We start from the raw sequence: 113,653 nt of genomic DNA, 5'->3' as shown, positions 1-113,653 counted from the left end.
GAGCTGTACAGTTACTTCCAAATTCTGTCCGCGACGAACAACAAGTTGTCCCTTTGCAACGTGTGGAAACTTGTCTGTTTTGTGCGCAACCGCATTATCAGTCACATGATAGTCGATATCGGTAATTTTCAGGTCTTCTTTCGCATCTTCAGATGTGGCGTCTGTTAAAATAAGTACAAATATTACAAGTATTATGCACTTTACGAGATCATATTTTGTTGCAGGACAGAAACACATACGCGCGAAATAATTGATTGGCAAATTAGCTTTTTTGTTTCAGATTCCAGAATAAAACAGCGAATTAAGTTATTGAGATGAATATAAATTGAAATGAATCAAAGATTGAACTCAAATTCATAACAGGAACAATTGTCGTCGCGTCTATATTATAGTGTAAATAACACCACTGCAAAACATGTGAAGAATCTGTCACACACATTACCTGATTAGTTTGGACTATAATGGGACATTTGGTGAATCTGCCAGACAAACATCCTTGATACATGTGGACTTTTCTTATTTCTTGTCTGGCCAGTGGCCTGTATAGGTCCCTGATCAGACATTATGCTTTACATTTTCCAAACTAATTTTTTAGACATTATACGTTGGTTTCAGATTCGTCTAATTGACTGGTTTCGCGGAATCGGCACACACATAAGTCGGTGTTGACCCATACACGTTTATTTTTCCGTTTTCGAGCGCTAATCATCACAGACTTATAATCCAAGGCGTTATTTAAAAAGATCCTTTAGGAAATATTAACTTTAATTTAGCTGAAGTGAGAATTTCAGATCAGATTGCAATGTTTCCTGTTTTCAAAAGGATTTCCCATTGAAGCATTTTTTACAAGTTCTCATTCAAGCAATATTTACTTGTTAAAGGCATTTTAATATAAAAAAAAAGTTTACATGAAGTAGCAAGAAACTTAAAGAATTTAATAAACTTAAGGCAAGTCCTGAAGTTTTTCCTCAGGAGCTTTGTTAACATGAGTCGTGAGCCACTCAGTTCGAGGTTTGATTGATGTACCGACATTTATTGTTATTTTATTGATAATTTTTTACGGGAACACTAATATTTGAAACACAATCAATATTAGTGCTTATTTAGTCAGAATGCTCACGTCGGTTCTCAAGTACCGACAATGACCTTTGTATTTGTTACTCTAGAAATGAAACGTTTCGACTATGCCTTGCCAATATGCAGTGTTTGGAGTAATAATATAAAAGGTGTTGCTCAACAAATGAAAGATGAAATTTGGCTATATTAGTCACCTGACGCCTCAGGGCTATCACAAATTATACTAGTGCGAGTAACACATGACAGTTCTAATGTGGTAGAGAAGTGGTTGCACAGCATCTTTTTATCACAGTTAATTACAAAGAAATTAATGCGCTACAAATGAGGCATTTTGTAATTAGCATATTTGCTTTCAGTTTTTTGCGAGCGTATGTCTGGACGAACAGAAACGTTATTTACCATGTTTTTGATTTAATTATTTAAGTTTAAAAGAAGCTGGTTGTTAGTATAATAAGACCGATAATAGATTAATAGATTACCAGCTACTTCTTCTTCGTCATTGGTTCGAATAGTATCATCTCGTCCCCCACGGTTGTAATCCTTCTCCTCACCATCATCGCTTCCCTTACGCCTTCTGAACTCTGGTCTGCCAGTTATTGATGCTCTCTCGGACACGATCGGGGTCTCTCGGACATCTCTAGGTTCAATTTCTACGCGAAGATTACGCGGGTTTTCAATCAGGTCCTTGACCTCATTCCCGGAAATGTGTTCTACACTGACAGGAGCGTCGCGTGACACTAGGCCATAATTGAACGTAGTTCGTCTGCTTCTTGGCACGATGAGCGGAATTCGGTGAGGACTCGTCTGTTCCCGTTCAATGTCCAAATCAATAGGTATATCTCGTCGGTTATCGTTAGCAATGTCATCACTTTCCGAAAGGTAGGTCGAATTCGAACTTTGTCTGCTTCTTGAAACGATTCGTGGAATTCGGCGAGAACTGGTCTCTTCCAGTTCAATATCCACATTAATCGGAAAATCTCTGCGTCTATCGTTAGTTATGTCATCACTCTCCGAATGGTAGGTCGAATTCGAACTGTGTCTGCTTCTTGGAATGATGCGCGGAATTCGGCGAGAACTGGTCTGTTCCAGTTCAAGATCCAAATTAATCGGAATATCTCGGCGAGAATCGTTAGTAAATTCATCCCTCTCCGATAAATAAGTCGAATGTGGTGCCAGAGACCGTCGGGCCGATGGTTGAGAGGAGATCGACCCAAAGCTGTCCAGCAAAGACCTACGGCGTAACATTCTAGTCGGAAAAATTGGGTCTAAGTGAATGAACCCGTCCATTCTTAGTAAGAGTATGTGTTGCGCTTTAAACAAAATATATTCACTGGGAATAAATTCCTTTAACCAATCTTTACACTTGGTTAAATATTTGTCGTTTCACCTTGATTGTTTGGATAACAACCAAATAACATCGATGTTATATAATCCTGATGAATTCTAATGGTACCTTACTAGTTATGCATGAACATACAGTCTTAAAATAACACCTTTAAATGAAAGAAGTAAACATGCAACAAACACACGAGCAACAGAATTAAACTGCCCCTAGTTTAAGAGTGCACGTTAACATCCTTCCAGCTTGTACGCATGTTTTAAGTCTACTGATAAATGGACAACTATTAAGATGTTGCCACTTGACAAATAGTTTTCTTGACAAATAGCTTTGGCAAGCTGACCGATTCGCTGCAAGCAAGGGAGTCGGTTGACATCTTAATTATAAAAAAACGCACTGAGCGTAGTTTGAAAAACGTACTGAAATACTTCTGATACACATGGATTTTAGCTATTTTTAAACAATTTATTGTATGCGAAAAATGTGTCCAGGGCATAGGTGTGTTTTGTAAAATATTACGACAAGTCCAAAGTTTTGAAGTTTAAAAGCGAGAACTGAACATATACAGTTGAAAATAACATTTTATATTAACATATTTAACAATTCAAATATGCCTTATCAATTAAAGTGAAGCAGATGATAGTTTAATTCCAACATGAAAATCTGACGGTTACATGTGTGTTTAAAGCGGGTATATACGATTTTTATATGTGCTGAATTGTAAAATATTGATACAAATATGTTATAATAACACACAATATGCAAGAAAAATGATACATTTAAGACGAATTTCATAAAATACAGCAAATACAAATTAGAGCCCCGAGCCGATTGTGACGAAGATAATTCGTAATTATTTTCCTACAATAACCGATGCATTCGTCTTTTTAGTAAGTGTTTGTGTGTCGTATGAATCGATATCGCTGCAGGAATTTCAAATGAACCGTTAAACTAAATTTAGATTCACATCGTACATGCATGATATACATGCTGGCGAATTCGGCTGTACAGCCTTTTTCGATTTCAGAATTAAATATCTGGCTTATTTAGCATTTTTCGACACATGTTCTTCTTAACTTTTATTTTATTTTATATTGAAATATATGTATAATAAGTTTTTACACATTTTATATTAATAAATACATATTTGACAAGATCGTATATACCCGCTTTAATGTTAATAATTAATAAAGTTCGCGAACGAGGGAATCTGAACTACACAGATGTTATGTACGATTTGAATGTCAAACTTGATATTTTCTCAATATTTACCCAATCCAGGAATATTAACGAAGAATGTTAACTCTATAATACTATAATGGTACCAAACATAGAAACGTGTTTATTTCAACATAAATCATAGCGAGCAAGTTTAAGCCAATACCGACAAGTTTAATCGTAATTGTTCCGAATCAAAAATCTGTGCCTATGCAGTTCGCACATGCTAATTAGAGACGACACTTTCCGCCTAAACCTTTGCTATGAATAGCTTTTCTTTAAATGAGACATACCATACGAGCGTAGAGTGTCGTCCCTGATTAGCCTGTGCGGACTGAACAGGCTAATCTGGGACGAAACTTTACGCACATGCATTCAAACCCCTTTCACGCAGCACAGTCAATTTGTAATTGTGTATGTAACTCTGATTACGTTGATTTTTGGTACCACATCTTCTGCACTTCTATTCAAGTGTTTTATATTAATCTTTTAAGCATTATGTTTATAAATATTGTATATACTCGCTATTCTCTTAAGTAAAAAAACGCAAATTCAGTTACGGTATATATAGAAATTATGAAACTTCAGTAACATTATCAGGAGAGAAACTCCTGTTGACTCACACTTGCAGTATGAATAAATCAACAGAAATAGTGGGGATTTCCCTATGGTGTTTATTGTGTACTTTATACTGAACAACAAAGATAGTCAACCAGGTTTTCATATGATGATTTAACACGTTTGAAGACACGACAGAACGTTTTCTATTTTGCTTAGTTAATTTTTTTTCCAATTTTTTTTTTGTGCGCCAACGAGCGGGAAATCACTCCAAAATTGTATTTGCTCTTTGCAAAGGTCAATTAAGGTGAGCCTGGTTTAGACAGCTACGTCGAAAAACAACAACAAGATGCTTTTACATATATAATGCTGGTCCAAATTGCACCAATCGGACATTTTTTGCTTATTTAACCCATTTATGCATAGAGTCTAGAAAATAAAGGCTTTGGCAAACAGCGCAGACCCAGATGAGACGCCGCATCTAATTAGAGCCTGCGCTGTTTGCTTAAAGGAATTTCTGTAAGAAATATTCTAAATAAAGAAATAAATATACTAGATATCCCTAATTTTGGAAATAAATTGATCCAATTAGATTGATTTAGAAGGATGGGAGAGTCCACTAGGCATAAATGGGTTAATTTAACGGATTGTAGGTTCGGCATATCCGAAGAACATCTGATCAATTTGTTGTCGATCAGCTATTTGCAAACTGCGAAGCAAGATATTTATCTGAAAGCATTGTTTCACATGTATATTTTATTTTGTTTCATTTTTTTCATTTAAATGAGAGTATGGGTGGGTGTGGGTAGGTTATTTGTGAATTGTGTTCTTTGATATAAGACACTCGTTGTGTAGGCATTGAGAAATGAATGTAAAGATATGAAGAGTTGAACTAAACTGGGTACCTTTTACTGGGATTCGGTTCGAAAATTATTGGTTCGGAGTAATATATTTTAGTTGATGTCTCCTATTCGATATCATGTAAAACAACTGGTGATATAAAAGCGTTTTGATAAGTTTTTTGCACATAGCGACCAACAAAAAACCATTAAATAACCAACAACAACATCGTCAAATGAAAAAAGTATTTATTATACGAGCCAAAATAAAGTTAACTTAGCAGGATGTTATTTATAATAAAATATCAATTTGTGTTAATAACGATACATTGTTTATGAAAAGACAGAGTGGAAAAACCATCATAGAATTGTATATAGTGTTGTCCGCATTGTGGTGAAGTAGGAGGTGGTCAGTCTAGAAAAGGGGTATTCCATGTCCAGGTTTCTCCAGATGGCCGCAGTGACTGTCTTCAACGACAACCGCTTTGCTACAAATATAAATCAGTATAATGGAATATGTTTGGTGCCATATGGAGTCTCTATCATGCATGCGCCAAACTATCATCAGGGGTAGTGAACCTTTATACATTTCCTTTCACGAAGAATAAATAAATCTAATAGAAATGGCCAAATACACAAAGAATATTACTATTTAAACAACGAGTATTTTAATACTGACACTGATAGCGTTTTAATTGAGTAATTGGCATTGTTGCCATATCAAACAGATTTTCAATAATAATGCTTATGTATGTAACGGTATGCTATATTTATGAATATGAAATAATACTTCAAAAAGTTGTCGCACAAGTATATGTGGAATGCGCTATTTCCACAATAGCATTTTAATTGCTGTAAAATGTTTTTGAAATCCGCTATAAAGTCGCGGTTTCATGGTTTATTGAGCGGACAGAGTAATTCCTGAGCAGTCTGCGCTCCCTGGTCTTGAGCTACGCTGGCCTCATATGTTATAAGACACATATTCGCAAGGCGCGTCTCAATATGGGAGCAAAATAACAATCCTGGCATGGGAAAACGATGCATTATTTATAAAAAAAAATATGGTCAAAATAAAATTTAAAATGACATTTCTCTGTTTGTTCTTATCCAGATGACACAGTTTTTTTCCTGTTATACCATTATAAACTTGCATACGAAATGTGAAACTGTAAACAAATTCATACATGGGATGAATAGTTTTTCATTCATTTTGAACATAGTCGCATATTTTTTCATGCACTTTCGGTGAAGTTATATAGTGTACATGTATTTTCACGCGTTTTATGAACTTGTTATTTTATTCCATCAAGTAGTAGAAAGGGACCAGGTTCCAACAAAGAAAAAATAAATAAACTCACGCGCATGTGGCCAGGCAAGCGTTGTCATACCAGGCAACTGCCTCTCCGAGGGGTTGTCCGCACACTGGGCTGATTATCTTAGGGCACAGGCATGGCTCCTCTAAAACGATATTAATAAAACTTGCTAATGGTCGTAAATACAGGAATATGGGGAATTAGCATGTGGAAAACTCTCGTCCCTCCCGAAGCACTTTATTTAAGGCAAATGAACATTTGAACATGCTAAAGAGAACCATTATACACGTATGACAGCATAACTAAAATCATAAATCGTTTAAACTTGGTAACCGCCTTAGAACGGTCAATGTTAAGCATTAAAGGTTTCAAGCGATAAAAGGCACGTCGAGCACCACGCAAATTACATTTGTATTTCTCTGTGAATTATTGTCATGACAGAAGCTTTACTATAAATGTCTGAGACATGATAACAGAAAACTACAGAGTTTAATAAATCATTTCTAATAGACTTTAGGGCTTCGAATCACACAGTACAAATTAACTCTGGCACATCAGAGTGCATCCTATAAACAAGTTGAATTGTATTTAATACTTTTATTTTATTTTATGATGAAATGACGTAATGAGTAACACTTATAATTATAGTAGATGCATTTTTCATGTGCAGTAGCGCGAGGATGTCCTGTCGAGAATTCAAGTTTTAAAGGGGTCGTGCAACAGATTTTGGCATGTATTCAAGCTTGTCATTAAATGCTTTATATTGATACATTTAAACATATGAACTAAAAATATCCAGTAAAAAAATCCAAGAATACAATTTTAAAAAAGGAAAAAAGTAACCCTCAACAGGGCTCGAACCACTGACCCCTGTAGTCTGGAGTAAAAAGTCTCCCTCCTGGACCACTCGACCATCCATGCTCATGTTTAGAGCGGATGTATTTTTTACCTATATAAGCAGTCCTTGTAGTATCCCAAAATAAAAGGACAACAACGAAACTTTCCAAATTATTCAATCGTTTCGCGTCGCACGACGCTTTATAATTTTCAGGTTTTAAAATCATCAAAAGATGCATATAATAGATATTTAAAGCATGGTAAATGGTCAGTTTTACTATTTCCTTAAAAATGTCATTACTTAAACAAAATTTGCGAGTCTGAAACAACCATTTTTTAAATTTTATCAATTTACCAAAACGTGAAATCTGTTGGACGGCCCCTTTAATATCATCAAATGCAATATGCATCTACGACGTTTGGACATTCATGTACCAGTAATGAATCCGAAAACATTACAAAATGATATATTTACTAAATGATTGGCTACATTGCCTCTTTATTCAAAATGCTGTAAGTTTGTACTTTGATGTTCAACATAAAAGTTGTCATTTTACTCATTAAAAACACGAAAACCATCATCAAAGCTTCCCGTTCAACAAATGGTTTGCAGTGTTATAATATACTTGATTTTAAGAAAAGTTTACAAATTTTGATACTGATGGTAGCGTACTAGCATATTAGTTAAAAAATATATTACACTACCGGTAATTCAACGAAAATTTTATCAAAAAGCGCAAAATATCATATTACTTCGATCCAAATAACAAGATGTAACTAACACATTAGCTATTATAAATAAAACCGTCTAACCTGCCAAAGCAACGGCGCACAGCAAAGCGAGAACGATAGCGACCTTCATTTTTGCAGGCGAGGTTTTTCGGGTTTCTGTTATGTGCGAACAATGTCAATGCTTTTCACGACAGATAGTGGACACCCACTGCACGCTCATTTTATACCCTTTGTATATAACGCAACCATAAAGTTATGCCCTTAATGGTACTTAGAATATGCTCCCTTTCGCATTAAAAGTTCAAGAACGTAATAAATCTTTATCTTGTGTATGGCACAGACCGGTACAAAACAGGAAAATATTACTAGTAAACCATTTTATGTCCTTACTGTATCAGTGTGTGCTTCTGATTAATATACAATATTATGCAAATCACAAAATTGGCACCAATAATTCATATTTTAATGTGAAAACAAAATCCTGAAAACATTAAATATCACATAAACAAGCAGTTTATAGTTGTTTTAGATTTTAAACGCACTGAGAGTGGTATTGACATAGCAAGGACGGGGTACTTGTACCATGGAAAGTTAAGCATGGGGTTGTTTACCAGTACAACGATCAATACATATAGATTCAGTTTCAACCAATGTGATTTATTTTCATACTTAAGATGAAACGGACAAACAAATTGTGATTCCAATTTGCCTTTATATGTACAAAACAGAGGATAAATATAAAGTTTACAAGCTTTGCACCGTAAGGCGTTCTGTGTAACGTTATATGTAAAACAATAGTTTAGTTTAAACCTATTTATTTGAGCTCCATTGCATCGTAAGCCTAAGGCTTATAGAAACGCTCTCGAGTCAAACACTAGTTTGAATGTATATTAAGAAATGAAAATATACCAATATTGTCTATAATGCGTATCTAATCGTTTAAATAAATGCCTTTCAATCAGTAAATTACATTTTAAGTGGTGATATCTTCTCTCAGCGGCGATGTCGAGTGTATACATTATTTTTATAATTTCTTTAACAAAATTCCGTTATATAAATAAAATTAACGTCCATTAGATAATGATTGCCAACTTATAATGCGTTTAATTTCGATCGCTTTTGCTTTTAAACAAACAGGAAACAATAAATATACAAAACTAATGTAAAATTCTATGAAGTGTAACTTTCGTCATGCGCAGTATTTGCTCATAAATAATAACTAATTAACAGAATAACCAACATATATCATCTACATAGTGTAAATAAATTAACATGCGTGGTGGGTTTGTAGTCCGAATACTATGTCATTACATTTTAATATAGAACTAAATGACGAAATAATTAACTAGTGATTATTGCAGTGTTTTGCTAATAAAGACTAAGGTTTTAAATGTTTATCTGTTAAATTACTTGTATGCATAATGAAACCGATTGTTTGTCCAATGCGCTACTTTTAAATTTTGTTTAATAAATCTCAAATCAACTGCAGCATACCTTAACAATGATCTATTCTTCAAACAAATTTTGAAACACTTTCACAGACGGTCAGGTTTATGGTATTCGTATGTAATAGTATGTTTAGTTGTATCAGTTCAATACAAGTGACGTTAAGAGTTGGCCAAAACTTTTCAATCGTTTCAATATATGTTTTCTTTCACTTGGGATTTGTTATTTGAACGCTGGCCAGCAAAGATGGGTAATTAAGCAATTGTCTGTTTTGTGCATGGTATTTAACATGTTTAGGCACGTACACACTTACAAAACGAAATTACTGACAGCACCATTGACAGTTGCAAGAAGACAATGATTGCATCGCATTCAATACAGCAACGGTCAAATCCAAATGTATTCTACACAGATAAAATAAAAGAGACGTGCTTATTCTGCATATCATTACAAGTAAAATGCAAAATAATGTAATGGCGTAAGTGATTTGCAGTCTTAATTTAGACGTTTAAATCCCATAATTGACCTTAACCCATTTATGCCTAGCGTCCTGAAAAAAGGACATTGCAAACAGCGTAGACCCAGATGAGACGCCGCATCATGCGGCGTCTCATCTGGGTCTGCGCTGTTTGCTTAAATGAATTTCTTCATGAAATATTCTAAATATAGAAATAAATATACTTGACACCCCTAATTTTGGAAATAAATTGGTCCAATTAGAAGGATGGGAGAGTCCACTGGGCATAAATGGGTTAATCAATGCTAGTGATGTGATATACCACTTTGACATAACATTATTATTGACATACCTGAAATCAATGTATGCGAGTTGTGATTTTATTCAATATAAACTTGTATAGAATCTTCAATATCTAACACCCACGCACATACACATATACACATAAAACTATTGAAAGGTAACACTTGTTGAAATAGAATACTGAATGCATATTTACAAGCATTCTGGACAGTTGTGATTCACCGTTGGAATCCGCATTTTTAATAACTGCGTATTTGGTTATGTAAAGATTGGGTTCCATATATTTAAATTTGGCTCTTAAGTGACAGACTGTTTGTATATGCCGATTCAAACTCGTCGATTCCAAATAACTTAAAATGACATCTTGAAAAAAAAATGTTGTCAATTTCGTTTAAATGCGTTTTGCAGAATATCGAGCTTAACATCGCTAGTTATAATGGAGAAACTGTTCATTAACAGAGTGCGTATTAAGTAAAAATATGGACATACGAACCATAAGTTGTAATTAGATGCAATATCTCCGCATTAATGTAGTGAAAATTTGATAACGTGTTTTTTTGCGTACAGGTGTTTATTAAGCGCACTCGATTTGGTCCTTTCTGAGAAAACTTTTCTTTATAAAGATACGATGGTGTTTTAATCAAACTTTGTTGAGCTTGTTTTTTAATATGTTCAACGATTCGATTGTGCGTAAGTCCTTCGCATTACATCTAATAAAATATGGGATTTTTTCTATCAAACAAAATTGAACGAAAATCAGAGCAAATACGTTTTCAATGTTTACAAGAGTTCCGCGATCGGAGACATATGCCCCAACAGGGCTTTTACCTAGTGACCCCAATTTCAATAGAGGTCATCTACTGTCCAAGGCGAATCCACATGTGAAGTATCAAGCCAATCGGTCAATTTGTTGACGAATGATTGATCGAAAACGATTTTCACACTTATTGTGACAGAGACCTTGACCTTTGACCTAGTGACCACAATTTAAAAGGGGTCATCTACTGTCCAATGCTAATGGGCATGGGAAGTATCAAGCTAATTGGTCAATTTGTTGACGAGGTATTGATCAGAAACGATTTTGACACTTATTTAGGCAGTGACCTTGACCTTTGACCTAGTGACCCCGATTTCAATAGGGATCATCTACTGGCCAAGGCCAATGTACATGTGAAGTACCAAGCCAATCAGTCAATTCGTATTAGAGTTGTTGATCGGAAACGATTTTCACACTTATTGTGAGTGACCTTGACCTTTGACCTAGTGACCCCAATTTCAATAGGGGTCATCTACTGTCCAAGACCAATACGCATGTGAAGTATCAAGCCAATCGGTCAATTTCTAGACGAGTTATTGATCGGAAATGATTTTCAAACTTATTGTGACAGTGACCTTGACATTTGACCTAGTGACCCCAATTTCAGTCGGAGTCATTTACTGTCTAAGACCAATGCGCATGTGAAGTATCAAGCCAATCGGTAATTTCGTTGACGAGTTATTGATCGGAAATGATTTTCACACTTATTGTGACAGTGACTTTGACCTAGTGAGCCCAATTTCAATAGGGGTCATCTACTATCCAAGACCAATGCATATGTTTGAGTGTGAAGTTTCAATCCAATCCATTGACGAGTTATTGGTCGGAAACGAACTGGTCTACCGACAGACCGACAGACAGACAGACCGACCGACAGACCGACCAATAACAATCCATAAGTAAGAACAAACACACGTATACATTTTTTTTAATCCGTATGCAGATAGTGGGGAAATAATCCCATGGGAAAATAACGAAAAATTCTATAGAAAAACAAACAATCCTATTGAAAAATGAAAAAAAATCCCATGGGAAAACGAACTGTGCATATAAGTTTTAAAGTGAAAAAACACGATTTTTTATAGCATAAATAACCATTTGTTACTAAAATATAATATTTGTATCACAAACTTTATTTCGAAGAATCAAATCTTTAAGAAAAAAGGTTACTTAAGTTTCAAATAACGGTTCGCAAAGTTTTTCCGATGTCAATTAGTTTATATAATGAATTGCACAGTGTTCAGAGAGTATCATTTCATTGTGCAGGAGCAAGTGGCATGAAACCCGAACCTGTCGCATCAATCGCACTTTGTCAACAAAGGTGATCAGCTTCTGCTTTTCCCGAAGATAGAAACTGTGTTGCCACCCCATCGTCAATGCAGGAGCTGTAGACAGCAGTGAATATAAGTTTACTTTTACGGTAGACAGCTTGCTATGTCCTCTTTGGCGCAAATATTGAAGAGCTTCCATGGTGTGGTTTCCTCATAGGCTTAACTTGCACTTCACCAAATGATAACGAAATTATTGTCTGCCTGTCCTACTACTTGTTGTGTGTCTGTGTTAATCAATTATTTACCAACAATTTTGGCCTGGACAACTTAATTTGTATGTCTGTATTTAGGGAAAATACCATGGATCTGACACTTAATTACATTCCATTTAGAACTTAAATACACTTTAGTGAAAATCTTGTTAGTTAGATGACTATGTATTTCAATGGCAGGTGTTTAGAAGGGAAATCTTTATCATACAAAGAAATGCTTTTACACAAAAAGTTTTGGTGTGCTTTCTTTTCATGTTTGCATGAAGAAAAAATGAAACAAAAACACTAATACTTAGAAACATTCTCTCTTTCTGATAATTCAGATGGGTGAATGTATAAGATGATAAAATGCCTGATGTTTACTGATCAGTCACGCAAATAGTAATACTCATATAATGAGAGTCATTTTTTGAGGGATAAATTACAGAATAAGAAAACATAGATCTATGTGCACCCTAGATTGCTAAACTGAATGTTCAACATTTTTGTCATGCAAACCAAATTGTTTAACCTTACAAATTCAATTCGCAACTCAAGATATGATCACATCTCATATGTCCTTAAATTATATCACGCCAAGGAAGAGCATACAACTGTTTGTAATAATGTGTAGATGGTGTTACATTCTCATGCTCTAGTCAAATGAGAATGATTTTCCTCATGCTAGTTACACTCATTATTTTCAAGTATACCATGCTGTTCTTAGCAATAAAAGATTTCATAAGTAGGATTTGTGGCTTGGTTATCTCCCAACACCAATTTTCCGCTTACACCATCAGGGGTGGTATTCCATAAACATCTTAAGTCATTTCTTAAATAATTTCACTTAAGGTCAAAAGTACAATGTTTTTATATTTCTTTACTAAATAAGGAAACATATGTTTGTTTGGTATTCCTAAAATAACATTGACATAATGATGTTATTTTCATGTAAATCTTGATGCCCAAATATTGCAATATGAATTTTTTTCCAATATAAGGATAAGAATAAAATTTAACTTAAGATGCTTCTGGAATACGACCCCTGAGCAAAATAGTCATTTTCTTGTAGCTTTTGCAGCAGTGTTATCTTCCGTTTCCCCGACCTCCACATCACCATCGTCAGAAAGATTCATGTTGGTCATATCAACGGCAGACTCTGTTAACAATAGAATCAATAATAGCAAAGATTATTTAAAGACACGCATATTTTTTTTTGAATGTTTACACGTCATGAACTTCAATAATATTCATGCTAAATTTAACAAATCAGCCTGCATTATATAGAATCCTACAAGTGGTTACCCTTAAATTATACAGCTAATCCAGTTTATTATCCACTTAAATGGATCCACACACATTTTGTTTATTTTGGATAGGAAGTTGTAAAGAGTGGCAAGACTTTCAACTAAAAACAATCATGTATCACCAAAAAAGTAAGAAATATTATTATCTGACACAAAAACATAGTCAATTACGAAAAGAAGAGGTGGAAATTATCCGCCAAAAGCACACATGGTGTGTAAACAACATACCATTTAAAGTCTCATCGCTACTCGTCATACTGTCAACTGAACTTGCAAAGCTGGAAGTCTGTACTGCAATTTGAATGTTATTAATAAGGATTTAAAACTAAAACATTTGGCAAAATTAGCACAAAAATGCTATAAACATGTCCAATCACTTAGCATAACATATAATTCAAGTAGTTACCTTTTCACTATAATTCTAAAAAATAGTATTTTACGATGATAACATTTTGCCGTTATATTTAGCCAATACATATATATAAGATGCTTACTGTAAGGTTATATAAGATGCTGTTTTTTAATATATGTATCTTCAATCTTAAAGATTCAAATAAATATACACTTATATAAGTATGTCAACTCACATTCAAATTAAATTTGGCAAGATATTTTTGACAAGTCTATTTACAGTGACAATAATAAAAATAAAATAAACTATAGCAATGGAACAAACTATGTTATACATTAAATAGTATTTCGAATGTTAAACAGTTATAAGAGTTTAAAACAGATTTATATGTTTAACAAAGGTGGACCACTTTTTTGAGAATGCCAAACAGGTCTTTTTTCTTGCATTTGTGTTGCTTTCCACGTGTTCAGAACAAAACAAGTTGTTCCAACTTTAACCTGAAAAAAGCCCAACCACACGTATTGGAACAAAATTTCTGTACATGAATTGTATTTGCCTCAAAGTTTGACAAAACTATTAATGATTTGAAGTTAGTTAACATAGAAGATGCACTTTATTTCGCTGAGCATAACCATGTCATATGTTGTATGATATTTAGTTCCATTAATAACTCTTTCATCAGTTTCATAAGGATGATAAAACACCATCTGTGAAATGCTGTAGTATAGGGGATTGCGGTACCTGATAGAGAATACATTGTTTCACCGATTACTGAAATCTCGGTATGTGTTGAGTGTGTGGCAATTTTACGTACTTATACACAAAATAATGAATCCTTTCATTATTGAAAAACATTCTATTTCATTATTTCATTGGCTAAAAAAGTTGTCCTTTCTTAACTTCGTTTCTTAAGCTTAGTTGAAGCTATGTTGTGTCCATAACAATCATATGTACATCACTTCATAGAAACATTTTAAGAGTCTTCATGAACAACATTGTCACCATGAAGTAGCATGAACTCCATTCCAATTATTAGAATGTAACGGAATGCTTGTACATAATAGCAGATATTAATTTTACAAAATAATGTTACATTTGGTCTATTAATGCATACCAATTCTTTACCTTATAAATTACCAATAAATTATTGTAAAAAAGTCAACAAAAATTGTTTAAACCATAACAACATTCAATTTTAGTTATTTATGTAGCGCCTACAGCCCTAAATGAACCTTGTATTTAGTATAATGTAACTTAAACGGAGAATTTGCCATAGGGTTTCTTGTGTTTTCGAACAAATTGGGAACGTCTCCAAGTGAGATTATTATCTCCCGCTATAGGCGAAGGGATATTGTTTTGGCGTTGTCCGCCCGTCTGTCCGTCCGTCCGTCTGAGCCATGTCTTGGAAGTGATTTTGCGGATTTCATTGAAACTTGGTATGTGTATATGCACATATGGATAAGAAGATGATGCAATTCAAATAGCATTGTACACCATCTGTTAATAACGGAGTTATGGCCCTTTGTATCTTTAAAAAATGCTTTTTAATATAAGCTTAGAGCTTTATCTCCATTAACACATGAGCCTGAGCCATGAAACTTGCATTACTTGTTCTCAATCATCTGGGTGTGCTTCACATTTAACACCCATAATCCCAAGGGCTAAAGTCAGGGTCACACATGAAGGTCAAAGGTCACAAATTCGATGAAATATTCATAATTTAGTAATTCCTTTACTATGCATCAAGGGATTCTGTAATAACTGTCCACAGTTGTTGTACATTATCTAGCTGCGTGACAATATAAGATCCAGGTTGCTAGGGTCATAGTCAAAGTCACACACAAGGGTCAAAATCACAAATTTTGATTAAATATGCCTTATTTGGTAAGGACTCTACCATACTAAAATGGATTCTCAAATGTCCTTATGTAATTGTTCTCAATTTTCAGGCACAACCTTTCCGTTATTCCTTTTCTTTAAGTTATACACCCATCCATAAACACAATTTATTTGGCGGGGGATATCAATTAAACGAATTTGCTTGTTCATAATTGTCTTTAACGTTTTAAAAAGATATTACAAATATTCGCATGATTTAACATTGACAGTTTAAACTGTTTAAAGTTATTATATGTGTCTTATTCCAAATTAGTAGTCTGCTCTTCTTTTGGGATTTGAGTACGTAAAACATGGATACGGCGAAATACTAAGTCAAAGTACTACATTTCAATCTGCAGAAACATATGTCAATTGATGGTTTTTTTATAACTCTTTCGTATACAATGGTTTTGACATGTTCGGGAAGTTATTTATTTATTTATTGACTTTTTGATATATATTTTAGAACTCAGTCTTGATATGATAATTTCGCGCCGCTAATTTCGGTGTATCTATGTACGAGTATAAATTGCATTGTAAATGCAAGACAATTTTGCTCTAGTGGTCATGACCAAACATGAATGAAGTTGTGTTTTTCCATCTCACACGATTATTAATGTAAAAGGATCACGAACATCTGTTGATATATTAATAACCCCATCCCATAACGTCTAGCAAAACATCAGGTTACTTTGAAACGCCATAACATGGAATGGAATAACATCTGGCTAAACACATAATGATTAGCCCCATTAGGATGAGAAGTAATTTAGTAACAAGGGAAATAAAGCAAGCCGTGTGAGTCAACGTCATAGAGTATGTTCAAAGCTTACTAACTATGCAGGTTATTTACAATTGTCAAAATAAGATCCCGTGATGTATTTTGTTATATTTTCATATGCATTATTTGCATATAATTATGGGCGTTAAAGGTTGGTTACTTTTACTGACTACCGTGACCAAACACTTCAGCTTCAACAAATGGACACTGAAGGCTTGACCATTCATTAAATGAGTCGCGATCTGAGAAAACTGGGCATAATGCACGTGCGTAAAGTGTCATCTCAAATTAGCCTGCGCAGTCCGCACGGGCTAATCAGGGACGACACTTTCCGCCTTAACTGGAATGTCGTGTATAAGAGACTTCCATTAAACGAAAAATACAATAAAAGCGGAAAGTGTCGTCCCTGATTTGCCTTTTAGGACTGCACAGGCTAATCTGGGATGACACTTTACGCACATGCATTTTGCCCAGTTTTCTCAGAACGCTACTCAAATAATAGTCTGCTTTGAGATGCACGTGTTTTTACCTTTTGCACAACCGATTTCTTCTGATGTTTCTGAAAGAAAATATAATCATGTTTAAGTACATCTTTACTTTAATTAAAGAAGTCCCAGTTTTTGATACGTGTAAACAAATACATAAATATAATAATTTCTTGATTTAGTGTTTTTTTTTTAATGTACATTCATGCATTCACTAAGTAAAACCAATTTTGTTCTTTTTCCATGCATGGAATATATCTCCCTTACGATAACAACGTATTTTTTAAAGGAAATGTATCTGGATTATTTTGCGTGTGCGAAAAATATTTATAACAATATGTATCTGGGGTTTTTTCAATGAAGGTATTTGTTTTAAATAATATATGATTAAACTGAACTATCTCATATGTTTTTTGCAATTACTCCAATTTTTTCTATATATATATATATATATATATATATATATATAGATATATATATATATATATATATATATATATATATATATATATATATATATATATATATATATATATATATATATATATATATATATATATATATATACATATATATATATATATATATATATATATATATATATATATGTCAAACAAATCACCAGTATATCCGATTCAGAAACTCTCTTCCTTCATCTTCATGAATGTTACAAAGAAAATGTAAATGATAATTAGATTTTTTAGCGAATACTATTATTAATTACATAAGCTCTTGCTTTTTTATGGTCATATATATCTAATAATTTAATCTGCATAATGTTTTAATTATTTGCTATAATTGTTCCTTTTTTCCTTACATTGATACTATAGTTGTATGTACATGAAAAAAAAAATCAAAGATGAACAAAATGTGGTTACGTATTTTTTTCTACTAAACTGTGTTTCACAAAAAGCTGCATATAACTATGCGGTTTGCGACCATGTTTATTAAGAAATAAAAACGAAAAAACGATATCAACACAAGAACAACCAATTTTGCGAATGGTAATATTGTGATTTAATTGGTGAACCATGCATGATGGGTTGATATGCAACAAACCAAACATGTGCATCGCCAAGGCTTCTTTAATTTCAGGTACAGCCACATGTATTTAAATACTGTAAGAATCAATTTTCGAGCTGTCATAACTCATGAACCAATAACCGTCATTGTTAAGCAAAGCTTAGAGACATTTTTCACTGGAATCGATTTGGAATACCTTTTTGCAGATCCCCATGGTCAAATGTATCGAAAATTGGTTCATAGTCCAGGGGTCGCACGTGCAGTATCCGCTGTAATTTAGCATACACATTTGTCTCCAGGGTTACTCAAACAATTAAGTCTCTTGCATGGATCTACATTACGAAACTAGCAACAGTAAATGGCTCGATTGCCAAAATGAGAGAAAAGCCATCAGCACACAATACAAATTCATCCAATGTATTGCAGTACCGCTTCTTGAGCTTGCAATTATAAACGAATGTGTGGCAAATAACAAGGCGGCGGATTCATTCTCTACCTACAAATACAAGAACAATATTACAAAGATTGACCTCCTTCTAATCGTGATTCCTGTTGACATTTATTAAAAAGGTTGGACATGGATACCAAATGAATTGATGAAAAATTAATGTTATCTTTTAATTTTAAGCCATTTTACTTGAAAGTATGGTCGCCTCTACAACTAATGATCTAAAGACTCGCGTAATGAAAAACCAAGTAATCAAAATATTAATCCTACCATATTGATCATCAGCATTAAGCCCTACTTTTAATCAAACCTATCTTTTCAAAGAATTTAATATTACTAGTGATCAAATAAATGTTTCAAAAGACTCGCATATTAATACACCTAGTAATAAAAAGGTGAGTCTTACCCTAGTGAACAACAAACGTTGTTTCCTAATTAAAACATCGCTTTGAAGTATTTAAGATTACTAATGATCAAATACAGAGGCCATTGTTAATATCAAAGTACTGATAGTTCTGGTGTGACGATGCTTTTGAAGAGGATGAAAATAAAAGCATCAAAATAAGTTTATCTATATCACCACAATTGTGTTTGTGGGTACGAACATTTTGGGTACGAAAATAAATTGGGATACGAACATTTTGGTTACGAAATAAAATTGGGAACAAAAAAAAATTGGGTACGAAAAAAAATTGGGGGTACGGGGGAGTAGTACAAGTGGGTAACTTGACCCATTCAGCGAAACTGGGAGGCGGGTTACATTCTCGATCAAATCTAACAAGAAATATCTTTAAAAAGATAATCGGTGTGTATTTTTCTGTACCACTTTTCGTAAAAACTTTCTATTACAATAAAATGTTTGTGGGTTATTAAAATTACGTTTCAGCAGATATATATAAAACATGAATTGGTCGTTAATAACACATGTACATCATACCCTACCTTTATTTCGTTGTTTACGTTCTTAATTTTATTATGTTATATGTTCGGACGTGATTTCACATGCCCATGGGCATGGATATATGCTTTTTTCCTGTTGAATATTGTTTGTTCATTTAAGTTCAATACGCATAGGCATGTTTGTTCATTAAGCATGGCAATACTTCCATGATGATTCTCGAAAGTAGGTATGAGCACATATAGCCGGACCAGGTGAGCTCAATCGTATGAGCACTTTACTACCGAGTTCGCCCAGGAACGTATGTATAAGTTAACTAACCAAAGCGATATGACCTTATATACTGTGTAACCATTTATTTTCGACAGCACAAAATTTCGTCATTTTTATAAAAATGACGATTTCGTCAGCACTTAAATTCGCCGATTTCTGATTTTGAATTTTAAAAAAATGCGTCTGTCAATATCCGATTTGTGTGTAATACATATTCGCGATCAATCGCAGTTGCGAAAAATCGTGGTACGAATGCGGGAACACACTTGAGAATCACTGCAGGAGGTGGGGCCTGTTTGTCAAATGCCAATTAACTAGGCTTTTGTTATCAAGGGACAGTAATGGACCCACTTAATGTATGCCATTCACACGTTTATTGTTTTGATTAGCGGACAAGTGGGATCGAATAACCGTAACGAGTGTTTGTAACAACGAAGTCAATTGCCAATTAGTCTTATTATATTATTATAATTGCCATACTGATAACAATCGTACCTTTATCGGCACCAATTAGGGAAGGTGCGAACAATATGGGTTATAACTAGTGTTAGGTTCCAGTTTGTTAAGTGTTTTTTTTTCAAATAAATGCTTTTTTATTCTGATATCAACATTAAAATTATAAACTCTATGTGTGTGTTTGTTCTTAAAAAGTAAACTACCGGTATATAAATCAATAATATCAATAATTAAAAAATAAATAAATTGATACATATAAAATAGTAATAAGTGTGGTTAAACGCAAACAATCAAACAACAAACAGCAATTAAAATATTCTTTATTAATTTGTGATAAATACGCATGTTGATCACACATCGTCATCTTTTCATTTGGTTTATTGTTTTTCATCGGCATTTGCTGCGTGATGGCTAATATGCAACACCCCTGAAAAACACAATGCACCTAATTGGTAATACAGTTATAAACAATTAGCGCTAATTCATTACCATTCTACATAAACGAAGTCAACGCATTCGATACAGCTGTACTGCACACGCGTTTTAAAGAAGTGTAACGTTTCAGTTAAGTACCTTGTGTAATCTACATCCCTTTGTGTCAAAACCGGATTAATCTTGATTACGAAACAGCAGTGAATGTGTGCATGGATTATGTTGGAATTTAATGCCTCATGTTTACGGTAAAGTTTTAAAATATTGTTCAACTTAGTGTTTCTTTTTTTTTCAAACAAAGAGCATAATTGTTCGTTAGGATCTTAAATTCGCCGATCGGTCGACTGACGAAATTTATGAAAATTAATGCCTGACGATTAATAATGGTTTCACAGTATGCTGAAATCTAACAAACGAACGAATTATCAAACATGGTATGTACACTTAGGTGGTTGTGTAATTTCTGTTAGAGTATCGTATTAAATATGTTGATTTAAAATGATTGTACCCGCACGTGAGTTTGTTTCCTTTTTTAAGTCTATCCGCGCCTAGGCTTCAACCAGTGTGTGTATTTATGTATTTCAAAGGTTATGAGGTCTCTCCGCGCCTGAGGCTGCATAATGTTGGGACCCGGAGTGTGTCAAGCAGCACCTACCTAATAAGCTTAGACGGACGACAGTTGGGACGAATTATGAATGATAGCTGCAATTTCCAGCTATTTATTTTTTATACTGAAATACTTTTAAATTTTTGATATGGTCTTGTGCTGCGGGTGGATAGGATTATCCGGAGAAAGCCCACCTGTCCGGTATGGTGACCACAAAACAACAATAAAAAAACATTGCGCCTGGAGCGGGAATCGAACCGGTGTCGTAGATGTGAAAAAGCGTACGTGCTGATCACTGCGCTAGCGGGACGGACAACTACGCAAATTAATGTTGTTTTATTTATATATATCATAGCAGTGCATCGTTTACAATTTGCAGGTTCGAAATTGTTAGTATTCTTTAGATTTGTGATCGCGTGAAAAAATAATTTCACATGTTTTCATTTGCAATTTATTTACAAAATCGAGAACAAACATCAAACACAATAGAGAAAATATATAGTTGTTTCATTGGTCCATTAAGATAAAATGGATGTAAAATTACTAATTTAAAATTAACGTTTTTGATACACTTATTGAATCCGTTTCCCCAGGATATGCTGTTCTATTAATATTTACCTTTATCAATGATAATCAGCGAGGTATGCCGAGTACAAAAATCGAGCTATCTCAATCGGACTGGCTCGGTCTTTTACATAGGTCGCCATTGTGAAGAATAGTTTCATGGTATGATAACTTAGACGAGCTGCTTCGCGGCATCGTCAAAAATAGGCATTTTCATGTTTCATGTCTTTGATTCATTTAATCATTTCGCAATCTTTCTTTTCTAATATCCCTCCAATGCTCAAAGGTTAAAACAAACGCACATGCAAACGTAGTTTCGACCCTTTCAATGTGGTAAATAGTGTGTTTTGTTCTGTCATGTGTTGGCCAACCCGACATGATTTACACGTTTGTAAGTGTAACTTAATATGTACAAATGTTAACATGTAATTTCATGATTTTTTACCAACGCTTAACCAATAGCGCCGTGTCGCTTTTATCTCAGGAATGTCTTAAGTGCGCTTCCTAGAAATTATTATATAATTTAAAATTTGCCACTGTTTCTTAAATTATTTTTATTAACAAATCACTATTTTCAAGAGAAATCAGATGATCGTAATAAGCTTAAAATTGACGCCACTCCGAAAACAAAAACACAACAAAAAAGTAAACATATTATTTCCTGACAACGATCATTTAAAGTGAATACCCTTTTAAGCTATGTAGTGAAACAATTATCTGTCTTTTTATCCGAAGAACACAAATAGTAAGTTTAGTAATGAAAAATGTCCAAGGTATTCATTTAATATTTCATACTGCAAAAATACTTAATTCCTGCGGCACGGCCGGCGTGAACGAGGTTTTGATTCAGTGAATATATCGCGCCTATGCCAATTTGTCATTCAATTACGATTGGTGAACTTTGGTCTAATCTGCTTAATCGTATGAGATCACCACTGACAGAAAAAACTGATTGGATAGAAGACGGTATACCTGTACTTCGATTTGTCCTCTGCCAGAAGGTTATGATGCCAGGTATTCGGAAAGAAGATGTCTGAAAACACAACGGACAGAAGGAGCCGATCATGTGAATGCACAAGACTATACCCCGTGTCTCTGAGTAAAATTACATTGGAAGATAGATTTTAGAAGAATACTATAAATAGTATTTACGACGATATTTACCGGTATGTACAATGGTACTAGTACATGTTTGATAATTTATCAATTGTAATGCGTTGGTTCAAAGCCTCCTCCATCGAAAACTAATTTGAACATAACACTCAGAACGAATATTTTCACTCTAAACAAAGAAATGTTTACGTGTTAATAAACAACGCCGAAGAAGGCATATGGTATTGCTGAAGAAAAAATTACAGAGTTATTTTATTTTCAGATCTCAAAACAATAGAATTATATATTTAAAATTTCCAAGAATGCTCTTCCTTTCTAAAGTGATGGAGGCATAAACAAATGTCTTCTCTTCTCCAGTCGAAAATATTAAAGAGACCCGAAGTCAGTATTCAACTTTAATAGATCTATTTAACGTGTGGTCATTTAATACATCGAAAGAGAGCATTTTTTACGGTCTACATACTGCTTGGTCACAATGATACCCATCTAAAAGGTTTGTTCAAATAATCATTTAACGAATAATAGTGTACAGTTAAATATTCAAAGTCACATTAATGATAAAAACTTGGTACTGTAGACACTGTATTATACATGCATCGTTTTATTGTGTCTTTCATGCTTTTTACTAATTGTTTATACGAATTACAATTTTAAAATGTGGGCAATATATTATAACATCCCCGTAATAACTCTATGTTTTCGTACACTAAAAAAATTTGTTTTCGTGTCCGAAAACTTAGATACGAAAATATTCACAAAACACAGGTGTCCGAAAACTTAGAGTCGAAAATTGAAGTGTCCGAAAATAGCGTCAATTGTATCAACGACTACCGGTAATAGCACGCGCTTGTAAAATACAAGGCCGTATAGTATAAATTACAGTTATATATGTTGGCACTGCAGTTTAAATAATTTTTAATGCTTAATTTATTTGACAGAAAGTTACTACAAGGTTGTACTTTGACCAACGAGTTCAAAGATGAGCATGTGATGTACCGATACTCTCTAGTATGAACCTGTAATTAACGCAATAAAAAAGCAAACTTTGAATTCATTGTTTGTTCATTTCCATAGATTTTGCTTAAAACCTTCCGTTATTCGTAAAAATTGCAATAGGGTGCATCACGCTTTGGAGCGTTTAATATTTATCAAAGTTATTTTACTGAGAAGGGTTAGTACCATTGCGGTAGATAATTGAACTGTTAATTGGCATTACCCCTGGTAATTGTCATAACGCTTATGCTATCGGGCGAAACCATTGTTTAATACCGGTTTAACAAGGTTATTTACACAATAACGCAAATGTAATGGTCCGTTGCCCTCAGACATGCACCTGCCAGGTTTTATGATGTTAATCTGGTTGTAAAACCCTATGATCGAAGTGTCATTAGATATCGGAAACAGGACCGAAATTTGGTAAAATAGCGCTGTAAAATATACTGTCCGAAAACTTAGAAACATAAATTATGGACGAAAACTCGTGTGTCCGAAAATTAAGAGTCACGAAAAATAATTATTTTTGCTAAAAAAGTGGTGTCCGAAAACTTAGAGTGTCCGAAAACATAGAGTAATTACGGTACACTTGAAGCTTTTCTAACGCATCACTTAATCATATAAATATAGCTCCCTTATTGTTGAATGGCTTGAGTTGAAATTTAGACCAAAAATAATTCAACACATATCTGATAATTCCTGAAAATTTAATTGAAATAAAAAAAATAAAAAAATATAAAACTTAGCAAATTAAAAACGTCACTTCAAAAGTCAATTCGCAAACTCGTGCATTGTTAAATAATAACAATGTGAAAAGTAAAACGCATAAACTTACACCTCTTCATAACTGACAGGCTTGCAACATGCCGATTGAGCCGTTTAGCATCTGAATATTCATACGAGCCATATTGTTTTTCTTTGATTAATGTTATGTTTTTCTTGTGTAAGTCCAGTATGCTTTCTACCCACTTCACACAACCCATCCTTATTCATAATTATTCTGTTGTTTTTCTTGTTCTTTTCTTTTCTGTCTTTTCTTTCTTTCTTTTCTTTAAAAAAGTATATATATTAGCATATCTTGCATAACATGTTTGAACATTATTGTTGCTACATGGTATTAATTTTTTTATGATCACATACATGTATACATTGTATGTATTATATTGAATGAAACAAAAACTTACCTAAAATTATGAAATTGAAATTAAATTGGAATAACATGTATATCGCCTTTAACTGCACTTTGTGATTTTTCTAAAGCAACACTTTTGAAACTTACATATCTCTGTAATGAGTAAATATTTTTATTTAAAATTGCACATGTGATCTTTTGACTACAATATGTGCACGCTAACGATACAATCATTCATCTACGGTGGCATAGAGGTGACATTCACTTCTCTTTTTTTAAATTGCTCTCCTCTTTTTTCTATCTCGTGGCCACGAGTTACCTATGTCGTGGCCACGAGATAGAAAAAAGAGGAGTGCAAAACTAAATAAAAGTGGCGTACAGTTAAAAAAAAAGAGCGGTGCTTCTCTTTTTTATAATTTGCTCTCCTCTTTTTTCTATCTCGTGGCCACGAGTTAGCTATGTCGTGGCCACGTGATAGAAAAAAGGGGAGTGCAAAACTAAATAAAAGCGGCGTACAATTAATAAAGAGCGGTGCAGTAAATAAAGGCAGAGTGCATTAAACAAAAAAGGAGAAAATTTTCGCTATCTCGAGATCCCGAGTTAGTCAGCCAATCAAATTTTGCGTAACATGTGTAAATATTCTGTACGCATATATATAGCTGGTCAAAGCAGGCAAGGCTCTGATATAACATAACATACTACTATTAGTACTGCTATTACTGCTACTACTACTGCTGCTGTTGTTGTTGTTGTTGCTTCTGTTACTACTACTACTACTACTACTACTACTACAACTACTTCTACTACTACTACTACAACTACTACTACTACTACTACTACTACTACTACTTCTACTATAATTACTACTACTACTACTACTACTGCTACTACTACTACTATTACTACTTTTACTACTACTACTACTACTACTTCTACTACTACTACTACTACTACTACTACTACTACTACTACTACTACTACTACTACTACTACTACTACTACTACTACTACTACTACTACTACTACTACTACTACGACAACTACTACTACTACTTCTACTTCTACTACTACTACTACTACTACTACTACTACTACTACTACTACTACTACTACAACTACTACTACTACTACTACTACTACTACTGCTACTACTTTTACTACTACTACTACAACTACTACGACTACCACTTCGACGACGACGACGGACGACCAACGGACGACCGACGACCGACCGATGGACGACGACCGACGGACGACCGATGTTTGGACGAGGGACGACCGACGGACGACGACGGATGGACGACCGACGGACGACCGGAGGACGGACGATGGACGACCGACGGACGACGCCGGATAGAAGATCGACGGACCATGACCGGAGGACGGATGATGGACGACCGATGGACGACCGACAGACGACCGACTGACGACCGACGGACGATTACGACGACTACGACGACTACTACTACTACTACTACTACTACTACTACTACTACTACTACTACTACTACTACTACTACTACTACTACTACTTCTACTACTACTACTACTACTACTACTACTACTACTACTACTACTACTACTACTACTACTACTTTTCTTTTTTTATCGTTAAACCTTTGTTTACCATACTCAAGCTATTTACCACGTTATTACCAATTACATTAATTTTCAAAATCTCTTTCAACATATCGTATTTACAATATACAAGTGGAGCACAATATTAACTGATTCTGATCGACTTAGGCACACAATAATACAAATCTAAACAGGGAATATAAAAAGAGTTCAGAGTTGTCGACACAAATTAGGAAAGGGCGGATAAGTGGAAACAACAACCTTTTAATTTTACGTCCGAGTAAAGCTTACTCGTCTTTTACTTTTCAAATAGTTTTTAGTTGTGAGCGTAAGCTTATTTCCAACGATAACTGCAAGTCAGTCTGCTGTTAGCTACGCTAGGAACGATAACCACTGCCGGTTTATTCACCACTACTGGTACACTGCAGCAGACAGCCTGTATGTTATCAATAGGTTTAAGAGCTTGTGCGACGATATTGTCCAGTCTAGTGTTTATAACAGCTTGTGCGACGACATTGGCCAGTTTATCAATGAAATCTGTACATATTGGCTGCTTTCAAGGAAAACGGAGCTTAATGCTGCATTAAAAGTCTAGCATGTGGGCAAAATTGTTGCTCAAAAATTTAAAGAAAATAGATAAAGTATTAAATACACATAACACAACATGTACATGATTATAGGCGTGTTATTCTTTAGCAAGGCAACCAAAATTCTAAAAGATGGTTTCCAGTGCAGCAACCAATTGTGAAAAAAAACAGATTCTTAGTTTCTTCTTAGTTATCTCTGTAACATAAATATGAGGATAAACCAGTGCACACAAATCTCGACCTGTGCTTTAAGACAAACTCTTTATAAATTTGAATGGGTTGTGTTCATTTCAAACTTGCGATATAAAAAGCTATAACATAATTTTGAAAACTGAATTGCGTCTAAGATTATGCAATAGCGAACAACTTTAGTGCCTTCAGCTCCTTGATAATTGTATCATTACCAAACATGTATACATTGTATCAGGGAAAAAATGTATAACATAATATGTTAAACAATGTTACCCCTAGGATGTGGTCCGTTTTCACGTTAAGGACATAATGTTTATAAACTGTGTACAGGACCAAACTACATGATTCAGGAATACAAGATATTTAGGTCCGCCTCATTATTTAACCCATTTATGCCTAGTGGACTCTCCCATCCTTGTAAATTGGATCAATTTATTTCCAAAATTAGGGATGTCTAGTATATTTATTTCTATATTTAGAATATTTCTTACAGAAATTCCTTTCAGAAAACAGCACAGACCCTGATGAGAAGCCGCATCATGCGGCGTCTCGTCTGGGTCTACGCTGTTTGCCATGGCCTTTTTTCTAGACGCTAGGTATAAATGGGTTAAGATTTAACAAGTATTCTATGTATACACATAAAGAAAACAAATACTTTACTACATTACGGTGTAATTTTTGTAATTTCGTAGTTTTAATATACTCAGCAAGCGTTCTGAGTAATGGCTATATGCGAAATTAGGCGAAATTACACAAAGTTCAGTACAGTTCTAATAACTTAATAGATTTGTTAATGTATATTTGATTTTGAAACGTACGTTAGTCGAAAATTTATTACAATACTGCATTAAACAATTTCTTACTTAAATTAGAATAAGCATAAATAACCATGTAAGAAGCAGGCCAATATTGAGAACATTTAAATCCCAAGACGTCGGAAGAAGAGTCATATTCTGTGCATCTTTTTAGCTAAAATATAGTTGTGTTGATTTCTATTGCGTTATGGTGAAAAAAATGTTTTGAATGTTCTACCAACTTTTTCAATTGTAAGAAAAAGTAAGTTACACTGCTAGACCGGTGTAATTTATGGAATTATGTTGTAATTTTAGTGTTATTTGTATTAGAAACACCTAAACCGAATTTTCTTTAATAATTAAAATTCTATATTTGACTAAAAAGTACAAAATGTATATAATAAGGAAGACATGTCAGAATAACATTCATGCTGTTCAATTTAAGTTGGTATTGTATGGCGTGCTTTTTATCTTTGAATAAATGAAAATGTTCTATGAAAACAAAGCACATTCTTAAAGGAATGGTCTTTATATTCACGCATTTCCATAAACCGCATACACTGGAGAACTTTGGTTTTACAAAATGCTTCCTGCTATAAATGTGAGAATAAAATGTTTTATATTTTGTGCTAAAACCATTATAGTCAAAGCAACATTTAGCATTATCACCGAATTGTACAGTAATTTGATGTTTTTAATAAGTATTAACAGATTATTAATACCTTTCATGTTTTGAAGTATTTTTTTATGTTATCATTTACGTCTCATAAGGGAGGCATAGAGAATACTAGGTTAGCGTTGAATACAGAGAAGTTTATGTTGCGATGCTTAGAACGCCGGGAGAAAGTCGAATTGAATTGAATATTAAAGTTATTAGCCGAGCAGGAGATCGGTTAGTTGTGTAATCTCGTTGGTTTTACTGTCTTTTGATGAATCCAGTTGCATTTTATCGGCGACTGCATGGGAACATGTGTGTTTTCGGTGAAAAAGGTCACGTCCAGTGTTCCACAATCTTTCAGCAATAGGCATATAGTACGTTTCATACCTTGTGTATATATAATACATATACGAGGGTTTTTTTTTTTCAAACTGTGTATTTTTGTCAATATTCGTTGTTGAAAAGTCAACCCATACACATCAGGTGTACATTTAACAATCTGGAACCCCTGGGATATGCTCGGGGGGGGGGGGGGTAGGATCCCGACGGGGGGGGGGGGGCAAATTTATGATACTGCTGCCTGTGTGTTGCGATGCCGTTTAATGTGAAAAGCATGATTACTGTGCCAAGGGCGATACTTTCGGTGATCGCGACATCTATCGCTGTTGCGCTTGTACAATTCTTGCGAAATTATGTCGCAGTCGAACTCGTGATAATTCAAGATGTTGAGTATATGATGCCAAGAAGTGATTTGTGGGCGACATTCTATGTAGTTACTGACTGGGTTTGTTTTACAGGAATACCATTTATTTTCATAAGTACAGCCAGTTTAGTAATATGGATCAAACTTCGTACATAGTTTGGACAGAGACAAAATATATCCTCCAGATTCCGTTCGGTGACTACAAACCTGTTAATATCCAATGTTCTGTTTCTTGTAAAAATATTCCCATCAAGCTTGTCATTGCGATTTTTCATTTCAATTTTGGTAGCCTTCCGTTAAATGTTTTTCAACAGGTCACCATCCGATACGCAGCTGCGTACTTTTTGTACCTTAATCACGCTCTCAACTTTTACGTGTATATGCTGAGCGGTCAGAGATACCGAGAGGACGTAAAAGGATTATTCTCAAGCTTGACAATATGTACAAAATAAAATACTTGTAATGGCCGATGTTGAATCTGTTTCATGTTTTGTAAACAGCTTGTTTGTAAATGGTGGCATTACTAACAGTAGAATAGGTAGAGTAAGTTGTTTAAATAACGATTCTAAAACAGAAAACATATGAATCGTGTAATTGATTTTATAATTATAAAAGATTGTTCCCAAAAGTTGCAGTTGTTTATAAGCATTACGTTTGATTATTAAATTAGTTTTCGAAAGTCTGATTCTTCGATATTATACCATACAATTAATAGTCTACATAATTATATTCGTGTGTAATATGCGCACAAATCTGATTAATCATGGCATCGTGACTCGACTACATTAAGATCTGTGTTGTTGTTTTTGGTTGTTGTTGTTGTTTTTGTGATTTTTAAACTGTAGTTACGATGTCCTCTTACTTACTATGTTGTTTTGTACTTTTCTTAAAATGTATCTTACATATACGTTATAACAAAATATCGTTTGCTTTGTGGTACACATACGAAATTGTACAAGTTCACACTAATATGCACATACACATTTGGAGTGTATGTTTCAACAGCATTCACTTGTAAATATACGTATGCGAAATCCTTTCAGCAAGAAAACACTAACTCACGTAAGAAAATTCTAACAAACACGAAAGCGTGAGCGCCTATATAATCATTTTTTTTTGGTTGTTGTTGTTGTTGTGATGTTTTAACTATAGTTACGATGTCCTCTTACTGTATATATACTAGAACATCTAATTTTCTACTTTTGTTCTTTATAAATACTTTTTAATGCTTTTCCAACTCAAAATTACATGCAACTGTCTTGTATTTACAGCGTTCTTTTCGGTTTGTAAACTTTGAATGTCTGTTGACATGATGCTGTGTGTTTCCTTGTAATTATTTGTTATGTAATCGCTAACAAACATGTAATAGGGTTTGTGATTTTGTTTATAAACAAAAGTAATATTTACACCATTAAAAGTATAATGTATAGAGGAAATGATGTTTTTGTAGAATATTTAAATAAAAAAATAAACATGGTCTAAGACATTAAGCATTAGCTCTAAATTCTGTGTAATATGTGTATCAAAGTCATTCTTTCCGCTATGGTATAAGTAGGGATTGTGTCCATCTTCTATGTGAATAGCTTTGTCTTTGTATATAACTGTCTACAATTATATCGATAACGTATTACTTAGCCCTTTCAGTGCGGGAACCGAATTTTAAAGGCCTTTGCAAACAGTTTGGATCCAGATGAGACGCCACAGAACGTGGCGTCTCATCTGGATCCAAACTGTTTGCTATTCTGATAGTATTCTTCGAAAAAAATGAAGAAAATGCTTATTTTACAAATTCAGCAGACGACATTTTAGCAGACGACAAATTTCCCAGCATGCAAAGGGTTAAGACGTGTTGCTTTTGTATTCATGTGTGTGTCACTGTCTATAATTATATGGTTATATTGTGTTGCATTTGTATTTATATATGTATCTGTTTCGAGTCTTGTAATAAAACGTTTTGGAAAAAATTGGCACGCACAGTAGAAGTATGGTCACATTAAAGGGGCCTTTTCACAGATTTTGGCATTTTTTAACTTATTCATTAAATGCTTTATATTGATAAATGTAAACATTGGATCGTAAAAGCTCCAGTAAAAAATCAAGAATAAAATTAAAAAAAGGAAAAGAACATTGCACGGAGCAGGTTTTGAACCAGTGACCCCTGGAGTCCTGCCAGAGTCCTGAAGTAAAAACGCTTTAGCCTACTGAGCTATTCCGCCGAATACACATACATGAAGTATTTTATACCTTATATAAGCAATCTTCGTAGTTTCACAAAATTTAACGACAAAAACAGAACTCTCCAAATTATTCAATCGTTTCGCGTTGCAACGCTTTATAATTTTTAGGTTTTAAAATCGTCAAAAGATGCATATAATGGCTATATTAGACCATGGTGAATGTTCAGTTTTACTGTTTCCTCACAAATATCATAACTATAACGAAAATTTGCGAATCTGAAACAACTTTTTTCAATTTTGTCAATTTACCAAAGCGTGAAAAGATCCCTAAATATTAATATTTATTTCAACAAAATACCAACGAAAGTTGTTTGTCTTTGTATAATGTATTATGCGAAGTTTTTTGTCTGTCTAAAACGAATGTATTTACGTAAATTGAAGACATTCTAAATTAATAAATCCTACTACTGTTCAGATTGCTTATTAATTTCTACATACTTACTTCGTGATTTTACAATACATTTAATCGTTAAATACACATGTACAGATCTATGAAATATTTATAAAATGTTGTTTGAACGTGAGTGTTTGGCGACCTATAGAAGACACAAATCATCATACTAAATTTTGAGCAAGTCATAATCATGTTATGATTGAAGGTCAACATATTGTTTACTTTTGATGTCAATTTTCAGTTTTATGGCTTATAAATAACGTAGTTATGCCAAAGACCTTCAAATTTATCTATAAACCTTTACCGCACATCGTCATTGACATCGAGAAAATTGATAGCGCTTCAAAATTACAATCGATCCCATTAAAAGGAACTTTAAAAATTGAAACTCAATATTTGGCCGTCGTTGGATATTTGACAGATAATTACTTTGTCGAAAATTATAGCTACCGAAACAAAGTGCGAAACACTGTGAAAATGCGATAGTATTATAATCTTGTATTGTTTGCAAAGGCGCTGTGCAAAACTTTACCGCTCTTCCTACTACTAAACATATATAAAAACAAACACAGTTTAAAAAAGGGATTTAGTACTTTGAGGACACATGTTTCATTCAATCGGCGTTAAAATTGTTCAAACCATTAGGAATGTGTGTTTTTATTTTTGTGTCAGATATTTAATTTCGTCGTATGAAAACTACAGAAGAGACTAAAATGAAGCAAGTGTCGATATAAAATGGAAAATATATGTACTGAGGAGTTCTTTTAAAGAAATATAACACTAGCAGCTTGATAATGGCACTGGAAGCGTAAGTACAGATAATTACAACCATCATATGAGTCGTGTTCTGAGAAAACTGGGCATAATGCTTGTGCGTAAAGTGTCGTCCCAGATTAGCCTGTGCAGTCCGCACAGGCTAATCAGGGACGACACTTTCCGCCTTAACTAGATTTTCGGTGAGGAGAGACTTCCTTTAAACGAAAAAAACAACATAAAAGCGGAAAGTGTCCCTGATTGCGTACTGCACAGGCTAATCTGGGATGACACTTTACGCACATGCATTAAGCCCAATTTTGTCAAAACGCGTCTCATATCAATCCAGTATCTATCTTCATTGCAATGGTGCTTGAACAACTCTGTTGTATTTACACCTTTTTCCCGCGTACATGCAGTGAATACATTGTTTTCTCCCTAATGCGATTGGCTATACTTAAAAAAAAGATTATTTAGAACGAGTAAAATGTTGACTCGGGTGCTCGTGTCTATGTGGTAATTCGTTAAAATAAAACCAATATAAACATTTATTCGTGTAAACGTTAACATACATATATATATATATATATATATATATATATATATATATATATATATATATATATATATATATATATATATATATATATATATATATATATATATATATATATATATATATATATATATATATATATATATAGCACATTCCATTCGTACAGGAAAAAAAAAAAACACTATAAAAACAAGGGAGGTAAATCTTTGACGTTTTCATACCATAATAACCACAGTTATTTATCTTCGTACGATTATCAGATTATTCTGGGAACCTAGGTTCTCATGAAAACTATATAACTTGTGTTCTGGTGAAAACCTAGGATATCGAATAAAAACTTGGGTTCTGAAAGTCATGTGCAATTTTCAAGCGAGAACCTGGGTTTTCATTACGAGAACCTAGGTTCTCAAAATGAAAACCTATGTTCTCATGAAAAACCTAGTTTCTTGGGATTATGCGTCGAACCGCTTGCCATTGTGATGCGTCAAAAATAACACCAAAAAAGTCCATGCCTTTATCTTAGCTTATATTTGTAGACGAAAAGTCCTATTGGCCTACTCATACGAAATAGCATACACTTACAGTGTCCGAAAAATTTCTTATGTTTCAGGTAGCCCACTGGGCTACCAATAAAAATATTTGGTAGCCCATAAAATTTACCTACAAAATGATAAGAGGCTAGTTTTCATCTTTATTTTATTTCTTCATTTGCATATACATAATATGTATACATACATATACACAATACAGCAAGTAGTCTGATTTACACGGTCAATATCATAAATGAATGTTACAGTACAGGTACCGTGTACTTAAATGTAAATGTACAAAAGAAAATCATATACTACATGTAGATATTACATGTATGTGCACATGTATGCGTACTTAAATTCGAACAGTACGTAAAGTCGGAAACGTAAATAAAGCGTTTAGATGATCAATACTATTGACTCTTATGGTGTTAATTAATGCAATTGCCCTTTTTAACAACAACTACCGAGTTTCCAAGAAATCAAGAGAGTATTAAATCATTTATTTACTTGTGTCCGACTATAAGTACTGTCCGAATTTACGTATTGCATCCGTATGTTACGACACTTGTGTGCAGTCAGTATACAATACAATACTTGTTTCAATAATGAAGAAACTGATACAGCGTAACGGTAACGATACAGCGTGTTTACATGATATTTTATTAAGAGAAAATGTCAATGCCAGATAATTCGTGAGATACCCCGGTACTTTAGTTGAAATTCACAACGAAACTTTTAACGGAAATTAAATGATCGCAATGTTGTACCCGCTACGAAATTTTTATTTACAAATAAATACACCCACGCCAATTTTCGCGCGCTTTTTATCTGGACAACGAAATTCATTTATTTAATGTAGAATTTGTAAACTAAAATAGCTGTGCAGTACACGACGCGTGCAAACCGTGTCAGGTGATTTACGCATGTTGCAAAACAACGGTCGCTCTTATAGATTTATAGTAGCCCGGCGGGCGTCAGCTGGAAAATTTCAGTAGCCCGATGAAAAATTTCGGTAGCCCCCGGGCTCCGGGCAATGGATTTGTGGGACACTGCACTTATACGTAATGCACTTAATATAACCCTTTGCATGCTGGGAAATGTGTCGTCTGCTAAAATGTCGTCTGCTGAATTTTTTAAATTAGCATTTATTTTCTTCGATTTTTTTTCAAATAATACTATCAGAGTAGCAAACAGTTTGGATCCTGATGAGACGCCACGTTCTGTGGCGTCTCATCTGGATCCAAACTGCTTGCAAAGGCCTTCAAAATTCGGTTCCAGCACTGAAAGAGTTAATATAACCCTTTGAAGAGTATGGCCCTTGATGGTATGAGATGGTGTAGACGTTGATTCGCTTTAACGCAGTGGTTGTTAATCGCACTTCTCATCGAGACCGACCTGGGTTAGATATCCGCCCCTCGGTGCAAGTGAGCTTTGTTGATGTTTACCATACCCACTTCCACACAGCCCGAGACCAAACCAAAATTGAATATCTTTTAGTAAGAACTAAATAGTGGTAATTGCCGCTATTATTCGAAATGTGTCCCTACTATCGGAAGTGAACTAAATCTAAAATGTAGGGGTGCTGCAACACATTCCGAGTCCTCACTTTATGCAGCCTTAGCCGAGGCAAGACCGGTCCTCATTAAAGGGGCCGTCCAACAGATAAAGCGCCGTGCGACGCGAAACGATATTTTGGGAAACTACGAGGATTGCTTAAATAGCTATAAAATACATCTGCTGTCAGCATCAGCATGGATGGTCGAGTGGTCAAGGCGGAATACTTTTTACTCCAGGACTCCAGGGCTGAGTGGTTCGAGCCCTGTTGATGGTTACTTTTTTCCTTTTTTTAAATTGCATTCTTGTTTTTTTACTGGAGATTTTTAATTCAAATGTTTAAATTTATCAATATAAATTATTTAAAGCATTTAATGATAAGCTTCAATACATGCTAAAATATGTTGGACGGCCCCTTTAACTTCGAGATTCCATAAATGCAGTTTGATGTGTAAGAGAGGGCGAAAACAACCTATCAAACTATGCATGATTATTGTTTATATCTTTGGCAAATACTTTTGCAATTGTTCCACAGAAATGAACGTCAAGCTTTTACATAGAATTGAACCGAGCATTAAAATACCATCTATAGACAGCAAAATCTGATCAAATGTTCAACACTTCTATATCACTTTTCCATGAGATAGAATAAAAGACTGCTGTTAAAAATGACTTCTATACTTGCCTAGTGTAGCCTCATAATCATTGCGCATTTCCATCTGTCTGTGGGCGGCCATGGTCTTATATTGTTGTCGAAATTAGTTCAGCTCTTTTTGTAAGTACATAATTAAATAGTGTTCAATGGGACTTCTGTCCATCGCTTACTCTGGTTGATTACAGCCAACAAACACATTAACCCATTTATGCCTAGTAGACTCTTTCATCCTTCTTAATCGGATCAATTTATTTCCAAAATTAGGGATGTCTAGTATATTTATTTCTATATTTAGATTATTTCTTACAGAAATTCCTTTAAGCAAACAGCGCAGACCCTGATGAGACGCCGCATCATGCGGCGTCTCATCTGGGTCTACGCTGTTTGCCAAGGTCTTTTTTCTAGACGCTAGGCATAAATGGGTTAAGTGGAACGTCGTGAGCACAATCAGATTCCAATTTCTCAACGCATAAACCGCATTTTTAAACGATTTAATGTAATTCCCAGCTGCTATTTAATACCATTCCATTTAGCGTACCAACACGCTCGGTGTTAAGGATTGTCAACTCATATCAGGTAATTTTAAGAGGATTTATTCATCCATATTTGATCGAATTTACCAATATTAACGCGATAAATGTTTCCATTTCACACAAATAATAAATACTTGGATTTAATCAACCCAGATACTCGACGACTTTATCCCAAAAGCACTCATAACTATTATCAACTTCCGTCATTGTGAATGTAATATTTATAATAATTTTTATTAAGTGACTGATTAAAATATCTAATTTATCAAAACACATATTATATTGTAAATAAAGACATCATAGTTTCACTAAACTAATACCAATGCGAAAATAGTTTTTCAACACCGTCCCGAAAGCGGAGAGGACTTCGTCATCGTTTTCCAACTCGCATCCAAAAAGAGTTGGAGCCATAGATCACTAGCCGTGTCTCATCAATTACTTTTTTCATTGAAAATACAAATTAACATTTGCCGTTAATATTCTGATAGAACAAAAGACCAATCTTTAGGTACGTGTATTTTGATATGTTGTTTAATGTGAATACCATGAACTTTACCAAAAAAAATTAAGGATATATTAATGAACTTTTATTTAGAATGTTCAGAACAATTGTTGTATTTAAACCGTTTGCTTATTGTGGTCATCCAAACGAGACGCTAGTTCTTATAATTTGAGCATTGTTCTGAGAAAACTGGGCTTAATGCATGCGCGTAAAGTGTCATCCCAGATTAGCCTGTGCACAGGCTATTCATGGACGACACTTTCCGCCTAAACTTGATTTTCGGTAAGGATGGACTTCCTTGAAACTAAAAATTCCATAAAAGCGGAAAGTGTCGTCTCTGATTAGCCTGTGAGGACTGCACAGGCTAATCTTGGACGACACGTTACGCACATGCATTAAGCCCAGTTTTCTCAGAACGCGGCTCATTTCTGAATCTTGCCATACTACACATCTCATAATATAAACCTGTATTACAGTATGATACTTAGATAATCATTAGCGCTCTTCAAATTGCTTTACATAACTTTATCCATAATACTGTATCAAAAGGTGAACAAGTCGAATAATCCCAGCTCTTTGACTGATAAATAAGTAAACTAGATAGAACAATAAAGGTGCAAGAGTATTACTACATACAGTACAAATATCTTAAAAAACCAATCCGCTTAATCTTTTTGATTGTGTCCAAATACTTGAACAAGAAAATTTAACAAAAGATTACAATAGTGATATTTTACAGTAATAATCCCGATAAAGAATGGGAAACAAATCCAGTTAATCTGTGTTGAGACGTATTGTTGATAACATCCCCCTTAAAAACCTTAAGATTTCAAGTTTGGTGGCGTTATTTATTTATTGCGGGTGCTCCCACCATGTATTACGTGCACGTGTACACACTGGGGATCACAATGCCCATCCAATCGCACGGTTCGGTTACCACTGTTTTGTTTACAATGGAAACGGATAAATGTGTATAGTCTGTTTCCGTAATCTTTCTATTAAAATCTACGCCCATGAATACGCAACTCGACAATAGTTAATGGACATATGGATTTAGAGAACATTTATAATATCGACTGCTACCGACTAGTACCATTTTCTGATTTTGCGCGATTCTCTATTTAGACACGAAGTTAATTGAACTGTTTCCTAAAACGCACTATAGCTGAACAATACACAATGCTCGATAGCGCGTGACAATTGGCGCAATTCTGTCAACGAGCTGTAAGAGTCGTCTGCTACAACGAAGAACTACTGTGATGAGTGTCTGTGTGTGTGATCTCTTCGGAATATTAGAAATACTGGAGTATAAATATAAATAATAACATATTTTCGCAATCATGTCGGGAGAATCGTAAGTTGGACATTTTCAGTTTATAATTTCAATGATGCAGACGGTAAAATATTAATGATTAGAAAGGCATTGTACATTTATATCCAATCGAAGCTGTATTGATTTGCAGGTCAATAAACAATTGATCAAGTCAGAATTTAATTCATGTGCAGCACACGGAACGCATGATAGATTGTCTTATCGAATTACCACAGTTATTATGAAATTGAACGATGCTATTATGTGCCATTCAATTATAAACTGTGAAGTTGCTTAAAGAGCATTTTTACATGATTTCATATTTGTGTTTTTTTTTTTTTAAAACATTGACTTATATGTTTACTAACAAATCTATAATGTTTTGGATAAAGTAAAATAATTATAATAGCAAGAAACAAAGTTTAGTGAAAAAATATTGCCTTCCCCGTTATAGGCACTCTCCCTTATAACCTAGTGCCCTACCACTGAGCCACACAGGATTTTGTATTAATCTGGGAATTATAAATGCTGTGTTTGTACAACATATGTGTTGTACTGAGGAAAAACATTCCAAACCCTTAATTATTTTACCAATCATGATTGATGATTATAAAGGAACGCATTTAAAGAATTGTAGTGTTTTCACCCGGTTAGCTATTCGTGGGTTTTAATGCAATTATCACAACCGCTAGCAAAGATAATAAATACGATACTCACATGGGCATCGACTGGAATCCTCGTCAGGATGGCACCAAACGTCCTCGTCGTCTTCGAGGGAACTCGTCGGCTTGACGCGTCGGCTCGTCGGGTAGACACTCGTCGGCTCGTCCACGTCACGAAATGGCACTATACATGTACTTCTGGGAATACACCTCCAGGCAAATACGTACTTAAACATACAGTCACCGGCTTACATACACATATACTTCTGGGAATACACTTCCAGGGAAATACGTGTCATTGACACAATCACAGGCAACTCACAGACTCACATACACAGTCACAGACTCACTTATATCTTCTGGGAATGGCCTTCCAGGTAAATACGTGTTGAACACACATAAAATACAATATAATACAATACACACAGGCTCACAGCTAGACACTGGCTAACATACACAGGCTTAACCCCCTGGAACTACTAACGTACTCAGGGTTACACGCACAGGTTCACAGTTACAGGCTCACAGTTACAGACACACATATGCAATACAATACCATATAAAATATACAGGCTCACAATTCCTCACACAATACTCACATTGGGACATAGGCACATAAACACATCTACTCACCTCAACGTCCCGTGCACAAGAGACCGTACAAACTCGTGCTGCCCAGCATGCACTATACCGATTTGTCGCTGGTTCCCAGTCACGAGGTATGTGCGCGTTTTATAGGCTGGGCACCGGCACAACACTCCTCCCACTTTTCTCCTTTTGGGACGACGCCACACAGCGAAGGAATCGTACCGGCGCTATATACCGATGAAGTAATAGTGCCCCTCGCGTAAGCACCTTGACCTAACACCTCAATGTTAGGTCTGCATGCCGGCCAGCTTTCGTCCGACCTCTCTTTCTGCGCAACGTCTGCAATATACCACAACTAAAATTAATTCATCTCCATTTAATGTCAGATACTTCCTTTTAATAATCTTAGAATAATAACCCACAGTAACCCACAATTGGTTATGCCTTAGTGCAAATAGGCTTGCTTACAAAATGCAAAGACATGATAAACGAAAACAGTTTCAGTGAATTTCTAATTTGCACAACTATGAAACTATACGCTTTAACCATAAAGCCATAATTAAATGAAATCAATAGTCACTGTGACTGCTTTTAATTTGATGATGCATATAAGCCTAAAATTGTGTAAAAACAAATCTGCCAAAAAATTCGCCTTCTTTTTCAAAACAAGGTCCTGTAACTCCTGTCCTTTTCTTGTCTACACAATGAATGGACAGGAGCACCCACCTTACAACCTATTTTCACAAATTTTAACAAATAACATAAATGCGACAAATACATCCGCTTTGCAGCACAAATGAGAAGGCCCTCACCCCCACATGGAAATGCATAATCTACAATAAAAATCATCTTGGTTATATTATACAATCACAAGAATTTTAACAAAGGGACTACAAATGCGTTAAAATACATATCTAAGTGGCAAAAGGTTAAAAGTATAAGAATAAAAATAATCTTATTTTTGTCCAAGTATAATACCTATAATTGCTTTTAATGTTACAAATTCATTTTATTGACATTATCTGGAGGGAAATACAACTAAAATAAAACAAAAACTATTGTACCCACTACACTCCTCCCACTTTTTCTCCTCTTGGGCCGCCGCCCCCATGGTAATCGTACAGTCGCACCCAAGGCAGAAAAGACAGACACTCAAATGGGACTATGATTTCCCCCTTCCCGCAGGCACAGGAGTGCCTTTGCCCAGCGGGGTACATACAGACCGCTGCATTCTAGCGGTTAGTGACCAATATGTTTCTTGCATATTTAAAATTCCATCAAATTAGTAAATAAAAAAAAACATTCTTGTCGGCTATCGTCTGACAATTACTTAATCAAGAAAAAACATTATTGTTGGCTTTTGTCCAACAAGTACATTCCCTTATGTATTAGAATGTGAAGATCCCACTGAGAAATACAAATGTACTGTACTTTACAAAAATAAAAACAAAATAAAAGTGTACATGCACCGGAAAACATCTCCAGCCATTCAAAAAATCAAAGCGACGTAACTAGACCGTTGCCGTTATATAAAACTTTAAAAAGACAGGCAAATATTGTTTATAAGAAGAATTCCGGGAAATACCACTTCCGGCCAATAAAAAAAAACACAAACAGTATGGAGTGTGACAGTGGTCGTGCGACAATGTCACACCTGACCATAAGAGAAAAAACCAGACTTCACGGGAAATAATCAAACACATCCGTGACTGTGCAAAGCAATTCTTAGCGCGGTAATACAAAAATTACAGGAAGTTAAGCGCGGACAGAACAAGATAATTTGGGACGACACCTTATGTTTATGCATTAAACCCCCTTTTCGCAGAGCACTGCTTAGATAAATTTCAATTTTATAATTCCAACAATATTGCGATAAAAGCCTGGTCTTAAACTGAGACAATAGGACATATATCTTTTCAAAACAATCTAATCAACTTACTCCAAATGTTTAATAGAAATCTTACTTTTGGTCTTCTGCGTACAACGTAATACATTAACAACACCGCGAATAGGATAGAGTTTCCAGTAACAAAACATCAGAGTAGTAAAAAGGATCACAAAAATAGGTTACCATACCGCTGTTTAGTATTATGTGACTGCAACGTTACTGTTATTGTTTAAATTGGGGGAACATTGTATTTTTAATTGTTTTCCTAGTCTTACTAACAATTAACCTCGCCATTTTTCCAATTTTAGGCGGTACAGATTTTGGAAGTAAGACGCTCTGGTGGTCGCCAACCTAATTTCCAACGCTGGGACCGCTCCCAGCGGCGAGAACTAGAGGGTCGCCACCCTCTTAAGCCACGCCTAACAGGCCTTCGAAATTCATCCTCCCTTCTTTTGTCCGGGGCAACTCTGTATCCGGATGCGCCACCCCCTCGGTGGTCACCCGCGGCGACTCCGTATCCGGTCGCACACTTCCGGCGGTCCGCCGCAGCGACATCAGCCGGATCCACATGTCCGGCGGTCGGTTTGGCCCCATCTCCAGTGGCCGACCTGGCCATCACTTGCGCTGCCTGGCCAATTTCCCCTCCCTGGGCAACTTCTGCCGCCTCTCGGCTGGCTGCTTCCGCAGACTCCCCGTACACCTGTTGTACGCGAAATGCATCCACGCACACAGGATCCCCATGGTCTCCTTCAGTGATATTGCCAATGACCATCCCTGGATCACGGACGACATCTGGCACAGTTGGCTGCACCAGGGGAACTGCATCGTGCACGTCCTTGGCATGCTGTGGGACTCCCCTCTCGAGGTTCAAAACCTGTCCATCAAAAATAATGGTGGCCTCTGCCATATTAATGATGGCTCTGCCTGGATTTACCAAAATGTCGAACCCAAGAAGCATATCGACATCTGTCGGAGCTACATGCAAATGCTCCCGATACCAGCAGTTGCCAATCTTTAACTCAACTGGGCCTACGACAAAACTCGGCATGGAGTAGTCCCTTCCTGTCATCAACAACTTGACATCACCCAGCTTGGGAGGTGGCTGCTTGATGGCCTCATAGATCCGATCAGAGATAATACTGACCTCTGCTGCCGAATCAACCACTGCGTCAACCACGATATCTCCCACCTGCACCTTCATGCAGAACTGGGACACCGAACCTAGCTGGTTTTCATGAACCACTTTCGGGTGACCCGACTGCTCATCCGCTACCACTACGGGCGCTTTCTCCTCATGGTTGGCCAAGGACATGGTATTTTCAAGACAATTCCGCTGGAAATGTCCCAATCCACCACACTTAAAGCAAGATATGCCCCGCCGCGTCATACCAGGATATTCGCCCCAATTAGACCCATATCTTCCTCGCTTGGATCCCTCATGGCGGAAATTTGAATGTTGGTATCCACTACGATACCCGCTGTTTCGCCAGTTCCCGGCGCTCCCATGGTAAGCATTTGAGCCGGATCCCCTTTCTTGGGCATGTTGGTTCATGCCCACGTGGACCGGCGCGGCTCCAGGTGCCTTCTTGATAGGGATCCTCAGCCGCACACTCGCCATAGCATCCCTCGTCAACGTCGGGACGGAACAACGGAACCGGTCGTTCGACGCAGCGAACAGCATCCGGGTTCCCACAAGGGCTGGACAACAGTTCCACGGCACCCTGCAATTGACCAACCACCTGGCTCAACTTGTCGAGCGCCGACCCACTCACCACCTCTGGAATTGGTTCCTCGCCAACCGCGTGAACCCATCTCAAGTCCTCCTGCTCATCCATTTGGATAGGGGCACATGCAAATTGAATGTGATGGAACATTCTAATTTTTCCAATTGCCTCTCCTATCGACTTTGGTTGCTGCATGCTCACCTGCAGGCCTGCTTCTCTGTCATGTAGCCCATAGCAAAACTTTGCCACTGCCTGCTCGGTGGCGTATGTTTGGGGCAGATCTCGGAATGCCTTAGTGGCTAGCGTGAGTACGCGATCTGACCACTCATCCAATGATTCTCCTACCGCCTGAGAAATCGCCTGGAAACGCCCTTGCGCAGTAGCAGGGAGCTCTTTGGCGTCGAAACGCTCTTCCAGACGATGCAGTAACTCCTTATAAGAGACAGTTTCCCTGCCTTCAGTTATTACTGCATAGAAATCTGACGCTTTTCCCACCAAACACCAAACCAACCCATCAGCGCGCTCATCATCTGACCATTTGTGCAATTTGGCATAGCGCTCAAACTTGCCCCGGAATACTGGCCAATTGCTACGACCGTCAAACTGCAAGTTTTTAGGTATCCGGGTAATCACATCCCGATTACTTGGAGTAGCAGGGTTTTGTGTAGTTGCATGCAGGAGTGCAACAGGAAGGCTCGGTATTACAGGCGGGTTGATGAGCGTCTGCGTAGCCGGCTGATTAGGTATTACAAGTTGGTTGATGGGTACCAACATAGCAGACTGATTTGGTATGCTAAGTTGGTTAACGGGCGCCAGGTTAGCAGGCTGATTGTACATGCTATGTTGGTTAATAGACGCCAACGTAGCAGGCTGATTGTATATGATAGGCTGGTTTATTGGTACCTGGGGTTTTGTAAAAACAGGGCTTTTTTTCCTGACTTTGTGAAGCGGCCCTGGCACCCTCACTTTGTGAAAAAATGAGTCGTGAACTTTTAAAAATTGTGAAAAAATGAGTCGTGAACTTTTCAAAATTGTGAAAAATTGAGTCGCTAACTATTCAAAATTGTGAAAAATTGAGTTGCGAACTTCTTAAAATTGTGAAAAACCGAGCCATGAAATTGTTGAAATTGTGAAAAACGGCCAATTTTGTAAAAATTCACGGCCCTGTTAGATTTGTGAATTGTCCCTATCAAAATTGTGAAATGTCCTTCCAGGGCCACTCGCAAAGAAGGAAAAAAAGCCCTGGTAAAAAGGGGCAATGGTTCCCTCATTCTAACCTGAAGCTCTTCCCAGCAAGCCGTAATATCCGTCTCCAAGTCGGATATCTGGGAAGCAAGCTCGGCCTTTACCCGATCCTGAGCATAGGGCCCCTCCTTTCGGACAGGCATACCTACCCCCCACCTTTCGTGTGAGTCAACTGATCTACCTAATAACAACCACCCCATCCCCTCATCATGGGTTTCATCCCCTTCCCCAAAGGCCTCAGCCAACAACATTGGGTTAGGACGGAAGTCCAACAACCGCATATCCTCTCGATCCAGAGGCCGCCGAATAATCACTCCCAACGAGTCTGGGGACAGGTTCCCCGCAATCTCCCTAAACTGCACAATGACCTTAGCCAATTTTGGGCCCACCCCCGGAATAGATGTCAATACATTGGGAGGGTCAAAATTTACTCGTATTAATTGTGGCCCCGGTGAGCGACTCTTGCTGCCCACGCAACTCATCATTGCCAATTTATTTACTTAAAATTAAAAAAATACTTCGGAAAAATAAAATTCCAATCAGTGTAGAACTGGACGACAATTAACATAAAATTGCTCACTAATAAACGATAAATAAAATCGCTACCACTGTTGTTCCTATAAATAATTAATCAAAATCTGCAAATAAAAAACACGTCGCTGTAACTTTACGTTAAGCACCAATTTCCCGGGACCCAGTTTACATTCGCAATAACACTGCTGTAAAAAGAATTATATATAGACAAAACTCGTGCCCGTAAATTTCTATTTCCTCGGACTTTACTGATACAAAGCAGTCAACCAAACACGTTTATTATGAACTGCTGCGCACAGAATTCGCGCCAACTAATAACGGGAAAAATTGCCAATAAAAAACACGTGTCCGTCCGTTGATTACACAAGCAATGAACCTGTAACAAACAGCATTGGACAATCACGTTTTTTAACAAATATTTCGCCAACTGATAACCCAGCCGGCGATGCGAACAATGAAGAAAAATGATGCCGTCTGTTTTTACACACGACTAAAAATAGACGAAAAATGCGTGCAACTGTTAAATTATAGAAATAACGTTTTAAAACGAACACAGAACTTTAAATTAAATTTGATGCCGCGGTCCAAACTAAATTTCACGATGCCGATTTATTTGCAACAAAGTTATATATAGAACTAGCCTAACCGTTAAACACAAAAACACAATTACACAAACCCCACCGTACTACCATTGTAGTGTTTTCACCCGGTTAGCTATTCGTGGGTTTTAATGCAATTATCACAACCGCTAGCAAAGATAATAAATACGATACTCACATGGGCATCGACTGGAATCCTCGTCAGGATGGCACCAAACGTCCTCATCGTCTTCGAGGGAACTCGTCGGCTTGACGAGTCGGCTCGTCGGGTAGACACTCGTCGGCTCGTCCACATCACGAAATGGCACTATACATGTACTTCTGGGAATACACCTCCAGGCAAATACGTACTTAAACACACAGTCACCGGCTTACATACACATATACTTCTGGGAATACACTTCCAGGGAAATACGTGTCATTGACACAATCACAGGCAACTCACAGACTCACATACACAGTCACAGACTCACTTATATCTTCTGGGAATGGCCTTCCAGGTAAATACGTGTTGAACACACATAAAATACAATATAATACAATACACACAGGCTCACAGCTAGACACTGGCTAACATACACAGGCTTAACCCCCTGGAACTACTAACATACTCAGGGTTACACGCACAGGTTCACAGTTACAGGCTCACAGTTACAGACACACATATACAATACAATACCATATAAAATATACAGGCTCACAATTCCTCACACAATACTCACATTGGGACATAGGCACATAAACACATCTACTCACCTCAACGTCCCGTGCACAAGAGACCGTACAAACTCGTGCTGCCCAGCATGCACTATACCGATTTGTCGCTGGTTCCCAGTCACGAGGTATGTGCGCGTTTTATAGGCTGGGCACCGGCACAACAGAATTTACCGTTCAGTTAGCGTGGTGGTTGGTTCAAGGGTCTCTCTAGTCCAAATAAGTAGACATAATCTAACAATGATATCGACCTCATATTTATTGGAGTAGGGTCTCTCACCAAGGTGACCCAGGTTTAATCCCGATCCCGCATGGTGTGAGTTTGGTTGGTGGTTACCATAGCAGACAGGTGGGTTTTTCTCCGGGCTCTCCGGCTCCTCCCCCCCCCCACAACACATGATCACAATTCAAGTCTTTCACGTACAACTAAATAGCTGGAAATTGCAGCCATAAACTTGTGATTCTAGTAAGTAAATGAGGTTGAATGCTGGTACACACACGGAGTCCACATATAATGCAGCATCAGCCATACCATTTGAAGTATTTTCGAGAAACTTGGCTAATATGTTAAGGTTATTGAGACAAGGTGCATAAGGCATGAGTCAGTCATGCCTGTGCAAGGGTAAGATATTATTTTAAGGTTAAAAGTTTGAGGATCTTTTTTCTGGTCTTTTCCAATATCTCCTACATGTGTACCCATTGAAAGATTGTCATGAAACTTGGCTGCAATCTTTACCTTATTGAGACAATGAGAAGTTATGAGGGCACTAGGTCAAGGTAATATTTAAGGTTAAAGGTGTGAGCATCCATTTTCATATCTCCTATATATTTGGAAAGAATTAACTGAAACTTGCTGAAATGTAAAGGACAGTGTGACGATGTTCAGAAAGCATGAGATTGACATGCCGACTCAAGGTCAAGGTCATACTTCATTGTTATTTTTTTAGCCTCAATTTTCATGTCTGCTCCATATCTCTTAGACCGTTTCAAGGATTTTCATGACACTTGGCTGTAATGTCTAGTTCATAAAGACTATGAACAGACAGCTTCAGTCAGTCATGCTTGCTCAAGATCAAGGTTATACTTTTAAGGTCAAATGTTAAGGGGCTTTATATTTGTGTCCGGTCCATTATACCCATTGAAGTTTTTCACAAAACTTGCAATTTATAGGTAATTGAGACAATGTGCAGAAGGCATGAATCAGTCAGTCAGTCTGGCCTACTTAAGTTCAAGGTCATGCTAAAAGGTCAAAAGTTTGATCTTGTATTTTAGTGTTGGGTCCATATCTCCTATGAGCAATTTAGGATTTTAATGAAACTTGGCAACAGTGTTTAGATCATTGAGATAGTGTGAAAGCATGTGTCAGTCAAGGTTAAGGTCATACTGCAAGGTCAAATGTTTATCCTATTTTTCGTGTCCAGTCCATATCTCCTTTACCCCCTTTAACTATTTTCATCAAACTTTGCCAAATGTTAGTCATTTAGACGATGTGACAAGTCAGTCATGCTTGCTCAAAGTCTTCTTGCCTTCTTACTACTGGGCTTTCTGACAATTGAGTCTTTTGAATATCTGGGTTTAGGAGTACCAGGCTTTCAGAATATTGAGTGGGCACCATTCCATACAATCAATAGTTTTATTAAAGATCAGTAATGTTACATCAATCCTAATATCTGGTATGTAACCCTGTATGTTTCTTTTTTTTACAGGGTAAAGGTTGCTGTGCGGGTCAGGCCTTTTAATCAGAGGTAAAATCCTTTTAAAATAATTTAAATTAAGCATAATGATTTTGTTTACCAGTACTTATCAGGACGTATGACATCAGCATTGGGGGTGAGGTGGGGGGGGGGGGGATCATTTGTATACACAAAATTTACTCTGATAACCTTACTTTTTCTTCAACTCTTTAATACTTTTATACCATAACACATTAGTAAATAATATAGACAGTGTTGTTGAATATTTACCTGGGTACGTTTTATATTGGTCATATTTGTAAGAAGCTAATGAAGCCACATATCAATTATAACACCACATTCCTCTCTGTGTGACCATTATTAACTATTCCCAGTGTTCTTTGTAACCTTTGTATGTAAGGAATTGGCATTTAATTAAGTTAGAAAAGTAATTATGTAAGAGTTGTGATGCTTAAATTAATTAGCATTCATAGGAAATCAGGAACATAATCAGGATTAAAAGCTTTGCATCTAATTAATTTTTGCCCCCAAAGTATGGCACCAGTAATAAGTTGTTAAAAAAAAAGAATGAATAATAATTAGTAGCTTTTTAGATGTTCTGATGATTATGTCACACTTACAGAGAGATAGACAGACAGGCAAAATGTGTGATCAAAATGGATGGACAGATGACCATGATCTACAATCCAGATGCTCCAAGTAAGTGTTTGGAAAAAAACAATCTGGTTAAGAAATCCACTTAAAGCCAGCATCGTGTCACAAGAATACAAAAAGCATACCCGTAGCCAGGGGGGTGCGTTGGGTGCGTTTGCAACCAATGTTTTTGGACGACTAAAATGGTACTATAAGTTGCACACAACTTTATTGGACGCAAAAACGGTTATTAATTTTTTTCAGGAACCCAGTGAGTATTTAAGCGTTAAATTAATGTTGTATTCAATATGCAACCAACAGGTCACAATATAATTAATTTCTCGAAGTTTTAACCGTATAATGTTTGAAATCAACAGAAGTTGTGACAGCAAAATTTGAGAAAATCTAAGAAGCCGGTCCCCGCAAAATGGCATTGAAATCTTTGTTACAAATAGATTTTTTTTTCCTGTAAAATGCAAAATTATTAACCTCAGGCACTCTAATCCGTATAAAATCGATACTTATTTATAGATATTTGATACTAAATGATTGTTTTGTAACTTTTGTCATCGTTATTACTGTCTATAACTGTAATAGATATCATAACAAAATGTTGAAGCCTACTTATTGTGGGTTGAAATCGCAGTTCAATAACCTTTTTCGACAATTATCTAAATGGCTGGAAAAACAATTTGATTTACTTGAATAAAACAATAATCTTATAAAAAAGAACATACATTTTAGAAGATAATTAACAGAATGTAAAGTCAGCTTCCAAAAATGACTGAAATCATTAAGGACACCCTTCAACTATTGCCGAAGACTAATGAGTCACTGGTTAATAACTTTGCATTATACCACGATTTATAACAAGAACACATTGTGCACAGCATTTTAGACAGACTGAGTTGCCTTTTTGTTATATCCCCGTACATCCATTTTCAGATCCCCTAAATGGTTTCCCAGCAAAAAAATATCAGCTATGCTTAAGTCATGATAATTTTTTTTGTTGAATGACAAGAAAACAAATCATGGTTACAAAGCAATGAAGTTTTTTTGTAGCCAACACTTAATGGCATCTGTTCTGCTCACATACATAATTTTACACTGTGTTTTAATTATGTCAAACTTTACACTAGGAATGTCATATTCTTAAACAGTTGCTATAATGAATTAAAAACGTTATATCATATGATCAGATGGGTTCGTGTACATACCGTCTTTTCTTTTTTCGTTTTGCATTCGACAACACGAAACACGAAAATTAACGCATATTAGTTCATATTCCGATTTTCTTATAACCGAAACAAATACAAAAAACAAAGAACAAGTCGACATATTTATAACGTTTTTCGTTTTACTAATTACAAAACAAAACACGACACGTGTATGTCTATTCCTATTTCGTTTCAATTTAAATTAAAAAAAAATCAATATTAGAAAATTAAAACAAAGCGCCTGCTCTCATTTATCGTTCTTGATTTGATAAAACGATGCACGGAAAACGAGGGGCGCTGCGCAGCTTTATTTGGATGATAACTCATGATAAATCTTAGTGCGCAGTTTCCTCCCTTTGAAACTATTATTTTGAATAATAAAATGTTCACTATTACATGTATTATAGAGGAAGAATAGACGAGTCTTGGCACAGCCTTTTTGGCTAGTCTAATGGAATAATGTATAGATCAACAGTAAAGTTATATACCAATATACATGCCTGCTTTTGTTTCAAGTCATTTGATTTGATTTAATGTATAACATGCATTACAATAATCATTGCACAATAAAATATCTTTGTTCGGCATAGCCTTTCTCTTCAAGTAATAAACAAAAATCGAATTATTTACTACACTGTATTCATATCTGTTTAAGAAATGAAATAAAAAATCCACATTATTGCTAAACATAAACACATGTACATTCAATTAGTATGGTGAATTATTCCTAAGAGCGTGCACGGCCTCATAAAGCCCTGTCATGGCACGTCGTGTGCCGTCCTGGCACATACACTTCGGGTAACTGGCTGGCGGTGGGTTCTCGTACCACGTGTACATGCAGTTCTTGCATCCAACCAGTGATTTGCAACAAATTGCAAATGTAGGCTGCGACACTGGCCCTGAATGTATTAATTTATGTTGTTATAAAGCTATCGGTTCACGCACTGAGTTCTTTTTAAATTTTATCAGCATGATTAATTGATTATATTTGGTGCTCCCTTTATAGAATAAAGAAAATTTGCTTATAACAATTATAAAATTATTTGAAACTCTTTGAGAACACATCATTCAAATAACAGAAAAATCAACGCTAAGTATAGTTCATTATGTCAATGGATTTTATTTTATAAGTTACAACTCTGACGTTGTTACAAATTTATTTATTTATTTTTAATAATGTTTTTGTTTGGTGTACAGATTTTGTCCAAGTTTTGAAGGACTGTTAAAATGAACTGGATGTGTATAAAACGAATAAAATAATACACTTTTCGACTAATAAATGTACTTTAACAGATCATGCAAGCGAACGCTTGATGGCGCGCTCCTCAAATATATCATTGACTCAGCAAATCATACACGTATTGTTACAAATGTAAACACTTTTCTATAATGGCATTCGAGTTTCATTTTAGGAGACAACCAAGGTCTTAAACGGAACATTTCAACGAGTGCAAGTAGATTCTATAGGCGTGACGCATGCTATTCGCCTTCTTTAAGTAACGTAACGTTTAAAGGAAAAAATATTAAGCGGCGTTATACTATCATTGGAATGTATATATCTTGATAGCATTAACTATATCTTGGGCGCACTTTCAGGAACATTAAATATGTTGTTTAATAAGTTATTAAATTGGAAATTTATTAATTATATTTAAGTTAATTTCATTTTCTGCAAGTGCAAAGCGGTTTCATATAAGGTGTTTGGTTATAACTCTTGTCTTAGAGCTAAAATCACTAGACATATCAAACATATCTAATGCAGTTGTTAAATGCAACATGTATTTGTTATTAATCAAACGAATTGGAAATTATATATTAGACACCTTGCACTTTACCGTTCCATAAGATTAAAACATTTTTTTATTTATTCTATTATGCAAGGTGACGTTAAAAGTAAAACATAGGGACATTTTAGCAGCCGCAGCCGATTATTGTGTCCTTAAATTGTCATGCGGAATACGGGACTCAGTGGACGGGGTATTGCAGCTCTTAAAATGTAAGGAACTCCCCAATGATAATAGGATTAAAACGAATTTGTTTTTTTGTGTAAAATAAGTACTGAACTTACATAGCATAGGGGCAAAGAACAAGAAGTGTCATAAGAGGCTAATTATAGCCATATCTAATCTGCTGGATCGGCATGAAATACCGGTACGTTGAAAAACCTTTAGATGTCAAGATTATGATCATTTCAAATTGGAAAAATACAATACCTGGAAAAACAACTGAAAATATCCACGTCGCTGTCCCTTACGGGCGTGTCTTTACCTCCACGAAAAAAGCACGTAGGAAGTCATGCTGATGGAAATAAGTGATTAAGTCTTATGTAAGGGAGAAAAATACGCGCAAAAAGCCACTAAAGAGTTCTCTCCCCAAGACAGCAGCACATCCCGCAAACGCCACTCGTTTTTCGTTTTTCGTATACCGTTTTTTAAAACCAAGAACGGTAAACGAGATCAAACAATCCGTTCCAATTTTCAAACATTAATTGTTGTCATATGAATTGAAACAAAATATGATCAGGGAAATCAATTTCGTTTTTTGTTTTATAATAAGTACAACGAAAAACGATATAAAGAAGTTAATTTTGTTTTCGTATTTTGTTTAAGTTTCGGTTATTAGAAAATCGGAATATGAACTTATATGCGTTGATTTTCGTGTTTCGTTGTTTTGAATGTTAAATGAAAAAGGAAAAGACGGTATATACACGGACCCAGATGGACGTTAACGTTTAATTTTCATCAACTGTGACGGATCTTGAGCATATAATGGGAAAATAAGTACATCTTTTTTTCTTCAACGTCCTGGTATACATTGTTAAGGACTTTGAGACAATACAGCAAGTAGTTTGTGGTTATAGGGTCTTAATGATGCCTAAAGTGTCATATGTTTCTGAAATTCATCTAGAAAAAGTTAACTAATTTGTTAAAAATAGTAAAAACAATAATAAAGTAACCAGTTATACCATTTTCATTTCATTTTAATATTGATGCACATTAGAGAAGACCCAGTTTTGTTAATCAGTGTTTGTTGTACAATCCAATTAGAACGTTTAGAGCATTGCTAGGCCTCTACTATCCACAATAGCAGACAAACAATTGTTTTGAAAAGAGTCAAATATTTCCATTTAATTTGCTCGATATATGAATGGTAGAATGTTGTAATGGTAAAACACACCAATTTTATCAAGATTCCAAGATTCACATTAACAATGATATTTAATACTGTTTTTATTGTTGATTTTACATTCTATAAATTTGTTATTGCATATGTAAACAAAGTGTGTGCCTGCATACTAGTGTCCGGTTAAACACCCTATAAAATTGTGTATTTCCGTGACTGATCGAAAAAGGTGGTTATTGAAAAATGTGGTGGGGAATACATGTATGTTATATTCATGTCGATCAATCACTGAGTATGATCAGTGAAAGTGAAATTTCATATACAAATGCTCTATAACTTCAGTCTCTAAATACAGTTGAAAAAATGAAAAGTGACCAGAATGCAGGAGTTTACGTTTCATTTTCAAAATTGTCAAGGGGTACGACCTCCAAAGCCCCCGATTGCAGGAGAAACATCCCCTCCCGAACATAACCCCTTCGCGACTTCGTTGCTCAGTAACACTCGTTGATGGCATAAATTCGCACCCCCGTTTTCAAAACCCTGGCTACGGGCCTGAAAAGGCTGAACATTTACTTACTTCTGCTTATATCATATCCCAATTAAAACCATAAATTTTGGAGAGATTATTTGTTTGTGTTTACATTACTCAGACATCAACAAACATGTATTGGAAGAAAATAAGACCAAAACAAAAACACAATAAACAAAAATAAAAGAGATTACAATTGCAAATGCCCAAATATTGTTGTTTAAAACATTCATGTTTATGTTCTTCTATTGTGTTATAAATGAGGCCATAAATAACTGTCTACAGTCTTCTTCTCTGGGTACAGTTTGGGACATCAATGGTAAAGAGCAATTAATTATGCATGAAAACTAGGCAATGTAGTCACAAAGGGTTCATTAACATTAATTGCTAGCCATTTATAATCACCTGTGGCTAGATCAGTACTTGCTTTGTTCAGCACCTGATCTTTGGCTGCTACATCAACAACTTCCTGATCAGCTCACTCCGGGAATGTATAATGCAAATCAATTCTTGCAATTCCTCCTCTGTTAACCCTTTGCATGCTGGGAAATTTGCCGTCTGCTTTTTTTTTTCAAAGAATACTATCAGAATAGCAAACAGTTTGGATCCTGATGGGACGCCACGTTCTGTGGCGTCTCATCTGGATCCAAACTGTTTGCGAAGGCCTTCAAAATTCGGTTCCAGCACTGAAAGAGTTAATAGGAGATAAAAAATCTTGTACAATAATATATGTCCATTGAATCTTAGTCAAAAAAACATGCATACACAATTACAGATTGTTTATTTTATAACTTCTACATAACTGAATAGATTGTGACACTATATCACATTAGGTTAAAACCGGAAGCTCTACATAATTCTTAGCAACACATATCAGCACAAGTAGCACTTATTTGTTATAACAATCATTTTTAGATTAAATCTGTTAATGAATGCCAGTGAACCTATTCTAAACCCACTGGCCTGAGAGGATTATATGACCCGGTGCACACAAATATTTAATTGGTATACAAGGGTGTTTACTCTAGGATTTGACTTCCACTTTATGTGAACATCTACTTGCCCCCAAAACATCGCATTATTGTTAAATAACTTCCACTGCATTTATTGATTCATACACAAAGAGGTGTATTAAAAGATATGATTTTATAACAACAAAATGTAATTTACTAAAAATATTTTAGCCCTTTACCATTTACATGTAGATACGTTTTTGCAGTTGCATAGAAAGTTAAATTTAATTTCATACCTTTATTACTAAATTTAAAGGCTTCATTTCCACTCCTTAGATACTGATGAGCAGCAAACAGCATGCAACCTGAACAGACTGTGAGTTACTGGCAGGCTGTTCTGGTTTTATGCTGTTTGCACATAGCCATTTTCACTTTGCTTTTAAATGGGAATTAAAGGGTTAAGCAATAACTATATGCAATATATAGGAAGATCATCATGTGCAATAAACATGTGTTTTTCTCCTGATAATTCTGATAATCAGTTCTGATTATAAATAATCTAAAATCTTGTTCCATGAAAAAAAGTCACAATAATTTGGTAATTTTCTGTATTCCTGTATTTTCTTTATTTGTTATTTAGATAAATGCGAAGCACTCACCCGGTAATAGAAATAGCAAAAGTATCGAGTTTATATTTACCAAATATGACGTAAATTTCTAAAACTTGTATTTTTTGTTCTAACCAATTCATATCAAATGAATAAATAAAGAAATAATTTTAAACATATTGTAATGTTTGTGTTAATTAATGTATTTTAAGTAAAAACAGACATTGGTACCGTCGCATGCTGTTTGTGTCAATTAATGTATTTTCAGTTAAAACAGACATTGGAACGGTCATTATTAAATGAGAGTTAAAGAATAAAACAAGTTACAATCAACTAAATGACAGACGTTGTTGTTTTTTTAAAATTAACTTAAGGTTGCATTTTATTTAAACATTTTTTTTCTTTGGTTAACCTCAAATAGGAAATTGAGGCACTCATTTCCGAAAAAATATACTCTTTTACATGTACATGGCAAATGGTGCCAAAGGCCCAAACATTTGACAAACAACAACTTACTACATGAAATTTCTTGTGACGCCTTATATGTATACATTTGATAGCAGGCTGTAAAACAACTTCACAGAACAATAAACGGTTTTCATAAATGTACCAATTAATGTGATGTCAATTGTTTGAAAAAAAATATGGAAATTTTATGTCACTTTTAAAATACTTCAATGAGCTCTTTTAAATACTTTATATTTATAACAGTAATTTATCAAAAAGTCAATATGTAATGCATAGCCTGGTATTGAAAAATATGACCTGACATTTAAAAAAGAATTTATTATCAACTTGAATTCTGTTTGAAGATTTATTTCTTTTATAATGGTTTAAAATGCTTTGTTTACACTGAACATCAAAGGAGTTGTGAAAATTAGCCATCCACTTTTATTTTATTTATTTTTAGTGTAAATTGATGAATAATCAAATTGCACTTTATCAATTAAAATCTCATATAAAACACCTTAACAATTTTAACTCATGTTAGATGTTGATCATTGTTAATCATTCATAAGCAATTAAACATCCTTGTATTCAAATATACTTTTTTCTCTAATGACAATGAAATGAAATAAATAAACACATAATTAAAGCAGCAAACGTATGTAATCTAACACAGTGCCCTCTCTACACTTTGGGGGATTGGGGCCGGGCCCTTAGAGGGGAATTTCGCGTTGTTTTGGGCGAAAAGGTAATTTAAGAAGATTATTTCACCAAACATTCAACACCTAAAATTGCTATATTTTAATGTGATTTACATAAATATACATTTAATTTAAGGTAAGTAGCATAATACCAGCTGGCAACATAAGTATAAAATTAAAAAAAAAAAATTATTATTTTTTGGAGGGGGAAATTTTTAGCTGAAATAGGGGAAAAAAGTATACTTTTCATGGGGGAAACCACCGATATTGGGCAGTAAAAAGTGCCAAACGAGGGCCCTGTACCGGTAATCGTGCGAGTGTGTGTTGTTTTCTGTTTGTTCAATTAGTTCCTGTCCAATCATGTCCTCTTAGTAATGTTATATTGTACTGGTAGCCGCAAAATATGGTTAAAACTGCTTATGTGTATGGTACTGGTAGTTGCAATATAATTTAAAAACTTCTAATGTTGCAATGTTAGCATATATTATAATGTTTGGTGGTCAACCTATGTCCAGTGTTTAGGCCAAGTTCAAATATAGGTCACTAGAAAACATTTTAAGCAAAATTGAATGTTATGCCAGGAACTTTGTTTAACCATAACAAGGGAAAAATGTGAAAACATAGAACTTAGAACTAGAGCATGGTGTATAATTATTCAAATGACCAGTATTGTCTACATGCCAGATCAAAACTCTAATAATCCTTTTTTGCAGATGAAGACCCAAAGAAATTTTCATTTGATTATTCATACTGGTAAGTAGACTTTTCATCATAAACTCTTATTATATTGTATAAAATACACATATTTATGGAAAAATTATGGCACAGACTTGCTGGGCTGCAAAAGCCGGGATTTTAGGTTTGACTCCCAGCCCAGTCAAATAACTTGTGGGGTGTGTCTATGAAAAATATTATATGGCCAGTCCAATCATAATCTGAAGGGATAGGAAACTCTTTACATGTGTTAACAAGTTTGAGACAGTCATTGAAGTATGGACTTCTGACATGTTGACATAGCAACCAACGTGCTTGATTCTTCTAGCCTCTAAAATGACGTTTTCAAGAAGTGTTCGTTTAATTGTTTTCATTATTTTGATTGGGGTATGTCTGTCGTGCAGTATGTGTCATGTTTCATCAACCTTAAAGGTCCTTACCATGCAAGAGGAGTATTGGTAAAACTTGATCAGAATGTTTATTGTGAAAAAACCTATGTCAAGTTTGAATCTGGGTCAAGTTTGGTCTAAAACTAGGTCAGTAGATTGAAAGGTCAGAGACCTTGTTACCACATGAAAGACCACATTTATTATTAAGTCCTTATGAAACTTGGTCAGAATGTTTTTCTTGACAATATCTGAAGCAAGTTCGATTTTTGCTCAAAATTTCAAAACTACAAAATGTAGGTCACAAGGTCAAATCCTAAAAAACCTTATGAAAACTCTAAATGCTTCATTTGAAACCTATGATATGTACTTTGAAACTTAATTTGAATGTTTTTCTTTACCAAATCTTTGCCAAGTTTTAAATTAGTTCACATGCCTAAAAAAACTAGGTAATCAGTTTACTTTTTTCAACAATTTAAAATACCTTGATTATAGATGAGGGCTTTGAGGCCATCATGATCCTTGTGTTTGGGTTACAGTATTTTAAACATATTACAGTAGACTCTGCCAATACCGGACTCTCAGAATACCGGAACTCTCCCAATTCCGAACGGTCGGGCCAGTCCCGTATTTTCTCCATCTATTTCTTTGTTAAAAAATGTTAAAAAAACTGAACTCTCTCAAAACGGGAAACCAAACGGATATCTCTGTGAATTTGGTCATTTTCAACGTAAAATACATTGAGTAAATCAGACGGTCCAAATTCTCAAGATGCCTGAGGCGTGAAAATGACAATACCTTGTCAGCACAGCGCGTGCGGTGTCACACATTTTGCTCTCGCAATTATCGATAATCTGATTAAACATACCATAAAGGTGTCAAGTCGTTATCGCGCTAAAGAAGTCTGATTAAAAGTTAAACAAACTGTGTATGTCTATAATAGACATGTGATAACACCAAAAAGTGATTGACTCGATCGTTTTATTAAGTTTATGATAAATAATTTAATTACAAAATTAATGCATGCCGTTTCTTGTGATCTTCTCGGGCAGTTTAAAAGATCTTATAGCCATGTTTTAACGCTTAAATTGTTGTTTGTTTGTTTGTCAAATAAAACTGTGAGAAATATGACCGTTTAATATCAATCCATCTGTTTGCAAATTAATTCATTGCCTTTGCTTAATTTCAAACGCATCTTCAGCATTAAGATTGTAAAGCAGAAATGTTCACTGAAGCAGAGAGTGATCCCGGACTTTTTCAAGAAATCGTGAACTTCGTGCATGTGTTGGTTTTGACAATACCTTCTGAGATCATTAATGTCTTGAAAATAATTATGACGCTGCTTTTTGTGTGTGTATGTTTTGTGAAATATGTTATGTCTTGAATAATACATTGTGTGTTCACAACAATCGTATTTGTGTCGTTATTCATCAAAATTGTCTTTAATAATTCAGAGCTATTTATAGCCAACTCGAACACAACTCACTCGCCTATATGACAAATGTCACGTACTCATGTACATGTAGGTACATGTATAAAGTACCACTCTCACTTTGGGATTAATCAAAACAAATCAGTTTGGAATGTTTTTTTGGTTTAATCGAATAAAACACATTTTTTAAGAATGCTTTAAACATAAACATTACATGAGTACAGTTATCACATGGTACATGTAAATGTATATGGTTTGTTTTATTCTTATATGATTTTGTACACAATGCATACCATGTATATTTCGGCAATATGCATACTCTTGGTAAAAACGGAACTCTCTGAAAACCGGACGATCAGGCTTGTCCACAGACCGTCCGGTTTACAGAGAGTCTATTGTACCATAACCAGTAAACTCACACAATTTTCCTGGGCAAGCTTTACCCATGGTAGTGGTTTACATGTAAATGTGGTTAGTGCACATAATTCTGCCTGTCACTCAGTCTTGCATGGCCAAATGAAAAAAATGTAGAACACTGTCGTATAAGTTACATATTTTGCTCACATGTATTAAACTTGGTGATACATATGATGCCATTTAAAATTCGCCTTTTGGCCAACCACTTGGTTAGTAGTAAAGTATAATATGGGAATTCCTAAGTATCAAAGACGTCAGAAAGGTGGTTGACATAGATGATATTAGGCTCCGTGGGTCATATTGCTTTGTTCCATCTCATAAAAGTTTATACATGAACATAAATTGAACAATTACTATAATGTAATGTGCTCATGCTTTGTTTGCAATTGACTTATGATATTGACCTTATCAATAGTGAAACCTGTTGATTCGACATATTGAACAACATTATTGAAATTTAAAACAAATTAATACAGAGAGAAAAAGCAAATATTTGCCCTTAATTTCCAAGTTCTGTCAAAGTGGGAATACATGTACTTACAAATGTTAATACATGTAAAAGCAATTTTGCTGATTTAAACTGTTTTTAAAATTACTTTTAAACACTTGTAATCAAAGCGCCTGAATTAGGCTTTTGTAGTCTGCTTAGCTTTTATGATCATATAAATGTAATTTACTAGACTATGTATTTTAGCTTCACTGTTCGTCAAATAGACAGAACTATTATACTTACCCATTCTTTGGTAAGGGCGTGCTCTGGATAAGGCTTGCAATTGCAACAACTCAATATCTCTGTTTATACTATATATGGGCCGTGCTCTGTGAAAATGGAGTTTAATGCATGTGCGTCAAGTGTCGTCCCAGATTTGCCTGTGCAGTCAGCACATGCTAATCAGTGACAACACTTTCCGCTTTTGTGATATTTTTTGTTTCAAGAAAGTTTCTTTTTAGCAAAAATCAAGTTTAGGCAGAAAGTGTCGTCCCTGATTAGCCTGCGCAGACTGTACGGGCTAATCTGGAACAACACTTTTGATCATGCATTAAACCCCCTTTTCCACAGAGCACGGCTCATTTGTAATTGATAATTAAGTTTTATAGTCAATTGGAGGTATCATGTTATTAAAATTATTATTTGCAACATTATGCAATACATGTACTAGGCTCATCCATATGATCTGTGGGCAGATCCAAGGCTTTAAACTTTATTTTGAGTCCTGAAATGTTTTTATGCCTGTGCTTTTATTTTCATTGACCAATTTTCATTGTCATCTGTGTTTTAGTTTTACAAATCCCGCTGAATGTCTGATACTGTTTAACAAAATACAATGAAGATAAAGCAATTTATTGAATACAATATTCAATAAGGTCTTTTTTGAATACAGCTGCGTTATTGATGGCCATTTATTGATATGTATTGTTATTTAATGCAGCCTTGAAAGCTGTTGTTTACACAATCTCTGCTTAAAATAAAACAGTAAAGAACAATATTGATGTTTTTTTCAGCTTTGATTCTGATCAGGTTTTGAAGGAATATTTACATGAACATCAAATTGTTAATATTTTTGTTTATGTTTTTATTTTGTATAATTAGTTGTAAGTAGAACAGCTCATATAGTACTGAGTTTGAATTTTATGAATTGTGTAAAAGAGATTAAGTAAAGTAATATTGAGTTTAAGAAATTTAACATACATGTAATTTATCATAGGATAAAGATGGGTATCTCCAACATTCAGGAAAAAATCCGACTGTGTTTCACTTTATTTAAAAGTTTCGTCTTGTTTATTACTGTACTTGGTAAGTTAGAAGCCATGCAGCTAATATTGCAATTCTTATAAATACAACTCTTGAGTGTATGTTAGCTGAAATTTCAACACTCTACGGGCCACAACTTAATTGTAATTGCTTGATTAGGAACCGTTTTAGTTTGGGTTTGATTTTCATTAAACACCATATCATAAATATTTGCGCCAAACATGGACGACATTTTTGCTTTTTATCAATTATGCCCCCCCCCCCCCCACCCTTTGAAGAAGAGGGGGTATATTGTTTTGCACATGTCGGTCGGTTGGTCGGTCCGTCCGTCGGTCCGTCCATCAGATGGTTTCCGGATGATAAGAACGCTTAGGTCTAGGATCATGAAACTTCATAGGTACATTGATCATGACTGGCAGATGATCCCTATTGATTTTGAGGTCACTAGGTCAAAGGTCAAGGTCACAGCGACTCAAAACAGTAAAATGGTTTCCTGATGATAACTCAAGAATGCTTACCCTTATGATCATGAAACTTCATAGGTACATTTATCATGACTGGCAGATGACCCCTATTAATTTTCAGGTCACTAGGTCAAAGGTCAAGGTCACAGTGACTCAAAACAGTTTAACGGTTTCCTGATGATAACTCAATAATCATTAGGCCTAGGATCATGAAACTTAATAGGTACATTGATCATGATTGGCAGATGACCCCTATTGTTTTTCAGGTCACTAGGTCAAAGTTCAAGGTCACAGTGACAAAAAACGTATTCACACAATGGCTGCCACTACAACTGACAGCCCATATGGGGGGCATGCATGTTTTACTAACAGCCCTTGTTAAAGTCTATGTTGTTAATGTTCGTTCAAAACAATGATGTCATTGCAAAACAAATTAAACTTCAAGATTATAGTATATGTCATTCATATACTGTTCACATGTCATGGAAACCGAATACTGTGTAGGTTTGTATTTGTTATAACTTCTTATAGCATATACCGTGAGGTCACATGCTGGTTTTTCCCAATAATGCACACGTTTATATTTATTGTTTCCTCATAAACAACATTGTACAGGTCACATGATGGGTTCCGTATGACACCTGATGGAAGCGCGGAGCCAGTCAGAGGAAGTACATACGCTTGTCAGCGGACAGTTTTTGACGACCTCGGCCAGGGGGTCCTGAACAATGCTTTTGAAGGTACAGTGAAACAATAGTTGGGTGATTTAGATGATAATCTTAAAAGAGCTCACGCTTAACCGAATGCCAAACACTGAACTCTTTTTAGCCCAATAAGTTTACGATGATTTCCCTAATTTTTTGAGGTCGAGCCCCAAATTAATTATGAAGTGTTATTTTAAGTTGACAATTTTGTCTATACTTGTATAAATTATTTTTTGCATAGGTAAAAATACCATGTATTTAATTTATTGAGTTATACTGGTTAACTAAAGAAAAACATTCAATTTAAGTATAAATTATGTTTTTGAATAGGTAAAAATACCATGTATTCAATTTATTGAGTTATACTGGTTAACTAAAGAAAAACATTAAAATCAAACTCTACATGTAAATTCATCAAAAAATGATTAGAGGCATTTAACAAAATTTTCATAATTTCAGTTCTCAAAAATAATGTTATTTACTTTTCACCATGTTTCATCTTTCAAACTCTGATGTATGTCCTAAATTTTCTATTATCAAATCATACACCTATTTAAATTCAAATTGTCTTAACTGTCTGTATGTTTCATGTAAAAAAAAGTTAATTTACATCTTTTAAGTTCATCAAAGTCATAAAACTTCATGTTCTCTTTAAAGTGCCTTTTATATAAAACTAACAATATAATATAAAGATATACCTCTATGGCACATAAAAGGAATATTTATTTGCCATGCTCATAAATATTTTTAATGGATATTTCTTGATATTGCTGTCTTTAAATATCAAGAATTTAAGCAAATAAATTTGCAATTTGAAAAGCTTTTCAGTTATTTGTCAAACTTATTGGACATAATTTACATACACGTTCTCATTTTGTATTATGATTGCATTTAATTACTTCATGTCACTTAATTCATCATCCTAATACTGGTATCAATTGCCTGTTGCAAACATGCTTACAATTTAACCCCTTCCCACTCAGAAGCAAAGTGAAAATCATGCTATGTGAAAACAGCATAAAACCAGAACAGCCTGCGAGTAACTCACAGTCTGTTCAGGTTTTATTCTGTTTGCTCCTCATCAGTAACTAAGGGTTTGAAATGAAGCCTTTGAAACTTGGATCAAGTAAGGAAGGCCTTTAATTAAATTCACTTTTCTAAGTGACTACAAATGCGTCAAAAATATGTCTAATCTTTTGAGCTGAGTACTTCCTTGTTATTGTTCATGTTGTCATAAATTTTCTCAAAATTACAACATTGTATACAATATCACATACATTTTGTGCCACGACATGCGAAAATGATTTGTACATATGAATTAACCTGACTCACTATAGTTGAACTTTTGTGAACTTTATAAAGTGGCAATGGGCCAATCAGTAAAAGTAAAAGTACAAACACTTCTTTTTGATAAATTTTGGTGTTTTCAAGTCTGTTGATACAGCAAACCAATGCAATAGCGAGTATATTCAAATGTCATTTGATGTTTTAGTGTTGTTTTAAGCCATTTTCTTTTAATTTCATTGAAATAAAGACAGAAAACTGTAAAAATGATGGAATGAATACAATACCAAATGAGTGTTGAACTCAGATACATTTACTTGCTTGGCATGAAAAATGAACCATTTGCCAAGACATGTGATTAGGTTTTTAAGCTTTTCTTAACCCTTTACCACTAAGAAACGTATGTTGATGCATTTGTGGTCTATTAGAAAGTTAAATAATAAAAAATATATTATAATTACAGACTTTTCTTACTTTGAACAAGTTTTAAAGGCTTCATATCCAACACTTATATACTGATGAGCAGCAAACAGCACAAAACCTTAACATACTGCGAGTTACTTGCAGGCTGTTCTGGTTTTATGCTGTTTGCACATTTACTTCTATATGGATATATATATTGTTAATTGAAAAACATTATATATGAATATTCATTTTAAATACTAATTGATTATCAGATCTTTAAAATTGTATCACTACTGTAAGAAAAGAGACGTTTAAATTTGGCCAATGATCAGGAATGTAAAAACAGATAAATAACACCACTTATAACTTTTATTGTGCCATATTGACATTAATATTCTCTAAGAAAAAGGTCCTTTGCAAAGCATTTCCATATACTGGATTTAACTCCTCAAATAGTTCCTTATACCACTTCAATTTTTGTTGAGAGTATTGGAAGCAAGTAGGTAGTCACATGTAGAGCTGTTGAGAGAATATGCGAAGTCAATAATTCATTGACAGTTTGCAGAAGCTGTTTAAGTGGTTGCCATAATAAATAGTGTGTGGTTTTCAAAGGGCAGTCAATGTGTGGGAAGACATTCAGTTCAGACTTTGCACTGTTCTGATTCTCATTATTCTTTCATATAAAGCTATTGTTCAAATATAATTATTTGGATGTTTATAAATGGCTGCCACAATTAATGTATTTGATTTATGAAATATAATGAATAAATAATTATCAGCTGTGTGTGTTTGAAATTGAAGTTAATTTATATCAGTATAATATTTCTTAATTTATGTTATAGGAATGTAAGTGTGCTTAAATTTTAACGCCTGACAAAGTACTGTTTTATCAAAACTTAACATGACTATGTAAAAGAGGTCAATAGCTACTATCAATAGCAAATTCAAATTTGGCTAATAAATTCCTCTTATACAAAGACTAATACTTGAATTTTGTGGCCTGTTAAAGAAGTAATCCTGTTTTAGAGTCCAGTGGTCAAGTGATAGATTTACATTAACAGAGGAACGTTATCCAGTGTTCAATATTTCAAGCTTTGGAACAATCTTGAACAGAAAATAAAAATCATTATATACAATTAGAATATTAAATTGAATTTGTAAATTTGGTTAAGAGGATAATTTACGATTATAAATAACTATTTATAGCAATGTAGTTTTCATTATCACCAATCCATTTGCCAGTTTTTCCAAAGTGTAATTTATGATATATAGCGTCTGTTTAAAAATAACTTATTATGTCCAGTATTTTAGTTGGTTTATGTTGTGTTTTACTCTATCTTGATCTCCTGTACAATTGTTAATTTGCCCATTACAAAAAATGGCCATACGGTAATTCTTGAGCAGTTGAGGGTTTAATTTTGGCAGTCGGGTGGGTGCTATCCTGGAATTCTTTGTTCAAGGCATTACTTCTTCTTGCATGGATTGATTTTCAAATAACTTGCCTCCCTAGGTATTTAGCATGAAGAGACAGACTGTCACATGTTGGAACCAGGTTCCCAGACCCAAGGTCAAGGTTGCAATTTTAGGTTCAGGAAATATGTTCTTAAGAGACTGTCCGAACAATAATTTTTTTGGGCATGGATGGATTTTCATTTAACTTGTCATAAGTGCCCAGCCAGATATTAGGCAGAGTGTCTTGCACAAAACCAGTTCCCCTGGTCCAAGGTCTAGGTCACAAGTTAAGGTCAGATGTCAAAAGGAAATTTGCACTTTTAAGAAGCATAACTTTGTCCAGGGAGAATATCTGAGTTCATTGTAAAGGACATAATTCAAGGTCAAAGGTCTGAGTTCAAGTCAATATCATAATTAAAATAATTGAAGCATAACTTTGTCCAGCATTGATGGATTGTCAAATAACAACGCAAAACTGATCAGCATGATGAGATGGAGTTTCACTTGCAAGAATCAGGTCACTAGGTCTAAGGTCAACATCACAAATCAAGCTCAAAGGTCAAAACATACTCAATTGTCAATTGAATATTTTGAAATAAATTCGCAGTATTTAAAAACATTATGAGTGGGGTGCAGTATAACCTAATCTGTAGGTTCAAGGTCAAGGTAACACTTTAAGGTCAAAGGTTAAATAACATATATAAATTAAAATTTCGTCTAATATTTTCTTTATGGCACACATGTATGTTTGTGGCAGTGGCACATGTTCAACGTTATCAGCACATGAAAGACAAATGGTCTGTGAGTCAGTCAATTGGTTTGCCTGATTAAAGGGGCCTTTTCACAGATTTTGGAATTTTTTAACTTATTCATTAAATGCTTTATATTGATAAATGTAAACATTGGATCATAAAAGCTCCAGTAAAAAATCAAGAATAAAATTAAAAAAAGGAAAAGAACATTGCCCGGAGCAGGTTTCGAACCAGTGACCCCTGGAGTCCTGTCAGAGTCCTGAAGTAAATCGCTTTAGCCTACTGAGCTATTCCGCCGAGTACACATACTTAACATATTTTATACCTTATATAAGCAATCTTCGTAGTTTCACACATTTAACGACAAAAACAGAACTCTCCAAATTATTCAATCGTTTCGCGTTGCAACGCTTTATAATTTTTAGGTTTTAAAATCGTCAAAAGATGCATATAATGGCTATATTAGAGCATGGTAAATGTTCAGTATTACTGTTTCCTCACAAATATCATAACCAAAACGAAAATTTGCAAATCTGAAACATCTTTTTTCAATTTTGTCGATTTACCAAAGCGTGAAAAGATCCCTTTAAATGTCACCACCTGTAGAAGTACTAATTTTAATCAAGGATTTCATATTTTGTTCTCAAAACGATTGAGCAGTTATATACCTTATAACAATCACCAGACCTGTCATGGAATACATGAAACCAATGAACTATTGAAAGAAATGAGGTCAAGCATAACATTCAACAATCCAAGAAGATAATCAAATGTATTATTCATAAAGTTTTTTTTCATAATGATTGTCAACAAATCCATGTCTGTATGAGAAAGAAGAGGAATGTACCCTCTATATATTTTATCAGTTTATTTTGAAGCCAAAATTAAACTTACAAGAAACAAATACTCTCCCAAATTTATTTTTTATTAAACTGTTACTTGTGTAAGTATAGGCATGTCTTGATTTGAATGTGTTGATTGGTAATACTTCGAAATCAATCAACTGGCCAAAGTTTCCAAGTCATGTTTTTCAAACAAATTAAAATTGCAATGTGTCAGCATTTGGGGCACATTATACACTTGAAACTGAAGGCAGGGGACCTGTTAAAGTATAGTGTTCTTATTTCATTTTACTGTCATAAATAGTTACATAAAATAGGCAAACAATATCTGTGACTTAAATAAAGCCTATTAATCTGAAATTCACTCTAGTTTATTTGTTGCTGAAATAATCATAAATAAAAGAGCCATGTGATCCAAAAATTGATTGAATTCCATGTATGGCTAGGGTAGCTCAAGACCAGCCTGTTCATTGACAGCTACCATGTCTTCTTATGAAACCATGACAACGGTATATGGGGGACTGCTCTGGTCACATATGGCATAAGACCGATTTTTCGCATGACACCGCTCAATTATGAAATGTAATTAAAACAAAGCACAGTTGCACATTTATTCCTTTTTTAATTGGCACATATAATAATTCTAGGCAGACATTTTAATTATGAAATTTATGAAGGATTATGATAAATGCTGCATGAATATTTTTTGTGCAATCACACTGCTCAAGTTATATTCCTGTTTAAAATTCGTACAGGAAATATGTTTACATTTTCTTGTTTTTTTATCGATCAGTTTTCTGGAAGCGGTTGTAATCATTATCCCGGTGGTTTCAGGTTACAATTGTTCCTTGTTCGCCTATGGACAGACCGGTTCTGGAAAGTCCTACTCTGTTGTGGGATATGGAGTTAACAGGTAGGTTATCTCCCTTACTCAGTTGTGGGATATGGAGTTAACAGGTAGGTTATCTCCCTTACTCAGGCGTGGGATATGGAGTCAACAGGTAGGTTATCTCCCTTACTCGGTCTTGGGAAATGGAGTTAACAGGTAGGTTATCTCCCTTACTCAGTCGTGGGATATGGAGTTAACAGGTAGGTTATCTCTCTTACTCAGTCGTGGGATATGGAGTTAACAAGTAGGTTATCTCCCTTACTCAGTCGTAGGATATGGAGTCAACAGGAAGGATATCTCCCTTACTCAGACGTGGGATATGGAGTCAACAGGAAGGTTATCTCCCTTACTCAGTCGTGGGATATGGAGTTCACAGATAGGTTATCTCCCTTACTCTGTTGTGGGATATGGAGTTTACAGGTAGGTTATCTCCCTTACTCAGTTATAGAATATGGAGTTAACAGGTATGTTGTCTCCCTTACTCAGTTGTGGGATATGGAGTCAACAGGTAGGTTATCCCCCTTACTCAGTTGTGGGATATGTAGTTAACAGGTAGGTTGTCTCCCTTACTCAGTTGTGGGATATGGAGTTAACAGGTAAGTTGTCTGCCCTACTCACTCATGGGATATGGAGTCAACAGGTAGGTTATCTTCTATTCCGGTTTTAAGCTGTTTGCTGCTCATCAGTATCTAAAGGGTTGGAAATGAAGCCTTTAAAACTTGAATTTAGTAAGACAGGTCTTTAATTAAAAACTTTTTAAGGGACTACAAATTTGTCAAAATACGTATCAAAATGATAAAGGGCTAACTTATTGCTGTTCTATAACTAACATGCTGTTAAAAATGACAACAACAAAAAAATGACAAAAATTGACAACGAAAAACTTTTCCGTCTGTGTTCTTCCAGTAACTTCATTATGTCAGTAAAAGGGAACAAATGTTCTGAGGATCTTTATTTGATGGAAATAAAGACATTTTTGCCTTGAACAATGTATGGTGCATACTCTGGACTGTACATAGTTTCCAGACTAAATTATGATTGTAAAGTATGACAAATTGATATGATTGTGAATAACTAAATTCATTTTGACATAATTCTTTGTTCCGAAGTAAAGGGAAACGTTATTTCTTAGTCTAACATGTTAATTTACTTTCAGAGTCATTGAATATAAAGCAGAAGTCATGGTTCATAATATTGATTTATTATTGTTTCAGGGGTATTATTCCAATCACTTGCGATGAGTTGTTTAAAACCATGTCAACAAACAATGACCCAAATAAACGTTACGAGGTCCTGTTTTCCATGCTGGAAATCTACAATGAACAAGTGCGTGATCTGCTTTCAAAGGACAACCCTAAGGGCGGCCTTAATGTTCGACAAAACCCCAAACTGGGCATGTTTTATGTGGAGGGTCTGAAAAAGGTTCCTGTGGGAAGCTACTCAGAGATTGAAAAAAGAATGGAGCAAGGTAATTTTACAAATAAGTGTAACTTACTTTGAAAACAATTTATTTTGTTTGTTTGAAATTTTGAGATTTCGGAAAACAAACGTATTTGTGAGTTTTAAAATTCTTGAATTTTCAAATTGTGTGTCATAAATTGCTTGAATATAAATAGAGTTGGCTGAACTCATTGAGGTTGAAGCCTTATCTGTATAGTCTGCAATGTACATGTGAAGATAAGAAAACAGGACTGAGCATGCAACTATGGCCATGTGATCAACATGTAAATGAATGCTTTAATGAAGATATTTTCCGGACTTGATTTGCTAGTACTATAGCAAATAGTACTATTTGCTAGTCCATTTACTTGCCTAAATGGATTACACTTTATTTTATGCATGTCTGCGTTTGTTCAAAGATTTATTTAAGTGTCCTGATATTTTTAAATAAAACAATATATTTTTTCATTTGTACCAATCATTAACACCATGAGGTGCTGTGATGAAAAAAAGATAAATAATCAGCTATGCCATGTTTTCAGGCACCCAGTCTCGAACAGTGGCATCAACAAACATGAACGCCACCAGCAGTAGAGCTCACACAGTAGTCACCATAGTTTTCGACCAGATTATCAAGACAAACAACGGCGAAACCAAGAAGAGTTCAACGATGAACTTGGTGGACTTGGCTGGTATGCAAATGACTTGATATGTCCCTAGATAAGCCTTGTGGGATTTTGTGTTGTTAATTGGTCAGTAAACAAAGCTTTGTTTAACCACAAATGTCTGAATCCATGCATCCAAATGACAAAGACTTATTTATTGGCTGTTATACAACGATGATGACACATTATTTTATTTCAAGCATGGTAAGGTAAATATTTTGGCAAGTAAGATGAGGACTGAACTTTACAATGCTGCTCTTTATTTACAACTTTTGTCTTTTTTTTAGGAACATGGAAGATTTCTTTTTCTGTTACTCCATGTACACTTTTTATGAAGGGGACTGAAGGTTTACCCTCCGACAGTCATGTCTGTTTGTCCATCAGTCCTGCAATGTCTCAAAAAGCACTGAAGATACTTAACCCTTTCCCACTCAGAGGCAAAGTGAAAATGGCTATGATGTGCAAAAAGCATAAAACTAGAAAAGCTGCGAGTAACTCACAGTCTATTAAGGTTTTATGATGTTTGCTGCTCATCAGTATCTAAGGGTTGGAAATGAAGCCTTTAGAACTTAAATATTGTAAAAAGGTCTTTTATTAATTTAACCTTCTGTGGGACTACAAATGCGTCAAAATATGTATCTAAGTGGTAAAGGTTAATTAAAATTGGTATTCTTATAAAGGGCAATGTAGGGACTGTGCATGGCATTTTTTTTCTACCAGAGATCAAAGGTCAGATAACTCAGACACTTGAAAGTAGAACAAAACTTACGATTGTAATGACTCGAAAAGTATGATAAGATATTATGATGAAACTTGGTGTACACTATGAGCTACAGGGTTGCCTGTCTGTCTGTCAATCTCTTCCACTGGGTATCCCTCTGCTTGTCTGTCCGTCCACAAAAAGATACTGTCACAAAACTTGGTATACATTGTAAAAGAGTTGACAAAATTGTGCATGACCCTTATTTTTTCAGAGGTCATGTTTCTGGCATTTTTTTCACAAAAAATAGAATTAAACTTAATACCGCAATAAATCGTTAAGTGCATAAGATATTATCTTAAAACTTGGTATAAAAATGGGTAGCATTTTTTAGGTTTATGTGCAAAAACCATATAAAAGGTGATATCGAAGCAAATCAATGCACAAACTGTATTTGGTTCTGGTGATTCACTCGGGGACTCCAGTAAAGCAATACTGCCAAATGCCTTATGTATTAATCAGACTTTGGTCTCTGAAGTACAATTGTGATAGTTTCGAAGAACAATTTCAGTTTTTAGATGGTCGCTTTAGCGACCGTCTAAAGTGCTTAGTGTAAAATTCAGGTCGGTACGGCCTAGGTACGAGGAGCCCAATGCCCGCTTTACTACGCGTATCCGCGCAAGAAAGAGTTGTATAATTTATGCAAGAGGTTTGAGTTCTGCAATTATGTTTATTCACAAATGGAAACATTATATTAATATCGTGTTAAATGCAATAGTTTCGAATGGTGTTTTATAGAAAAGAATAAAAAAACAATGATCATATTGTACGTGTCACGGAGAAGATTGTTTATGAATGATTAAAATAGTCCACTTTCTGCTGCGTCTGCGAGACGTAGTATTTTCGCTCATCTCATTCATAAATCTGAGGCTGGCGATAAATAAAGGGGAGTCCGGGTGAGAATAACGCACTTGTATAAGGTTACGCTTGTTTATATTCACAGGTCTCAATTAATAATACGTTGACCACGAGTTCAACAATATTTACAGGGATACGATAGACAACATAAAAAAATGTTTCATTATCGCTGAAACTGAATAAAAAACATTTAAATATAACAAGAATATTCTTAAAAAAATGTAGTCTTGCTGTTTTGAAATAAGTTTTGTAATTTTGGTTTCTAAATAACTTAATTCAAAACAAAAGTTTAATTTAAGTGTTTTTTACTTGTTAGTCGCATATTCACCGCATTATAATGTGTGTTATAATAGGCAAACCATACATTAGTAAAATTCAATCTGCCTTCGCACATAGAAGGAATGGGTCAATTAGGTGCTGCGTTTCCTTTGCTTACTTCAGTTAGAGGTCAATTCTTTACGTAATAGCAATCACAAGGCCCCGGCTTAAGGAATTGCGGAGCGTTCTTACATAATAAAAGTCGTTGTCGCATGGTATTTGCGTTTAGTGTCCTATTTCGTCACGTGGTTCTTTTTCGCGGGTGTTTTGGCATTCATGATATGAGGCTATTAATAGATGCGCCTGTCGATAAACAAAGGAAATTCCACGGGCGATAACAACGCAATAGGTTACGCTCTCACATACAACTCAATGACGTAGTACAGATCGTTAATTGAGGCTATGAATAGATTCGGTAAAAAGTTTACGCTTATTTATATTCTCAATTTATAAAATGTTGAACATAAGTTCAACAATAACTTCAGCGATACGATAGACAAAAACAAAAAAATGTTTCATAATCGCTAAACCCGAATGTAACAAACAATTTATAATAATAATACGAATGACCTGTTTCGTAACCTCGTTCATGCTACTACAGCGGGTATTTCTGGAAATCGTTTTTTGGTTCTCAACAGATAGCGGCGATCTTTTGTATTTACGGCAGCTAGTAACGCAATAGTGAAGGTTTAGCTTGTTTATATTCACAGTTCTCAATACATAGACAGTTGGATATGAGTTCACGAATTACTACAGGCATACTATAGGCAACCTTGAAAATGCTTTATAATTGCTAAAATCGAAAACAACTAAATATATTATATTAAATATATTTATAACAATAAATATCTTTTAAAAATGTAGTCGGCGTATACGCTGACTTTGAAATAAAGTTATCAATTTACTTTTCTAAATAAATGAATACAATTAAACAAAAGTTAAACTATTGTGTTGTGTATTTCACTTGTAAGCTGCATATTCACCGCATGAAATGTGTGTAAGCATTGTCAAACCACACATTAGTGTGAGTAGATAAAAAATATACTACGGGAGAGCACTTCATATGTGTCCTCATATGCCTTGTTATGAGTATCTTTCTTCACTATCGAAATATATCGTATGTTTATATTTGATTTAAACGCAGTTTTCTTTCGACACATTTAAATCACACGTCAATAGCGCCGTCATGCGAAAATGGGTCTTATGCGTTTCGGCAAGCGTTTGTTAAACCCAGCATGTGCTTTTGCGCAGCCAGGCCATAGGCGATGCTGTTTGCTTTAAAATCACTCAATATGTTATGTTTCTCCTTACCAGAAGGAGAGATAGCTGAGTGGGCTTTTTATATGATGGGCGCATATGGAATAAGACCCATTTTCGCATGACGAGGGTCATTACAAATCTCATTGCGAATTGAAAATGCCACATTTAAGAACAATGCTTTTTGATACAAAATTGAATTCAAAATAGCAAACTTGTTAATAATGGCAGCCTATCCACACATTAAAGAATGATTTCCAGACGTGCTGACCAAGTACGGCAAACATTGTGGTATGATAATTAAACGATTTTCTCTTATCGTGACACTATACTATTTGGATAATGATTGTTTTCTCATCTTGGAGGCGAAAGTGAAATTCTGCGAGATGGATTGTAACGCGTAATTGTAACAGGGCAACAATGTGTGTGGTTTGAGCATACAGAGAGTAGTCCGGAATTCCTTACACTGAACAGTGCTACATCCTTTGAATTGAGCACATACGCAGTGATGTAGCAAAAATTCAGAGGTTGAATCTCGAATCAGCTTATTAAATATTCGAAAATATTCATGCGTGTCTGTTGGCGTTATGTAAAAGTCACTAAGATGAAAACTGAGTAAAACAGCTACGCCTAAAAGCGCATTAGTGCTCTATACCTATGTTTATGTCAGCGTTGTTGACACCGTGTGAACTGCTCGGGTAACAAGTAAAGCATAAACAGCAATGTTTATATACTTTTATTCCTCCATATAAAAGATACAAAGATTATTGTATATTTTGAATTTGTATATGGTGTCAAAAATCAAAAGTTTTGTACACGGAACTTTCATTATGAATTTATATTCTTGGTGAGATAGTCATTTGATATTAGAAAAAATATTCCTTTAAAATGATGATGACTGCAAATTTTCTTTATATTAAGTTCTCATTACCATTTTCATCATACTTTCTATGCTTTCAGAACTTCCAAAAAGCATGTTGTTTTTATTTTGTCTTAGTTATTTCTATGAAATAATAAGGATTATAAAAAGTGCACACAAAACTCGACCCGTGCGCTATGACACACACTTTATTAAGTTGAATGGCGTGTGTTAATTTCAAACTTGCAATTGATTTTGAAAAATGAATTGCGTGTTAAATTATGCAATAGCGAACATCTTCAGTGCCTTCAGCGCTTTGATTGACAAATGGATTTGACAATAGACAGTGATTCATTTAGTTGCTACAAAATACATTTTAAAGTTGCTAATTTTTGTACGATTGATGAACAGTGTTAATGTGTGAAAACAGGAAGTACATTTGAGAAAGTCACAGTAAAGAACAGGTCTTCAAATGATAATCCAGATTAATGGCATGTTCAGGCTATAAATCATTAATACCCTTGCCAACAAAGGCTAAATTATCTTTAATGAATAAGTTCATTCAAGTTCATGAAAGCCTGGCTAGTATTTATTAGGTACAAAATGGCTTTAATTGTTATGTTTATTCATGTGCATGAATACACATTGAATGACTTATGAGACATAAATTTTGCACAATATTTTTTTGAGAGCTTTTTCTTAACATTCAGAATGCAAAAGTTAGCTTGCAATTCTTTGTTAATGCAAAATTTTTATTTTTTCTATTCAAGTACCTTGTAGCTTATTATCAATTGCAAGTTAAATGACTTTGAAAATAGCTTTATCATTATAAATAATGAGCAGAGCATTGAACTAAACTGTTATATAATTAAATATGTTCACATACCAGGTGTTGTCTGTGGGAGATATATATTTATCACATGCCATATCATGTTTCCCATGTTATACAACCATTACATATTTTTTTATATTACACATGTGTAATACAATATTTTTAATCGTTTTCATTGGCTTAGTTTTTGTTTATTGACCAATCGCATTTTGTTATTTTGCTGAAATGAAGTTGCAACATCTAATGACGTCACGAAATGTAAACAACATTCAGGATTTATCATTATGTTTGCGTAAATATTTATTTAATTTGCTCATTTGAAAACATGTGATAAAAAAGATCTGACACTCGTTGTCATATTATACCATATTTTATTAAACTCGCCCAGGAAATTTGTTAGTAAGCTCGCCAAAGGCTCGCTTACTAACAAAATTCCTGAACTCATTTAATAAAATATGGTATGATATGACAACTCGTGCCAGATCCTATATGTAGCATATTTATCATACTTTCAAAGCATTGAAGAAAAGACAAGACTCAGTCACAGATTACAATCAAATAAGTAAATTAGAATAATCATTCATCAACCTCAACCTTCTTTGAAATAAAAAAGAAATCTCAATTTTTAAGGGTCGGAGAGAGCTGACAGCACAGGAGCTACTGGGGACAGATTGAAAGAAGGGGCTAACATCAACAAGTCCCTCTCAGCCCTGGGAAATGTCATCTCAGTAAGTAACAGATCTCTTGTGTGTGGTCTTCAGACAGCTCTTGTGTGGTCTTAACATTGGGAGACAACACTTTGCTTTTTGTGTTTAATAGAAAAAAATAGAACCTACCCAATACCAACACTGTTGTGTCCCGCATAAATGTCTTTGCAATTTTGTTGCTCTACATGATCTTACACATTGTCAAGAAAATTGAAAATCTTAGGCATACATTTTGATTTTTGTTTCACAATAAAATGAAGAAAAATATAATAAGATGATAAATGTTTATGAAAATAAATTGACATTATGTTTTAACCAATGGATTAAAAGAACTATTGAAATGAATGCGAGTGATTGATTTCATTCCAAGCCCTTTTATAATATGGGAATAACATCTTTCTTGTGTGGATTGATGGACCAGGGTGCTGTTTTTATGTGAAAATGCAAAAGGTTGTAACAATTTGCTTTACAAAAAGGCCAATGAAAAATGCTCCTAAACCCTTATAGACATACTGTAATAACTGGTAATAGTGTTGTACCAGATCAGCCCTAAAACCAGACTGCACAGGCTGATAAGGGAAACCCTTTATACATACCTATACATTGCTTTTTTATAACCCTGCATACCGGTACACAATTTGAGAGGCGTCATATTTGAGTCAAAATGCCAGTTGGTTCTTTTGGTGTTTTTTTCTGACAGGGAAGTTATGGTCTGTCCACATAAAATGTTAATGTTTTTGGTATGAACTTCATTGACATTTCTCAAGCACTTATATTGAAACTTAATGTAGATCACCATGTTGTGTAATATGATGTTTAATGCACTTGTTTCATCCCCAAATGATCCACACATTCATTATTTGCCCCCTGTTCATAGCTGTGCATAGATATTAGTATGGTTTGTGACAGAGTCTAGATTTCACCACATCCCTCACATGGTTTATTCTCTGGTAGTCTAGATTTCACCGCATTCCTCACATGGTTTATTCTCTGGTAGTCTAGATTTCACCACATTCCTCACATCGTTTATTCTCTGGTAGTCTAGATTTCATTACATTCCTCACATGGTTTATTCTCTGGTAGTCTAGATTTCACCACATTCCTCACATGGTTTATTCTCTGGTAGTCTAGATTTCACCACATTCCTCACATGGTTTATTCTCTGGTAGTCTAGGTTTCACCACATTCCTCACATGGTTTATTCTCTGGTAGGCACTAGCTGATAGATATTAGTATGGTTTGTGACAGAGTCTAGATTTCACCACATTCCTCACATGGTTTATTCTCTGGTAGGCTCTAGCTGATAGATATTAGTATGGTTTGTGACAGAGTCTAGATTTCACCACATTCCTCACATGGTTTATTCTCTGGTAGGCTCTAGCTGACCTGTCCATGGGCAAGAAGAAAGTCATGGTGCCCTATCGAGACTCCATCCTTACTAAACTACTACAGAACGCTCTTGGTGGGAACAGGTAAGCACAGGAGTTTCATTGAGAATGATTTTGTCTTAAATTTGTTATTGAGGCTCTTTGAATTGATTTTGTCCTGCGAATTTTGTGTTTTTGAGATAATCTTGGCTTTCATTATTTCAAATGTTTGATTTCAAATTGTATAATTATTTTTATAATTTCTAAAATTATATTAATCAATGAGAAAAAGAAAACAGGGAACAAATTTTATTTGAGTTGCAGTAGAATTTTTAAAAATCAGATACGTTGACTTAATTACCATATAAATAATGGTGGGATTTTGAGATATTGCAGTATTCTGTTACAGTAAAACCATTATGATTGCCGCTTTGTCGCCAGCCGATATAAATTATGACGAGACACTGAGTACCTTGCGTTATGCAGATCGAGCAAAGAAAATTCAGAATAAGGCGGTCATCAATGAAAATCCTCTTGACAAATTGATCAGAGAACTGAAGGTTTTAAAGAAGTTGTTATAAAATATCTAACATTTATAATTAGACATACTTTTAACAGATGTTCATGTATTTCATCTCATTTCAAATAAGGACCAAAATATGTGGATTAATATAAGATTATTTGCTCATCTGACAATTGTAAAATATTGTCTAAGTTTGCTAAAACTCTGATATTCATCCAGATTTAAACTATATTCTCCATATTTCATTTAACAAATGTTCGGTATTTAGTTTTATATCAAAAGTTAATCTCTAATGTGTACATGTCCCCTGCAGGAGGAGAATGATCGTCTCCGTAGGGCCATGGAAGGGGGTGGCATGACTTTCAAGCAGGAGGCCGGCATGTCACCAGAAGGTAGGTAATGATTTATAGGCAGAAACAGAAGTGAATTCTTGCAAACTTAACTAATATTAAAGCTAGAAAACACTCAACAAAGTGAAGATTAAAATGTTCTGTGCGGTACGTTTTTATATTGACATGAAAACTCCCTCACTTTCCTTGCAAGCAATGTCACATTGCATTGGTTAGCATGTTTTCATGCATTTTTCTTGCAGAACCACAGGTGAACATGACCAGAACTTGAAATTTTATTGTCAAAAAATGTCTTCATTTTCATTATTTGAACAGTAATTATTCAGATAAACATTTCAAATATTTCAAATTTACGCAATTAGACACAAAATGGAATTAATATTTTAAGTTGTAAGACTTTAAATTGAATAATTTTACATATGGAAGTACCACATCATTGAACATGTACTTGTGGATGACAGTGTACTGTGCAAAGTTACTATTTAATTGTTAAATCTGTAAATATTTGTGGTGGTCATATATCACACAAAGCTGGAAATTATACTTATGCTAAAATTAGGGGATTCTACAATATATTCCATTGCCCACATGCAGATATAGATCGCATGCGTCGCCAGATGGAAGAAGAGATTAGAGCCCAGTTGCTGGCCAATCAACAGTTGTTAGAGGAATCAGAAAACACACAGACTTGGGACCAGAAGGTAATGTAATGGACTGCTTTGTATGTGTTGTTACATTTAATTGTATAAGCCCAATTCTTGCCTTACCAAACAGATTTAGGAAGGGTGATGTACTAATGGTAAGATAGGTGCCTACAAGTCCTTCATGTAATATTTGTTAGGTTTCAACAATTTTACAAAAGCAATCTTGCTAAAGAGATGAACATTTTGTGTGTGTTTTTACTTGGTCGCAAACTCTGAAATTAATGTAATTTCTTAACCCATAATGATGTTTTATACCGCACATGATTCCAAATAAATTTCAATTACAATGTTAAACATGGAGGAGTAAAAAAGGAATCAATATGTACGAAATATATTTATTTCCATGTAGTATTCTGTAATTGATTGTGTTTGACTAACATACAGTTGGCGGCTGCCCAACAAGAGACAGACGCTTTGGATGAGGGGTCCAAAATGGACCGCCGCAAGATGGACATTCACCTCATCAATCTTAATGAAGATCCCATGCTGTCTGGTGTCATTGTTCACTTTGTCAAGGACGGGCAGACAACCATTGGCCGAAATGATGCAGAACATGCGCAGAGTATTTGCCTCAGTGGTCTAAGGTAGTGTAGTGAACTATTTCTTGTAAGATTTGACCCTAAAAGTTGTGCTTTTGTATTCTTTCCTAGCAACAAAACTTAAGTTTCATGGCTTTAGATAGTCATTGTTCTATATTGTAAATGTCATAAATATCTTAATGTAAATGAACTTGCTTGTAGCGATTATTATAATATAGATTTTGAATCTAGCTTGTATTTTCATTTGGGAATATTTTTTCGAATATTATTGACAATAAATGAATGTTTTATAAATTGTGAGCAAATTCTGAATGATACATTCAGACACAAATAAAACAAGCATATTAGTATCCAAGAGTTAAGCATATTTTATTGCATTAATGGCAAAAAAGTTTCAGTATGTACTTTTGATTTGCACATATTTATTTTAACTCAAGTGAATTGGAAACCTGCGGCTTATTGATGGCCTGTCCATTTCATTCCCAGGGCAGAACAAGTACATGGTGTCTTCAAGGGGATTGGAAGAATATTAAAAGGGTGTTGATTGAACTCATGATCTCTTGGTTGCTTAAAATGCAGTATAAGATGCCATAATGACATTCATGTACTTATGCTTGATATATATTGTACACATCTTAAAATATCATATAGTCAAGTAGGAACAGAGGTCCATGGTGAATGATACAAAGTTGTTTTAGATATGCTGATAAATTTCTTAATTGTCTTGAGCAAAATATAAAAAGTGGGTTTTTGGTCGGCAATCTTGGTGGCCATTGTGGATTTAGATCCTGTGGGCACACAATTGTTCTTGGAGACCCTGTTGTTTTTTTTTACCCAAGACAATGTAGAATATCATCAGCATATTTAACCCTTTGCATGCTGGGAAATTTGTCGTGTGCTAAAATGTCGTCTGCTGAATTTCTAAAATTAGCATTTTCTTCCATTTTTTTCAAAGAATATTATCAGAATAGCAAACAGTTTGGATCCAGATGAGACGCCATGTTCTGTGGCGTCTCATCTGGATCCAAACTGTTTGCAAAGGCCTTCAAAATTCGGTTCCCGCACTGAAAGGGTTAAAAGAAACCTTCCAATCATGCACTGTGGACACCTGTTCCTACAAGACTAATAATGTAAGCAAACCAGTCTTGCATGTTTGCTTCATTGTATGACAGTATCCAGAAGGAGCATGCAGTGTTGATGTGCAAGAACAACATAGTAGAGATAGAGCCAGTGTCGGGAAGTGGATCCAAGACCAAGGTCAACGGCGTGCCCTTGACTACCAAGAAGAAACTTGTGCACAAGGACAGGCTGCTGTTTGGTAAATGAACTGACGATGACATATTATTGACAGTGTGTGAGGCCATGCAGAATGCTAGGGATTTAAATTGGATTGCGCATCTTGTAAAAAGATATTCTTACTGTCAATAGTTTTGATGGAATTAATTCTTTGTAATTGAGTTAATAAAATTTATGATTGATGTCAATCCCATAATTATTGGAGAGTAGAGTCAAGTTGGCAGTGTTATTCTGGGTATTTTTATTTTCAGTTATTTTCAAAAGAATGTTGAAGCAATTTGAGCAAATTTTATTCAGGATGCATATGCATTTTGAATGATTTTGTGCATGATTCACATAACAATCAAATTCATTTGGACTTTACGGCTTTTGGCCTGTTTTAATTATAAGATGATCTTTCGGCATTGCTTCTCTTAGATTTTCCATTTCAGTAAGTTTGATAGGAATTTGAATTAACTTCAGAAAACTTTATTCAGGATGTAGATGCATTTTAAATGATTTGTGTGTATGCTTCATGTAACAGTCAACTCGATTTGGACTTGACAGTCTTTGGCCTGTTGAAATAATGAGATGATACATGTGTATCAATCAATCTAAGTTTCTGCTTATTGTCCTCCCTATTGTACAGCGTAACTGCATTGGGGAAAGCATGTGTGTGTCGCTCTGTGAAAAGGGGGTTTAATGCATGTGCTTAACCCTTTCAGTGCGGGAACCGAATTTTGAAGGCCTTTGCAAACAGTTTGGATCCAGATGAGACGCCACAGAACGTGGCGTCTCATCTGGATCCAAACTGTTTGCTATTCTGATAGTATTCTTTGAAAAAAAATCGAAGAAACTGCTTATTTTAGAAATTCAGCAGACGACATTTTAGCAGACGACAAATTTCCCAGCATGCAAAGGGTTAAAGTGCTGTCCCAGGTTAGCCTGTGCAGTCTGCTCAAGCTTATCAGTGATGACACTTTCTGCTTTTATTGTATTTTGCATTTAAAGGAAGACCCTTTAAAAAAAATCCAGTTTAAGCAGAAAGAGTTTTCCCCGATTAGCTTGTTCAGAATGGACAGACGATGATGACACTCTACCTACATAAATTAAACCCCATTTTCACAGAGCTAGACTCATTTGTTACTGTTAACGTTTGCAGGCTCCAACCACCTGTACGTGTTTATGAACCCCAAGAAGACTGAGGTGACTGAAGATCTTCCAGCAGAGATCACGTGGGAGTTTGCACAGAAGGAGATTGCTCAGGTGAAAGGGTTCGCCACTGCCATGGGAGCTGGCATGTCAAAAGGTATCCCATTAATAATAGTTGAAGAAATGTTTGTTACCTAATTAGCATAAAATTTCAGATAGCTTTTTGCAGATTTATGCCACATGTTGCTGTATTTATTCGGTTCTTATAACTAAGTTGTGCTTTGTATGTCTGTTGAAATACCAAGACAATGGATAAAGTAAGAAAAACAAAAGCTCTCTAATTTCTATCTACGGTGTGCGTGGTTCCTTGTGCAATCATCCGAGCATGCCCAGTTGAATAAGTAAATGAACATTCAATAGTTAGTGAAAGTGAAAGTGATAGTGAATAAACATTTGGAGGAGAGTTGAATGTTTAAGTAAATAATATGATGTTCTAATTGTATAGAATGACTAACACACAAAACGCACACACATCAACATGTAGCATTAAACATGGAATATACACGTACACACATCAACATGTAGCATTAAACATGGAATATACACGTACACACATCAACATGTAGCATTAAACATGGAATATACACGTACACACATCAACATGTAGCATTAAACATGGAATACAGTACACACATCAACATGTAGCATTAAACATGGAATATACACGTACACACATCAACATGTAGCATTAAACATGGAATATACACGTACACACATCAACATGTAGCATTAAACATGGAATATACACGTACACACATCAACATGTAGCATTAAACATGGAATATACACGTACACACATCAACATGTAGCATTAAACATGGAATATACACGTACACACATCAACATGTAGCATTAAACATGGAATATACACGTACAGTACACACATCAACATGTAGCATTAAACATGGAATATACACGTACACACATCAACATGTAGCATTAAACATGGAATATACACGTACACACATCAACATGTAGCATTAAACATGGAATATACACGTACACACATCAACATGTAGCATTAAACATGGAATATACACGTACACACATCAACATGTAGCATTAAACATGGAATATACACGTACACACATCAACATGTAGCATTAAACATGGAATATACACGTACACACATCAACATGTAGCATTAAACATGGAATATACACGTACACACATCAACATGTAGCATTAAACATGGAATATACACGTACACACAATGCATAAACATGGATATACAGTACACATCAACATGTAGCATTAAACATGGAATATACACGTACACACATCAACATGTAGCATTAAACATGGAATATACACGTACACACATCAACATGTAGCATTAAACATGGAATATACACGTACACACATCAACATGTAGCATTAAACATGGAATATACACGTACACACATCAACATGTAGCATTAAACATGGAATATACACGTACACACATCAACATGTAGCATTAAACATGGAATATACACGTACACACATCAACATGTAGCATTAAACATGGAATATACACGTACACACATCAACATGTAGCATTAAACATGGAATATACAAATTGATTCAGTAGCCCAGTAGCAGGCATATCGCTTTTGTATACATGTTATGAAATTATTATACCCCCACAAACGAAGTTTAGGGGGGGATATAGAAGTGAGCTTGTCTGTCGGACGGTTGGTCTGTCGGTCGGGCAGTCCGTATAAAGTGTCCGCTCTAATTCAAGTTGTTATGCTTCCCCAAAATTTATTTTGGGTTGAGCATATAGTCGCCGCTTCGTCTGTCTGTGTGTGCGTCTGTCTGTCTGTCCGTCTGTGCACAATTTTTGTCCGGGCTATTTCTCAGCAACTAATAACTGGAATTCAATGAAACTTTATGGGAAGCTTCACTACCAAGAGGAGATGTTCATATTATCAGCGGGTTCTGGTCGGATGATTTTTCACAGAGTAATGGCCCTTTGAAATTTTCTATAAAAAATGTATTGCCCCCCAACTACTGTGCCTTCAAGACGTTTCCTTTAATCTGAATATATAGTGCAATATTGTGACAAAAAAAACCTTTGGGGAGCATCACCTGTATCCGAAGGTTTCTTGTTTTCATCCGATCTTCACCAAACTTGGTCAGATGTTGTATCTTGATGATGTCTAGGTCAAGTTCGAATATTGATCATGCTGGGTCAAAAACTATGTCAGGGGGTCACTAAGTGCGTTTGAAACATTGAGCATGGTGTCCGCTCTCTAATTCAAGTAGTTTTCATCCAAACTTCACCAAACTTGGTCAGAAGTTGTATCTAAATGATGTCTAGGCCAAGTTCAAACATGGGTCATGGCAGGTCAAAAACTAGGTCAAGGGGGTCACTTAGTGCATTTTAAACATTGAGCATGGTGTCTGTTCTCTAATTCAAGTATTTTTCATCCAATCTTCACCACACTTGGTCAGAAGTTGTATCTAGATGATGTGTAGGTCAAGTTCAAACATGGGCCATTCTGGGTCAAAAACTAGGTAACGGGGTCATTTAGTGCGGTGTTTGCTGTTTTTTGTGAAGACAACATGCAAAATATTCTGTGTCAATGTGGCATGTGGGGGTATTCGTCACGTCTGTGACAAAGCTCTAGTTTTAAATTGTTTGCATTTCTTTTTGTTCTTTCATTATACTGGTACACAATTCTATAACAATATGATAACATGTATAAAAGTCAAATGAAAACCAAAGAATTGTTCATAACTTCTGTTTTTGCAAGGTAGCTCAGGTTCCATGTGTGTTGGTGACATAACTTTTTAACAGATCTTTGGAATGACTTCTACAGTTATAAAGCTTATAGGTCATCCTCAACATAGAGCAGCGTACCAAAACCAGTCCCATTTTGCTTCAACTGTGAATATTTAATTTTTCGCTTCATTGAAGTAAAATTGATGTATTTCAAAAGCATTATTTATCGTTATCAGATCAGCAGATTGCTCAAGAGCAGGTGCTGGAAATTCTGCCTATGGTGTCTGAGGTTAACGCAATTTCAGAGGAACTGAACAAACATAAATCGTTTGAGGTTGTGCTCATATCTGCCGCCGCTCAAGAAGCCGCGTACGGCACTACAACTAGCACCTCGTAAGTGTCATGTTGTTACGGGAGAAAATGTGATTAGTTTATAAAAAGTTTATGTCTTAAGATGGAAGACCAGCTTAACATCTTGTGATAAGTTTCGTTTTGTAAAGGTTTTTAGCAATATTGTGACAAATATATAATATCAACAATATGATGTTGATTAATTTATGGGTAAAAGCTATGTTCTAAGATTATTTATTTTGAGAGTTTTAACAAGTAAATTTAACTAAACTTAATCTAAAGACTCCTCTGACTAGTGGGTGTCAAGGATATTCATTTTTATTGTTAGCTCATCTATTTTTTGAAAAAAATTTATGAGCTATTGTCATCACCTTGGCGTCGGCGTCGGCGTCCGGTTAAGTTTTGCGTTTAGGTCCACTTTTCTCAGAAAGTATCAATGCTATTGCATTCAAACTTGGTACACTTACTAACTATCATGAGGGGACTGGGCAGGCAAAATTAGATAACTCTGGCGTGCATTTTGACTGAATTATGTGCCCTTTTTATACTTAGAAAATTGAAAATTTTGGTTAAGTTTTTCGTTTAGGTCCACTTTTCTCAGAAAGTATCAATGCTATTGCATTCAAACTTGGTACACTTACTTACTATCATGAGGGGACTGGGCAGGCGAAGTAAGATAACTCTGGCATGCATTTTGACAGAATTATGTGCCCTTTTTATACTTAGAAAATTGAAAATTTGGTTATGTTTTGTGTTTAGGTCCACTTTATTCCTACAGTATCAAAGCTATTGCTTTCATACTTGCAACACTTATTAACTTTCGTAAGGGGACTGTGCAGGCAAAGTTATGTAACTCTGACTGGTATTTGGACGGAATTATGGGCCCTTTATACTTAGAAAATTGAAAATTTGGTTAAGTTTTGTGTTTTGGTCCACTTTACCCCTAAAGTATCATAGATATTGCTTTCATACTTGGAACACTCACAAACTGTCATAAGGGTACAGTAAAAGGACAAGTTGCATAACTCTGGATGTCATTTTTACGGAATTATGGCCCTTTTTTGACTTAGTAACTTTGAATATATGGTTAAATTATGTGTTTCGATCCACTTTACTTTTTAAGTATCAAGGCTATTGCTTTCAAACTTCAAATACTTTCATGCTATCATGAGGTTACTGTACCTGGCAAGTTGAATTTTACCTTGACCTTTGAATGACCTTGACTCTCAAGGTCAAATTATTAAATTTTGCTAAAATTGCCATAACTTCTTTATTTATGATTAGATTTGATTGATACTTTGACAAAACTACTCTTACCTGACATACCACAATAGACTCCACCCAAACCATCGCCCCCCCCCCCCCCCCCCCCGAATCCCCCCCCCCCTATTTTTTTTTTTTTTTTTTTTTTTTTAAGATCATCTCACAAATGACCACCACACCCTCACACTATACCCCCCCCCCCCCCACCCCACCCCCTCCCCAATTATTTTTTTTTAAACGGTTAAAAAAAAACCTATTTATTTTGATTATTTTATGTTTGAAATACCAACCATCGCACCCAAGAATCCCCCCCACCCCCCTCCCCCCACCCGCCACCCGAATCCCCACCCCCCTAAATTTTTTTTTTTTTTTTTTAACATCATCTCACAAATTACCACCACACCCTCACACTATACCCCCCCACCTCACCCCCCCCCCATTTTTTTTTAAACGGTTAAAAAACACAAATATTTATTTTTATTATTTTATGTTTGAAATACCCTCCAACCATCGCACCCAAGAATCCCCATCCCCAACCCCCCCCCCCCCCCCCCCCACCCCCCCCCCCCCCCACCCCCCGAATTTTTTTTTTCCCTTTTTTTTGCATTTTTGGAACATAATGTAATAAATGTCCACACCCCCACACAATGCACCCCTCTTCACTCCACCCCTCCCTCCTTTGTGATTGAAATTGAGAGTCCCTTCACCTTTAAAAAGAAAATAGATGAGCGGTCTGCACCCGCAAGGCGTTGCTCTTGTTTTCTAAATATTTTTACAGAGAAATTATGAATTTTGGAATTTTATATAATAAATTTGCAACAATAGAACTAAATTTGAAAAAAGAAAAAGAAATAAATCTTCACTTTATGTCCTAAGCTTTTGATTTTAACATAACATATATAAGTACAATTCTTCTGTATTTTCTATAAATGTTGAATTTTCAATTTTTCAATATCTGTTTTTGACTAAGACTACCATGTTAATTATGTCATACCGCGGTATTACCAAAGCATGCAGTGAGTGATTAAGCTGAATAGGGTTTTGCTGTTCAAACAGACTGTTGTGCTTTGGCTTTTTCATCACTGATATATACTAAACATCACTGATAAAAATAATACATCAATTGCATTAGTGTTAATCCATTATTTTTATTACTGCACCAATGAAGCCTGAAATGTTTAAGGTTTTGGGGTGAGCTGTATGATTAATGTTTGTACATGTAATCATGTCTTATTCTTGTCATCCATCAAACAATTAACATATAAAAAAAGATGAACAAAGGGTAATGGCATGAGCAGGTTGAGCTTGGATGAGCTTAAAAAACAACATCGCCACCAGTGATGCAGTATTGTTTGTTGCTTTTTCTTGTAAAATATGTTTTATAGAATTGAAACTCTAGCATCATAGTCACATGAAGCAGGTGTTTTGAAACCTGACTGGCAGTCAGAGATATTTGACAAACAATTTGAGTGTCTGACAGAATTTGTTAAACTTGATATACTTATTTTTGCACTAGGTTTGCTCCATAAATAATGGACCAATTACTACAAAATATATATGTGCATTTTGTTTTGCCAGAGCATTTAAATTACTTATAATTTCACATACAATCCTTTACCCATAAGATGTTTACCTTACAAACGTTGACTGCAATATTTTTGCAGAGACTGGTTATGTTATTTTGCCAAATGTAATATTTAATCTTTGTCTATTTACAGATTACAGTAAGTAAAATCAGTGTCTAAAAGGACATGGTTTTTGTACTGAAACAACAGGGCTTTTATACAAGAAAAACATCTTGATATTATTTCATGTTGTATTTATGATAATTTTCTGTACATGTTTGCTCTATTCTATGTATCAATTTCTGTACAAAAGCCCTGATATTATTGCATGTACTAGCAGTATACACTATTTTATGCAATATGCAGCGTCACCAAAGCGTTTGTCCACAAAAGTTATTTGAAATTATGCTTGGTTTACATACATCTTCTTGTATAACAGGGTAATAGTTATCATTGCGAAAACCAAATGGTCAGAAAGATAAAAAAGTTACAAAATCATATTTGACTGGTTCATCCCTAGCCGTTGTTTTTCATTTGAGTCCCTTTGGTTTCATATAAGGCCAGCATGGCATATGTAGTCTACTGCCACCTAATATAATGTATTGTTTGTTAACCAACACGCCACACTGTGTCACTGGATATTACACTTGAGTGATGCAGATTGTGTATTGTGCCTGAAACTGTCACATTTCCAATGAAAGAAAATTTTGAACAATCTGAATGATTACTCTTAATCCTTTTAGTGTGTAGATGGCATGACCATCATTGCATGATATTAAATCAAATAACTTTTCGGCATGCCCGTATAACTTATTTAATCATGACATAGATGGGCAGTGCTCTGTGAAAAAAGGGTTTTATGTATATTCGTAAAGTGTTGTCCCAGATTAGCCTGTGCAGTCTGCACAGATTAATCAGGGATGACATTTTCCGCTTTTATGTTATTTTTCATTTCCAGAAAGTCTAATTAGCATAAGTCAAGTTTAGGAAAAAAGTGTAGTCCCTGATTAGCCTGTGCAGACTGCACAGGCTAATCTGGGACGACACTTTACGCCCGTGCATTCAACCCCCTTTTCACAGAGCGTGGCTCAAATGCTTTGTCCATTCTTGCCCTACCTCTGATTTAGTAGTGGCAGCCCATAAGAGTAAAAACCAAACGGAAAAACTCCCAATCACTGTAATAGAGTTTGGGTCTAACATTATTACAGTGAAATCTGTAAAAATTAAAAATATAAATAGTTTACACTTCTGGTTGAAATAAATAAAATTTCCTCATGTTAAATTATGTTATAAAAATCAGATTATAGGGTCAATGAAATAAAAAGTGTTCTGATTTTATATAAATTAGAATGTTAACATGTATTCTTTTCTGCAACAGATGTTTCACTTTGCTTCCTTGCTAAAGCTTTTTGGCTAGACTTCATATTGCAGTTTGGAAGATTTATGTTTTAGGTTTTACATCATCTCTAGCTTCAGGTTGTAATGCTAGATGCTATGTGTCCAGTGTTTTTTTTATGTTGTATGTGGTTTTAAACACTCATGTGTGGCTAAAAGCAAACAAAAAAACTTACATGGTGTGCTGTGCATAACTTTTGGTTTATTGAATTTATATTTGATGAGAAAATGTTTCTGGGGATTTATTTCTATAGTATATAGTTGTAGTTGGGCAGTGAACATTACAAGTTGCACTTTTATACCTTAAAAAATAAGTTTAAATAATGTGCAATCATAATACATATTATTAGAATCTGATTTGGGAATAATAAAATAAGCAGTAAATTAGGTCAAAGTGCACATGATACTTTTGCATTTTCCTTTGAATATAAAAATTATCTGCATTTAATGTCAAATGATGATAAGAAATATGAGGAATTTTTTGTACTTCTTAATAATTCTGCAAGTGTATCTAAACATACATAAAACACATGACAAAATTAGCGTCTCTCTGTAATGAATGCTTATTTATAATAGAAATATCTCACTGATTTCAGAGTTACAGTAAAAATGAAGAACTTACTGAATGAAAACACCTGGCTCTGGGAGAGGGGCAAGTTTATGAACAGACGCTACTTGATACAGGTGGGTATGCACTTTTGTTGAAGGACATTTTACGTAATAAAATAATTTTGTCAGTGCTGCTTTAATATGATCCATGGTTTTAGAACTTAATATTGTCTTGTTAAATACATTTTGTTTTCTGTTATCGATTGATCAGATGAATTTGACCCGTGTCAGTATGTTGCTGTGTGATACATTAACCAAGAATGTTGTCATTATACTAATATTCACTCATATTTCTTTTTGATCACAACCTGTATAAAAAGCTTCTTAAGATATGTGTTTCTTTTAATCAATATTATTACATATCTAAAGCATATGGAACAATGTTTTCAATATATTCTACTCCTAATATTTCTGGGCAATCTCCTCATACATTTATTTTTTTCCACAATAACCACTATCAGCATAGGTTATCATTATTAATTAATTTATTTTTGGGTGGGGGAGGGGCAAATATTATATCAAAACAATGGTCACATTGAGCATCTGTCTGTCTTCAGGACCTGTATCAGAAGTTCTTAGACGGGGACGACATATCCAAGATCCCCAAGGAGGAAGACCCATTCTGGGAGCCCACAGAGGACGTCATGATTGGCTCGGCTAACGTGTTCCTCCAGTCGCTCTCGTATGCGCTCGACTTTGAGGACAAGATCATGGTCACGGACTACAAGGGTCAGGAAGAGGGCTTCATTGTCATACACGTGGCCCCCTGCCAGAAGGACGGCAAGCCTCTGGAGGAGGAGGCTTTTGTGGACAACCCTAAGGAGCTACTTGGAAAACCCTACCATTTTAAGGTAAACATAATATGTTAAGACTATCCATAGAGAAAGACCTTCACAATGTTGTAGAACTTCTGGTCTAAATCTTTTTCAATTATGTATGTATGGGCTTAATGTATATCCTTGTAACAATGTCATTATTTTCATTTGGAAATAAAATATGTTTAAGCCCTAAGCTTAATGTAAAAAAACAAACATGAATCACTGCAGCTCCTGTATAACATGATTGTTATTGTTGTGATTCACAAGTGCAATTGTACAACACTGGCAGTAAGAACTCATCCAGTATAACTCTGGTAATTCAGAGTCTGAGAATACACTTGTATAGACTAGTTGTCCTTTAAAAGGCGACATGTTTTACTCTTGGTGGCAACACGTTTGGCATTGGCAGTACTTGTGTCCTACTTAGTATTTAGCTTGTGCAAGAAATAACGTGAGAAGTTTTTGTGCATTTATTATTTACCATTAGGGACCTTTCCGAAAGTTATAGTAATTTATAGGGAGCATATAAGTAAAAGTAGGATTGTCCATCATAATAAAAGCTGCCATAGAACTTATGTTACGGCATGTCAAACAACATCAGTGACTCTCTGATTTGTAGTGTCTTGTTTTTCAGGGTATCCGGACAAACGGCACCCGGACAATCGGCATCCAGTGTTTTTTTTGCATACGCGGACAGTCGGCACCCTGTAAATTTGTCCGGGTATACAATTAAATCGGGTGCCGATTGACCAGGTCGACAAATTTTACAGGGTGCCAACTGTCCGCGTATGCAAAAAAACACTGGGTGCCGATTGTCCGGGTGCTGTTTGTCCTACAATCGTTTTTCAGTGTTTAATTAATATAATTACAATCAAAATAATTATAATATATATACGCAAACAATAATTATTTGTTCCTAAACAGGTGACAGTCAAACACGGGGAAATCTTCAAGTCCCGGTTTCTGAAAGGAATACAAGTGAAATACAGAGTGTACAAAGATAAAGATCTAACCGAAACAAAACTGATGAAAAATACCCTAAAACCAGAGTTTAAGCATTCAAAGATGTTTTCTTTCAACAAAATCACAAAGGAACATTTGGAGTTTTTCGAGGGGGGATGTATAACGTTCATGGTATATGGCACACAGGAAGATACAGTTCCAGATCCCAAGCTTCTGAACTACACAACTCGAGTAAGCTGGCATTTTATTGTTTGATAATTTTCAATATTTTTTAGCATATTTATCTATTATAGTAGACCTTTACTTGAGATCTTATTGTACACCTGCAAATGAAATTTGAGAGGGGTTTGATTGCAGTCACTCCTTCAGTTTGTTGGTCTTTCTTCATAAAATGCTACAAGATTGTAAAGTGAAATATGATTAAGTAATTGTTTTTTTAGTACTTTTGTTAATCAGCTGAAAATGACATAACAAACACTTGTAGTGTAAGAAAATATTATATGTTAGATACAAATGTTAAGCTTACCTGAAATGTAAACAATTAGTAAAATTATTTTGAACGGAAACGCATTGCTTAATTTTAATGTTGCATGTAGCGCTAATTGTAACATGATGGGAAAGTGGGATTATTGTTTGTCACATTACACAAGGATGAATATAAAAGATAATGAAGGTGCACAAATCTTAACCAAACTGGATAAAATTTATGAAATTAATATTGTAGAGAGTAAATAAAGTGCATGAAAAAAACTGTGACAATTTGGCGACTTTCGCTTTATTTTGATTACCTCCTATAGACTTAGAATTACTTCCCTTTACTGAAGCTATCATGATTAATAACTGATGATGTAGTAACATAATTTTAGCTCGGCTCTTTTCGGAGAAAACCTGAGGTATTGTCATAGCCAGCTCGTCGTTTCCTGTCGTCCGCCGTCCGCGTCGTGCTAAAGCCTTAACATTTTGTCAAGGTTTTGAACATTGGTTCTAAAATGAAAGTGCTTCAACCTACAGCATTGAAGCTTCATATGTAGCTGCTCCTTGATGAGTTCTACACACCACACCCATTTTAGGGTCACTAGGTCAAAGGTCAAGGTCACTTTGACCTCTTAAAAAAAAGTCGGACAAGCTTTCATTTATTCAAAACTGCACCCGCAGCCAAGCGTTGGCACCCGTTATGCGGTGCTCTTGTTTTATTAATTATTGGTCTCTTGGTTGCTTTTAAAGATAGGGGATTTTAAAAAAATGATAAAAGTACTTGATGTTATGGTATGGTATACTATGTAAATGCAATTTAGAGATGTACTTTATACACTTTCATACATGTACATTCGAATTTGGTATGAAAATATTGAAACCAAATTGATATCCGTTTTAAGCATGTGACAAGCACTCTTAATAAACAAACTTATTCACACATGATTTAAGATGTCAAATCACTGATGTTTGGAATTGCTTTCATCGGGTACTTAATCTATTAAAATAATCCTAGCTACCTGAGTTCACCATTGTGTAATGTCAAATACTGTGAACCCATTATTATTCATCAGGCATTAATTATTGTCTATTTCTTCAGTGTACTGATTGACGAATTTAAGATCCTAACAAATAATTTAATATGTCTAGTGTTCAAACTAAATTAAGACTGAATTACCATAGGCATGTAACATTAAAATCCAATGTAATCAACGCATACATACTTCGCTTGTTTTGTAGTCAATATTAATCCCATTTTGACTCAAATGGATGCACATTATACTGTGTACTCAACTGACACGTGGCATTCCTGTAAAACACAAATGTAAGTAAGCTGTATGGAATGAGTGACTTTGTTTAGATAGAATAGTAATGATTAGCGCTTATTGTTAACAATTTAATTACTCATTTTGTGTATTGCGTTTTTCAAGGGTGTTGACTAACTGGCTTTGTTGTTTCAAACACTTGTTAATGGTTAATTCTAAACCCTTAATTAAATACAGATTGCAGCTGTAAAGAGACAAGGTTGCTCTGCTTGGAACCAGGAGGTTCCATGTTCAATCTCTAATCAGAAATCATTCCGAAATCTTTCCAAAGACAATTTAGTACTGGTCCTACCTGTCTAAAAAAGAACATTTAAGCATAAAGGTCTTAATGCAATCAAGCCTAAATTTAAGTTCAAACTACTTAACCTCAATATTTATTCTTTGCAGGAGTTACGCCAGATGGAGCTAGGACAGGGTCCTGCCCACGCAGGTGTCACACGTCGTAACACTCACTTCGCCCTGGAGACAGCCTCCGACCAATCACATCTCAAGACTGAGGTCCTGTTGCTACAGAGAAAGTACGAGAGGCTAGCGGCGAAAGAACGCCGCATGCAGGTAGGCTCTGCTGAATGAGGTCATATGGATAGGTTCAGCCGCATGCAGGTAGGCTCTGCTGAATGAGGTCATATGGATAGGTTCAGGCGCATGCAGGTAGGCTCTGCTGAATGAGGTCATATGGATAGGTTCAGGCGCATGCAGGTAGGCTCTGCTGAATGAGGTCATATGGATAGGTTCAGGGCCCATACTCACATGCAGGTAGGCTCTGCTGAATGAGGTCATATGGATAGGTTCAGGGCCCATACTCACATGCAGGTAGGCTCTGCTGAATGAGGTCATATGGATAGGTTCAGGGCCCATACTCACATGCAGGTAGGCTCTGCTGAATGAGGTCATATGGATAGGTTCAGGGCCCATACTCACATGCAGGTAGGCTCTGCTGAATGAGGTCATATGGATAGGTTCAGGGCCCATACTCACATGCAGGTAGGCTCTGCTGAATGAGGTCATATGGATAGGTTCAGGCGCATGCAGGTAGGCTCTGCTGAATGAGGTCATATGGATAGGTTCAGGCGCATGCAGGTAGGCTCTGCTGAATGAGGTCATATGGATAGGTTCAGGCGCATTCAGGTAGGCTCTGCTGAATGAGGTCATTTGGATAGGTTCAGGCGCATGCAGGTAGGCTCTGCTGAATGAGGTCATATGGATAGGTTCAGGCGCATGCAGGTAGGCTCTGCTTAATGAGGTCATATGGATAGGTTCAGGGCCCATGCAGGTAGGCTCTGCTGAATGAGGTCATATGGATAGGTTCAGGGCCCATACTCACCATGCAGGTAGGCTCTGCTGAATGAGGTCATATGGATAGGTTCAGGGCCCATACTCACATGCAGGTAGGCTCTGCTGAATGAGGTCATATGGATAGGTTCAGGGCCCATACTCACATGCAGGTAGGCTCTGCTGAATGAGGTCATATGGATAGGTTCAGGGCCCATACTCACATGCAGGTAGGCTCTGCTGAATGAGGTCATATGGATAGGTTCAGGGCCCATACTCACATGCAGGTAGGCTCTGCTGAATGAGGTCATATGGATAGGTTTAGGGCCCATACTCACATGCAGGTAGGCTCTGCTGAATGAGGTCATATGGATAGGTTCAGGCGCATGCAGGTAGGCTCTGCTGAATGAGGTCATATGGATAGGTTCAGGCGCATGCAGGTAGGCTCTGCTGAATGAGGTCATATGGATAGGTTCAGGCGCATGCAGGTAGGCTCTGCTGAATGAGGTCATATGGATAGGTTCAGGCGCATGCAGGTAGGCTGTGCTGAATGAGGTCATATGGATAGGTTCAGGGCCCATGCAGGTAGGCTCTGCTGAATGAGGTCATATGGATAGGTTCAGGGCCCATACTCACCATGCAGGTAGGCTCTGCTGAATGAGTTCATATGGATAGGTTCAGGGCCCATACTCACCAACCAATTTTTAGCTCTGCTGTTTTTGGAGAAACCCCTAGGTATTGTCATAGCCAGCTCGACGTGTTGTGTCTTGCCACCGTCCAGCGTCCGCTGTGCTAAAACTTTAACATTGAAGGGTTCGCACAGGGCTTGAAAAGTGCTTGAAAACGAGTCCTAGGCTTGAAAAGCCCTTTAACAAAGGTTTGTCTTGAAAAAGTGCTTGAAAAGTGCTTATTTCTAAACTTTAATCGTTCTTAAGGGAAATGATATGAAAATTTATCATAAATTTCTTCGCGCAAAAAGTTGATTACTAAATATAAGTTTTGTACACTATTGAGTACGAAACGGTATGTGTACACGTCACAGATTATGTGTACTACGTCAGAGCTTCTCCATTGTGATAAATTTTCGCGAGTGAAAACGCAGCGATGGGGAAGTGTCGTTTCAAACCAGGGTGGTTAACTGAATATTCCTGGGTACAGAAAACAAATGTTATTCGAAAAGCACATTGTCGGGTATGTATGAAGACCATTGATATCAGGGGGATGTGGGTAAGCGCTTTGAAAAGCCACGAGAAAGGGGAAACCCACAAAGAAACATGAAATTGAGATGCAAACAGGGTTCCTGCGATGCGTTTTTTGCGAAACAGGAAGGTACTATTGTTAAAACTGTTAAATCTAAAACAACAACAGCCCATCTGTGTCGAACCAGGAAGGCACAGCCACAGAAAGTGTGCAGATAGAAGATATTCAAATTCCAGGACCTTCGCAACCATCAGTAGCAGTTTCAAACTCGCACACATCCATAGACAAATTCATTACAAAAAATGATATGTTGAAAGCGGAAGAATTGTGGGTATTGCATACCGTATGCATACATCAATCCTTAATTTCCACTTAAAACATTACACAGTTAAATCAGGTTATGTTCCATGACGGTACCATAGAACAGAAATTTTCTTGTGGAGACTGCAAGACAGCATATGTGCCGTTTTTGGGCTAGCTGAACATTTCAAAACTTTACTTGATAGTTCTGTAAGTGGACAGTACTCAGTGTCTTTTGATGAAAGTTTAAACAAGAAAGACCAATCCAAGCAAATGGATACCCATGTTCGGGTGAAAATGCCTTTTTAAAAGGAAACTAACATACGATTCTCGGCCTTGATAATGAAAATTTGGCCTTGAAAAGTCCTTGAAAAGTGCTTGAATTTAGGTTTGAGATTTCTGTTTGGACCATGACATTGGCTCTAAAATCAAAGTGCTTCCACCTACAACTTTGAAACTTCATTATGTAGATGCACCTTAGAGTTCTACACGCCACACCCATTTTTGGGTCACTAGGTCAAGGTCACTGTGACCTCTAAAAAATAAATAAAAAAATGGTGACAAGCTTTCATTTATTCAAAACTGCACCGGCAGCTGAGCATTGGCACCGGTTATGCACTGCTCTTGTTAAACTTAAGCCTAAGGATAAAGAATATTCTTTAGATTTGTATATTCATCTTTGCATTAACCCCCTCTATGTAAATCATTCATCATGAAGAACATTTTGCTACTGAGGTAATCACTAGCAGATATTAAAAAACTTTACTTATTTGTAGTGGTTCTAGGTTTATGCTTTATTCTTAAGTCCACGACTAGGTTGATGAATATGGACTAAGGTTCAGTCAATGACGTGCATTCAAATATGCAGCGTATAGTCATCATGACAGGCACAGTATATTGTGTCAGTCATATACAACTAATAGGAAAATACAAATTAATTACATCTTGTTCAACCCTTACTGACTTTTTATATGGATTTTTTGTAATTTGGTTGCCAATTTAAGTGCTCTGAAGAGGATCGTTAGGTTTCAGAGATGTTAGGTTTATAAAGGTTTTAGAACATTTTGTTGTCAGTGGATTTTACCAATTAAGTGAAAAATGAGAAATGTTTATGGGTAAAATAATTGCATTATTGATTAATTATTTATATATTTATTTGTTGTTTGTACCAAAATATATATTGTTTATTAAACAAGAATTCAAACATGTCAATAATACAAAGAATAGCAAAATGATACAAAACAGCACCACCAAAAGGAATCAGGAAGGTTTTTGTAGTTACGTTTGTAACATCATACATTATTATTTCAGTCATTTGGCATTTTATTTTTTTTTATTTATACAGAGTTTCAGTTTCATATGGTTCAGTTTGGCCAGGTTCTCGCGGATTAGCAAAGAAAAAATGTCACGGGTCAAAGTTTAATGTTGATCAAATGGGCAATGGTTTATCACATTACATATAGATGTCAGCAGAGGAAGCAATGTAGATTTTATAATTGTCAGCTACCAAATAAAGAACACAAAAGTCCCGCATTGAGCACTCCACAGTAAAACACTATATTATCATATTTGAAATGAATCCTGATTCAGCAGAACAACAATGTATTTGTTATATTTATAAACCCAAAAATTCTTGATCTTTATTCTATTATATTATATTCAATAAGCCCTGTTTTTCAGGATATCTGCAAGGAATGGGAGAGCAAGCCAGCCAGTGAAAAGCAGTTTGAGCCGTTTTATAGGGCAGTCTCGGCGGTAGCTCATAGTTCTGGTACTCGGCTTAAAACTCGAGTGGTTCTTCTGAACCAGGTTAGTGTCCATGATGTAAGGCTCCACGTGAATTGTACAGGGTGGCCACTGTTTCTTGAAAATATGGAAACAGAGAGGAATCAATTTCCTGTAGGAAAAGCAGAGGGAATTTCAAAATTGGGAAAAAATAGGGGACTTTGCCAAAAGTGTTACAATAAATATTTCATGTTAATAAAAATCTACCGACCCCCCAAAAGGGAAAACATAAGAAATTGGACTTAAGTTGCCATACTGAATATTTAAATCATTTAAAAAAGGCTTAACTGTTGTATGCAGGACAAATATTATTTGGTAAATAAACAATTACAAGAGAGGCTGTGGGTATTTTCAAATATCGTATAAGTTTGGATATTGTATGATTTCTTTACCCGAAAGTGTTAATAGAAACTTTTCTCTGTAATAGAGAATATAGTCTAAGTTTTTTCAAATACACAGTTTTATATTTTTAAATGTGCTAAAATTTGATTTTAGATGTTGAAAGCGCAGCAGCAAAAATCACGTGACAGTATTGCCAAAGGCATTCTGCCCCCAATTGAACGTAGTAAAACTGAAGTTGTGAGTGAGGACAAAGTAAGGTCACCCTGATATTTACTGAGACTCATCATTTGTGTGTCTTGTGTGTTCATAAATCAAAATCTTTCTAAGACATGCACAAATGTATTCGAGTACCGTGCCTCACTATACTGCAGATAACAGTCTAGAATATGTCGTGATTATATCATGCTAACCAAATTCATATCCATCCTAAGTTATATTATAATTATATCTTTTAAGGGACTATGGTGACATTACATAATTTTCAGAAATTGGTTGTGTATAGTTAATATGGTAAAACGAACATTACAAAATTAAAAATAAACTTTAAAAAAAAAAAACATAATTCCTCAGAAGTGGAATTATAAGGAAATAATTATAAACTTTTGCCTAAAAGCAATCTTTTACTGATTATTATCCTGAATAACACTTCAATATCAACAGTGTGTATATAGTACTTTCTATTGTAGTTAAAATTGGTACATTAAATCTTTACTCCTTAGCAACTATGATAGGAATAGGGCGTAAGGTCAAACAACAAAAGTATTAAACAAAACTGTAAGACCCTTCATGACCACAATTTATAAATCATAAACAAGCTCTTTGATTTAACAAGATCATGGGTGCATGTTCAAACGTCACTTTTACAAATAACAGATTAATAGTAACAAAAATGATTTTTTAAGATTAGTGAAAAGTATTGATTACCATTGGTTTTCATTGCTAATTTTGACTAACTCACTTAAAGCATATAATTTTCAGGTGGTTGCACTAATCATTTAAAGTTAACCTACTTTAATAATTGTCTATAAATATTTTGAATAACTGGAATACTCAAAATTCATGTTATGTCTTATAACACATGTTTACCTGAAATAAATGTGTAATATTTAATTGTTTTAATATTTTTACAAAACCATAATTAATAACATACAGACAAAAAATGAATTTGATGTTAACAAGATTACGAATATTACCATAATACAATCTGAGTCTTTCAATAAGTTTCTAATAGTTCAACACATCAAGTCCTTAAGTTGTCCTCTGACCATTCTATGACTTGTCATTTCCAAGTAACAAATAATATGCAGGTATTATTTTTCGAGGACATTTTCAGGTTCTTACTTCACATCGCCATCACCACCACCACTTGAATGTAAGCTGGAATGAGAGTCTTAGTTTTGTCAATTGGTGGTAGATTGCTTTCTCTAATACTTAATAGTCTTTTCGGCCTGTATATTAAACTTTGAGCAGACAACTAGATTCTTTACTGAATATCATAAGAACATACAAGTAAAAATTAGGGATGGTGAATAATTAAAAAATATCCCGTCTTAGGGACTTATTATTAATAATCTTGAAAGAATGAACAATCTGATGACCATTGTCAGCATAATAATTGGTACATGTACATATATCCATATTGGCTGAGTCTATTTTGAAAATAATGATAAGGCTTTAAGAGTTAAGAATCAAAAGCATATGCCTTCCTCCATAAATAATGATCATTGTAGTACAATTTACCTTGTGTATTTTTATTTTAAATTTATTTTTAAAAACAACAAAATGGTCAATTTGTATTATCAATTAAAAAGTCACCTTCATTGTTTTTATATGGAATAAGATTGAACAAAATGTAAATGAATCCTTCTTTAGTTTATTGAATGCAAAGACTTCTTTCATTTATAGATAAATAACTTAATACGGTTAATCTCTGTTTGTAGATGATGGAGCTTGCTTTGCCTTTAGTGGTCTGTTGTTAATTTAATTTATACAATGCTTATCAGATATTAACTCTTTTCAGTGCTGGAACCAAAATTTGAAGGCTTTTGCAAACAGTTTGGATCCAGATGAGACGCCACAGAACGTGGCGTCTCATCAGGATCCAAACTGTTTGCTTTTCTGATAGTATTCTATGAAAAAATCAAAGAAAATGCTTATTTTAGAAATTCAGCAGACAACATTTTAGCAGACAACAAATTACCCAGCATGCAAAGGGTTAACAACTCACTGGTGCAGGCCTCAAAACATCTTATTATAAAGTGTGGTAATATAATAAGCCTAAATAAGCTTTTATAGAAATCAATCTGAAATAAAGTAAGTCCAAACTCATAATGGGAAGTTACTCTTGTTGTTAATATTTATTTATTTATAATTGTATTTTAATACTATTTTAAATTATAATTGCCAATCATCTTATATAGTTTAGTTGCCTTATAATAGCAGAAATTTCCCAAAAGATTATTTATAAAACAGAAATTAGTTTTGAAGTATTACATGATTGGTGACTAATCACAGAATATCTTATATACATTTCACTATAATATCATCATCATCATGTTACTAAATTATGTCCTTACCCATGAGAGTAACGTGAGACTGTTTCAATTAAGATTTAGTGAAAGCACTTGATAGTGAATGCATGTGCTTTTACTTATCCAATTACTGTCACTTATGTCTATAACTTGTTTTACAGGGCAGAGAATTGGTATGTGTAGCTTTTCTCTTGAGCAGAAAATACCCCACCCACCAGTTGCAGTATTGCGCTATAACAAGTCCTACATTATAGCATTACCAGTTCTTGATCTACAAATACTATTAAATATTAATATGCCTCATATGTACTGGGCATACTCTCCAACCAGCAACGAACAAAGGGCTTTAAATCTTTCCATTTCTTATATGAGCTATCAAAAAGTCTAACGTAAGGAAACATTTTCTTTAATAGATTTATAGAAGTAAATGGTTCTGGAATTGCATACATGAAAAAACAAAATCATTATCACTTACAATAAATTTCACGCCCTCATTTTAGACTTGAAGTTGCAGTTTGGTGGTTACCTATAATTATATATGTATTTATTAAATGTTTTTATTAGATACCACCGTCTATGATCTGCCAATATTATCCCAAATAACAATGATGTATCCCATGTGACATATTAAAACTTTCATCTTGTTTTGTCTCCTCTAGTATTATTTGTCAATTTAATCAGCATCATTAACAACATAAGCCTCAGATGAACAGATCAAACTCTGACCTTGTGTTAGGAACTGTGGACCTGCCAAGTCTTGACATGTTGTTCCTTTACTGAAGTATACAGGATTTTGTTGGTTTTTGTTGATTATCAATGTTGATTGATGAGTGATCAGAGAAAGCAATATTTCATGAGTGAAAAAATATTTTTTCTATGATAATCAATCAATAAAAAAAATCATAAATCAACGGAAACCAATAGCTACATTTTATGCTTATCTGCTGTTTGTTTACCTTTTCAAAGAGTTAAATTTAATTTTCCAGATTGAGTATCATGACTTCAAAAAAATGCAATGAAATTTTTAATCACTGATATTATTTCTATAAACCACAGGAAAGCATAAAAGAAATAACTGTTCACAACTCATCCTACATGTTATCACAATTGTTTATAAAGTGTTTTCCAGTCTTATAGTTGTTGTGATTGTTTTCAGTATTTTTATTTTATGTTTATCTTAGAAAAATAAGACCTTGTAGAAAGTAGCTCATGACAATTTAGTGGTTATTATTAGAACCATGTCATGCGAAAATGGGTGTTTTGCCAAATGTGGCCGCTATATGGTCAGACAAAGTTTCGTGGTCTCAAAAGCAAACAGGTTAGCTCCAGACCATGCTGGGCTGATGGAGCTATGGTGGCTGCATAGGGCATAAAACCCATTTTCGCATGACACAAGTCATTACAGCTCCATGTTTATATCTCCATAGATCATGAAAGCTGAGAAATATCTACAAGAAAGAAGAGCTAGTCAGCCTATAAACGCTGATGCTAATGACATCAGTGTAAGGCACCCAAGTTACCCACGTAACTGTCTTGAATGCAATTTGTTTATACTCATAGCAAAAACACAAACTCACACCACCTTATTCCTCTTGCTTTGCATTGAATACAGTTTAGTTATGACTGATAACAACGCATCAAATATGAACGTTTTCGATTGGTGTCCTGATAGTACAACATGTCCAAGAGATATTGTAGTTTTAAGACATCTCAATCTAGAACCCAGCTTGCAAAAAACCTCTTTTTTAAGAAATCAAAACGAAAGAGGTATACATATTTTTGTCAAGACTTCAGTCACCAGGGACCACCAAGGAATGCCAAAATATTTAAATGAAAGTGCGGTGTCTTGTTTAGAAATCAAAAGTGAGTGAGGGGAGTAATTGTGGCAGAGTTTGACATGTACCTTGTACCACCCATACTCTAGCACTTAGGCAGAACAATGCATGCACTGTTACCACATATTTTCTTATAATCAATAGCAAGCATGATACAAATGTCAATGCCTGATTTATGCAATCACTTAGATGTAAGAACTTTAAAAGCAGAATGTCATAGATGCTGAACACCTTGAAAGTAAATCTTGGTGTAAACAATTACAATACATGTATCACTATTTAAGATACACAGGCATATAATCATTACTCAGAATTAATGACGTAACACAAAGAATTGAACTTAAATTAACCAAGCCTTGAATAACTGTTTCGTTAATCACTAAGGAATAAGTGTAGAGATGTGTGTATGAGTCAAACTGCTTTAACTTGAGAGGTTTTCTAAACATAAACATATAATGGGTACATTATTTACATGCATTATTGTCCTTATAGAGTTCTTCTCATAATATGTGGTATGTGAATATTATATACTGTATGTACATGTGTACATGTATAATAAAATAATGTTCACTTTGCATGCAGCATGTGTAACTCATTTATTTGGTATAATTATGGCATGTCACACTTTCCATTTGGTCCAAATTGTATCACCTCACCTTTAACTATAGTCTTACTAGCTCACCTGAGCGTTAAGTACTCATCCGGAACTTTTAGGATACAGTGCTGTCTGTTGTCCATCAGTGCATGCATACAGTGCTGTCTGTTGTCCATCAGTGCATGCATACAGTGCTGTCTGTTGTCCATCAGTGCATGCATACAGTGCTGTCTGTTGTCCATCAGTGCATGCATACAGTGCTGTCTGTTGTCCATCAGTGCATGCATACAGTGCTGTTTGTTGTCCATCAGTGCATGCATACAGTGCTGTCTGTTGTCCATCAGTGTAGGTTACAGTGCTGTCTGTCGTCCATCAGTGTAGGATACAGTGCTGTCTGTTGTCCATCAGTGCATGCATACAGATGCTTGTTTGCGTGTGTGTGTAATTGTGTGCTTAAACGTTTTTCTTCTTTCAAATTCTCGTCAAAAACACAAGACAGATTTTAACGGAAGTCACAGGAATGATCCTTGGGTGACCCTCTTTCAAAGTTGTTCATTTTGCTTTGCTCCATTTCATTTGAAGGTAACACCTGAACTTAATATATATATATAACAAATCTTCACAAATCTTATCTTCTCTTCAATCACAATGGTCAGAGGTTTAGTATTTGGTAAGTGTTAATATGTTTGGCATATAACATTATAACATGGTCCACTACCAAGCTTGTTCATATCATGACTCTGGGGTCAAAATTGGCCTCACCCTAGGGGTAATTTGTATTCTTTTTACAAAAATAGTGAAAACATAAACAAAAAATCCTATAAAATTGCAAGGCCCTAAGGTTTGGTATTTGAAGCGTAACATTCCATGGTTGCCTGCTACCAGTTTTTTTTAAACATTACCCTGCTGTGAACATTGACCCAGCATTATGGGAAATTTATTTCCTTTATATATGTAAATTGTGAAAAACTTTAAGACAACTCAGCATGTAACTATCTCCAAACATTTGTTTTAACCCATTTATGCCTAGCGTCTAGAAATAAGGCCTTAGAAAACAGCGTAGACCCAGATCAGACGCCGCATCATGCGTCATCTCATCAGGGTCTGCGCTGTTTGCTTAAAGGAATTTATGTAAGAAATATTTTAAATATAAAAATAGACATCCCTAATTTTGGAAATAAATTGATCCAATTTAGAAGGATGGGAGAGTCCACTAGGCATAAATGGGTTAATAATGTCTTGGCAGATTTCTAAAATGGTAATGGAAACATCTCAAAAGCTGCTCAGAACAGTTCAGTTCCTTTGTGTCTCAGGTGAGCAATGGCGGGCCTTTAAGCCCTCTTGTGTGCTTTTTTATGCTCCCTTAAAATTTATATATAGTCAATGAAACTTTATGGGAAGCTTCACTACCAAGAGGAGATGTGCATATTATCAGCAGGTTCTGGTCGGATGATTTTTCACAGAGTTATGGCTCTTTGAAATTTTCGATAAAGGCTCTTTGAAATTTTCTATAAAAAAATTCTTGTCCCCCCAACTAATGTGCCCTCAAGACGTTTCCTTTTATCTTAATATATAGTGCAATATTGTGACAAAAAAAACCTTTGGGGAGCATAACCCATCTCCGACGGTTTCTTGTTTTTTAAGTTGACTATGTTTAACTGTTTAAATAACAGTAAATAACACTTTATCTGTTATAGGTTAAATTAACACATTAGAAAACAAGAAATGTTAGGGGTTTATAAGGAACAAGTGTGTAAATGACCATCAAACTCATGGTTTTGGCTATAGTGCAATATGTATTTGCAATTTATTTATTATGCCCCCTTTCGAAGAAGAGGGGGTATATTGTTTTGCTTGATGTCAGACGGTCGGTACACCAGATTATTTATGATAAATAACTCATCAACGAAATGACTGATTGGCTTGATACTTTCCATGTTCATTGGCCTTGGACAGTGGATGACCCTGTTTAAATTGAGGTCATTAGGTCAAGTGTCCAATTGGTTTCCGTTTGATATGTCATCAAAGGATTGAGGGTTTGGTGTCAAGGCCTTGTCTGGGGACATCTGTCTCCATCTGTGGAGCTCTTGTTTAAATTTTGCATCATTTAATTTGTTTATTCGTTTTGGAGACTTTGTTTTAGACATACCATCATATAGACCCTTAGTGTTTGTGAACCCCAAAATGCAAATACTTGTTGATTTTAGCCTTATAATTTTCTTGCTTTGCAAACTTGTGGGAACTGTTTAAAATGTTGTGCTTTATTAATTAGATGATTTCTGTGAACTTGTGAAGCCCTAAGGAAATTGATGGATTGAAAGCAGCCTTTAGTGGTCTAAGACAAGGATAGCCAGTCATTTGAATAAACAAACGCATGGCTGCAAATTTTGTCATTGAAAGTGGACTTATTACCTTACAGAATAAAAAGCATAAGAATACAAATGTTGAGGATGACGTGATAAGCATCTATGCCTTTGGTGAGGAGGAAGACGATCTATGTAATGAGGCCGAACAAAATGGCGGAATGATTACATACGAGAAAGTCAAGCATCTGCATCACAAAGATCTTCAACTTACGCGATCCAAATCCTTTATGGATGTAAGACTATCAAGTGTATGGAACCCTCACAGCTTTTGCTTTGATATCTTGTTTGCACATGTTGGATTTTAACCTGTTCCCGTTTCTTTACAATTGCAATGTTTTGTATAGCCTGTATGTTTGAAATGGATTGGTTCTCTTTTTCAGTTTACCTTTGTTCAATATCTATTTTAAACCTTTTGTTCCGTTTGTGTGTTCCCAGCATGGCTTGTTTGCAGGGGGCTGCAAGTTTTACACCACTGTCTACATGCATTCTGGTAGTATTTTGTCTTAAGATCTTGCACAAACCATATTAGTCCTTGTTTGAATGTTCGGATTTATTTTTGTTTTGTTTTGCGCCATTATTTAGTGTTGCCAGTAAAAGGAATTTTAAGGAAATAAACCACTCCCTGAGACCGGGATAACAAAAGCTTTTTAAAGATGAAAAAATAAATTATTTTTTAGACAAATAACCAACACTGTATAACAACATTTTCAATGTAGTCACTTTCCCAATCACATCATTAAAAAGATTTCAGCAGCGTTTCTCTCACAGGTATCAAACCATACAGCACACAATACTCTATTTCGTTAGTCACAGGGCTTTTACACCTGTCAAAACTACAGCAAAACTTCTGATAAGCTTACCGGTATATTTCCTTACCAACCTGCTACTTTTGTTACAGGTTTTAACCTTTGATGCTATTGAAATCGAATCAATATTATGTGACTAATTAAAATTCAAACATTTTAATCTACAAGTATCATATTTTAATATACTTTAGTTACACCAAAATAATGATTCTTAAAAACTAATCTTGAAAAAAAATATATCATTTTCTTGCTGCATTTAATGACAAGTGCATGCGTTTTAATTGACATCAGAAGCGCAGAGAGAGTGACGCTGACTCACTTGGCTCCGTAGAATTAGCGCCTTACATGCATCAGACTAGGATGCACCATTCTAAAAGCAGCAGCCTGCTATCGGGTAAATCTTACCCAAGGAAACTGCATCATGTGAGTTGCCTAGGGGCACCATCTGTATAGGCTTATGACGTCTGAAATCTGTCTTATAAGTTTTATTTGCGCACCAAATTATATGCATCATTTATTTGCACCTTGTAGTCTACTGTTTTGAGCTGACCTGAAGTGCTTATGGCGAGCTACTGCGCATCATCAACCTTAAGCTTGTTAAATTCAGAATACCACATTGTTAATGCAAAAACTAGGTCACTAGGTCACATTTTGAAAAACCTCTTAATTCTTCACAAGTTATATTTATTATTTTAGCTTGTTGAAACTTATTCAGAATGTTTATCTTGACTATAGGCCCTGTTCAAATCTGAGTCACATGCCTCTAAACACTATGTCATCAGATCAAATCATGAAAAAAGGTTGTTACTAATTACTCTTTATGAAACTGGGTCATACAATTTGTCTTGACAGTATCCAGCACATTGCAAATCTGTGTCACACATGTCCAAAAACTTGGTCATTAGGTTAAATCTTAAAAAAACTATATTTCTGATTCAGGAGCCACATTTATGACTCAATCTTGATGAAACTTTGTAAGACTTGTTATCTTGACAATATCGAGGCTTGGTTTGAATCTTGGTCATATCCACCATAAAAGTAGGTCATGAGGTAAAATCTTAGAAAAATGTTTTAGAACAAGTCTAGAAGCCACATTTGTGACTCAATCTTCATAAAACCTAGTCAAACTGTTAATCTTGACTATATCCAGGCCTTGTATGAATATTGGTCAAGTTCTGTGAAAAACTAGGTCACTAGGTCAAGTCTTCAACAATAAGTGAACCTTGAACTCAGAAGAGCATTTTGGGGCTGTCATATCCATCTTGTCTCCATTGATATACTTTTCATCACTATGTTTACAACATCCAATTTCAATGCTTTTAAATTGTGTGAGGATTACTTTTTAGATTTTTTGTTTGTTTGCAGTGCATAGTATATGTTTCTGTTTTAATGTTTTGTTAGAATATCTTAAAAAAATAAACAAAACATCAGTGGCTAGCTAATACACACCTATAAACATGGGAGCAGAAAAACAATAAGCAAAACAACAGACAATATGTTCTGTTCTTTAATATGTTTGTTTTAAACTGTAACAAACATGTTATTTTAAAACAGAACATGTTTTGACCATGGTGTGCATTTCTTTGACAACACCATTATGCCTTTCCATTCCTTAAGACACAAATTGTTGTATAAGTAACAATTAATCAAATTGTGTCTATCCTGCTATAAAGTCTTTTTGACCACCTTGAGTAGCAACGTTTTAATTTAAAACAATAAAACAGGACAAATGTGTGTGCATATGATAGGAAAGTTTATTGAAATTTCAATCAGATAATGATCGAAGTCAATTCTTCTGTGGAAGGTTGGCTAGCACAATTAGATTTAATTAGATTAAATTTAGTAATATTACAAACAAAACTGTGTGTCAATGTGTATTGTTTATAAATTAAGTGATTGCCCCCTCTGGGGTCACTTCATCTTTTTCTCAATAGTAAGTATTTTTACATAATTTTGAATTAAGTTGAAAATCTGCGGCATTGACCAACCTTGATGAAACTTTAATTACAGCAAACTTAAATGAAGTTTGTAATCAGGATCAGAATGGTCAAAGACTATGTTCTTAAAAAAACAGTTTCCATCATTAATGGTAACTGGAATTGTGCTGAATTTTGAAGGAAGTGGAAATGGAAATTTATCATAATTTTGTGAAGTTTATTGAAGAAAATTAACTTTTAAAATGTTAAAAACCTGATTTCATGTCATGGTAATGCTTTAAAGCTCTTGCGTTAAGTCTTCTTATAAATTTCTTTTTGTTTTAGCTTCAATGTTTGGTTGCTTTTGGTTCAATACTGTGAGGGTCATACAAGTTTCTAAGAATTGAAAACAACAAATGGATAGACGGATTTTTCATAAGACGTGAAAACAATATTTTCTTGTAAGTAAACATTGTTGATTTGTCATGTGATAATCAACTCATTGCTATAGATTGATAGGTTGCAAATATTAACATGGCAATGTCCTTAATGCATGAATGGCGGCTGCAATCTGTTTTTTTTTTTGCAACTTTTTAATTGTATAATTATAATGATGACCTCTTAGAAAAAGATGAGTCACTTGGAACTGTGTCAAGAGCCAAAAATTTGCTGTACTAACACAACAAATGATCCTAGTCCCAGGAAAATGGGTCTTATGACATTTGATGCCCGCATAGATTGGTCTCATGCCATACGCGACCCGCATAGATTGGTCTCATGCCATACTGGGCCCGCATAGATTGGTCTCGTGCCATACACGGCCCGCATAGATTGGTCTCATGCCATACTGGGCCGGCATAGATTGGTCTCATGCCATACTGGGCCCGCATAGATTGGTCTCATGCCATACTGGGCCCGCATAGATTGGTCTCATGCCATACAGGGCCTGAATAGCTTTGTCTCATGCCATACACAGCCCGCATAGATTGGTCTCATGCCATACTGGGCTCGCATAGATTGGTCTCATGCCATACTGGGCCCGCATAGATTGGTCTCATGCCATACGGGGCCTGAATAGCTTTGTCTCATGCCATACACTTTCCACATAGATTAGTCTCATGCCATATCCAGCCTGCATAGATTGGTCTCATGCAATACCCGCCCCGCACAGATTGGCCTCATACCGTATGTGGCCCGCATAGATTGGTCTCATGCCATATCCGGCCCGCACATATTGGTCTCATGCCATATCAGGCCAGCATAAATTGGTCTCATGCCATACGCTGCCCACATAGATTGGTCTCATTCCATATAGGGCTGCAACGAATCCAAAATTTATGCAAAATTTACCTGAATAACATTCCAGCCACACTGGATCCACTACAGTTGTTTTATACGTGGCTTTCATAGCTTGGTCTCATTCCATACGTTGCTCGCATAGCTTGGTCTCATGCCATATAGGGCCCTCATAGGTTGGTCTCATGCCATATGGGGCCCGCGTAGCTTGGTCTCATTCCATACGGGGCCCTCATAGATTGGTCTCATGCCATACACGGACCTCATAGCTTTGTCTCATGCCATACGTGGCCCGCATAGATTGGTCTCATGCAATACCTGGCCCGCATAGCTTGGTCTCATGCCATACGTGGCAGGCATAGCTTGGTCTCATGCCATTCATGGCCTGAATAGCTTGGTCTCATGCCATACGTGGCCTGCATAAGTTGGTCTCATGCCATATGGGGCCAGTATAGCTTGGTCTCATGCCATACGTGGCCCACAAAGCTTGGTCTCATGCCATACGTGGCCCACATAGATTGGTCTCATGCCATACGTGGCCCACATAGCTTGGTCTCATGCCATACCCAGCCCACATAGCTTGGTCTCATGCCACACGGGGCCATCATAGCTTGGTCTTATGCCATACAAGACCCGCATAGCTTGGTCTCATGCCATAAGTGGCCCGCATAGCTTGGTCTCATTCCATACGTGGCCCGCATAGCTTGGTCTCATTCCATACGGGGCCGTCATAGCTTGGTCTCATTCCATACGTGGCCCGCATAGCTTGGTCTCATTCCATACGGGACCCGCATAGGTAGGTCTCATGCCATATGTGGCCCACATAGCTTGGTCTGATGCCATACCAGGCCTGCATAGCTTGGTCTCATGCCATACGCGGACCTCAAAACTTGGTCTCATGCCATACGTGGCCCGCATAGCTTGGTCTCATGCCATATGGGGCCCGCATAGCTTGGTCCTCATGCATATGAGGCCTGCATAGCTTGGTCTCAAGTCATACGTGGCCCTCATAGCTTGGTCTCAAGTCATACGTGGCCCTCATAGCTTGGTCTCATGCCATGCGCGGACATCATAGCTTGGTTCATTGCCATATGGGGCCCACATAGGTTGGTCTCATGCCATACGGGCCCACACAGATTGGTCTTATGCTATACGGGTCCCTCATAGCTTGGTCTCATGCCATGCGCAGACCACATCCTAAGCTTGGTATCATGCCATATGGGGCCCGCATAGGTTGGTCTCGTGCCATATGAGGCCTGCATAGCTTGGTCTCATGCCATAAGTGGCCCTCATAGCTTGGTCTCAAGTCATACATGGCCCTCATAGCTTGGTATCATGCCATTTGGAGCCCACATAGGTTGGTCTCATGCCATACGTATCCCTCATAGCTTGGTATCATGCCATATTTGGCCCGAATAGGTTGGTCTCATGCCATAAGTGGCCCACACAGATTGGTCTCATGCTATTCGCTGCCCGCATAGATTGGTCTCATGCTATACGTTGCCCGTATAGATTGGTTTTATGCTATACCCGGCCCACACAGATTGGTCTTATGCTATACACGGCCCGTGTAGATTGGTCTCATGCTATACGCGGCCCGTATAGATTGGTCTCCTGCTATACGCGGCCCATATTGGTCTCATGCTATACGTGGCCCTTCTATACGTGGCCCGTATTGGTCTCATGCTATACGTGGCCCGTACAGATTGGTCTCATGCTATACGCGACCCATATAGATATGTCTTATGCCACACCTGCCCGCATAGCTTCAGGCCAGTCTGTGCATTTATGCAGTCTGGTCTTGAGCTACCCTGTTCTTATGAGACTATAAAACATTGCCTGAATTTCTTGCTGACAGTGTAGTTGGGTACTAGACTGTGCAAAAGCCCAGGGAGGTCTGGAGCTACGCTGACCGCATTTGGCATAAGATCTATTTATGCATAACACTAATTGTATTTTAATTAAGCAACATTTATAGCATTTACATGAATGTTTAGTGACCTCAATGATTTTCTTTCAGGTATTCATTTGTCTATTGTTGCGCAAAATGTATATATTGTTATTTATTTTTTAAATGATATTTGTCATTTCAGCAACTGGTACTTGTATTAGGTCCAAATACATACACATTATAGATGGAAATTGTTGGTTTTGTTTATTTAGTTTTGTTGAATTTTAACTAGTAAATTAACACTTAATGTAAAACATGATACCTATTCTGAATAGAATAAAGAATATATGTGAACTACGCTATGAGTATAATTGTGTAATATATTAAAACACTTAAATGTCATATATGTTAAGCCATTTAACTTTAAAAACCTGCACCATTGTGTTTAAAAACCAGCACCATTGTGTTTTTGGTTGATTTAACATGATATTTATTAGTAACTGAATGCATTTTTTGCTTTGTATGTGTGTGTTGTAGTTTGCAGACTCTTGGCTTAAACTAAGTATTTACTTATATAAATAAATATTTATGTAAGTTAATGAAAAACATGATAACAGTTTAAGTTTATTATCCCCCGCCATAGGCGGAGGAATTTTGTTTTGGCGTTGTCCGTCCGTCCGTCTGTCCGTCCGTCCGGCACTTTTGTGTCAAGAGCCATATCTTGGAAGTGCTTTGGCGGATTTCAATGAAACTTGGTATGAGTATATATATGTATAAGAGGATAATTCACACTTAATGGCATTGTACACCATCTGTTAATAACAGAGTTATGGCCCTTTATATCGTGGAAAAATGCTTTTTTTTGTCCAAAGCCATATCTTGGAAGTGCTTTGGCGGATTTCATTGAAACTTGGTATGAGTATATATATGGATAAGAGGATGATGCACGCCACATGCATTGTACACCATTGGATAATACAGGAGTTATGGCCCTTTGTATCTTGAAAAATGCTTTTTTGAGTGTCACTTTCGTGTCTGGAGCCATATCTTGGAAGTGCTTTGGCGGATTTCAATGAAACTTGGTATGAGTATATATATGGATAAGAGGATGATGCATGCCTAATGGCATTGTACACCATCTGTTACTAACAGAGTTATGGCCCTGTGTATCTTGGAAAAATGTTTTTTGTGTCCGGAGCCATATCTTGGAAGTGCTTTGGCGGATTTCATTGAAACTTGGTATTAGTATATATATGGATATGAGGATGATGCACGCCAAATGGCATTGTACACCATTGGATAATAAAGGTGTAATGGCCCTTTGTATCTTGAAAAAATGCTTTTTTGAGTGTCAAGTATAACTCTTTTGTGTCCAGAAGCATATTGGCGGGGGATATCAATTCAACAAATTTGCTTGTTTCCTGATTATTTACAATATTTCAAATATTGGAATATGATGTTTAAACCATAATAATCCTTAATATTAAATTACTTTCCTTTAAAATTGACCTATTTAGTAGTAAAACTTGATCAAATTTATTGTAATAAATGCTTAACTCTTGTCTCAATAAAATGTAATGTTAAATGTTCAGTTGAATCATGCTATCTTTTTATATCACGAATTCCTGTACTATGAACAAATCACAGAAGGTAACACTTTGTGCTGAGATTACAAGCTTAGCCTGTTTAAGACTAATAGACAGGTCTGAATGAGCTAGCTTTTGAAAACTGAAACTACCAATTTATATGTATAGTCCTTTCAACATCACTTACCAGATGGACTTTATAATTGAAAGAAAAAAAAAATTGGGTTAATTTTACCAAAGTATAAGTGTTTTTTTGCCAAGTAAAGCGCAATCCGTGAAAAGTCTATTTTCACCTGAAAACAAAGAGCTAGTTTTTAGATTACTTTCTTGAAAATGCGCAATAGCAAGCAGTTATTGCAGAACACAAGGAGCATTTTAAAAACCTTTAGCCAAATAGATATGAGGTATTTGATTTAATTGTACAGCAGATGTAACAGTTTGAAACTCAATCTTTGATTTGTGTATTATGTAATGGTGTTTGTCCAGACGTCTGGTTATAACACAATTACAAGTGGTCACTTTCAATTAATTAAAAATATATATTCTTAGAATTAAAATGGGTTTTTGAATATCGTATTTGTCAGCATGTGCTCAACATTTAACACACAAATAATTTGCTAGATATCAGCACAAAGAGTACCTGATTGGTAGTATGCATGGCAAGTAGTACATGACTGAGTTGTCTCCTTTTTGTCTTCA

The 113,653-nt window shown here is 35.4% G+C and overlaps 1 protein-coding gene and 1 long non-coding RNA gene across 6 annotated transcripts; one reads left to right on the top strand and one right to left on the bottom strand.

Moving 5' to 3' along the window:
- Nucleotides 1–5,263: 5,263 nt before the first annotated feature.
- Nucleotides 5,264–8,123, bottom strand: LOC127845737 (uncharacterized). Its single transcript, XR_008033350.1, has 3 exons — nt 7,995–8,123; nt 6,390–6,489; nt 5,264–5,519 (listed from the first exon to the last, which is right to left on the bottom strand). It is a non-coding gene; the product is annotated as an uncharacterized LOC127845737 (long non-coding RNA).
- Nucleotides 8,124–32,971: 24,848 nt separating this feature from the next.
- LOC127845314 (kinesin-like protein KIF28) lies at nt 32,972–106,435 on the top strand. Of its 5 annotated transcripts, none has more exons than XM_052376146.1 (24): nt 32,972–33,151; nt 48,402–48,440; nt 49,012–49,088; nt 57,314–57,353; nt 62,382–62,506; nt 68,040–68,118; nt 69,309–69,562; nt 70,077–70,226; nt 75,714–75,811; nt 77,165–77,262; nt 77,567–77,717; nt 77,994–78,072; nt 78,625–78,731; nt 79,119–79,318; nt 80,446–80,591; nt 81,711–81,857; nt 84,707–84,863; nt 89,641–89,728; nt 90,211–90,504; nt 91,396–91,665; nt 93,621–93,788; nt 97,686–97,814; nt 102,091–102,165; nt 105,513–106,435. In XM_052376146.1, exons 1-24 carry the CDS (start codon nt 33,138–33,140, stop codon nt 105,762–105,764), a joined length of 3,237 nt encoding a protein of 1,078 aa, XP_052232106.1. In that variant the 5' UTR covers nt 32,972–33,137; the 3' UTR covers nt 105,765–106,435. The 5 variants fall into 5 exon arrangements, with proteins under 5 accessions (XP_052232106.1, XP_052232105.1, XP_052232107.1 ...); XM_052376145.1 differs by lacking the exon at nt 32,972–33,151 and adding an exon at nt 38,302–38,783 and having other exon boundaries at nt 105,513–106,118; XM_052376147.1 differs by lacking the exons at nt 32,972–33,151; nt 102,091–102,165 and adding exons at nt 38,302–38,783; nt 99,466–99,504 and having other exon boundaries at nt 105,513–106,117.
- Nucleotides 106,436–113,653: the final 7,218 nt, after the last annotated feature.

The sequence above is a fragment of the Dreissena polymorpha genome, chromosome 9 (genome assembly GCF_020536995.1).
Source record: "Dreissena polymorpha isolate Duluth1 chromosome 9, UMN_Dpol_1.0, whole genome shotgun sequence".
NCBI lineage: Eukaryota > Metazoa > Mollusca > Bivalvia > Myida > Dreissenidae > Dreissena > Dreissena polymorpha.
This window is presented reverse-complemented; position numbering and strand designations above follow the sequence as displayed.

Coding starts and splice junctions, on each gene's coding strand:
- LOC127845314 (XM_052376146.1), top strand. Junction 77,718..77,993: donor AATTGATCAGAGAACTGAAG/GTTTTAAAGAAG, acceptor TGTCCCCTGCAG/GAGGAGAATGATCGTCTCCG. Junction 81,858..84,706: donor GGGAGCTGGCATGTCAAAAG/GTATCCCATTAA, acceptor TATCGTTATCAG/ATCAGCAGATTGCTCAAGAG.